We start from the raw sequence: 144,179 nt of genomic DNA, 5'->3' as shown, positions 1-144,179 counted from the left end.
AGCATCTTTCTGTGGCATTTGCTGCCTGGCTCCATTAAGGTGCCTGCTTCTGATCGGAGCATAGACTGTGACTGAAAAGAGGTTGTAGCGAGGTGGGTGTTGGTCTCTTCTCCCAAGTAGCAAGTGATAGGATGAGAGGACATGGCCTCAAGTTGTGCCAGGGGAGGTTTAGACTGGATATTAGGAAAAATTTCTTCACTGAAAGGGTTGTCAAGCACTGGAACAGGCTGCCCAGGGAAGTGGTTGAGTCACCATCCCTGGAGGTATTTAAAAGACGTTTGGATTAGGTGCTTAGGGACATGGTTTAGTGGGACTTGGCAGGGCTAGGTTAACGGTTGGACTCAATGATCTTAAGGGTCTTTTCCAACCTAAATGATTCTATGATTCTATGATTACAGCCAAGGTGTTTATCAGAGGGTGGTTTCATTCAGTGCTGAGTTCCCAATAACTAACACAGCTTAGCACAAACCCCAGTGCAACATAAGCAGCTGAAAAAAATTGTTGTTGTGTTCTGACCCAAAAGGAAAAAAAGCTTAATGTTTAATACACCATTTCAAATATTTATATCCAATCTGTTAATAGCACTACTTCCTGCAGTTTATGAGATGCCTTGCAAGTCTCATCCTTAGCTGTAGTACACCTCCCATCTGAGATGAGACATGTTTGGATTTTTTTCAGTTTTGTTTAAGATTGAACAATCTATATAAAATATAGGTCTAGGGTTTACTCTACCTTCGTTTTGTCAGTCGTTACACAAAACATAACTACAACCATCACATATTCTCTTTTATGCAACTCGTTTGTAAATCATCCCTTTGTAGATCTAAAGGATACTCTGTTCGCAAAAGTAGTTGCCTTATGGAAATGACACTATGAATTTCTGCTAAGGCTGTACTCTTATTAAAAATGTCTTGTTCTTTAAATGTACATTAACTGAGGCCAAAGCCTTCATTTCTTTTGGACCTCAATATTGTTGTATGAATGCTTATGATCCAGAAGTCATTAGCTGATGATATTAGGAGTACTGCCCCAGTCCTTTTCAAAAAGCTGTTTGATGGCACTTCAGGTTTGCACTTTCTGTGGAAGACCTAGACATGATGCTACTGCTTTTTCTTCCACAAGTTAGTATAGATTTGCAAGCCATTGAGTAAAGGAAGAGGTAAAAAGGCAATTTTGAGGGATCCTGAGGAGTGGGCCTAGTTTTAGTAAGTAAAGAGTATCTTTAGTAAGTAAAGAGTCCCATTTCCCATCTGGCAGTTTTCATCAGTGTTTCACAACATTGTGGTTCTTCCATGACATACCACTATCCCACTCAGAGACAGGAAGATGCTTTTAAACCCACTGTTGAGGAGAGTCAGAGGTCCCTGTGCAGGGTAGAAACTGAATAGGGACGGAGGCAAGTCAGAAGGGCTAAGCGTATGGCAGCAGCGGTCGGTAAGAACTGCAACAGCGTTTAAGGGAGATGGCTGAGTTCAGGATGTAGAAAGGTGAACCGTAGGACTGGTTGTGACGCACAGCATTTCCTGGGATGCTGACTCCAAGCAAGCCGCTTATGAGAGGAGATGTCAATCTGACTGACTGGTCTAAACTGGGGATTTTTTCTTCTCAGGGCAAATTTTCTACAGTTCAAAGTGGGGGGAGTTTTCCTACATGACACCTTCTCATTCAACAAAGCTGGTCTGACAAAGCTGTGATACCATGTAGTAGCAGGAGAAGAAGAAAAAGAAGGAAAAGGAGAAGCACCCTCTCCTTATTCTATCACTGCCAGTGCTGTCAAAGCAAAGTGTTCTTCAGTCATTCTTCCTAATTTAATCAGTGCAGTGCAGTGCTACTGAGCTGTACATAGGTGGCAACAGGGAAAATTAAGTGTTTGCATTTGTCTTGCTGTGGAGCAATTGCCTTGGACAGACAATTTCTGTGAGCATCCCCATCTGCTAGACAGCAAGGAGAAAGCAGACCTCACTGTCCATCCCACCACGGCTGCCCAAATCCATGCTGATTTATGCAGGGCTTGTGGGAGCAGTATCCTCCCGGTGATTTTACAGCTTTTGGTGCTGTATTTTTATAGTCCGTATAAACAGGTAATTCCATACAGAATGGGTCAATGCAATGTTAGCTGTGCCGTGCTGTCACCGTGAGTGATCGTAGCTGTCGTAGGGGCTGTTCGCTGACATGGGTGAGCATATGTTCAGAAATAAGGAGCTAATGTGAAATGGGAATGTTAACTGAGGATATCAATTCATCAAAGTGTAGACACTAGAGACAAGAACAAAATATTAAATCATTCTCCTTGGGTTTACTTTTGACATCCACTGCCCTAGAAGATTGTTCCATTTTCGGCTTTGCAGAAAAGGACCTGGCAGCTGTGGAGGATGAGTCGAACAAGAGTCAGCAGGGTGCTCTTGCAGCAAAGGTGGTCAACCACATTCTGGGCTGTATTAACAAAACTGTAGCCAGCAGGACCAGAGAAAAGGTTAATTCTCTGTCTCTGGCACTCGTGAGGTTGTGTCTGGAGTACTCTGTTCAGTTTTGGACAAGAAAGAGTTGACCAGCTGGAACTCATCCAGCCAAGGGCCACCAAGCCTGTTTGGGAGCTGGAGAGCATGATATATGAGGAGAGGCTGAGGGAGCTGGGTTTGTTCAGCCTGGAGAAGAAAAGGCTTGGTGGGGTATCAAATTTCTGTCTTCACCTGCCTTGTGGTATGACTTTAGGATGCCCAATATGCAGTTCTCTGGATATCAGAGCTGTCTACATTTGCAGTTCCTGCACTCCTGTGTTTAATCACACAGTGGTCACTCGTAGCAACTGAGACACAATAGTCACACTTTAGGTTCAAGGCAAAACTGAGGGGGAAAGAACAACCGTTACATGAGCAAACACAGTGTGTAGGATATTGCCGCTGAGCAGTCACTGCATCGCACCTCCAGATAGACTGGCAATCTGTCTTTGTTTGGAGGGAAGATGAATGCTTAATTTCAGTCCCACTATGTCAGAGACAAGAAGCAGTGATTTTTTTCACTACCTTATCCAGCCATTTCAGGACAACTCAGTTAATATTTATGTTTGGAGATTTTGTACATCATTCATCATCTCCTATTCCTATTCTCAAGCTGGGCTGACCAGTTTGAAACCGTGCTGAGTGAAGGCACTTGGGATGAAGCGGTATGAGTTCCTATTGTGCAGTTGTCCCTACCTCACCCGTTCTTGAGGAGGTTTTCCACTTAGAAGGGACTGAAGAACCATGGCATAGCCAGGAGGAGAAACCCAGAAGAACCCAGGACAGACATGCCAGCTGGTGAGTCCCTATGGCTTAGTGGAGCACTATGTAAATCTGCCAGCCTGGGTTGTGAAACTTCCTGGCAGGTCTGTCCAGCTGGGGCTGAGCACACACTGGCATAGCCAGCCCTGCTTCTGGTTGCAGTGATGGCTCCCACAGAGCTAACTGAAGCATCTCTGCATGCCACTGCTGGGGTTTACTCACTGTGGTCACCAGCTTGGATGAGTCTGTACTCATTGTGTGCACCAGTCAAACCGCTGGTTCATAGAAAAATTGAATGAAACCTCCTGAAAAATGTAACCAAATGTTGAACAATAGTCACTGAGTAGTAACAGATGTGACTAGACCAGTCAAGTGTTCTTGAGGCCTTGCCTTGGCATGCAGCAGCTTTTGGACTACAATATGGCTAAACGCAGTCCTGCATTTTTATTTTCTGTGTCATGGGAATGTGTTACACACGCTGAAGAGGACAGGACAAATGCCGATTACAAATGCGTTATAAATTCTAACCTGATCAGAGAAACTAGATCTTGAAAATATGCTACAATGCTTTTTGCACATTTCAGCTACATTTTGTTTACAATAATCTTCAGTAGAATGGTTGGATGCTGACATCATCGTACTGTACTTACTAAACAGTATGCCTTGAGGTTATAGTTGGGTACTTTTATTTGTGTGGGCACATTTTAGAAAGCAGGAGACCAAAGGTATCATCTCAGGAGGTACCCTTAGGAACTCTGCTGAAGTACCCTGCCTGCTGGGGCAATGCTTTTTTGGAAATAGGAATTTTACAGACACAGCGGGAAGGTTTCCTTTCAGTTAAGTCCTTTGTGCAGCAGTAGGCTGCGAGCAAATTCAGGGAGTAACAGTATTGTTGAACACTGACATTAAGCTTGGCCCTGTGAGCACAAGCAGTGCTCTGAAGTGATTCATACCTTTCATGTATATGTTTGTGTACACATGCAAAATAGGAGGCAATGATACAGTCACCTTTTCTCACACGTTCAGTGCTAGGCACTTTAGATGGCTGTCAAATGCTCAGTGAAGATTACTGACTTTACAGGAGAAGTAAATAAAAAAAATTCACTGATATCCAGAATTGATTAGTCATTTCTAAACCACATTTCATCTGACAAAAGAAAGTGCGATGTGAGAATGGCAGCCTGCATACTCTTAATCTTGCTGTTTGTCTAGTGGGGCAAGTGGCAGAGCTGTATCTCTAACACAAGTAAAATGAGATTAATATCTAGAGGGCTTTTTGAATTGACAAATACTTGGAAAGACAGCAAATATTAAGTTATCAGGACATTGTTGGCTAGCAATGTGTCAAATCCCTATTAGGAAAAGGGATTGGTAATATGGACATTTTTTACACCACTCACAGGTCTGAGGCATAAAGGAGACTTAGAGAACACGGAGAGCAGTAAGAGACATTTTCTATGTCAGAAATAGCAGAAGACCAGACACATGCCCATGTCTGATGTAGACTTCAGCTATTGTGGACTACAAAGAAGATGCTGAGAATGCAAGAGCGAATGGCTTGACTGCTCTGGGATCTTCTCCCTGGCAGCGATGAAGAGGTTACTGAAAGTCAGAGTTGTTCTGATAGACTTATTCTCATTGATGATATGTCATCTGACACAGTGCTTGGAAACCTGGGATGCTCAAAAATGAAACCAGTTCAAAGTACAAGGCACCATATACCTAATTTCTTTACTGTCTGACAGTGCTCTGTTGCATTCCCTGGGTGTGAGTAAAGCTAAATCATGAAATCCAGTTAGCACTTTTTTTGGTAGGAAATAAGAAGTAGGAAAAGATAAATACTTTAGCTCACTATTTACAGTTTAGAACAAATAGAGTAATTCAATGGGTTAGTGGAACATCTCCCTGAAAACATGATTATACAACACTAGAGAAAACATCAATATTGTGTAACTTAAGTTTATCTTATTAATGCCAGAAACCTTTTCATAATGCCCTTATGTAATGATTTCCTGGTTTATTGCTTGTATTTTAAACAAACTTCTGCATTTAAAACATGCAATTACCAGCTTCAAAATCTATTTTTTTTTTTTTTAATAAGTAGGGCACATAAAGCCCCTTATGTAAAGAACAGACAAGTAGTCAGTTGTTCACCTTACTCCCAGGCATCTCATTTCTGGGCAGATTATCTTATGTGTTTTATAAAGTTGACTGTAAGAAAATCTTTGCACTTTGACAGGGCAGGTATGTCACTACTATTAATGCCATTCTGGCAACAAGAAGTGCAGTATACAGTTTCATGCTAAGCTGTTTTTTCCTTCTCCTGCAGATCTCCACCTTGTACCCTGTGGTGATACCATGAATATAACTGAAGGCTCCAAATACCACGCAGGTGTGGTAGGTTGGAGAAATCACTGCAATGCCTGGCATCGCTGCTTGTCTTTCAGATTAAAATGGTGCATAGGCATGTTTTCATACAGGGCCCTTTTCACACAATTAAAAAAAAATGTCAGTGCTTGACATAATTGTATTAGATATTATAAAGCTGACATGAATATTTTGCTTGGTGCAAACATTGGTCATCTCCTGCAGATTTTGTATTTGAAAAGTAATTCTTGTCTCCCTTTTTAGAGACCATCAGGCTGAGCAATCTTTAGTCAGCCAGTAAATGCACAACTTCTCTATTTATCTCATGGGCAAGATTGGACTGTTACAGCTTGATGGTTTTATATTGATCTTCTGAAAATGTATTTATTAATGTTATTAAAAAGACAGAAATGCCTATATGGCTGTAGGCACTCCAGCAAGTTTTTAACAATGCAATGGACATAGTGAAATCCAAAAGGTAGCGGATATCAAGCTAGCAGGTTGGTTTTCAAGGGGCAGATCAGGCAGCTGGATACCATGTCATATCCTTTGGGAATTCTGGGAAGCCACTCTAAAGCCCTGTAGAACAGAGGCAGACCCTAGCTGTCTTATGTAGACTCTCGCTCAGTGCATCACCAAATCTAGATGGTTTCAGATTTGGAGGGCAGCAGACTTGTATGTCTCTGAGACCCTACAGTAAACAGTCTTGGACCCTATAAGGAGGGGAAGTATCAGAATTGCTCCTCTGTGACCACAGCTGTGGAAAGAGATGATTCCTCACAGGCTGGTCCCTCCTCACAGAGACTCGGATGACTGCAATTCTTGCCAAAGCCTAGGCAGCAGCCAGATCCTTGCAGACCCTGCAGCACTGTTGTCCGATGCTCCCTACAAGCTGCCCTAATCCCTGATGTTATATGGTATCAGTTCCTTAAAGATTTTAAGATATAACACTTCTATAGAATTGTTTTTCTTTCTCTGTTTTGTGTTTTGTTCTCTGATGTGAAGAAAACCCACTTTTCTGTTTCATTGGACTCAAGTTAGGCTCTTCCTGTTTGTATATTTTTACTTCAGTATTTCTTCCACCTAGAGATGAATATCTTTTCTTTGTTGCTAGGACTTTCCAGGCTGATCTACCTTCAGGAAACTTGAGCTGTCCTGAGCGAATGCCAGAAAATGTCCTTTAATTTCATGGGTCACTTAGGCTTGTGTTCAGCCATGACATGATCCAATACCCATCATTTCAGAGACTGCCCTTGCCCATCAGAAAATATACAAGTAAAAAATGTTTAATCCTTCTTGCAGCCAGAGACACAGAGACCTGAGGGAAAGACTGGCTCTGGCAGTAATGTGTTTGCTGCACATGGTGGATGCATCCTGTGCATGGGCTGAGTTGCCAGCTGCGCTCAGTTCTTTACCTGGAGCCATGTATGCCAGTTGTGAAACTGCTCTCCTAGCATGTTGGTATAAATTTGGTTTATACAAAGTCAATATTTTCCAAAAAGGAGTTTAACTTTAGACTGATTCAACAAAGCTTGCCTAGAAAAAGATGTTTAATTTCCCTGGGAACTGTTGGGGTCCCTGATACCTGTAAATATACTTATTCAGATACTTTAGAGCACAAGAATGTGACAGACTGCATGGAGATGCTGAAGCCTGAGTAAGCGCTGGCTGGAGCTGATGTGGGCAAGCAGGGACCCATGGGGCCACACAGAGATGGGCTCAGGCCCCAAAGCAGCCCAACCCACAGTTGCAGTATCATGCCTCAGTGAGCAGTTACCCTGCTCAGCATTTTGGAGGTATAGAATCATAAAATTGTTTAGGTTGGAAAAGACCTTTAAGATCATCAAGTCCAACCGTTAACCTAGCACTGCCAAGTCCACCACTAAACCATGTCCCTAAGCACCTCATCCAAACGTCTTTTAAATACCTCCAGGGTTGGTGACTCAACCACTTCCCTGGGCAGCCTGTTCCAATGCTTGATAACCCTTTTGGTGAAGACATTTTTCCCAAAATCCAGTCTAAACCTCCCCTGGCGCAACTTGAGGCTGTTTCTTCTTGTCCTATCTCTTGCTCCTTGGGAAGAGAAACCGACCCTGACTTCTCTACAACGTCCTTTCAGGTAGCTGTGGAGAGCAATAAGGTCTCCCCTCAGCCTCCTTTTCTCCAGATTAAACAAACCCAGTTCCCTCAGCCGCTCCTCATAAGACTTGTTCTCCAGACCCTTCACCAGCTTCATTGCTCTTCTTTGGACACACACCAGCACCTCAGTGTCTTTCTTGTAGTGAGGGGCCCAAAATGGACCACAGTATTTGAGGTGCAGCCTCACCAGTGCTGAGTACAGGGGGAAAATCACTTCCCTAGTCCTGCTGGCCACGCTATTTTTGATACAAGCCAGGATGCTATTGGCCTTCTTGGCCACCTGGGCACACTCCCAGCTCATATTCAGCTGGCTATTGACCAACACTACCAGATCCTTTTCCACCGGGCACTTTCTGGCCACTCTTCCACAAGCCTGTAGCGTTGCATGGGGTTGTTGTGACCCAAGTGCAGGACCTGGTACTTAGCCTTGTTGAACCTCATACAACTGGCCTCGGCCCATCGATCCAGCCTGTCCAGGTCCCTCTGTAGAGCCCTTCTGCCCTCGAGCAGATCAGCACTCCCACACAACTTGGTGTCACCTGCAAACTTACTGAGGGTGCACTCCATCCCCTCGTCCAAATAATTGATAAAGATATTAAACAGAACTGGCCCCATCACAGAGCCCTGGGGGACACCACTTGTGACCAGCCACCAACTGGATTTAACTCCATTCACCACAACTCTTTGGGCCCGGCCATCCAGCCAGTTTTTTCCCAGCAAAGCTTACACCCGTCCAAGCCATGAGCAGCCAGTTTCTCCAGGAGAATGCTGTGGGAAACCATGTCAAAGGCTTTACTGCAGTCTAGGTAGACAACATCCACAGCCTTTCCCTCATCCACTAGGCGGGTCACCTTGTCATAGAAGGAGATCAGGTTAGTCAAGCAGGACCTGCCTTTCATAAACCCATGCTGACTGGGCCTGATCACCCAGTTGTCCTGTACATGCCATGTGATGGCACTCAAGATGATCTGCTCCATAACCTTCCCCGGCACCAAGGTCAGGCTGACAGGCCTGTAGTTCCCCAGATCCTCCTTCCAGCCCTTCCTGTAGGTGGGCATCACATTTGCTAACTTCCAGTTGACTGGGACCTCCCCGGTCAGCCAGGACTGCTGATAAAGGATTGAAAGTGGCTTGGTGAGCACTTCTGCCACCTCCTTCAGTACCCTTGGGTGGATCCCATCTGGCCCCATAGGCCTGTGTGTGTCTAAGTGCTGTAGCAGGTTGCTAATCATTTCCCCTTGGATTATGGGGGCTTCATTCTGCTCCCCATCCCTGTCTTCCAGCTCAGGGGGCTGGGTACCCAGAGAACAACTGGTCTGACTATTAAAGACTGAGGCAAAGAAGGCATTAAGTACCTCAGCCTTTTCCTCATCCTTTGTCACTATGTTTCCCCACACATCCAATAAAGGATGGAGATTCTCCTTAGCCCTCCTTTTGTTGCTAAAAAATGTTTCTATAAATACATTATTGTCTTTTACGGCAGTAGCCAGATTAAGTTCTAGTTGGGCTTTGGCCCTTCAAATTTTCTCCCTGCATAACCTCACAAGATCTTTGTAGTCCTCCTGAGTTGCCTGTCCCTTGTTCCAAAGGTCATAAACTCTCCTTTTTTTCCTGAGTTCCAGCCAAAGCTCTCTGTTCAGCCAGGCCGGTCTTCTTCCCCACCAGCTCATCTTTTGGCACATGGGGATGGCCTGCTCCTCTGCCTTTAAGATTTCCTTCTTGAAGAATGTCCAGCCTTTCTGGACTCCTTTGTCCTTCAGAACTGCTTGCAAGGGACTCTGTCAACCAGACTCCTAAACAGGCCAAAGTCTGCCCTGCGGATGTCCAAGGTAGCAGTTCTGCTGACCTCACTTCTTACTTCTCCAAGAATCAAAAACTCTATCAATATTTTGTCATCGCTGTGCCCAAGACAGCCTCCAACTGTCACATCACCCACAAGTCCTTCTCTGTTCACAAACAAGAGGTGCAGCGGGCACCTTCCCTAGTTGGCTCACCCACCAGCTGTGTCAGGAAGTTATCTGCCACACACTCCAGGAACCTCCTAGACTGTTTCCTCTCCGCTGTATTGTATTTCCAGCAGACATTGGGTAGGTTGAAGTCCCCCACAAGAACAAGGGCTAGCGACTGTGAGACTTCTCCCAGCTGCTTATAGAATATTTAATCTGCCTCTTCATCCTGGTAGGGTGGTCTATAACAGACTCCCACCATGATAGCTGCCTTGTTGGCCTTCCCCCTGATTCTTACCCATAGACACTCAACCCTATTGTCACCGTCATTAAGCTCTAGACAATCAAAACTTTCCCTAACATACAGGGCTACCCCACCACCTCTCCTTCCTTGCCTATCCCTTCTGAAGGGTTTGTAGCCATCCATTTCAGTATTCCAGTTGTGCGAGTCATCCCACCCTGTTTCTGTGATGGCAACTGTATCATAATTTTCCTGCTGCACAATGGCTTCCAGCTCTTCCTGCTTGTTGCCCATGCTGCATGCATTGGTGTAAATGCACTTCAGCTGGACTATTGATCCTGTCACCTTTCTGGGGGAAGAAGCCCTAATTCCTACATGACCATTCTCAGGTGCTTCCGTGGTTTCTAACACATCCATAAGCCTTGTGTCTTTGCTGCTGCATGGATGTCCATCCCCCACCTCCACTGAGACAGCAGAGCAAAGGACCTCGCTAGCACACCATCCCTCAAACACTGGCATGCTGCCCTCAGGCTTATCTCTAGCAAGCCTGGTTTTATCCCTTTCCCCCTTCAAATCTAGTTTAAAACTCTTTCAATGAGCCCTGCTAACTCCTGTGCAAAGATCCTTTTCCCCCTTTGAGACAGGTGTACACTGTCTGTAGCCAGCAAGCCTGGTGTCGTGTAGACCGACCCATGATCAAAAACCCCCAAATTCTGCTGGTGACACCAGGCTCAGAGCCCGGTATTGATCTGCTGGCTCTCTCTGTTTCTTCCCTCATCATTCCCTGCAACTGGAAGGATAGAGGAGAACACTACTTGTGCTCCTGATCCCTCAACCAGTCATCCCAAGGCCCTGAAGTCTCTCCTGATTGCCCTCGGATTTCTAGTTGCAGCTTCATTGCTGCTTACCTGAAAAATCAATAATGGATAGTAATCTGAGGGCCGTACCAGGGCAGGAAGTTTTCTCTTCACATCTTTTACCGGACCCCAGGGAGGCAGCAGACTTCCCTGAGAAGTGGGTCTGGCCTGCATACTGGGCCCTCTGTTCCCTTCAGAAGGGAGTCTCCTATGACAATGACCCATCTTTTTTTCTTTATGGAAGCAGTTGAGACGCAGGGCGTAGTCCGACTTAACCTTGGCGACACCTCCAAGCTAGATGAACCATCATCCTCATCATTGTTCAGTTCCACTTGCAGAGCCTCGTGCCTATTATGCGAGGGCACCTGGGAAGGCGGGGTAGTCACAGAGGAGACGCGCCTGCTGCGCCGGGCAGGAACTCGTCACCATTGTCCCCGACCCCTTAAGTCACTGTTCAGCCAGGCAGAGCGAGGACAGGGGATCCTCCGTCTCGTGCGTCCTGTCTGCCTGTCAGGCCTGTCTCGGGGAAGGTAGGGTGCGATTCCAGTAGTCCGTCTCTCTCCCGCGCTCCCTGATACGCCTCAACCTGCTCCCCTCCTCCCGGAGCTCTGTCACTAAGCGGAGGAGCTCCTCTGCCTGGGCGCACCTCCCGCAGGTGTGCTCAGCTGTGCTGCCCTGCGGCCCTGCCGTGAGAGCAGGGCACACCCTGCGGCCTGGCACCTGGGCGGTCGCACAGAGCCAGCCCCACAGTCTGCGTTGTGACTGCCCTAATCTTTTACGTCCGCTTTGGCCCTTCAGCAGATCTGCTCTTGTCTGTCTGTTCCACCTCATCCACTCCTGTCCTGTGATGGGAATTCTCTGCTGCCTTCAGTCCCTTAAGCGTTCCCATGGGACTTAAAAAGAGATGCTCTATTAGCCTTCAATCCCAGGTAATTTTTGCCAGGTGTAATTACAGCCTGACTTCTCTCCATTCCCCCTGAAATTTTGCTTTGAAATTGTCTGTCACTGCTTCCTATTAGAAAAGCCATTGCACTTCACTCGGGATGATTGCACTTCAGAGGTGAGTAAAGTGATTTCTAAATGCAGCTTGAAAATGCTTTCAGCTGAGGGTTACTCTGGCTTTTTTCTTCAGGCGGAATGCAGTAAAATTGTTAGTCAACAAAGGAGATGGAACTTGAAGCTTTATGTGTATGCATTGGAGAGGAGTCTGGCTGATGAAGGGAAATGTAAAATAATTCCTTCTTCTTTGAAAGCTGACCTTTCCTCCGGCAAGGTAAATCCAATTACAGTAACTGCACTGATTTCATTGCAGTACCACTGGGAGCACTCTAAATCCATAAAATAAATTAGCATAAACACAAAGCACACATGATAGGTATATGGAAAACTGTTCCAAGTTCTTTCTGTGCAATATTAATATGTTATTTATCAAAGCTGTGAGTGAAGACTCACAAGTGAGGGATGAATGTTTTTAGCTACATATGACTTGTGATAGTAAAAGAATAAACATTGCTGCTTACTGCTAGGAGGGTGTCTCTTTGCAGAAGGCTTAGTAAAAGAAGAATTTCTACTCCCTGTCCATCACTGAGATTAATTCAGATCCTATTACACAAGTTTGTGGAAACATTTTCTCTCTATTTCTGTCATCTGCAGTTGTGATAGTTTTGGATTTAATGTTGCAATTTAAAAATTTTAATTTCTTCATGGCAAACTGATTATAAACCTCCTGATAGACAAGATCATACAACATGTGCAAAGATGTGTAAGTACATTGGATGATAACAAATGGGTAATAACAAAAAATGGGTATCTATGAAAAAAAAATCAGATAAATGACCATGTCTGTAGGTTACTTGCAAGTCCAATGTTATGATTCTCTCTTAATAAGAAATTATATAAAAGGCAATTTTAGCTTTAAGCTGCTAAAAATGTATTTGTTGATTCTTAAGTCTACCTTCAGGCAAGGCTTGAATTTTAATTGCTGTCACTGGCTGAATGTATAATTAATGCAATATGCAATTAAGGCATTGTCTGTTTAATTGCTCTTATAGTTCATTTAGGAAGCCTGTTATTGATACTAGTTACCAGGATAACGGCTGAGATGATTGTTACAAATACTTGTACTAAACGTTAAAATCACTCATAATCAAGTTAACGAATTATAATATTTTATCTCCTCTACTGATATTAGTAATGTATTCTGTGGGAATATTAACCAACAAAACTGAATGTTTAGTGAGTCTATTCAGGACTGGTTAAATCACATATGAAATGTTGGCTTTTGGATTAATTTAGCAGAGGGAATAGAAAGTGGCTCCTTTCTGAACCTTTCATTTCCACCTCAGCCCATTATTGTGATCAACAGCAATTTTGAAGTTAATGGAGACATTTCCATGTGTGTACTGAAGGTAGCTCCTGTCGACACTATTAAAGGCTCCTGGGGAGAGGGGGGAAGCAGGAGGAGCTGGTGTCAGCTAATTAGAAATGCTTGTTGTGTACTGTATGTAGAAATGCTGTTACCTATACTTACCACAGCTCCCATCAGGCAGCAAGTGAATATTGAACAGCGTCTTTTAGCTCAATACCATTCATACTGCAGATCCTCAGCTTGCACTCCGGTTCAGTAAGGTATCAGACTCACTGGCTAGAAATCTTTCTTATTGCAAGATTCGTAATGATCAGGACAGTTTTAACAGTAAAGCAGAGCTGGTGCTGAGAGAAAGAACCCCACCCTACTTCAAAACAATGGACTCTTAAGAAAAGGGGAGAAAATCCCTCTACTTCAATGTTTTTATCCACTGATCCAAAATTGCCAAGTACATTTTAATTGTATATTTTTCTAGGAAATGTAAGAACTGAGCTGAATTCCTTACTTCATATTAGCTATGGGAAGGGAGTGGAATTGTTGCAACCACTGAATAAATCAGTGTACCTGCCTATATTTATATAGTCCACCCTAAAAGTCTCAGAGATGGAGAACTGTCTTTTTTTTTTTGCAGACTCATAGTAGCCAGAACATTGCTGGAGCGGCTCCTGCAGGTGAGACAGGTATCTAATCCTCATTTGAGAGTCCCAAAGCAGCCTGGCAGGAGCCTGATTTCCGCAGGCTTGCACGTGCCATTGGTTGAATGAGATGCGTCAAGGACGGGCATGTAGAGCGTAGGTATGCCTCAGCCTGTGTTGCTACCTTTGAATTAAAAAATGTTAAACCCCTCAGAGAAGTAGCGGTTATGCTTGCCCAGATGAATCTCTTTGTGTATGGTAACTCAGCTAGTAACAGACATGTTCATAATAAAACCAGACAGGTGACAATCTTAATATCCCAATAAAACCCATCGAGGCCTCCACCCCCCAAACCCCTTTCCCAAAAGCAGCATCTGTTATCCACGCTGTTCAGCACTGTGTTGAAAAGGGGAAAGAAAAGAGGAGTGATGCAGGAACGTCAATAAAATCTTATTTCATAGAGGAGTGTTGCAGCCCGGCATTTGATTTTGACATTTAGTATAGGTATAACATATAGCATTTATTTATTTTACCTGTACAGTCTAACTGAACAGGTAAAAATACAATTTTGCCCAGGCTGCTTTTATGACAGGAAAATGGAAGCTGGTTTTGTTATGTTATCACTGAGTTTTCATTTAGTAATTTCATGCATGCACCTGCTGTTGTCTCTCTTTCAGTCTTGTACATCCCTCTTTCTGTATACGTGTCAGGTGTTTTCATCCCAACATTTTTGCAGGAGACAGAGAAAGAGCACTACTTGGGAAAATATTTCACAACGGTGTTTTTATTTATTTTCTTTTTGTCCTGGCATGAACTAAAGTAATGAGCTCTCAGATCTCTCTGGCTAACCTTAATAAATAAATTATGAAAATAATTTAGATTATGGAAAATGTCCTGTGCCAGTTGTGTCTGAATAAAGCAGTTTATATTAAATTCCATCTGAATATCTGTGGCCTGAGATTAGTGGTTCAGTTATGCCACTGAAGTACAGGCTTCAGCTGCCCAAGTCTGCTGTGGTGAAGAGCACTCAACAGGTAGGTGGCCTTTCAGTCACAGCCTTTCTGAGGAGAAGGGCCAAGACATTTGCTGCCTCTGTCTTGCTGAAGACGAGAGCGCCCATCCTGGCTGCCCAGCAGGACTCACGCTTGGCAAGACAGCAGGAACAGCTCCTGGTCCAACCCAAGTGATTGCAAAATAAATGATCCAGGTTAATGTAGAGGAGAGTTGACTCCCATTTCATTTGTAAAGCTTTTGTCTTTGAACTCTCTAATTAAAAGAAAAGGATTTACTATATCAACACAAGGGCAGATACACGTTAACATTTCAGAAGGCAATTAAGGGAGCTATCAAGAGGAAGATATTTTGACAGAAACATTTGGAGGTAAGCTATCATTGGAATAATGGTTCTGCTAAATATTAGAAATTATTTCTCCAGGAGTAAGAGATAATTGGACCAGCACATACACATTACCTAGTGCACAGAGAAAGTCAATTAGCTGATTGCCAGCTTGCTAACAGAATCAATGTTATCTTATTCATATGTTACTGCTTGGTTAACATTCAGGGAGAAGAAAATGGAAATGATACCATAAAATCCTCAGTTTGCATTCAGGTACAGCAACTTCTATGCCATAAAATCTGTATGTGTCAGCCATCCATGCTAAACAAGTCTTGTCAGTTCTCCTCAGGAGCCAAATGCTTTGGGGTTTTATTTCTGCTATAAATCTGCAGAGGAAACATCATTAAAACTAGCTGTTTGTATAGTCATTTATTACTCTGAACACGATAGATTGCTCAGCACAATCATAGCTTATTTGGACACATTTGGTATCACTTATCGCATGGTCTTTGGCTTCCTAAGCAAAACCAACAAATTAACATTTAAAATTTCAACATTGCAATGGAGACATTAATGTTCCTGTCTCTAGGGAGTTTCCTAATGGAGTCAACTCCACAGAATACAAGAAGCTGGTGGGGAAGGCTGGGACATGGATTTAGGAGGTGTGAGGTACTCTGGGGTAACAAGTCTTGTATATGTGTCCATCCTACGGTAAAGCAAAGCTTGCTCTTCAGTGAGAATGGGGGATTTATTTAACATTTAGCATGGGTCGAGAGTACGTACGCGCATAGTTGCCACACAGAGCTAGTTAATACACCATACATCCACAGTCTAATTTTACTTCATGGTAGCTGAATGTTACCATGTTCAACAGGCAAAACTGAACATCCCGATGTTCAGGCTCGTATGCATAATCTTACCCTCTGGGCAGAATTCACCTTGCACGTGAACTGGCAAATTCCACTGAGTTTGGCTCTCCAGATCTGGTGAACAGTATTAGCACCTGCTGGTCCTCCTCATTTTCTTCATTCCTGGTAGAGGAGACAGTTCTGCAGCCTCTTCCGTGCCAGCTGTGGGGGTGTGCTCAGCCGGGCCGGCGCTCCGGTGAGGCAGAGGCAGAGCAAGGTGCTGCACAGCCAATATATGATCTGTAGCTCTGGGAGTAAGGTGTCGTGAGGATGGCTGGGGGAGGGACAATATGGGAGAAGAGAGTATAACAACGGCATCAGCTTTGGCATTTTGGCTTGGAGGAGTAGTGTGGTTTGGGAGAAAATTCCCTGATGGACCTGCCAGCTGCGTACTGGTTCATTTTGCAGAGTGGATCTGTTGTGAATGCAGCTTCTCCAGGAGAAAACAGCCCTGGAGGCTCCACTTGAGGTACAAACCAGCCCCGATAGAGAAATAAGGGTCCAGACACATGACCGGTCTCACATGCACGCCTGGCAGGAAAGTTTGGTCCAGGGTAGGGCATTAAATGGCATCTGAATTTAAACTCCCAGACCACATATACTGGAGCAGTGAGGAAATCAGCACCGACTACTTCAATTTACTGATCTGCTCCTATGGCACTGCATTACTGGCTGATGAAGAAGTAGCCAGTGAAAGCTAGGCACAGCATCGGTAAGAATTGGCTTTAGAAAAATAGTTTTTATGTGCAAAGAGGTATATGGTACAGAAAGAGGACAGGATTTCAGAGGAGGGCTCAGCAGGCAGGGATGTTGCAGATTGTGGACTTTGGGTGAAGGAAGGGGAGCAGAAATAAGTTAGTGACCTGCCCAATAAAGGACAAGCACTGGCTGTGTGGCCTTGGGCTGCGCCTGACCTCCTGGAAGATGACCGTTGCCTTTGGCAGCTCTGGGCCCTGACACCCACTTTCTGCTCATCATCTGCTCTCTTGCAAAAGCCAGCAGGTCAAGCGATCTCTCCCATGCCCCCGTGCATTGTATAGCCAAGGCAGCAGATCCATGGGCTTTCATTTCTCAGTGGGTAACGTTTTGGCCTGCGGAAACAAAGAAGCGGGCAGCCCTCCAGAATAGAGGGTGCGTTTTAATGACTAAAAAGTTGAGGCTGCTCAGTGCTTGCCCATGAGCCCTCCAAGCAGGGGCAGCTCTAAGCCCAGGCAAGCAGGCAAAGCTGCCTGCACAGGAGCAGTGCAATGGCTGTAGGCTTGCTGGCTTCTTGGCCAGAGCTGCCATTGTATTCCTGGTCTCTGACAGCAGCTCCCAAGTGTTACTGCTGCCCAAGCACTAGATAGTAACATATAATAAATTAGCAAGTTACCTCATCAGAAGTCTCCTGCCTTGGTTTTGCACATGAAACCTGTCATCAAGTATCTTGCAATTTATTGTTAGCCCAAACAAGAAACATTTTAAAAAAACTAGTGATTTACACATCTTAATTCACTACAGAACTTACAAAACTTCATTATAAGTTTTGTAATTATAAAAGTTAAGACTTGCAGAAATTAGATAATCTTTTATGGATTTTTGTTTCAATGCTTAGGGTAAAAATCAAAAAGCAAATTTCCATTTGCAGTGAAAATGACATTTATATTTTAATATGTATTTGCTGAGGAAGTCAGTACAATATAAAAACCATAAAGTTTTAATTATAACTGCGTAAAGCCCAGGGCCAGAACCTCCAGAGGAGATACTTGGTCTGCTGGGAAAAAGAGGAGCGTGCCTGCAGAGGACATTTCATTTGCCAGCCCCCATTTCCTCTAGTGTTTCCCAGAGATTCAGTGTAACATCAACCTGCATTTAGATGGTATAAGGGAAAATAAGGAAAAAAAATAGCTCTTGCTTTATGTCCAAGTGTCTCTTTCCAAGATTTTGCTCTTGGATCTGCCCTCAGTTCCTATCCTGTGGTTACTTTGAGACTTTGTTTAAACAAAAGGACTTACGGCAGGAGACCAGGCCTCCCCAGCACTTGAGTAGAAACTGATGATTTAGAGCAAATTAGGTAGTGGCAGGCCAAGCCAGCAACTCTTATAAGTAAAGACAGGCTTGCAGAGAAATTCTTTGCTGCTGTGGGACATTCTGACAAATCTGTGGGAAAAAGAGTTAAACAGACTTTTGCAAAGATCCTGGAATATAGAGGGAAAAAGACATATCTGCATATATATTTTATTGCTGGCTTTTCCCAGGTTGATGCTTTCTTTCCACAACAGAGAGTCCCTTGATTTCACGTGGTCTGAGAGGAGTTTCCAGGAGAGCAGGCAGGCTGCTAGGGAGCCTGGAGTCAGGTGTCTGCATGATGGCAGAGACCTCCGGTGTGTTGAATGCTGTCCCTTTTACAGCCACCACCTGCCCAGCTGAAAGGTTATATACGTTGTCCCAGCTCTCTCAGCTTTTCCTCATAGGAGAGATGCTCCAGTACCTCCATCATCTTTGTGGGCCCTCACTCAATGTCTTCTTCCCGGGCATTACAATATTCTCTGCCACTGCCTTGGAGTCATTCTCATGATATTTAAAGCTTCTCCCAGAAGCTCCTTTGACTCTTCTGCCACTCTTGTTGTCATCTGAAGCATCCCTTTGCTCTGCTGGGATACCTGGTTCCTCAGGGTCTCAGCTCTGTTGTTTTGGACTATTTCTTCCTTATATCTAGTCTGAATCTACCCTCTTTTAGTTTAAAACCATTACCAAAAAGCCTGTCTCCATCTCTGTAAGTATTGAAAGTCCGCAATAAGGTCTCCCTGGAGCCTTCTCTTCTCCAGGCTATTCATTTCTTCTGTACTTCTAGTCACTCCTTTACATTGTTTAGGCCTTTCCAATAATAGGATAAATCTGTCAATGTGAAGTCGACAGGACTGTACACAGAGGACAAATAGTACAGAGTTTTCTTAGCCCCCATTCTGGCACATCCTTTTTCCAAGTTTGTGTGGATGAACACATCCATCACTTTGCCAAAGAAGTTCCCGAACTGCTCGCAAAAGCTCTTTCCCTCAGCAACAAAATGTACCTGTCTGTCTCCTCTGCTGTGCGCCCCAGGGTCTGGGCACAGGGTTGTTATCCCAGAGCAATAACTGCGGTGAACTGCCATGGCTTTATTGACATAGTATAAAAGCTCTAAGAGCAAAAACCGGTATAACCTTTTAAGCATGTAATTTTTCTTTACAGGCAGGCATCTGCAGTGGAGGATATGGGGCGGTTTTCTGTCTCGTTTCATGCAAGACATCAGATTTTGCTTGTGAATCACGCATTCCCCTTCCAGGGATTTATAGTATTCTGTGCACTCCCTGGATGTGTTTTTGGAAAGCTAGACTGGTGAATGCTATGAGCCCTGAGATTATAAAGCAAAATTATTTCTAGTTAACCAAAAGAGTCAGTAAACTTCTTTGCTCTTGAGCTCAGCAGGAGGCCCAACAACTTCTTCTTTCAGCTTAAGCTGGCACTGACTCCGGGCAAATTCATTCTGTGAACAAGTAGCAAGTCAGTAAAGCTTTAAGTCAGAAGCATCAATAACCACTGAGGACAACAGGATTGGAGAGCCAGCATTTCCTTGAAACTGACCTGCAGAGCCCTGAGATCCTCATTGGTGTGGCAGAGTCATTCACAAATTTTTCTGTTTGTACAATGTTGCAAAACAGCTAAGAAATGCTATAAAACTGGTCAGAGAATAGCAAAAGCTGAAAATTTGTTACTTGTAAATAATGTACATAGAATGTTTGCCCATTAGTTACAGCCTGTTTACAGATGGAGTGGAATATTCCTCATTAAAAGCCAGAAAATATTGGAAGGTGTCTGAAAAATAATTTTCCTGTTTAAAACTCCCGATGTGCTCTGTGGCTTGTACTTTAGCAGAATGATTTTAATGAGAAAACCCATTGTTTCTTTAAAGCAAAACATTCCTTAATCAATATTTCACAGTGTTTCTGGCAGAATTAAAAAAGGCATTTTCTGCTAGGAGAAGAATTCAGAGAGCTTTCCTGCAGCACCCAAAAACATCCCCACTTACTTAAGCTGGCAGGTAGGGCAGTGCCCTACCTATGGCATGTTCTCAGCTTCAGATTAGGTAGGTTAGCCACAGCCTAAGTAGCTTTGGGACAAATTGTTTCACTTTCCTGTGCTTCAGTGTCTGCATCCATAAGTGGGAACAATGATGATGAGCTCTTCCAGAGCTCCTTGAACCCTCCGACTGAAAGGTTAAAGCTGGCTTTTCACTATTCCTATTAATACTCTTCTGTGACTGTGATATGAAGAGAAGAATTTTCCCCTACGCAGCACTAGGTCAAGTGTGTTGAAGGCTGTCTTCAGTTTTCACTGAGTCAGTGGCTTTAGGAGCCTGGGCTGATGCTCTCGGACTTAGCTTTTCATTAGTGCTCCTTTTGATGCAAGCCTGAAAGGGCAGTGACAAGCTTTCTTAAAGAGATGCAATACCCTCAGCGCAGCATCTCCCTTACAGACATAGAGCCCGTGAGCACTGTCCCTGCTGTACTTTTAACTGGCAGATAACCAGGTGGCTGGCAACCAGGGACAAGCAAGAGGAACTTCAACTCTGCTTTGCTTGCCTCGGGTCCAACACTGGCTTTGGGAGACAGCTCTGGAGATACAAAGGATGTGCAAAATAGCTGTCAGCTATACTAACCACATCCCCAGCACAGAGATAAATTCTGTCCTGTGTTTTGGTGCCAAGGAGTCATAGAAAGCACCGCGCAGAAAAGGGCTCCCAAGATCAGGGTCTGACTCACTGCCAATGTCAAAATACAAACTACCCAGCACACCTGACTGCAGGGAACAGAGCATTCTCACCAGTATACCGAGCATCAGAAAATCCCAGCGGAAAGATGCATAACGTTGCTGCGTTGGGCCTAATGCATGATAATGGGAAATGGAGAGAAAAGAAATTACTAAGTATAGCTTATTTATGAAGCAAAGTAGAGAAGATGAACATTTCTATGCAACAGATACCTATTTACAGGTATATATAGAATTTGTAGGTATACAGTTGATATATATAAATCTGCGTGTGTATGTGTACATTTACTCAATACAGCTAAATGTTAGTAACGTCAATACTAAAAAGCATTATTGCACTAAAAAAAATCCCAACAGAAGCACTTCTCTAGCTGGCTGCAAGACAGAAATGGCTGATCTCCTGCTGGGTTTGGACAGCCTAAATATAGCTCAAAAGATGCTTTTGACACACTTGTCTCTCCTGTTTGGTTGTCAAACGTACTCTGAATAAGAGTACCCTGAAGAAAGGGGTTTCTGTGCTCTCAACATGCGGTCCTTTTCCCGGTGAAATAAATGGGAAAGCAGCCTTGGAGAATGCGAGTCATCTGATCTGTCAAGCTGAAACCATTAGTAGAGACTAGGCAGACGGAGATGCTAATGCGATTCAGGCTGAAGAGACATTTAAAAATGAGGCTGTGTCTGACCTTTCTCATCTTTGGTCATTCAGTTTAGGTAAGTTCCTCTCGGTGGGTAGGACACTAACATTTTCCTTTCAGTTCAGCAAGGCAGTGTTTTCTATGGGCCTGCATCAGTTATCTACCCCACGTCAGCCAAGACTAAGCTGCACTCGCTCTCTGCTTGCTTGGTCAGTGAAATACCATGTCTGGGCCACCATCCTGCCCTTAGCAAGTAGTTAGTGTGTTAACACTCAGAGCTGGGCGCCCGACATCCACAGCTGCCGGCTTGTGAAAGGGGATGGTGCAAGCTCCTGTAGCACAACAGGTAAAGATGAGTAAAGTGGGTGTTCTCTGAGTTTAGTCCCAGGGTTGAGGAAAGCTATATGTTTTCCTTTCTTTCTTTAAGCTGGTCCTGTCAAGTCTGCTATTGATTTCTACAAGGGCACCAACAGATCCTAAATCAATAGAAACCAGCAGTATCACGGAGAATGACAGTGTGTCCACACAGACTTGAGTCCTGCTCTTAAATGAATAGGGGACGTGTGCACCTTAGCGGGCAACACTTCTTAGGAAACACCACCCTCATTAGATGGGTACGTGTACCTGCCCGAGAACCCAGCCCTGCATTTTCTGCATACTGAAAATCCCTCTAGTTATTGAATGTTGCTATTTTCAATGTACTACACAAAGTCCAGACATAGTTTTAGACATAGTCTGCTTTGCCTGACACTGGTATATCCCTTTAGCTACCGACCCGTACAGTTGACATATTGCTCAATGTGTGATACCAAGTGGAGAGCGAACAAGCAACCCCAAGGATTTCCCCGTGCATTTGTAACATTGTCAGCTGAGCTGCTGCAACCAGGAAGAAATCGCCTTTTCAATGGCCTTCCAGCAACTGAAAGTACAGTGGCATAAGGGAGTTACAACTCTCTAACTCTGGCCTCAGGGTCCTATTCTTTCCCTCTGCTTTTACTAACAGGTTCTTGATTTTGTTAAGGCAATTTTCCATATTTTTTCTAATTATTTATTGGTGTTTAACAAGTGCTGAACTATAATGGTTTTCATTTGCCCCCCAAATTAATTCTAACTACAGTATTCATCTAAGTGAATAGGATGTAGTGGGGCATTCAGCTCACCTCCAAAGTCTCTATGTGCCATTACTTTCAGGAGACTCTGAATGGATGGCAGCTACCCATCAGGCTGGGCAGAGACCTTGCTTGCAGTCCTGTCATGGGTGATGCTCCACTCCTAGGCTGCCTCGCTGCAGAAAGCTTCCTCCTGTAACTGGGGTAGAATGAGGCCCTTGCTACGCAGGTGCAGATTTGTTATTTAAAAAGTCACACCAGTTTACAGTCACGCACGCAGTGATGCTGAACACCCTCCAGCTTGTGTTCGAGCAGGTTAGAAGACGGGTGACCAACCTACGGCCCTGGAGCCACAGGCAGAGTATAAACTGCTCAAATCCCTGCTCATCCCACGCCTGCCTCACGCAGACAGCTCTGCTGCAGGCTGTGGGGGAACACTGATGTCCCCAGGGCTGGAAGGAGACAAGCCAGCAGGAGCCATTGCAGCCATCATCTCCCAGCTGCCCTGGACCGAGCTCCAAGTCCCCATCAGCTCCACGCTTCCCCGCGCCACGCCGAGACCTCAGGGTGTTACACCAGGTCCTTGAGCCGACCCCAACACCCCCTCCCTTGTCTGCAATACGTGTCCTGTGGCTTGCTGCCTTTTTGGTATTTGGCTGTTCAGGCCAAAAAGGTTGGGCATAACTGAAGTAACGCAGGGAGGAATGGTGGCTTTATATGTCCTGCCTACTGCTTATAATAAAATCCCACTTGTACGTAACTAAGCTAGGAAGTAGTACACATTAAACTATTCAGAATAATAGGTATTTATTTTCAGTGCTATTTTCATTAAATATTGGTATCATATATCCATGTCTGAGGTAATAAATTAAAAATAAATTCAAGATTTCCGTCCCATATTTGTGCTGCATATTTTTTCTACCATTATACATAATTTTGAAGCAAACACACATAGTCCATAATTCTGAATGCAGCTAGGAGTATTATTTTAACACAGTCACTTTTTGTTTCACTATAATTTTGCTGAGAATGGTTATTGCATGATATACTTTTAATAGATGTCTTAGTTATACTAGAGTTTTCTATTAAAACACACATACCGTAGTTATAGGAAGATGGGAATGAAGATGTGCTTTGAGCCAAGGAAGGCAAATATTGAATCAGTGATAGCACATACTGCAGGATTGTTGTCTGCCTGCACTAGAGCCCAGATCCAGCAAAGCCATTTCAGTGTGTGCTTAGCTTTAGACATATGAGTCGTTTCAGTGCCATCCATGGCCTTAAGCGTTTGCTGAATCAAGGACTAGCCAAGTCTGCAGACCTAAATTCATAGACTTCTTTAACTGTGTTTTATTTGAAAACAGTTTTGCTGGTTTCATATTTTGTAAGATATTTTGTAACGACCTTCGTAAGATTTTTCATATCAGTGAAGCACCCATGAAAATTTCTAACCTGGTTCATAAATACACTATGAAAAAATAAGCAGCTACAATGACTCTCTTCTACACGTTTTGTTAAAAGCAACACCTGGTTTGAAAAGTTATTAAAGTAATTTTTCCCCATGGTAAAATATATTTAAAAAAATAAACTCTTCATTTCATCATCTTCCATCAAACATATAAGCGTGTTAAAGGGCAGGGCATACCTCAGGTATTTTCATTTATAAATGCAAGAGATCGAGTGTATCAATCTTTTTGCACTTAAATGCTGGTGGTAGTAAGGCCCTTTCAGCTAAGTCTCCATCAAGCCCAACATTAGTGAGCTAAAGAAACAAACAAACAAAAATTTTGCTTGCATATAACTTTTTCATAATCCTGAATTGAAAAAAACCCCTCTGCTTAGAAAAAAACTCTGATTTGACTGCTGCCATTAAAAAAGTATACCTCACCTCCATGTTGTTTTAACTTTAATCAGTGATTCTGAATGCAAAGGATTTAAACACTCACTAAAATTACTGTGGCATGCCATCAGACTCTTAACGTTCATAAATTGTGCTAATCCCCATTCAAATAAGGAAGCTATAGTTTAGAGCTAGAGCTAATGGTTATCTTGGTGTTAAAGGTCTATTTCCACCAGATTTTCTTTATTCTATTTTGCACATGACTGACAGTGCTCATGGTGTGATCCTGAAAAACCATTTGGTGTTATTACCAAAAGCTATAGTCTGTGTGAAAACTCTCCATGCTCATGCAGTGAATTGCATTGTTGGGGGGACCGCGGTCCGCACTGCAGTGGTCTGGGGCCTGGCCACGAGGGCGCAGCTGTGCAGCCCGGGGTCTTCAGTACTCCACCGAGCTCACGATGGCCATTGGTTCATCAAATGCTGCCAACCTTATCTGCTTTGGGGTAGGGATGGAGAGAATTTCCCCCGTGTCAGTTGGTGAGTGAATACCATTGTCTATCATGTTTGAAACTTCCTCCTCGTGATCCTCGTACAGTGTGTTGATGTGCAGCAAAGGGTGGGCTGGGTTGCAGTTCAGGGCAGGTGTTGGCTCTGGCTTGACTTGGTTCAAAGTCATACTCGTTGCAACAGCAGTTGTGGCTATATGGTTGTGGTTACATGTGACAAAAGCCCCGGCAGCAGGCACAGTTCTGCATGTCTCAGATGGGTACAGGATCTCTTTTGCAGGATGAGGGGTGTCTAGAAGAAAACAAAACAGCCAGTTAAAAGACAGGTAGTCTTTCACCCTCCTGTCACAGAGCAGTGTCCCGAACCAATAAAAGTCACTGGCAGTTTTGCCACTGATTTCAGTGGGAGCAGGAGTGGACTCAAAAATGAATTTTCTTGGGACCCTTTGAGAAATCCAACAGGACTGTTTCAAAACAACAGGGTTGTAAGCTCAGGGAAATAGGACAAACAACAAATGTGTTTTGTAAATCTCACTCTTTTTTACGCATGCTCATGCTTCCTTACGTGAATGGTATTTTCGTAAAAGGAACAAAAAACAACTGAAAAGTACCTTTTATTCTCTTCTACAGTCTGGCAGGTGTTTTATAAATGTTATGATTTAATGCTTTGACAAACGTTATGAATGTTGAAATCCACAGGATGGAATACAAAAAGCACTGATATTTTCAATGGAAAAAAATAGTGGTTACACATTGTAAGCCACTTGTCTTTAGAAAGAACTCAGCAATTTAACATTAACTGATGTCTCTTTCCAGAAATTATAAGTCTACCTTACCTGATGGACTGCAATGTAGGTCTAACTCAAAAGCAAAGCTGAAAATTTTTAATGGGAATGGGGAGTAACAGAGCCCCAAAACTACAGTAATTATTTTTTGCCCTTAAAATATTCAAGCACTAATTTAGATGAAAGTAATTGAGACCAGAAAGCCCCAGTAGTTTTGAGGAGTTGAAATCAGAGCAGGTGACTGGATAAGGAATGCTGTAGAATAGCTCACATGCACATTGGGGAGTTGGAGGGCTCTAAGGAGCATAAGGATTTGGAAGTGACAGAAACTTTTATACCTCAAATCACTTCTTTGCTGGGCAGTGGGGTGACGGTAGCTGTCAGTCTGTCGAAGCCCAGAGGGAGGTCTTAGCTTGTAATGAGATGAGAGCCATTGCTTTAAGTACGTACAAATCTTTCTGTAACTTCAACTGCATAGTGCTTCTTTCTTATGTCAGTAGCTTACAAAAATAAACAAGAAGATACCTATCTCTCTATCAGTTTATCTACTGATCTATCACTTTTCTTAGTGCTCACATGGCTTTCCCCATCACTCTAGCAGCTAAAAATTATTGATATATTTGAAACACTCCTTTGAGGTAAGAAAGGGACAGGATTTCCAAGACAAACACTGGGAACTGAGGCACAGAAAGAACACCTCCTGTGAGGCCACCCGGAAGGGAATGGCAGAATTCCTGAATCCCCGACCAGCACCTACACTTCAGACCATCCATCCTCTGGTCCACATGAGACAAAGGGCAATTTAAAACGTCTCTTGCGTGAAGAACAGGATCAGTGATCTGAGTTGTGATTTCCTAGGTGACAAACACATCCCCTAAGATGTGGTGAAGAGATTTTTTTCTACAGGGAGCTTTAACTGCCATTAGCACAGTTTCTCACACACTCCTAATAAGTGGCTATTACTGGCCAGATTACTGGTCATCTACGATGGCAGTTTCCATATGACTTGAGAATAAGGCAGGTTTGAAACGTGCCAGGTGCTGGTGGAGCATAAAGGGTATCACGGAGGACAAACCCTCCTAATTTTCTTGGCAAGGCATGACCACGTTTGTAATTGTGAAAATCTGCTTACATTTGAAAAATTACCTGCACCAACAGCCTGTAGGCTATTTCGTACTGCTCTACCTGTAATAACCCTTATCCTCCATATAGCTGATAAAGAGAGAGAACCCCTATTTCTGAGGCCTGCAAGCCCTAAGATTATTAGCTATCCCAAAATCTAGCAAGGTAGGTCAAACAGTTCAGATAGATAAGCTTTGAGTTTCTGAAGATCGCTACACAAATTATGGTCTGTGGAGGTGGTACGGGCATTATGGCATACTGTACCTTTAAGAGAGGAGGTAACGTGTACTACGACATTCTCTTCCTGGTTTAAAAAACCACCCTCTTGGCTTTTTGACGTAGGCATCGAGGGGATGGCTTGAATCTCTGGCTTGGGTTTTTTGCTACTAAGTATATATGGATGAACATCCAAGGAAAAGTGTCGTGTGTGTTTTTTTTCACTGCTTGTGCTTGGGATGGCGTTTGGCTCGGTTTTATGAGCAGACGATTGCTGTGAGGTTTTTGCAGCGGACTCTAACAAAGGAGCTATAAGGCTGTCTGTTGCTGTTTTTCTCCGCACAGGCTTCGGTTTTTCAGGTTTATGGTTTTCAACCTTCATAATGGCTAACTGTTCCTTGAATGGCTGAGGAAGGGGATTGGTAGTGGGGATCCATTTCATCTTCTTCCTTGGTCTCTTAATGATGAGCTGCTCATTAGCATCAATGTCTGCTGGATCAACGCTTGGGTCTATCGTTTGGATCCCTGAGTCACGCATGGTTGGAGTGGCATCATGATTGGACTGGGCCAACGCTGCAAGCAGCTGGCGTACCACATTGTCATACATCAGATCGCTTTCATTTGTAATAAAATCCAGACGGTTCAGTGATTTTATGTGGTCCCGATTTTCATTACAAAACATGGCCAAAATATTGATATCACAAAACTGGGACTTCTGCCACTGTTTCTTGGTCTTTATTCCAACTTTGTTCAGTTTATCAAATATGAAGTTGGACTTGCGAAATATGAAGAGGTGAATTAAGTTGATGAGAATTATCAAGTTCATGAAGCAGAGGAGAACGATATCTACACCAGCAATAATCCGCTGGAGCTGGACAGATGGCAGTTTACAGTTCACTCTGATGTGCAATTTGGAGCTGCTCGTTTTGTCTGGAGGCTCTCCTAGTGCACATGTAAATTCATTTTGCTTCTGTGTAGCATAGTATGTGGATAAGTATGTAATTGGTATGATGCTTAAAAAGATGATGAACAAATGTCTCGCAAGGTAAAGCTTAGCTAAAAAGTTACTTCGTCCTCTTCTTTCCAGGTATTTCTCAAACAAGTTCTGCTCAGGGCTTTTTTCCTTCTCCGCATTCTCAATGATTTCTCTCTTCTCTCTCTCGGTGATCCCCGGGCCTTTGGACTGAATCTGTTTCTCTATTTTTGGTGCCCGCCCTTCAGCTGCACGGTGGTAGCAGTTATCAATCTCCTGAAGCAAAAAATTAAGCTCTGAAGTCAGTCGGGTGGAGGCCAGAAATTCCCAGCCCAGAGCTGGAATGTACATTATCCCAGCAAAAGCCAGCAGTGCATAAGGTAGGAACTTATGCTCAAACAAGGAGGGCCAGTGGCTGGCATCAACTCCTGGCAAGGCATCTTTTAATTCTGTCCAACAATATCCTCTGGCATACAAGGCTTGATCGCGGGTGAAGTTGTGTGGTGTATAACAGTATATTGGCTCCTCTGTATAACAGAGAGAAAAGTCACTGCTGTGCATTTAACCTACAAAAGGAGCTCTGGAAAATAAACATTTCAAATTATATCGATTTTATTTTACTGTATCTTTACGTGACCATTAAGCCCTCCATGTCTATTAGACAGCTCAGCCTGCACGTCTTCACAAGCCCCCAGGCAAAACTATTTACCTCGAAGTTTTAGAATGAACCTGATCTGGAAATGTCAGCAAGAAATACATATTTTGGTTTAATTACCTCTCTGAGAACAATATCCTAAGCAACTGTGACCTAAACTCTGTAAAGATGATGGACCTGATATCCACTATACAGTAGCTGAGGATGTTATGTGCAAAGGCTGAAAGGTGCATTTAGGTGAAATACAAGGTTCATCCCAGTTAAATATTATTCTAAATAGAAAAAAGTTAGATGTAGCTGAAGGCATTACTAACAAAGCCTACTCATTGGATACAGTAGAAAAAATTGAATCTTAAAGACATACAAGCATTTAGTCAACTGTATCCCTCCCAGCTAACACTCTTGAATTAAAGTGTGACTGACCAGGACAGAATCTGGTGTGTTAACTGTATTTATCACTATGAAAATTTAATTCTACATTTGAAACTGTAACATTGTTTTTTACAAAATGTGCAATTAAATGGTGGAACTCGCTGTCATACAGTATTATGGAAGAAACAAATACTGTGGATCAAGAAAGCAATCAGACAAAGTAATGGAAGAAAAAGTATAGCAAGGATTATTAAATAGACAGATAGCGATGCAATTTTTCTCTCAGGACATGTTTAAGCCACAGGCTGCTGGAGGGTGAAAAGGTTTATCAAAGGAAGTAACACCATACACTTGTCTATTTTAACACTCCTTCCTAAGCATTTGCTTTTTGCCATCATCAGAGACAGGTTGTTGGGCTAAAAGGAATTTTGTCTTGACCCAGTAAACAAATTATGTTCTTATACAATTATATTTTCTAGCAATACATGAAAGTAAGATAGAAAAACTTGTGAAAGCTAGAATAGTACTACTTGCTCAAAGAACAATGACCATTATCAAAACACCCTCTTCAAAGAGGAAGACCATATTTTCATGTTTTGGCAGGTAGATCAAAGGGAATATATTTTAGATTGTTCTGATATTACCTTTAAAAACTTCCTAAAATGAGACCCATAGGAAGAAGGCATGTTCTCTTGAATTGAGAATCGCTCAAGAACACCGAGCTTCCTCCAGTTCTGAACAAAGCCTACAATTCAGATCGAGAACAGCTCACTGGAAGAGAGTGGTGGTACTGTTCTCTTAATAATACAAATCATGAAGAGAAATAATAAAATATTATGTCGTTTGACAACAATAAATAAAATATAAAAAATTAATAGGCAGGCAAAAAACCCTAATCCTTTTGGCTTAACAGAGGACTCCTTACTTGACCAACTACTTCTCATATGCAAGCAAATCAAAAGCATTTACCAGTTCTTTGATAAAATGTTGAGGTGTAAACCTCTCCTATGACCTACAGAAATCTACATGCTGAGGACTGTACAAAAATTGTTTTGTTTTAAAAAGTGATTCAGTGAGGATTCTTTTCTAAAAATACAACCAATTTAAACAGAGTTGATAGAATAAATGATGCTACCCAAGACAGCATGTAAAGTAAGCCCTGCAAATTCTTTAAAATCACTTTTGAAGACTATTTTAAAATGATCTAACTTCAACCTCAGAGGAGAGCTTAAAGCGCTCTAATGTTAGACAGCTTCCCATTTAGGTTATTTTTATGTATTTACAGCCATGTGTCACACGAAAAATGCTCACTGCCTCTCTTGTTTTTGCTAATTACATGCTCTCCCAACCCTGCCCATGAAGGGATGCATATAAAAAATTACAGCTCCTACTACCAAAGATTTACTGTATGATTTCCCAGGAGACAAAGTAGATTCCTATGTGAAAATGTTCCCATGGGGGAAAAAAGGCAAAGCAGCATGGTGCATTTCTCATAAGCAGAAATATTTTGAATTGGGTGTCCCTAAGCTCAGTAGACTCTGCCAATATGAAACCTAGTTTCCTGTGACATACATGGGTTCATTTCTCCTAGGTATCAGCATGATGAATACTTGGGAAGACCACAACAAGTATTCATACAAATCATCCATAAGGATTATTTTTGGATTCATGTATCAGTTGCTACTACCAAATAAACTGTGAATAGTTCTCCTCAGTTCTCTTCACTGAGACCTGAAAGCTAAGGTGACTTCTGCCAAAATTGTATATACACAACAACGATTGAATATATATTTATTTTATAACTAAAAAAGGAAACAAATCAAAATGTCTTAACATTTACATTTATGTTGGACAGATCACTTACAGACTAACTCTGTACTCTGTTCGTTGCCACTGCTTCAGTGAAAAGTCTGAAGAGCTTCACAACTCCAGTTTGGACTGAACAGCTTCATTAGAAGCTACTTCAAAAATGGGGCCGCACAGCCCAGTAAAGAAAGCAAATGTCATTTTACAGGAATTTGTTTGCTTTTCCTCTGTTAAAAATTTTTTTAAGCTGCTCCCATTGCCTGGTAAGTTGTGAGAGATCTCTAATTTATTGGGATAGCTAAGCATGGTGTCCCATTCTTATTCGATGTTTTGTTATTTACTGATGCTAGTCTAATATTTTCTTTGCATATTTGTTAAATTGACATGACTTTCATTATATGTCATGTAACTCCCAAGACCCTTCAGGTGAAACCCTATCCTCAGTGAAGTCAGTGGGATTTCTTGTAACTGATTGAAGTGGGGGCAGTGGGATTACAATGCAATTTTATTCAAATGGTATCTTCTAATATGTTTGAGCCATACTCAACTGTCAGTGAATGCCACCAATTTTGGTAGAGTTACTCGACAGGGGAATTTAGGTTAACCTTCTCAGCACAGGACTTGACTCACAAAGCATAGCATCAGTTCATTCATCTAGAAAACGGTCCAGACAATGGAGAAGACAGGAAGACCCTTCCAGATAATGATTCAAAGCAAAAGACTAATTTAGCTGTCGCCTGGAGGAACCTGTCTCTCTTCATTCACAAGAGGCTGCCAAGCAAGACCACCACTAGGTTTGACTTAGCTTTTGTGAATACTCCTTCTTAGGTGATGCCAGCATTTTACCTTGCATTTAACCTGGCATTTAACACCATGAAGGTGTTTGATCCCATCATAGTAGAGTATGGACCTGTTTCTCCTCTACTGCAATCTGTGCCAATCAGGAATAAATGAAAAAGAAAAGCACCATGTCAATAACTAATCTTGTTTGTTATGAAAAATGGCAGTAACACATAGCTGGATCTCAACATGCAGATCTGATGAGGATGGGGGAGTAACAAGTTGTTCTCACACACAGCTCACTCTAGCTGTGAGGGCCCTACTTAACGCACGAGAAGGCGCAGCAGATGTATTTTTTTATTTTACAATGTCCTCCTGATAGGTAAGTAGCATTAGAAAAAGGCTGTAACAGTGTTAAAAATCATAGCTCTGACATTGGATCATGCAATATAAAAAAAATGTATTTGCTTTTAACTTTATATTCATAAATATTAAAAGTTTCTACCGATATTCTTATTTCACCTGAAAATCCTAAAGCAGTTTAGGAAGTTTCTTTTTCATATAATCACTCAGCCACCATGAAATGCAGCTTTTTCCCAAGACTCCGCAGTTTAATTGCATATGGCGTAACTGTTCAATTGTGTGGGAAAAGACAATAGAGTAAGATGCTGTAAGGAAAATCTTTTGAAGAGCTTAGGGGACATTATTACAGCTGAGCAGATGGGTCATCTTCTCAATGTTGTCTAGGCTTAAGCCCATAAATACAATCTATCCCTCCACTCTCCTTGATAGCTACATTCTTGTAAGCCCAGGAGACAGAAACTCCTACCAAAAAAACCAGAGAGCAAGGTCATCATCTCCAAAATAATCTTTTGCCAGTTCCTAACAATAATGAAAAGGTGGCTCAGGATGGACATTATCTGTGATTTGCACATGTGTGCATCCATATCAAAGGCAAAAAAAATAGTAAGATAACTAACCTGCCATCGTTATTGGTGGCTGGAATACTAAACTCAATTTTTCTGCATTAAATGTCATGGGCTTCCTGCGAGATTTTTAGTTCTGATGCTCAGAGTAAAATCTCAGTAAGTTCGAAGTCTGAAGGTCCTTAGGTCCACCTACACAAATGTGTTAACTGCATGCCAGAATATGAAGTTCAACACAGTTTCAGAAAAAGATCACTAGCAATACCTAAGAACAAATCCTGTCTTCAGTAATACTTACCTACATTCCCAGGAAATGTTCTTTTTGAATAATTTTTAAGAGACTAAGTAACCCTGTGCTAATGCTGTGCAGAAATAATTACTACATTGGAAAAAAAGTCCTTGATGTTAATATATTATAAAGTATACTTTATCTTATACCAACTTGAGTATAAAGATGCATACTAGGAAGCTTAGCTTCCCTTTTTTCGATACTATTAGATGATCACAGGAGCACTACATCAGATTTTTTCAACAGGTGTACATAAATACATTTTATCCTGCTCACTGTGCACATAAGTAGCTTCTAGAAGTCCACAAAACTAGTCTCATGGATAAGGTATGAGAGACATCTCACTATATTTTTTGGACATGCAAAGAAGATGAAATGATCAACGCAGAATTACTTAGTCAGCTGTGTAATATAATTGATTGGGTTATGCCATTTGAAAAATTAAAATCCCTTGACAGCTAAGTTTTTTTCACATGCTCCATTCTGTACCATCTCATCCCATCAGTTTAAGTACCACTTAAATGGAGAAGAATGACTTGGAGGAAGTACTGTGGTACAAAGGGCATACTTTAGGGGAATGAAAGAGATTACATGGTTGTGAGAAGATAGCCAAGGCAGGGAGAGGGATAAAGGAAGGGGCTATGCTCAAAAAACTCTTTACAAAGAATCTAAACACTATGGAAAGAAGGAGCGAAGGCACAGTATGGAAGCTAGGAGCTGCTGAGTCTGCTGCCTGTTAGTAAAGGCTCCAAGAAATGCATGTGGGCTTCCTGCAGGCATAGGCTCCCACTCCTACTGTTCCCAACCCAAGGTCAGCCACCTCCTTTCAGTGGTTCCCCAACCTCCATGTACTTCAGCATACGTTCAACTGCCCTCTTCAAGAGGCTCCGATTTAAACACTGTTTGTTGGGCTGCCAGTGCTAGGCATGAAAACATGTTAGATAAATAAATCCTGCTTAATTTCACACAGGAGACACAATACTGTAAGTTCTGAAATTCCCCAAGCAAGGGGCTGGGGTGCTGAGGTTTGGGGTTGAAACCTCTGTGAAAATTCCCCCTGCAAAAATTAATCTCAGATCTGGAAATGCTGTTACCAATGGAAAAATCTGGTAACTGCTGTTCTAGACCATTGCCTGAAGTTATACCCTAATGCAGAATCATGGAAATGCTGGAAGGAACCTCGGAAGTTACTGAGGCCCACTCAAAGCAGGGTCAAGACTCAGTTCAGACCAGCTTGATTAGGACTTTGTCAGACTGAAAGCCTCCAAAGATGGAGACTACATAAGCCACCTGTGCAACATGCCCCAATGTTTGATTGTCCTCAAGGTGAACTTGGGGTTTTTTTAGGTCATGTTCAGCAAGAATGGTTGATTCACACAGGAGTAATTTTTTTCACTTTTGAGAAATGGCTGTTTCCAAGAATGAATGCAATGGCCAGTTGCACTAGGAACACATTAGGTAAAACATGGCTAGAAGGCTATCACTGCAATACAAGTGGCCAAAGCCCAGGCCCCGGTATTGCATCTCAATCAAAGGAAGAGACAACAACAGCACGGTTCACCAAGGAGGCTGTGTGTGTGTTTGCGCACACGCACGTGTGTGTGTATTTGCCTATGTATAAAAAAAAAACCTTGCAAAAAAATGTGAGCTGGTGTACAGTACGCAGAAATGACACTGTCAGGAAGACATGGTGAAGCTGGCAGATATGTACCGCTCTCCATTACCTTTGCAAAGTTAAGTTTTTCTGGGAAGTGAGTGGATTGCATCTAACAAACATTTCACTTGCCCCTTCAAAATAAAGATAACAATGTCAATCTCTTAGTATTCAACACCATAAAAAATTAGACCTGCTCCTAAAAAGGCTTAAGTGACTTCATGCATTCGGCAGTTCCTTTGAAGACAATGGGATTACGCATAGTGCATAAAATTTGGCATGTGCATCTCTCTTTGAAGAGCTGATGCTGTAGGGGGGTCAATGTCAAGCTTCTAAAATATTATTATGAGCAAAAGTTATTTAAATAAGTATGGACAACACATTTACAATGCTTTTGGTAGACATTAAAAAGAAAGGAAAATATTAGCAATAAACAGTATATGCCCCTATATAAAAGGGCAAATAACTTTTCACACCTACCATATTCCGAGTGAAATAAAGTATATTCACCCAAAGCAAAATATAAACCATAATAATAAATTGTGTATGTCTCCTGTGACCTCCAGCTTTTAGAATTTACTCTGGAAAAAGTAATCACATCCCATTAATCTTCCAACTGAATTGCATGATTTCAGCATTCTAGTGCAATAATTCAGTAATGCAGAAGGAATAGCACAATTTTCTAACAGCAGACAGAAAAAAAGAAAAAAGGAACCCGGTTTTCAGAAAATATAATTCAAAAATGAAAAAAGATGAAAATTCTTGTGCTTGCTACACAAAGACAAAGGTAAGTATGCCTCTTGTGCAAAAAATTCTTCAAGGATCTACAAGTAAACATTCAGCCTTGCCACCATGGCCCTACATTGCGTATAGGCAGCAGAAGTGGTGCTTAGGTGCTGCTGAACAGGCTGGATCTCCCAGCTCGTGGACAAGTGCCTAAACCCTCATGCTGGAGACCCAAGTTAAGTATCAGGTAAGTATATTGATAAGTATACTTACTGAGTTAAATACACTACAGACTCACCCTGGGCCTAGTGCTTCCTAGCAATTGGCTTTCTGCCCTCTTGAACACTAAATCATCCTCACGCTGGTGCCCAACCTGCCTATGAAGAAAAGCTGGCGTTCCAGTCAAGTTCTCTGAAGCACTCCTTGTACAGTCCTCTCCACTTGACTCCAAGGAGAAATTCAGTGTTTAGGTAGAATCTCTGAATCTCCCTGCCCATCAGATGCCAGGACACAAGTTTCTAACAGCCAAGATAAATGAGAAACTCCCTGAATTCAGCAATAAATGCCAGTATTTGACAAGGGTAGTCCTTACCATACTGCTCTCCTTACATTGTGTCACACATGTATAAGCAATCAGACATACATGCCTCATGCATCTTGGGTACTAAAAGGATTGCACAAGAAAGCAGGTAGCAAACTGTTTATTTTGAGAAACAGAAATAATTTATTTAGTAGTTTTTCAGCAATTTTTAAATGGAAAAGAAGAAATGTCCTGGGTCCTCTTCTCTCTGGAAAAAATGAACAAAAAACATTCATGTTACTGAGGCTGAAAATGTAGTCTAAGGAAGTATAACATTATCTAAACAGTATACAGGTTTTCCATCTCAGTTACACAGTCCACAAGGAATATGTAACTCTCTACTTTTAATGTGATTTTAACAAATGCTGGCTAATACCCAAGTTAATTCACAGCCAAAGGAAAAACTCCCTTAATTTAACTGGTTTATTTCAACTACTTTATTTAAAGGGTATTTAAAGGTTAGAAATTAGTACAACATGAGGATGGATTCCTGAAATTACTTTTGTGTATCAACTGTAGTCATACAGTCCTATTTAACTCACTGAGTTTACTCATATAAGTAAGAAAAGAAAATAGCAATCAAACTAAGCCTTAACTTCGCAAGCTAATTATTAAGAATTATTACTTTTATCAAAACAAAAAGACAATACCTTTACCTTTCTTAGGGAATATTCTTTCCAAATCTGAATATAGGTTCCATGCCCATGAAGTCTTCCTAAGGTACAAATTTCTCCATGATCAACAAGGTAAGGTATAGCCTTTTTTGCCCACTCTCTGAAACCACTTGTCCTGTTTAAGAAAAAAATCTTGAAAAGAAAGTCCCTAAAGAAATGAGACAGGAAACCACTGCTGCTAGTAAGTTTTACTGGCCATACCCTACAAGAATTAGTCACAATGGGTGAGATGTAGATAAGTAGTTTCAAAGACTGATAGGTAATGGGTTCCCCAGAAGGGTAACTGCAATGTAAGGGCAGCAGCAGGTGTCCCCGTATTTACAGTTCGGGTCTTTTTTCCTTGCAGGACTGCTGCTTGAACTGTATATATTTTGGATCTGCAGAGTCAATAAATTAGTAATGCACTTTCCTAGTGTAGATATAAATTTACAGAACTATATTCCCTGTATGTAATAAACATTGGCTCTTCTAAAATTAGCTGGTATGCTGAAGTTCACTTACCAGCAATCTGAGGCTTAAAGACTTGTAACGCCTGCCCAGGTTATTCAGGAGAGAAAGATACCTACTCCTACTTGGTTGATATGTTGAAATCTGTTGGAGAAGGTTATTCCAGAAATGGCAACTATTATGGAGAAGGTGCAGAAACACCTAAATGAAATCCCTTAGGCTGCTCCTATAGACGAATGCTTCCTCAATAATGAGCTACCATCCACCATGTGATGGCCATGCAGTATGGTGGAAACATTATTGGAAAGAGAGCTTATTTATAGTGACTGTACTATTAAACATCACTAGGAGCATTTCTTCCTGGGCTCGAGAGAGCTCTGTGAGAAAACAGAAAACACCTGGAAGGAAATTACAATGCTTGTATTTGTACCTAGAGGTATGCTTCTGTATTATAATGTTGCTTTGTATTACGTTAAGATCTGAGGGAAGGTTAGATCTGAATTTAAAAGAATGTATTCATCAAAATATAATAAATGAAATTCAGCCATGCAGATAGTCCTACAAAAGAGATCTGAATAATATTTACTTCCAAATTTAGCCCTTACATGAGGAGGTGAGTGGAATTTTGGTGATGTACAGCTCATCTGCACAGGAAAAGTAATGTGTGAAAGTAAGTGTTTTAATGTTTTCCAAACATCAAAAAAATCTTTTTGGGCAACTCAAAAATTCCCCTCTAGAGATGGAACCCCAAAGCAACTACACAAGCAGCGGCCACTATGATAATGTGGACCAGAGTAATAGCCAAAGCAAACTGCAAGAACATGTAAATGCCAAAGTGAAATGAATTATGAAAATCCAGTCAAACTGATGATACGTAGACAAGGCTGGCTTCTTAATTCAAGGGTCAAGTGCAAAATACAAACACAGGAAGCAACAGGAAACAGCAGGTTTGTTCTACTGCACTACTGTTATTTAATGATTAGAAATTAAAAACATGGCTTGTATCAAGTACGTCTTGCCACAAACACAGCACCCAGAAAACTTCATATTGAAAAAGAAGAAAAACACCAATAGTTAGCTCATTAGGTAATTACGTTATTTTAATAACATAGTATTTTGGAGGCAGAGATGGCTGGTCTACTGCTTTTTGGAAAATCGGTTCCTCCATGTGTAGAGAAATTGGGTTTTGTAAAATATAAGAACTGTTCTGATCTATCACGACAGAGCCAGGAGAATCAGCCTCCCAAGGCTCCCAGGGCCTCTTGCCAGTTCCCGCGTGGAGGTCTCCTGCTCTCCTGAACAGGTCATGGATCCCGCAGAAGATAAGGCTCCTCAGTCTCAAAATGCTGAAATAATTACTTCAGCATATAACTAAAATGTTGCAGAAATAGTCACTGAGCTCTTAAGCTGCAAAAAATGCACCACACATCTTGGCACCTGGCTGCATCCCTCTCTAGTAACTTAGAATCTGCACAACAGGCATGGTGCCAGTGAAGAAAAGCAAACAAAACCCCAGATCTTGCTATTATAATGAACTGCTGTATTTCCCAGTTCAAATGCAAGAGCATAATACAGGCCTGGAACAAAATCCCTGATGATGGAAATATCTGCACTGATTTCAGTGGTTTTCTTAGAATAAATCCTGTATCATGGGAAACAAAGGGAACCTCTTCAAGAATTATGCCAGTCTACTGCAAAAGTATTCAGCTTTTGTAATTAAATGTGTATACCTACTGAAGGAACCCACTGCAGTAATTTTTAATGCTGACAAGAACCCAAGGAACTCAGTGATGATGTGGATTCTTCTTGAAGAGTTTTACAGTTCCAAGAAACAGTACAAGCTTAGATTTCTTCTAGATCATGGATGCATAATTTCTATCCAGTTTAGGGAGAAAAAAGCTTCAAAATACTTCAGAGTAGCTTTGAAAAACAGTCTTGACCTTACTCTTATTTATTCACAAGGTTTCCTCTTGACTAAGATGAATGAATTAAGTAGCTCTTAAACAAAAATATTTTTGACCATCTGTTCAAATTGTTGAAGTTATCTGAAAGCATGTACTAAGCTAAATCTCATCCACATTTTGGACCTCTTCACATACATGACACTTGGGAAGATGAAGGGTTTAATAGTGCAAACAGGGTCATTAAATTTCATATGAAAAAAAGATTATGTATATGTGCCAATGAAGTCTGAGAAATGGAATTCATGACAGAAAAATATCTGTAGCCACTAGGAACTGCAGTGGAATGATTACACGTGAGGCTCATGCATTTCCTCAAGATTCCCTTTCTATTTAACATTCAACTGTGTAACTGCAAATCTGTAATGACCAAAACTCATGGAAAGCCAGCTCACACGTCTTGTGCACACCTCGTGTTTGTGTGTGTGAATTGCTCTTACCCTTTGGGAAAAATTCAATCAGCTGTGCAAACAGGAAGCAGCTGAACTGCAGCCAGCCTGTGGTTGCTTGCACAACCAGTTCTTTTTAAAAATACAGGATTAGAAAGCACTTAAACACAAGTGGTACTGAGACACTCCTTAAATTTTCTTATCACAGCTAATACCACCTCAGAACCAATTTCTGCACTGGTGTTGTCATGTATATAAAACAATCTGGCCCTGTACTCTTAGCACTAACAATAAGCACTTGGAAAAATGTCATCTTCACTTTCTTCCTGTATGTGGCTTTAAGTGCAATTAAAGAGAAAAAATGAAAAAGAAGCTCAAAAGCCATCTAATAGATAAGTCACCTAAGTGAGCCTGTGTAAATATGCTGCCCACAACTTGAAACAGAAATACAAATTACAAAAGTTGACCAGAAATACAAAATAAAACTCCATTTTATAATAGAGAAATCTTCAACATATACTGCTTCAAACATACTGTAGGGTGAAATGCATAAAAAGACATTGAATTCACGCATATACTGTACTACACAGTGAAGTAAGCATTGCTTATGCAAAATTATTACAAATCAGAAAAGAAAACATAAAAACTTGAACTGACCCTTCAGTCATTTAACTTACTGTCTCCTTCCATTACTTCCTCATGAGAATTTTCTAGCAGAAGGGTGGTAGAGGGCTGAGCTACGTAACTGCTAAGAGACATAGAAATATAGTATTTATGAGCAACTTTTTGGTATTTTGTAGGCACTGTTTTATAAACCTAACGAGAAAATCAATGCCAAAGCTTGGCTTTTGACTAAAATATAAAAATCAGCTGGATGACTGTTTTGCTTTATTTTGATAAAGTATTGGTATTTAACAACTTCTTAGGTAAAAGCAAACATGACTGCAGTACAGAAATAATTCACTGTGAATAGAAAGCATGAGGCACTATACAAGAGGGATATGACTTAGCAATCCCTGTAATTGACCACATCAGTCCTAAAGCTTTTGAAAGTTTGGAAACCAAAATATTTTGATATCGTGAAGACAACACATAACAGAAACAGCAAGTATTCTCCTTTGGGGCCCACCACTCTCTGGTCCCTCCCAGAGACACTACTGATAGTGTTGCTTCTGAATACAGCACAACACCGAACCAGAATATTTAAACCACTTAGTAAAAACATTAAACAATACAAACAAACTAAGCAGCACATCATGAAAGCCAAGTATCTCTTCGTCTACAGTGTCTTGGAAGTTCATCAAATGCCATGAGACGTTTCACTACAAAAGGCTGCCACTCGCTGCCAGTAGCACTGTTGTGGTTCACAGAGGACAGCATACAGCACTTGCTGGTACAGCACATCCTACTCGTGGCTGTGCCCTGTGTGTACTAGTTCCATAGTGAAAACAGGGAGGGTAGAGGAAAGGGTGACCAAACATGGAACACCAAACAGACCCACTTCAAACTGATAATGAATGTTGCAGTCTAATAACATTCTGCATTCTGTGCATTTTAGAAAGGAAGTGAAAATGGAAAGGCGCTGTATTAAAGGACCAATCCCTTTCCATCTAGATCCATACCTCCCCAGACGGGCCATGCCTTCATAGGAGATACTGAAACATCATCACTAAAAACAACTGCTGAACATTGACACAGGCTGTAGCTGGACTAGAACTACGTACCTTAGAGCCTTACCTACTAACATTTAGTTAAATATTAATCTAAAGCTAGTCTGCTTCAACATGAAAACACTTTAAATGCTTTATTTAAAAATATATAGGTAAATAAATAAATAAATAAATTAAAAGGACACCAAACACTTTATTGTGGGAAAGGGAACAATCCAGCAGACTCCAACACAGATAAAATGGAAGGGCAAAAATGACAACCTATACTTACAGGCTTACAATTTGCTTCTCCACCAGCCAGTACCTGGTATAGTCACCTATTCCTGCACTGGGACAGCACAGTACTGCCAAATCGGAACTCTCCATTCATATTGGTTGTATTTTACTTCTAGTTTGCACAAGAATAACTAACTGCTTAAGCTGCTAGGGAATGAAAATCAGGCTTCTGGATCTTCAGGTATGAGAAATCAAACCTCTGAGTCAAATACAAGCACGGACCTTTGCAAAGCGCTGCATATATATTTGCATGAGTGCTCCAGCAGATGCCTAAGAATATATAGGGTATAATGGGGGTTCTGTCACTACTCTGACAAATTCAAATACATTGGTATTCATATTTAAAGAAAAAATTTAACTTCTATCTTTAAAGCAGTAATTTCCAAACAAAAACAGGGCAAACCGAAGTAAGTTCCCTTGCGACTACCAACTGCGCACATTGTTATTCTCAACAAGAACATTGCTATGGGAGAGGTTTCTTTTAGCCTATGCTGCCTTCTGTAGGCACCTTCACCAGGGCTGAGAGCCTTGTGACTCCAGAAAACCAATTCCACTTAAATACAGATGCATCCACTGGGTAAGAGAAACACACCTCCAAAACTTTCCTTATTATCTTCAAGGTCAACATACACTGGCCCCTAAATACAGGATGTCCTAGGTTTATATGAAGTCTGTCCATGGGTGAGTTTTAGAAAGGGAAACAATATTCATTCTTCTCTTGTGGGTACTCATGTGGGCTTTCTTTGTGTGGGGTAGCTGACTATTGCTCCTAAATGGCCTTATGATGATCTTATGCCCAGTATAAATATGGCACATGGATTTATTTTAATTAACTTTCTAGGGGTGTCCTTTCTGGAATCACACTGGTTTGCTTGAAAAACATTAAAGGAGAATTGGGAGACTCAGAAATTATAATGTAACAGGTTAGCTGGGTGACTTTCTTTTCTCTTATGAAAGAAAGCTTAGGAAGTGCAAAGAAAGGCTGTATGCGCTTCTTTGCAGAGGGGCCAGTGCAAGAATTGTATCGTACTTCAGCCATCAGAGTGAAGTCCTGTCCCCATTGAAATCAATAGTCAAACTCTTACTGACTCCTTTGCAGCCTGAATTTAACTCTCAGGAGCACATCCTACTGATGTGTATGCCCTACACCTTCCCTCTGCAGAGAGCTCAATTTCATCCCAAATGCCCTGCCATCTAGTAGTGAAGTTTGGAAACAGAATTTTATCTCCCTATAAATTTTGATTATGTTCCAGATTCATTTATAGGGCAAAAGTGAACCAAGGATGACAGCCCATTTTTTTTATATTAAGTCAGACTGTAAGGATACTGCAAGCATCTGGGGCTGCATAACAAGGAGCATGGCCAGCAGGTCGAGGGAGGTGATTCTGCCCCTCTACTCCACTCTGGTGAGACTCCACCTGGAGTACTGCATCCAGCTCTGGAGCCCTCAGCACAGGAAAGACATGGACCTGTTGGAGCAGGTCCAGAGGAGGCCCACAAAAATGATTACAGGGCTGGAACACCGCTCCTATGAGGACAGGCTGAGAGAGTTGGGGTTGTTCAGCCTGAAGAAGAGAAAGCTCTGGGGAGACCTTATTGCAGTCTTTCAGTACTCAAAGGGGGCTTATAAGAAAGATGGGGACAGACTTTTTACCAGGGCCTGTAGGGACAGGACAATGAGCAATGGTTTTAAACTGAAAGAGGGTAGATTTAGATTGGACATAAGGAAGAAATTCTTTACGATGAAGATGGTGAGACACTGGAACAGGCTGCCCAGAGAAGTTGTGGATGCCCCCTCCCTGGAAGTGTTCAAGGTCAGATTGGATGGGGCTTTGAGCAACCTGATGGAGTGGAAGGTGTCCCTGCCCATAGCAGGGGGTTGGACTAGTTTATCTTCAAAGGTCCCTTCCAACCCAAACCATTCTATGATTCTATGACACACATAATAGAAGAAAAGCCCAATACCTAATTTAAAACCTTTTGTAACACATTAAGTTCAGCTGGATTGTGATTTATTCAGCAAATCGGCATAGTATCTGCTAAGCAACTTGGTCTTGCCTTTTATGCTACTAAAAAAGAAATTTGTGATTTAGTTTCTCAAAAGTGATGTAAAGATCAGAACACTCCAATACGAGGACATGCAAATCACTTACATGAATAGCAAATGCATTAACCTAAACAACGACTTTGCCCATGGCACTAAAACAACATAATTAACTAAATAACTTTATCTTCACCCACAGGCAAACTACAGTATACAATATATACTACAGACATAATTATTTTTACGGTTGTTAATTATCATCTTTTAAATTAATACTACACTCTTCCTTTGTCCTGTGTTGTGGGGCTGAACTCTGCTTTCGTACATGCTTCACCACAGCCTCCGGCCCCAGAAGGCCCCGGGACGCCCAGGCTTCCCGGCACAGGGTGCCTTCTGCACACCCCCAGGGCAGGACACCCACGCTGCTCTGCCACGCAGCTTTCACTACACTTGTTGCACAGACTGTACAGTTGCTCTTGACTACGCTTTAAGCTACACTTGATCCCACACACATAAACTCAAAGGTAGATCAGAGAGATAAGAGGCTCTTATCTCCTCTATGGACTTGTCATGCAGATTTTTCCAATCCTCAGCAAAAAGTTTTGTGAGAAACCACTGCTTTTTGATAACTACACTTTTATGTCTCGAGTGCACACACCACTGTTCCAAGAGCTTTACCAACACCGATTAAATAAGATGGGATACACCCCAGAAAAGGGGGTTGTTCTCAGTTTAGCGGCATGATGGTAGCTCTCCATGGCTTGCACTGGATAACATTAACAGAATTGGGAATAACGGTAAGCATCAGGTTTTATTTCCTATTCTGAAGCAGTAACTGATGCATACAAGGGCCCAAAGCAAAGTTTGGGAAGCTACTATGATATTCACAACCAAAAGGGCAGCAGGAACCTTACTCAGTTTTGTCAGCAAAGTTTGCACTTTCATACGTATTATTTAAATTGCACACAGGGAGCAGTATCCAAACCAAGCAAACGAAGATAGATTTTTTTAAAAATCAATGGCAGTGCATGGGTGAAACATAACACAAACTGCAGAATCAGTAATAAGCATATATCTAGCTGGACTATTGTTATTACCACTCACTGTCAGTGTCTCTGGACAAGCTTGACTTAGCAAAGGAGTCTGAGTACATACTGTTTTGGTAACAGAGTAACACCTGATTCAGGTCACATTAAAATTAATAGGAGTTTTGCTCTTGAACCCTGTGGAAGCAGAATTGAATCCACTAATCCTGAGCTCTTCAACTCCACTCTAAAAAGGAACCTATTTAGTTTCATCACACCCTTACAGTGTTTCTATTACATTCTCTTGTACCTTTAATTTTTTCCTTTTTCTCATATTATTTTTCTAACTGCAGACCATCTGAACAAACACATGACATCATGTGACAGAAGAGTGTTGTCCCACATTTTTCCAAAGACATAAGCGTGTTTTCTGTGTTGCCTTGTAAGCTTTGTCCTGGCAGGACACAATAGGTTACTGCCCTATATCTTACTGGGTCAAATGGGCATACATGGTCCGTAAGTAGACACAAATGATACTGCTTTTGGTACTCCTGAAAAACAAATTTGGAACGCAACCATCAGCCTAGAGAATAGTCTTCCACAGCATAAAATAAACTCAAATGCAGAAATTCAGTAGACCCCCTCTCTTCCACATACTTGTGTGGACCACAGTTCAGGCTTGCAGAGGGACATCCACTGTATTAATCTGAGTCTCTTAGACTTGAGGCTTCCTCCGCAATCTGCAGTCTCGGAGGATTTGTTCATATAGAACAAGTTACTGCTGTCTGCACAAGCAGTGAGTCATCAAAGGAGTTCTGCTAGGAAACTCGCACAATGTAAAGGAACACACGTGAAGGGGCATGACCTTTCCTGCACCCAGGAAGGCCTAAGGTTATCTTTAGGCCTACTCAGGTTCAAACCTGGTCATCTCAAACAGTATGAAGGCACATATATAAGTATGTACTCTTGTGAGCTTCTGTAGGATTGCCTTTTTATTAGTTTACTTCTGCACAAAACAAATAGAGGAAGGGATCCCAAAACTTTTGCATTCTACAGAGGACCACCAAAGGTGACCTTGAATCCTGCCTTTCAGTCGCTATGAAGAAACGGTTTTCAGATGTTCAGCAAGCTCAGCATGCCCTGAAAATATAGGCTCTTTGAGATACCTCCAGATGACCATCCAAAAAATGAGGCTCTTACCACCAACTGTGGCTGAAGATCTTGAGCTAGATAACTGTACGTTTAAAAACTGAGGCAGATTGAAAAAGTTTTAACTATAATTAAGAAAAATCTCAGGACTCCATTTGCAAGGACTTATACTTCTAGGTAATTTAACTTTATCTCATAATGAAAATAAGTATTAAGGATACGTAAGTGCTGGAAGTCAATCCCAAAGCAGCGTGCAAGGCAAGAGCCTGATTCTGCTACGTTTAGACTGATTGAATACAGCCAATTCCCACTCACTTCACAAGCTACAGACTGCCGGGTCAGTCCTGTATATTAAAGCGCTAATAATTTCACATGGGTCTTCAGTATGGAGCTTCAGGGGACCTTAACAGCAGTCATGCGCTGGCAGCTACACTTATCAAGCCTATACTTCAGAAAGTAAAACAATGTTTACATACATGCTAATGGCCCCAAAGGTGTCATAATAGCTTACCGGGTCAGTAATTTTCAAGGCTCATCAAAACTTGACCTTCCTAGACTGGAAGGACTCTGCACTGGCAGTGATGGGCAAGCAAACCAGGCTTTTTAAACTGTTACCGGCTGTATGCAAGATGTAGGCCCTTAAGACACACACACCAGTGATCTCCACTATCACGATATGGCAAAGCACAGTGTGCATGTGTCTCCATATATTGTATCAGTCTCCGCGAAAGCATCTGCCTCTCCCTAGCAGGCCAGTGAAACACTCATGTTGTAGATGCCTGAATTAACGTTAGGACAAACGCTTGAAGTCAGCCAGGGTGCAGCTCGGGACCTGTCCAGGATCCACCTCAAGGAGCATAAAACCGCACCCCGTGTCACCCACACCAGCTCTCAGCCGCTGCAGGGCAGCGGACACCTCCCCGTGCCGTTGCTGCCTGCAGGCCAGCGACCCGCGGCCGCTCGCCGAGCGGGGGCAGTGGGGTCCCCTCCCACCGGCGGGGAAAGGCGCTTCCCCACCCGCCGAGGCGAGAGGCAGCAGCTGCCCCCTCAGCGCTGGCGGCCGCAGGGAGCGGCCGCCGCCGCGGCCCGCGCCCGCCAAGGCGAGGGGCGGCGGCCGCCCGCTCAGCGCCGACGGCCCCGCCCGCCCCGCCGCGCCCCGCCCGCTGAGGGCATCCCGCCGCCCTTACCGGCGAAGTTCTTGGTGAAGACCAGGGTGACGAGGAGGATGGGGATGAGGACGGTGCCGATGGTGACCACGCGGTCGAAGGGCAGCTCCAGCTTCAGCTGGAGGAGCAGAGCCGCCAGCGCGCCCGCCTTGTCATCCTGCTGCCCCGGCAGGATGAGCTCCTTCAGCTTCTCGCCCGCCAGCAGCGCGGTGGCCATGTCGGGGTGGTTATCGATGATGTGTTGCATAAGCGGCGGCGGCGGGCGGCCTCACGCCGCCGGGCCTCCCCGGGGACGGGCGGCGCGCTGCGGCGGGCTGGCTGCGGGCGGCGCCCGCCCGGCCTGCGGGGACAACACCGACAGTGGTAACGGCGGGGCCGCGGCCGGGCTCCTCTGCCGCAGCGGCACCATGCTTGGCCCGGCGGGACGCTGCCCCTGCGGGGCGTGCCGCTACCCCCGGCCTCCCGCCGGGCCCTGCGCGCAGCTCCCCCGCCGCCAGCCCGGCGGGGGCATCCCCCCCGCAGCCCTGGTGGGAGCGGGCCGGAGTAACGAGGCAGCCGGGCAACCGCGACCCCAGCAGCCGCGCAGCGGCAGCCGTGCAGTACGAGGCAGCCTCCCTCTCCCCGCAGCCGTGCAGAGAAATGTCACGAGAGGCGGGCAACGCAAAGAACTGCCCGGTGACAGCTGTGCAGTTAAGCGCTGCCTCCGCTTTGCAATTCATGCTGTACAACAGCGGTGAGGCAGCCATGCAACAAGACAGACTGGAGCTGCCTCTCTTAAAGTGCTGCAGACAAGGAAGAGGGCATTTACCTGGCAACTTCGGTTCCCTCCGTTCCCAGGGGATGGTGAGCGAAACCGATGACTTGTAAATAACAGCGGAAGCCGCAAATAAACTTACACTGGACCTTCCTGCCGGAAAAAGGTCCCTGCACCTCCACTAGTAATAAAATCGCTCCGCATTCGGAGCGGGAGGCGAGTGATGTATTGATGCTTGTTATTGCAGCGGGTGGCTGGCGCTTGCATGGAAATGCCCGCCTGCACCGAGCAGCAGTAACGTGCAGAGCAATTCAAGAAGGGGCTCGCAGCAGCCGCGGGGAGGAGGAGGAGAAGAAGGAGGAGGAGGAGGAGGAGGAGGCGAGAGCAGCACCGGAATGAACTGCGGTAACGCAGAGGTCCTTTAAGGTTTTAAAGCGAACAGCTGGAGCCTGCTGAGCTGGGAGCAGGAGCCTCAGCAGGGGGCCGGGAGCGGCGCGGCCGCAGGCAGCCGGTACGGGCACAACACTTGCGAGGCTGCAGCGTGCAACACGTTGCGGCGGCGGCCCCGGGCAGTGGCGGCGGCCCCGTCCCTGCAGGAGCCACCGCGCGGCGGCAGCGCGCATGCGCCGGCGCGGCTCTGGGGGCGCGGGGCTGGGGGCACGGCGGCCGTTGCCGCCCGCTGACGGGCGCGGAGGCGGGCGGGGGGAGGAGGAGGAGGAGGAGGACGAAGAGGGGAGGCCAGGCCAGGCCAGGCCAGGTGCTGGAGGGGACCTGGAGGCAGCGGGGGCGGGTGACCCCGGCAGGAGCAGGCCCAGGCTCCCCTCCCTTCTCCTTCCCCCAGGCCTCCCCACAGCGCACACAGGGGAGCTCAGGCCCGGGTACGGCGGCGCCTCCCGCAGCCCAGTGGCTTGGGCAGGGGGGGTGGCGGCGAGGGAAAGGGAGACCCTCACCCAAGCAAGCAGTGCCCTGAAGGTCTTGAACCTGCGGGCCCGTCAGGATTTAGGTGCTCCCGTTAGAAACCCTTCCAGCTGCTTGCTTTTTAAAGCTCATGCAGGGTTAGTCACGCCTGATAAAACAGCATAAGGGGTAGAGAGCTTGCCAGAAATGCAGAGGACAGCTTTCAGCTTGCCTCAGCCTAATGGGGTTCAGGCCTGTATCTTCACAGAGGTGACCAGACCTTGCTGTCCATCTCTGCAATGGGCTGGGAACAAATCATATTTATCACTCTCAGGGCAAAAGCTGGACCACACAGTATCAAAGGAGGACATACATGCTGCATCATAGCCAGCAGCTATGGCATTCAGAAAAAAGCTCCGGGTCACAGTTCCTCCTCAAGTTGTTTATGGATTTTATATTAGCAGTACTTAGATGAAAACCAGAGATACACTTAAATATTGCTGACATTTCTCTAAAGGATTTGCAGTTGTCATCTGCAACGCAGCATGAGCAAGGCAGAGATTTTAATCTTTGAAATTTCCCTTTCCCCAGTCACTGTGAACAATATGATGGTCTTGCTTGTTATTCAAGTTTAAATATTGGGTGCAGGCTTTAAATAATACTTCTTGGCAGGGGTCCTTCCATCCAGGCAGGGATGTAATGAACAAGGCAAGAGGGATGTCCTGATGGTGACAGCCCTGATAAAGGATCCCAGGCAGCAGACACAAAGCTGTGATTGCCACATGCTCCTGAAGAGCACTGAGGATGAGAAAGCAGGAGAGCCTAAACCTGAAGCTGTCACCATAGCTTGTTTCATTTTCCCTGCTCCTCACCCTCCGTAGGCTCTGTGGCTCTGTTGGCCCTCTGTAAGGGCCAACATGCAGTATCTGCCTCATGGGCAGAAGAGAGTGAGGAGAGGTACCGTCTTCTCGCCCCCTTGTCCAGGTACCGTGGGTACTTGTGATGTAGCGCAGCAGAGAGTTCGTGGTCACCAGCTGTATCCCAGGCAGGAGAGAAGGCAGGGTGAGGTAGGAGGCAGAGCAGTGAGGAGCCTGGTACGGTGAACTTGGAATGGAGTACAGCCTGTGTCGTTCCCACACGTGAGGAGAGGGGGGGACGGTTGCTGGTTGAGGCCTCAAGCCTCCTGGCAAACACCATCAAATCCCCATGCAGCTCCTGCACAACAATCCTTCCTACCTGCGGTGAGGGATGGATGCACCAAATTCTCTTGCCATAGCTGTGTTTGGGCTATGCGTGTATTTTATCAGCACCTAACATGCAGGCTTTCCATTCCAACAACAAACTGCAATTCCTTACGCACTTCTTATTGCTGCTGCCAGAGGGATGATATTGAGCAAGGTGGACTGATAGCCTGAGGCAGCACAGCTTATCTTCTGCAAAACTTTTGCTCAGACTTTCAACATTGTCATCGTTTCACCATGCTTTTCTCTGCTGTTGACAATCTTGTCCTGCTCATTGAGAATGTTGCTGAAAGACCATTTTCCTAGTCCTCACTTTGTCATCTCCTTTTTGAATCCTCTCTTTTGCCCCTCCAGTTACTTAATTCGAAACAAGCTGCTTGCTTTCTGTTTTCAGAGGCTTCCTGTGGTATTTCTACCTTCCCCTGCCTAAGCCCTTACCACTTGTCTGCTATCTAGATGCTGACTCTATGTGCTCGCTCGTGTTCTCCCATGAGGAAATAATGCCAGCCTCTAGTAACCATTTCTAAGGAAGCTCAGTGTAAACATCTACAAACTTTAAGAACATAGGAGCAGCCATCCTGCGTCCATCTAGTCCTGTATTATATCTCCAAGTGTGGCCGTAACTGGACAATTAAGGAAGCATTAAAATGAGGCAGCCTGTGTTGATGCCTTTTCCCTATCACTGTCCCAGCTTCCAACTAGGTTCAGGGAATTTCCTGAGCTTGTGATGGTGTAATAATGTCCAAAAGGTCTCTTCTCAGAGTATTTTTTCTGGTTTCCTGTTGGGACTGTGCAAATTTCTGGCATCCACAGCCTCTTTTGTTAAGGAATTCAACAGGCTTACAATCTGTTGTATCAAAACCACCTCATTCTGTTTGTTTGAAACATAATTTAATTTGATGGGCCCTAGTTATGGGAAGGTATTTGGATCAATCCCTATCCATCTTTTCCATGATGCATATGCTTTTGTAGATATCTATTATATCTTCCCCCTAAATTATATCTAGTTCCACATTTAATATCCAAGGAGTCTTACTAGCATAGAACAATAACCATAAATCGGACACTCTGTTTTTAAAATAAATATGACATCCATGAGTAATTCACATTTCTCTTTTGAAGCTTGCTTCATTATAATACCATTATTTGATTTAATCATATCAATTTAGTAGTCTTGCTTGGCAAGATTATGTCTGTATAGCAAGCCAAAGAGACAGTCAAGATGGAATAGTACTGTCAAACCAAAATGTGGGTAAACAGAACCCTGTAGTAGGGCAGAGACTGGGACACGGAAAATTACTGTCATAATTTACAGACAAACACCATAGCCAAGTTTCTCAGCAATAACATGCTGGCATGTATGCTGCTGGATAATCTAGACAATAATCAGACTGTGATAATAATCCTGTGCTAATAAATATTTCACAAGCTGCTGGTAGGGTCAGAAATTGATTTACAGATCAAAGTGGAAAGCCATGTGAATGAATTCTAATTAATTCTAACAAAAGATCAAAAAAGGAGTATTATTTTTAGACAGTTTGAATGAACCATTTGGTGTTATCATGTAGAATATATTGATTCTTGAAGGTAAAGTGTGGCTTTTTAAAGTCTTGTTTTCTGAAGTTCTGAAAGTTCAGAAATTTTAAAGCAAATGAGTAAAAGTGAGAGATTGATTGCAAATTCTGACAGGGAGACCTGTAGCATCTAGAATTTGCCTTCTAAGCAGAGGTTACACTACCTTTAGATGCAGCGTGAGATTTATCTATTCAAACGTGAAGGCATCTGAGCTAGATATTGCAGAGCACTATTCCTGAATCGTGTAGGAGGAGAAATAACTAAATGTAATGGTGCAGTTCATGTGACCAAATGCAGATGTCCTCTTCAAAGTGAGATGAATCATTTCCACATTGTGGGTGTCCAGAGTTTACACATGAATCCCACTCACTGTCTCTTATATTACAGCTTGTCCCAGCTTAGCCATTTCCCCAAGGGCAACTGTATGCTGTCTTTGTCCTTGTCAGTTTCTAGTCACTTGGGAATTGCTGCCTTATAATCTGGTGGTTTTAACATCGGTCACACTACTACGAATCCTTCATGCAGTCCCCCAGGATGTCTTTATGGAAAGGATGCAGCTTCTCTAATAACATCATTGAGGAGCAGAAGGACCGGGAAGCAGCTGTGGGGCATTTCTTGCCTTCAGCCAAGGCTGTGACTCTAATCCACGTAGCCTTTACCCCATCAGCCCACCTTGAGAATCGCATCACTCACCGAGCAGTGGCATGGGGGCAGCGTGGCCCTCGTGCAGACCAGCTACTCCTGTGGTTGCATGGATGCTCTCGCTAGGCTAGGTTTGCAGTTAGTGCTGCCACAGCTCTGCAGGTACTGCTGTCTGTCTGCGTGAGCAGCAGTCATGCCTTTGGTGAGAGCAGTCATGCCTTTGCAGATGTGCCCAGTGAGACAAGACTGTGTAGAACTGGCAGATGGCAGCGAGATGTGACAGTGGGTCTTAGCACTGAGGTGAGGGTTTTGGCAGTAAAGGGAAGTGAGATGCCAGATGATAGTGAAAAGTGGCAACTGGCAATGCAGCCTGGCTGTGGCTGCTGGCACCAAGATGAGGCTTTCTCAGTAAGAGGAGGCTCTGTGCTCTCTGTCAAGAAAAAGTGACTCTTAACAGTAAGATGTGATACTGTTGGTGACGTTGGTGAAGTATTTTTTGCAGCAGTGCACATCTTGCTAATGGATCTCTTCTGGGATTGTTTAGAATAGAATACACCATTTCAGTTGGAAGGGACCTACAGTGATCATCTAGTCCAACTGCCTGACCAATTCAGGGCTGACCAAAAGTTAAAGCATGTTGTTAAGGGAATTGTCCAAATGCCTCTTAAACACTGACAGGCTTGGGGCATCAACCACCTCTCCTGTTCCAGTCTTCACCCTCCTCTTGGTAAAGAAATGCTTCCTAATATCCAGTCTGAACCTCCCCTGATGCAGCTTTGAACCATTCCCATGCGTCCTATCGCTGGATACCAGGGAAAAGAGACCAGCATCTCCTTCTCCACTTTCCCTCCTCAGGAAGCTGTAGAGAGTAATGAGGTCACCCCTCAGCCCCCTTTTTCCAAACTAGACAAGCCCAAAGTCCTTAGCCGCTCCTCATAGGACATTCCTTCCAGCCCTTTCACCAGCTTTGTTGTCCTCCTCTGGACACATTCAAGGACCTTCGCATCCTTCTTAAATTGTGGGGCCCAGAACTGCACACAGTATTTAAGGTGAGGCCGCACCAACGCTGAACACAGTGGGATAATCACCTCTTTTGACCGGCTGGTTATGCTGTGTTTGATGCACCCCAGGATGCAGTTTGCCCTCTTGGCTGCCAGGGCACCCTGCTGACTCATACTGAGCCTGCTGCCGACCAGCACCCCCAGATCCCTTTCTGCAGGGCTGCTCTCCAGCCACTCCTCTCCCAGTTTATACTTGTGCCTGGCGTTACTCTGTCCTAGGTGCAGAATCCGGCATTTTGACTTGTTAAATTTCATCCCATTAGTCATAGCCCAATGCTCCAATCTATCTAGATCCCTCTGCAAGGCCTCCTGTCCCTCAAGAGAGTCAGCAGCACATCCCACTTTGTTATCATCAACAAACTTGCTAATGGTGCATTCAACTCCTGCATACAGATTGTTGATAAATGTATTGAACAGAAGTGGCCCTAGAATTGAACCCTGAGGAACACCACTGGTGACCAGTCGCCAGCCAGATGTAGCCCCATTCACTACAACCCTTTGAGCCCTGTCCTTCATCCAGTTCTTCACCCAGCACACCGTGAACCCGCTCATCTCACAGCTGGACAACTTGTCCAGAAGGATGCTGTGAGGGACAGCAACAAAAGCCTTACTAAAATCCAGAAAAACTACATCCATCGCCCTCCCTTCATCCACAAAGTGGGTGACCTTATCATAGAAGGATATCAAATCAGTTAAACAGGACTTTCCTTTTGTGAACCCATGTTGACTGTGCCTGATGATTGCATTATTCTTTAAGTGCCTTTCAGTAGTATCCAGTATAGTCTTCTCCAGGAACTGAGGTTAGAGTAACAGGTCTGTAGTTCCCTGGGTCTTCCCTCACATCCTTTTTGCAGATTGGAATAACTTTGGCTAGCTTCCAGTCAGCAGGGACCTCCCCAGACTCCCAAGACCTCTGGTAGATGATCAAGAGGGGTCCTGCCATAACATCCACTAGCTCCTTCAGAACTCTGGGATGAGTCCCGTCAGGCCCCATGGACTTGTGAACATTCAGCTGATACAGCTGGTCCCTTACAATTTCAGTGTCCACAAATAGAAGGTCACTGTTCCTGCACTTGTGGTCCTCCGACTCGGGACCGGGCAGCCCAAGGTCTATCAGTATTATTAAAGACTGAGGCAAAAAAAGCATCGAATGCCTCCCCTTTTTCTTCATCCCTATTAGATGACCATCTTCAACACGTATCAGTCCAATGTTTGCTTTAGACCTCCTCTTTTTTATGTCTCTTGTCCTCCCAGTTCCGTAGTTCCCTGGGAAATCCTATTCGACTGGACCTTAAAAGTTTCAGCTCACTGTGCCGTATATTATTTCTCAAGCAGAAGTGAGTGATCAAAAGCAAATTTTGCTCCCTGAAGGTATGAGGAGATTATACAACCAGCCTCATTAAAATGCTTGGAGGAGGAGTACTGATTCCAGGTCCCTTTCCCTTTCCTGTCTACTGAGTGTTGGTAACAAATTCAAGCAAAAGAGGCTCATGCAGGTGGCAGGAGATGGTGGTGACCCTGCAGGTATGGCCGGTGACAGCAGGGTGCTGGCCTGGCTGGCTGCTTCTGCTTCTACTTCAGCTTCTCTCTGCTGTGCAGAGGAAGGAAGAGATTGCTGCAGGAAGACACGGTGTGGCCTAGACTCTTTCCCACTGCTGTCGTCTGCCACTGTGTCAGCAGTGCAGGCTGTAGGAGACTGATTTCTGCCTTCTTCTTTACATCCGTTCTTCCTTGTGCCCTCTTGTGCTAAGAAAGGCCTGTGGTGAGGCTTTGGAGTAGCAAGACATTCTCTTAGCGACTTCTGCGCTGTCTGCTTGCCATGTGCAGGGATGCACTTGGGTGGAGGCACTGGCATGTGCAAGGCCATACTGTGAGTAGGAGCCCCTGCTCAAACATTGGGCTTCAAAACCAGCTCACGCCACCATGGGAACCAGGAAGGCAACTGAAACTGTTCAAGGGCAAAGAGACTGTGTGAGCACAAAACGGGTTATTCTGTTGCTCTGGTATGCAAGCTGTCTCTGCATAAAACAAGAAACTGCTTGGCTTACATAGAGTTAGTAGGGAAGTCAAGGCTAAAGTAAGTTAACATAATTCTGTCCAAAAAGCTTATGGTAATGAAATGTAACCAGCTTGAATGAAAGGGTCTGAAGGGAGTCTTGGGACTATCTAGATAACAGTATGAGTAATACTATATTCTATCAAAACTTCCTAGATAACAGTGTTAGAAACAGCAAATTTGCGTGTGGATGTAGCAGAATTGGGACCAATGAGGAAAAAATAATTAGGGGCAGGTCATTAAATAGGTCCCATATTTCTGGGAGGAGTCTAGGCAGAGAAAGGGAGGTGCAGGGTTGGTGAAAAGGTGAGCTCAGGAAAATAAACACTAGGAATTAAAATAATTAAATAGGAAAAAACCAGGAAATAATTAAAATAATAGGCATTAGGTATAATCCAGTGGATAACAAAGAAGGGTGAGATATTCTGGTTGCAGAAGTGTGGACACCTCCAGTGGTAAAGCTGACCTGTGGCCCCAAGCCCCTGCAGGATGCCAGACAACACCCTTGGGACAACCTGCCTGACTCTCTCAGATCTATGTCCAAAAGACTTGGCGTGCAAGGGTGGGGTGAGAAGGGATGGGCTTGTGCCCTAATACTAAGTGGAGAAGGGAAGGCAATAGAATTGTAACGTGATAGAGCTTGCATGTGATTTATATGATTTCTTCATAGTCATATAATTGTGAATTACTACTATTACACAGAATCACACAGAATCACAGAATCGCACAGATTGGAAAAGACCTTTAAGATCATCAAGTCCAACCGTAAACCTAACACTACCAAGACCGCCACTACACCATGTCCCTAAGCACCTCATCCAAACGTCTTTTAAATACCTCCAGGGATGGCGACTCAACCACTTCCCTGGGCAGCCTGTTCCAGTGCTTGATAGTAACGGGCAATATAACTGTAACGCAGAATTGTTGTTTGTAGTCGTACAGTTGTGAATGGGTACTGCTAATATTAGACATTTGTTCATTAGCCATTAAGGTATTATCAGTCTCTTAGGGGTGTGTTTATTAATCAGTAAATATCATAAATGTTAATCAGTTATATCTTAGGTCTCCAATCTAAAGGAGAAGAGTCAGACACATAATATACTTTGATAATTATTTAAAAAACTATTTTAATGCAAAAAGCTAAAATAATTTCATTTCCTGAAGACTTCCCAACTAGTTATGCACAAGAACCGAGAAAATGAAACGGAGTACTTTTGCGGCCTGTGATGTGGGACTTTTTGCAGCACTGACCTAGTGCTTTTATTTTAATGTCATTATGGCATTGATTGTTGTGGAGTCAAGAGAGCTTACAGTGGTGCAAGCCAAAAGGCTATACAGAGTCCAAGTGTGGATGTTTTGTGGGGCCTCAGTACTGCGGCTGAAGACAGTGAGACACGGGGCTGAAATGCTTCAGTAGCAGAGACTGCAGCTGCATACAGCTTGCTCATGGCAGGAAATGCATACAGTATTAGAAAGGCTGGGCATGATAGTGCATGGGACCTGGAGATGAAATTACCAATGTGAGATGGAAGAGACATTCAGACAGAGCCCACCAAAGTACAGAAACTAACACCGAGGGAAAGAAACAAAGAAAACAGCATCTTAAAAATTTGTTTGCATTTAATTTTGGCAGTTTGTATTACTTTAGAGGAGACTAAAGACATAAATGTATTGTGTATTGAATTGATAGTGTCTTTATACTTGTATCTTTCTGTTGCCAGAAGACAGCTTGTTTCTTGTTTTAGTTTCTTGCTTCAAAACTTCAAATTCTGACAAAGCAAGCAGAGCACATGCTTAACTGCTTTGCTCAGTACAGATTGCAATCAGCAACATTCTTTCAAATTCCGCTCTGAGACTTGCAAAGTAAAGGCTTCATCCTGCCAGGCGGTGGTATTAAGTATCACATGGAAGGGCGTCATAATTCCAGTTCAGTGTAGCAAGGAGCATTTAAAGTTGAAGTAAACTCGTAATGCAAATGAACAAGGAAGTACAGATGAGATGACGATGACCTTTTTTTCATCAAACCCTAAGTGAAGGGGTAAGAGCCCTGATTTCTGCTGCTAGTCCTGCTTGTTTGAGCATCACAAGCTAAAATACATAAATATCATTTGGAGCAAGGAACAAAACTCTCCAGCACTCATAAACTCCTGGGAGTCCTCATCTCGCTGTGCCACACACAGGTCCCCTATTGCTTGTCCCCCCTCCCTGGTCCCATTAATCTTGCGCTCTCTGCTGCACATTGGCTCTGCTTCAGCAGGACAGATGGAGAACACCACTGCTGTAGCCTATTTTGTAGCATGATTGGGCATTTTATTGAGAAGTACAGATTCAAATTCTTCAGGCTGAAGAGGGCCTAAATCTCAGATTTTTCACTTCCCAGGGAAGTACTCTAACACCTAGGATACCATGTTGTCTCCTCTGCTACAGAATTTTCTTTAATGAAAAATAAAGGAAAATGCTAATGGTGTAATTTTACAGCTGCTCAGAGCATTCAGTTATGCTCAGTTGTTGTCTTGCTATTTCTGTGCATCAGTCTTCAAATAAATGGCATATTAACAGGAAGGAAGGTTTTAACCCTACATCTTGACATACAGAAGTAGTACCAGAGGGATTCCTTCTATTGCATGTTTCTGCATGTTGCAATAATTCAGCATGAATTATTGAATTCTAGCTGGGTGGGTTCTGCACGGCGTTCTGAGATCTGCAAGATAAGCTGTGCTGCCAGAAGGCTGAGCATACTGCTGCTACCCTGGAGGTATTTTAGGGAGAAAGCTGTGGAATATACTGCCGCAGAGGCAAAAGAGAGAGGCCGTGTTCCAGGAGGTAGAGAAATGCAGGAGGAACAGAGCAGAGAACTTTGCACAGGTTTGTGGTACAAGAAGGAGAGAGTCAAGGTGAGGGACAGCAACGCCAGTTCACAACCACCCTAAGCAACTTCCAGCATGTTTTCTTGGGGGTCTGTGATTCTGTATGGGGTTACGAGTACCGAGCTCCTCTCTCCCTGCAGCGTGGGTCACACCTCTGTGTCTTGTTCTGGAGAGATGCACTTGCCGTTCACTGCAAAGATTCCTTTGCAGCTGCTTAACAGGAAGTTAATCTGGCCCTTCCATTTTTCCTGCTGCAGAGTGAAGACAATTCCAGGGAGACGGACAGCTCAAGCAAATGAAGGGAAGAAACAGTTCTCATCCAGGTAGTCTCTAGCCAGCCCTGCATCACATGTCCAAGTAAAGACATGAAATGGAAAGGAAATGAGGAGAGGCAAGGAGGTAAGTGAAACTCCTGCATTTTTCATCAGTTTTTGTTCATGCAGGTTGCAGTCTTTTTGATAGGGACCGTTAACTGTTATTATCAATCAGCTGTTCTAACTACACAACTATTTTAACCCCCTTGCATACACTGGCAAAATTAATACAGGTCATCGTTTGTTTTTAATACTTGGTATTGTCCATTTAATTGTGAGGAAATAAGAAGGAGCAGCTGTGCCAACATATTATTATTAATGTATTTGAAAACAGTGAGTAATCTACACAGTTCAATTATAGGGATCCCCATGTCCCCAAGCCAGCAATCGCAGAGATTTACATTTTAATTGATATTTTATTCTGTAAAGGAAAATAAAAGCCCTCAGCTACCTAAGTCCTTACAATTAATTAGGCACAAAATACTCCATAAAGATTAACAGTGCCCTCATCCCAGGAGTGCTCAAAAAAAAAAACCCCAAAAGGCAAAAGAAGCACTTTAAAATCTGTAAGCTATCTGTCTAACAACAGTTCACAATCCACAAAACAGCACATGCATTTGCAGTGAGTAATTACTCATTAGAATTGTCAGGCGTGGCATGAATTTGAACACATATGGCATCCCTAATTTCCATTGCCTGCTTTAACCTTAAGTCTATAGTTCTTACGAGGGCACATTGTTTGGTTAAGGGATCCATCAGTATGTAGCTCTGCTCCACAAAAAAATATTCGCCTCTAGTGTTCCAGTTACAGGCTGTGACAAAAGCAAGTCACGGCTGTATGTACGTGCTTTTGCAATCTTGACATCCAGGTGATTTTCAAGCCAGTGCCATTTTGATTTTGTGTTCCACATGTACAGGCCAACCCTACCCTGAATCTTCTAAATGTAATGGACTGCAAAGTAAAATTGCTGAGAGCCTGTTTCAGTACTTGAATGGATTTCTTCAGTCATGTACCATGGCCCTGAAAGACTGGAGTACCTCCCTTACAGCCTTGACATCCTCCAGACATTGTGGAGCCATTACTGGTCATCCCATGTCAGCAAGGCAGTATAATCCCACCTACCATGCTGTGCCTTGTTCTGCTGCTCCTTAAGCGTTGACGGATGAGAACGCAGCATTCATCTTGTTTGCCACATTTATCATATGCTCTGTGTTCAGTATCCATATTCAATGCCTTCACATAATGATGAACTGTCTCTTTGATGTAGTGTCCCAAACCACAACTGCCAGTAAACACAGAATCAGTGTGCAGGCCCTGCAAAGCCATATGCCTTGGCAGACTAACACAACTTCTGCCCTTGAGCCTGCTAAGAAAAAACAAGTCTCACAATGCACCACAGGGAAGTGTCCTCCTGGGAACAGCTCTGCGTTCCCATGGAGAGGGTGGATTTGCCCCTACCAACTGCCGTAAGACCATTAGGCACAGCAGGAGCACCGATAACCATTGATTGGAGCCTGTTAGGCAAGACAGCATGTGTGGGAGTGAAAGGAGTTCACCTGTCTCAAGCTTGGCATCCACATGTGCAGACGTGTGGATACTCCCTAATATGTACCTGCCTCATAAGGTCAATTATGTTTTGACCTTGAGTTACAGGAGTCAGGCAGCCTTTGTCACATCTTTTGGCAGATGCTGCTGGGTATGAATTTGGGCATCAGTCTGTTCTCAAGAGATGTTCCAGTGTAAACTGAACCAGATACTGGACGGACTTAGTGTCCAGAAGACTTCACCTGGTGACATTCTTCCTTGTTAAAAGAAAATACCACAGAAAAGGTAATGCAGAACCAGAATACCATCTTTAGTGGCTTTTGCTGTCTAATGTTTGCAAATGGGCATGTACAAATGGAGATATCCTGGCATTTATTTCCAGATGTGGGCATATTTTCTCATGGATGCCCAAACGTAAATTTCTGGAACGACAAGATTGGACAAAAACTCGAAATAAAACCAGTGCTTTGCCTAGTTAATAACAAAGCTGTTTTTAATAACAATATAGCAACAAAAAGAATGAGTTAAAATAGAAAAATCATCTGTTTTTACTATTCAAGAACTCATCATAATCTTTTCCCCTTTGAATGAGCTTTGTCTGTAGCCTATACATGAATATTTTGGCTTAGTTTCAGCTCAGATTTAGAAGTGACTGAAGTAAAGAGCTGAGAAGGGAAAAATTCTTGCAGCATTTCTCAAAAAAATTAGAATCCAAATGTATGTGAGAAATAGAGTCAATTCTCAACAGCAATGATCAATATCGGTGCCACAGATATTACCTTATGTAGCACAGTGAAAACATGTTTCTGCCCATCAGAACCAGCTTGAGTCCAGCAGCAGCAGGCAGCATCTGCATCGCACCCTGCGGTAGGACTGCCGCGTTCCTGTGATTTCCCTGACAGAAGTGCATGAAATCTGGCACAGATGAGACTCCTCACAACTTCTACATGCACACCGCACCTCTCGCCTGCCCAGTCTTGTATGTGCTAGCAGGCTGTCTGTGCACTACAGCAGTGTTTGCATCCGCAAACTCAGTGTCCCCTGTTGCAGATCTGATCTGCATGTGTCCAATAGTTTTTTCTTCAGGACGTCCAGCAGCTGGGTCTGAACCATTGCTCCAACCAAACTGCGCAACGCTTAGAAGTAAGTGACAAACAGTGAAGTCCTTCTAGGCCATCCAGTAGCCTTGCCCCAGCTCTCCACAGGGCTTAGTAGCTCAGGTATAGTGTGGGACAAAGGCAAGAAACCTGCCTGGGCTGAGGAGGAACAGGAACTAGTTCCCCAGGAATCTGGAGTGCTCAGCAATGCCATGCAGGGTCATTAGTGCGACTCATTTTTGCTGTCTGCATCTGTGTTATCTAGATTTTTGGGCTATCTATCTGGAGTATCCTAGCCTCTTTTGCCCTTGAACTAAGTAAAACTACAGTTCAAAAGCTGAATAATAAATATACTTTCTGTAATTTACATCCTCAGAGTAGTTCTTTTGACTTAATGTTCAAATGGTGTGCAAGCAAATCTGATGCCTAAAATTATCACAAGGTAAACTAAACTGATAAAGGTTTGAAGTAATACTAATTCTGTCTTGTTCCAGAGATAGTTAGTAATTATCAGCCCTCCAGTAAAGGACAAAATTGTAAACAGGTCCTCCCAGATATGTTGTAAGGAATTTCTGCTTGCTTCAGACAGTTTAGACAAATTTAATTTTTTATTTGGCTTTATTTTATTTCTCTTATTTCAGAAGGTTATTGAAGAAACATTTTTCTGTTCACCTTCCTATGAGAAGTAAAGGACACAAGTTTGAACAATAGAAATTCTAATTAGGTGTAAGAAAAAAAATTACCATTATGATGGTCAAACACTGGAAGAGGCTGCCCAGAGAAGCTGTGGACTCTCCGTCCTTGGAGGTATTAAAAACCCGACTGTACATGGCCCTGAGCAACCTGACCCTGTTGGATGGGCTCAGAGCAGGGGGGATGGACTAGATGATCCCCAGAGGCCCCTTCCAAGCTAAACCTATTCTATAACCTTATGTTACATAGGTAGCATTTCACGTCTCTCTTACATCTGGAAAGATGCCCAAACCCAGAAAGAAAATATGCCTTTGAGAGCTACTGTGGTGTAAGTGCTGTATAGCTGCTGCAAATCATGTCCCTCCATGCCTGGCTGCAAGCATTTTGCTTTGTACGTGATGTCACCCCTAAGAGCTATTAGGGTAAGATTACATGCAACACATCTACTGAAGAGCTGGATTCTCATCTATCAACATAACAGGTTTTTCTTGTAATCCTACGAATGTAACTGATGTAGCTTTGGGCAAAACATTTTTAATTCATGTGCTGTTCTGTTAGTTTTGGCAAACCTGCGCGTGCTGCTGGCTGTGTCCCTGATTCCGTAAACCCTGATGCACTTTCTTAATTTTATTGTCCTACACAGTCAGCCATACTAAAAAAAGTGGAAATATTCACATTAGGACGGCTAAGCCACTGTGCACGTGTTTGCAAATGGTCTGCATTTGTACACTGTTTAGCACAAGCGGGCTCCAGTCTGGCCAAGCTCTCGCTGGGCACTGCTGTAATCTAGGTGTAATAATGTGGAGGTCTCCAGTATTAACTTGACTGTACTGAGCCACTTACCTATGAATAGAGAATATAAATGGTTGAATAATTTCCCATTGTGCTGAATTTATATTATAAAATACTGATTTTGGCATAAGCCCCTACTGCTAAAGTTAGAGTATGCCTAAAGCTATAAGCTACAGTTATTGATCAAACCCCTTTTGTTTGTGGGGATAAAGACAAGTGGCTAAGTTCCTTATATAAACTCGGAACAGATGAAACCCTAACAGCCAAACAGATCAGACAGTGGGCAGGGAGGGTAAAGCTGTCAGTCACGATGCAGAAAATGGAGTTACACTAAATTAGCATTTTCTTTGGAAAGTAGCAGAAAGATAAAATTAATATATTGCAGTAAGGGGGAGATACTTTATATTCCATCATTATCTACTACAGCTTGTTAAAAAATAACTAGTCATGTGAAAAAACCCACCAAATTAAGAGAACCGGTTAATCTGCAGACAGTTTATTAAGGAGTTAATTAAAAATAATCTGAATAATTTTGAACTTAAAACAACTGCTTGAATTCTGAAGAAGTTCTGTTTAGTCTGGAAAAAACCTACCATTTTACCCATAATTAAAATGGGTGAGTGCCATGACATGGGGAACTACAGGTTGTGTAGTCTGCCCTGAGGGAAATTGTAGAGAACATGCTGTACACAGTACCGTAACTAATGCCAATCGACAAGATAAGGGCAGACACTGCCCCAGTATGAAGGCTGTGGAATGGATGTGGCTTCTTCCTAACCCTGCTAATGTCAGATCATGTAGTATTTCCAGCTGGCAGGAACCGAAGGCTTTCTAGCTCTGCACAGTGCCATAATGTCTCTGTAGCTTCTTATAACTGATGTATTTTGCTGAGAAGCCAAAGAGAAGACCAGGTGTTACACCAGGAACCCAGAAATCCACATCTGAAGCAAACCGCATCAAATACATTTGGACAAAATTACAAATGTGGTTGAAAAACTCTGAAATAATTACATGATGTAATAGACTTTTTGAAGGCATTTATGATATTAAATGTGTACTTGTTAACTTCTCGATACAGAACATTACAGCATATGAATAACTTTCATGCTGATTCACAAACTGCTAGATACATGACAATAACAACAGCAAAGATATTTGATGGAAAGAGCTTATAGGCTTAGGTTATTCAATAAAGCTTCTGCTGGAGCAGAATTAAATTAGTATATAATGACATTTTCACATTAGAAGAAAAAGTCAAGTAAAAACCAGTCATGTCAAGCAAGACTGGTAGTACCTGCAGAAAATCTGATGCTGCCCTTTGGGCATTCAGCTTGGTATCTGTGGGCTGTAGTTGTTCATCATGATCCTAAAGCCACAAAAGGAAAATTAGTCTTTGCAATATTAGATCATAATGTATTTTCTTATCTGAATGTAAGGTAAATACACATTTTTCATTAGTAGAAGAAATGAAACTGGAAAAATTATTAAAGGAATGTCATAGTGGCAACAACCTTTAACAGTTATCCTGATTGAACCTGCAAAAACCTGACTATTATCTGAAGAAAGAAACAAGGTGCCTGTGTAAATCTTGCTCTGCATCACCCAATGGAAAGCAGGAGTAACTCTACCAAAGTCTAAAATACATGGCATGAAGCTGCTGGCAGTGGGAGTTAAATCAGGCTACGCAGTTTCTTTAAATGCAATAGATTTGATCAGTCTGAGGGCGTGCGGTAATTTCTTACTTTGCTAGGGAGAGGGAGGTATATACCTCCCAAGGCACTGCTGACGCAGAGGATGTCGGTGAGGTGGAATAATTGCTGAGGTACCTGTCTCATTCTATCTGTGCTAAGGGAACCGCTCAGGTGTTAATGGATTATTACACTGCATACATCTACCACAAAATATGCAGGCAGCTATTCAAAAATTCACATTAGATCTGTAATATTCTCTTAAAAGGGGAGAAAGAGATTCAATGAGTACCTGACCAAAGGTCATCATTTAAAGGTTTTCAGCCCCAGTGCATGCAAATACACACTGATGTAAAGACAATGGACTTCCTGAAATGTTTTCTTTTTTAAAAAAAAAAAATTATATCACCTCCTAAGCTTTTAATGGAATTCCTTCCTTTGCAGCCAGTGTAGAGTGGATGGTGTCCTTACACAGAGCCTGTATCCGCACTACTTAAATCAGTTGGTTTTCAGAGCATCAAAAATGCTCAGTAAGAACTTGACCTTCCAGATGCAAACAGTACACAGATATTTTTTAACATTTAATGTTTGGGATAACCTTTAACTGGAAACTGGGATGATTTCATTTCTCATGTTCTTAACCAGTTCTTCCCAATCTTTAAAATGAGTACAGTAAAGTGACAGCCCCACAGGTCTGACTGCATTCAAGTTGTGGGTTTGTTCACACTTTTAGCATAGCATTAGTTCTCTACATTTACATTCAGACACTCAGGACACTGAGTCAATGTCTTCCTCAAACATGAGGCTTTGTGCATACAGCCCTAGCCTACTGCACAAAAAGGAGATGTGGGGAAAAGTTGAGACTTTTGAAATAAATAGATCTAGAGTTTCCTGTTGCTTCTCAAAACATGTTCAAAAAGTCTCTGAAGTCCATGAGGTTACTCACAAGCTTAAATTACATTATTCTTCAGCATGGAGTGCTCAGCACTGTCTAGGAAAATGCCTGAATTTCAATGGCATGGCTCACATGAGAGAATTTACTTCTTTGTGTCTAGGCCCTATCTTCAGATTGCATCAGATAATCCCTTGAGCAGTTGTTTTGTCATTCAGCCAAAGGCTTGCTGATGCAAATTTTCTTTGTAATTTTGTCTGAATACAGGTACCTGCTACCTCAGGCTTGTGGATTACAAGGTATGGCTTGCTACGGGTTTACAGCCACAAGTCCAATGCAAAAACTCCCATTATAAAAACCTGGAAATGGCTAATTCCTTTTACAGTAGGAGCATAAAGAATTACTAAAATAGACATTTTTGGAACACAGTTGCTCCAGCATCTCAAACATAATTTTACTTTGTAGGAAATAAGGATAACTTGATGCACTGATGCACTTGAACAGAAGAGAATAGAGGAGAATGTACTTTTAAAACACTTCATTGTCTTCAAGAGATTTTTTACATGTACCTACTGTGTGAGGTAAGTGTTGATTTCCAGCTGATTCTTTGAATGTCTGAAACATCATTTATAAAATGAACATGTTTGAGACCACATTAACATGCAGTTCCAACCACTGTCACCAGACTGTTCACTACCATATCTTCAGGTATGGTGTATGCAAGGCTGATTCTTGTTCATTAAGTGTTAGCTCTTCCTTAGCATGTTACGACAAAAGGTAGCACTCTGCTTTTGCCTGGCTATACACAGGGTGATGCAAACACTAGGACGTAAGAATGAAAACCAGAAGGGAAAGCTATCTTGAACTGTTAACACTTCTTATGCTGAGGAAACAGCGTTAACTTATTTTATTTTAGGATATCTCTACAAGCAGGCAGCAGGACAATAAAGATTGGCTTTTGAGTCCAGACCAAATCTTGTTAACTTCAATCCCAGGCAGATCTGAAGTTTAATCTGGATAAAGATTACATACCAATTTACAAACGACAGCATTAATCTGCCTGCAATGAATTTATTTCTACTATTAATAAATTATGTAAAAATTAATTCTGCTTTTTTGGTAATGTTTCTTTCCATGTGTACTTCTGCAATGAGTCACTTAAAAAAAAAATCTGTTCTTTAAATTTTCTTTTGCTCGATTTTTCTGTGGCGGTAGCAATGACTCCACACACAAATGAGGTTCATGTACAGGGCACTACCATAAAGGCCACATATGCTTACAGCACACAATCATTTTTAAGACTTAATTTCATGACATGCCGAAGTACAAAGCGGTAATATTACAGTTACAATTTTCAGTGCAAATGAAACGGTAACGTTCACCTGGAATGTATTTGGGATGACTTATTACTTACTTAGCGGCACCTAGTACAACACACTTAAAATAAAAGCTTGATAGTATTATACTGAAGAAATCTGACTGAAGACTGGCAAACAAGTTGCTTTTAAAAATGGGTGGTGGCTCAAGTAAAATTAATAAACACCCTGAGAAAGTTAATTGCATGCTATTTAGTAGCCTATTATTAGCAATTCTTTGGGTCTGAAGTTAAAAATCGCCACATCTGACAAACATTGAGTCTTAAGCCAGGCAACTCCAGCACAACCTCAAGACTAGGGAAATTTGGACAGGTCAAATGAATTGCATCAGCTGCTGGCATGACGGCAGTACAGCACGCGCTGAACTTGACTGGCTCTGCCCATACCAGCACCTGCCCCTTCCAGCACAGGCTGCCGGGCCGGTGGCAGAAGTACGGCACCTATGAAAACCAGCATGCTATTTCAAGGATGGAAATACATATCTGGAGGGTTACAGGGCTGATAATTACTGTCACTGTCCTTTTCTATAGCAAGATCTGGACAGCTCTCCCCAAAACAAACAATAAAGGTGAAAATGCCTTTTGGTTGCTGTCCTGTTCTACATAAGGAATGTCTTCATTTTAGGCACTCTACAGGGAATGTTTATGCTGGATTTCTTCTTCTGCCTCACTTATCCCATCTGTGCTGTTTGCTCATTAATTTAAGGAAAACTAAAAAGGAAATTTTCACTACCCTTCTGCCTTCCCTGTCTTATCCTCTTCATTGCCCCAGGGCATGGCTGTTAGCAACAGAATGGAAGCCACCACGATGCCCTTGACTTCCCAAAAAATATTTTCAGCAAATTACCAAGAGCTGACAATATGCATATTTTTGTGCTTCTCCCCTCTGCCCCTCCTGCTGCTGGGGATTTGTATGGGTGCTGCTCCGCTCTGCCCCGGATGGCCTGGCGCACCCGCTCTGTGCCGAGAGCAGATCCTTAAGTGCAGCCGTAACTGCACCTTGCTCAGGCAACTGCTGCTCTGCCGGGCTGTCCTGTGGGCTGCAGCGCGGCCACGCTCCATCGCCTGGGGGACACCCACCTCGCCCCAGGGCCACCCTGCTGAAGAGGACCACCTGAAATAGCAAAGGTTGCAGCATTGGGGCTTTTCCTTTGGAGCGTGTTTTTGTCTTACGGTCAACACGGTACATGTGGCTGCTTAAGAAGTCTCGCTATTAGGGACAACCCCGCTTCCCGTTTGCCCCTTACACTAGCAGGGCTGCTCTCATGGTTGCTGTGACCCCTCCAAACACACTCAGATATTGCAATAGCGATCACCCACCAGGTTGGCAGTGACTGGGATCATCTCCCTAGTATTCATATAGGGACACATTTTGTTGCTTTTCAGAGATATTATCGGGAATAGAGGGATCTCTTATGAAAACACACACTTCGGCTAAGCATCATTGTACTAAAAGGCATGTTAAGGGAGAGCTTTCCTTTCACAAAAAAGCAGCCAAATAGGTTTTTGGCACCAGGCTTTTGTAAATTTAAATTTATTCACAAACCTAGTAAGACTGTACTTAAATAGGCCTTATTTTATTCTCCGTGTGATCACTGTTGTTTTTGAGACTAGTTGTAACACCTCATGTTAACATACTTCCTCACATCAGGATGTACTGAGCTCTGCCATCACGACTCAGAATTATTCTACTAATGCAGCTTTTCAGTAGTTAGTGATCACTGAAGCATTTAATTTTGTGCTACTGTATTCCACAGATGTAAACCAGTTCACCTCTACATCAGCAACCTTTACTTCCTCAGCAAGAGAAATAAAATTGCAGTAATGTAATTTTCCCAAACACTGTCATATCCCCTCTCAGCTACACTGCTTTTCATTAACTTGCAGGAGAAGAGCTGCTTCCTGTGCTTCTAGGAAAAGATGACACAGGCAGCTAGGGCAGGTTTCCCATCACCTAACACAGAACTTAGTTCCCATCACAGAACTTAGTTTGTCTCAGTTTCTAGGCGCTCTCTCTTCACTCAGTGAGGAGGGACAGGCACCTTCGGGGATTCATTCACATATTCTAGACACATTTTAGGATGAAGCAAACCACCTTCCAGAGTCATAGCCTAGACACTCTAGATGAAACACAACTCTCAGGCATTTACATTGCCAGCTGTGTATGCACCAGATGACAGAGGGGAATCTTCTGTTCAGTTCTAGCACTTCCACACCATCTGTACCTTCCAGTTCAGCGAGAAGAAGAGAAGTCATATACGAGGAGCATCGAAGAGAAACAAGTAAAGGTTAGAAAAGTGACTAATTCTTGTGGGGGGTTTTTGTTCACTTGGTTGGTTTTGTGTGTGTGTATGTTGTGGGTTTTTTTAACTAAAAATTGTTTCCCCGTTTTCCCTTTGTTGACTGTATTCTTTCATTACCTATAGTCTCTTCTGGCTCCTAATTTTTTTCTTCCTTGACATTAGTATTCCTTAAACGAACTATTAGTTATAGACCAGAACCATTCATTTGTGCCTTTTAGACAAATTCCAAGCCTTTCCAAATTTAACATTTCAACAGCACTTTGTCCTCTATTTACATGCAGTTCTTCATTCCACGGTCTGCAGTTAGACTTCTGTCCTTCTACAGCGCATCTGTAGCGCATCTCCTCACTTACTGTACTTCTGGGAGATACCGCAGTGGAACTGTTTCCTTTTGCTCTTGTAGCGCAGTTCTCAAGAAGTCAGTACTGAAATATCTTTAAAGAGATACCGAGACATAACAACACTTAAAGCTGTAAGGAAATTTAAGCAGTTTAAAAGGACTATTTTACACTCCCACTTGTCACTATGTGCTGGAAGAACACCCTTCCCCACAGCTTAGAGGCGTATTGCATTTTCCTTACCATTACTATTAAAAAAAAAAAAAAAAGCCAATTGTTTAAATAATCAGAGTATGTAAATTTTAACAAGCCTGGCAAAACTGAGACAAATAAATTGTTTCTGAATCAGTGAATGAATGCTGATGTTCTCTTTTGTTAGTTGCAAAAAACCAATACTGCTTTTTAAAAGAGTCTGTTTCTTATTAAGATTTAGAATACTTATTATTCTGGTATCTGAGCTCCAAGATGTGCAGCACAATACTCCTTGACACCTTGAAGCTATTTTATTTGAAGGAGAAAAGTCTATTAAACTTTCGTAACATTGTCAAATCAAGGTTGCAGAAGACAGTTAATAGGGGCTGCAGTTGCCTGCAAACGCTGAATTCCATTTCTTGCCCCACTGATCTAATATCCTTACTGGGATAATGGGCCCTATGGAAACAACACGATCACACAAGATGTTGAATACAGGTTGCAACTACCAGCCTCAATTTTTTTTTTTTCCCTTCAGGTGTAGACTGACTATTTGTCAGAAGAATGAAGGATAGAATTAACAGGGCTCCCACCCCCCGTTATCTGGAAAAATACACACAGCATTATCTGTGAAGCCTGATCAGCATGGCACTGGGCAGCATCCAGTCATGCATGCGTCTTGGACTACTGAGCTGGTATGACTTGAATAACTAGGCTCGTGTCAGAGGCCCACTGTTTGATCTTCAAAACGTTGCTATGTAGTTGGTAGGGATATAACTTTTATTAGATAAAACGCAGTTAAACAGCTGTTATGAAAAAAATGCGGAACTAGCAGAAATAACAAATGAAACATACAAAAATACTTGCCCAGCAACTCCTGCATCTATCAGTGATTCAGTGTGACCTGACCTATACCGCACCAGCATGGACAGATGAACAGCAGCAATTTAAGGGGAAACTTAAAAACATTAAAAATAGTCAGTGGAAGACTATAATAAGCAAGCAAAATGAGGGACTGCCACTCTAATAAAGCCTTCATATTCTAAAATACTATTAGAAATGCATACTTTTTCTTTTACTTGTGATCTAAATGCAGCCACCTACAAGTTAAGGTACTTCTTTCAAAAAGCAAAACACATTCATTGAGGGAACTCTTGCTGCCACAGCACAGAATTCAGCTGTTGGGACCACTGTAAGGTTGAGACCACTACAACCTTCACTACTGTTTGAAACATACTGAGAAAACAAGAACCTGTTCAGTGTGCAGTTGAGTACTACATGCTTTGATTTTGGCGAGGAAACCGCTGGGGTTGTCCAATGGCTTGACTGGTCTTTCAAAAGGTATTTTTTAAGTTTCACCTCTTAACTGCTTATGTTAAATGGCTCAGAAATTGTCTGCTTTACAGCCTACCTGTTTCTCAGTCTCTTGCTTTTCTTAAGCCCACAACATCTAATACAATATTTGGAGGGAAGCGGGGAAAGAGAGAAATTTCTAATAGTGCTCCTGTGTTCTGTGACTTGATGTACCTCTGACATGCTCCTCAAGACATGGTGGAAGCCCTCGGTCTGGCTTTTGTAATTTCTTAGAAAGGCAAGAAATAAATAATCAGAAACAACCATGACAAAGAGGTGGTGTGTGTTCCCCCCCCCCTTTTTTTTGGGAAAGGGCTGTTCCTGTAAACAGAACTAAATAACTGGAACATGGTTTTCATGCAAAGTAAGACTTAGTTCGACTGTCTCTAAGAGAGAGACTGACTCTAAACTGACTTTGTCATTGCTACTTTTGCATGCAGTGGCTGATCCTTATTTTTTTCCACATATCCCAAAAGAAATTTATGTAAATTTTTGTCACAGTAAAAATGAAAGATGATTTTAACCAATAGCAAGAACTCAAACTGTTTTCTCCCCTTTTCCTCATTCCAGCTCATCAGGCCATATGTCTTCATGAAAGAGATGACGAGAATGTTGAAGCTAACACCTCTGGAACAGCCAGCTCTGCCTGCACATCAAGCTGCCAGAAGAAACTGTTCTAAAGTTGCAAACACTGTTTAATCCCGTACAATTCTGATGGATAGGTCTCTCTTCAAACAAGGTTTTCAGTAGCAGCTGGGTAGGCAGAAAGAGATGAGAAACAATGCAAGAGAAGGAGGAAGACGAAGTTGTTTTATATCACACAGTACAGCTTCTCAGTCATTAATAAGCAGCAGCACACAGCATGAGGTGAAAGGGTAAGAAAAAAATGTCGTTTTAAATGCATAATAATAGAAGCAGGAACAGAAATCCCCCTTCTCCCCATTCTTCAACATAAAGACAGTGCAAGCTTGCTTTGTGCAGCCATCTCAATGAGGCATAAGCACTTCTCTGGAAGCACTTTTTAAGACTATCAGAGGCTATTCTTAGTAACTCGGGGAAAACATTTCCACATTTTAGTTGTGGACAGTATAAATTACAGTAAGAACATTTATCAGTGAAAAGAGTATATGAGTTCCTCCACCAGCAAAATGTAGTTGTTAAATGAAAGATTTTTTTTTCTTCCCTCAAAAATGTGTACTTGCCCTTTAAACCAAGAACTCTTCTAGAAGAATAAACACCACGTATGATAATAGGTGTTTATCATTTGACTTTTGCTGAGTAATAAAAGCACAATGTTCAAAAATAAGTAGGTAGGTTTTTTTTATCTTTGTAGAAACTGATGTCAACATACAAACTATTACAGTTAAAAGATTATTAACTTGTAGCTAAACTATCACAATATAATCAATCCTCTGCTACTTTGCTAGGCAGAGGTCATGGAAATACTAATCAGAAGTTCTGGATTATATCTTGCAATAAAGTAAGCCTCATCTACCTCCATTACAATCTCTTCACTGCTCTCTGAAGAGCATGAGCACACTGACAAAGAACAAGGTTGGCAATAAGTCTAAGCAGCGGTAGGTCTAAACAGTGGTTTGCAAGATGCAGTACATCATAACACAATCCTGAAGCAAGAGGTCTTTCAATAGGCAACAAGTAGGACAGCTTCCTGAGTTTGATGCAGAATATTGGCATGGCATGATCGATGCTCGTATTTTCAGCATCATACTGCAACAACACAAACCATCTCTTCTGGCCTGTCGTAAGTGAAAGCAATTTAAGCAGCATAATACCATACCAAGGACGCTGGGCTGAGTAGTCTAGAGTGCTGCTCAAAGACAGCTGTGACTCAGACCAGATACACTCACACAGTGTAGTTTGGGTGAGAGGTAATTCCAGGTTCTCCACACTATGTGTCACAGTACAGTGTACCCTTACGTAGTGTCTGGCTTTGATGTTTTACCATGTTTGCCATCTTATAAGTTGCAGTATCTACATATTGTGCATTGCAGAGGAAAGAAGTACAGTGCATACGAGGAATGGAAGTGATATGAGTGGACTGTAAACAAGCAAGCAAAAGCTTGCTATCTTTTTTTTCCCCTCCATTTGTTTCTCTGTAGGCTATAGTCCTATCCAAAATAGTTCTGTCTGTTACAAAAAGCCATCATCCTAAACACAGGGGGTGGTTGTCTAACTATTCCTGAAGTGTTGTGTGGCAAAACTTAATCACCAAGGAGAGGACAAGAAAAAGAAAAACACTGTTTAAGGGGACAGCACAGTGCTCAATGAAGCTGATAGCAGGAATACTACTAACCCATCAGTTATTTTAAGTTTTGTCAAAATAAAACAAGATACTTTATTTTACAGTATATCTGTAGAAACACAAAGCATGGTTTTAATTTTCTATTTTCTTTTTCCTTTTTTTTTTTAACCCACCATTTGAGGCATTGTTCTGACATACACCACAGCAGATAGCTGGACTACAGTGGAAAACCAAGAAAATCCTGTGTGATCTCTGCTGTATATACAAAACAAACTGGAAGTAGGGTTTTTAAGCATGCTTGGCTTAAGATATTCAACATCAGTCAAGTGGAGATATTAATGTATCATTCCAGTTCACATCGTGGATATATTACTGTAGCACTCCCATAACAAAATTACAAGACACATATATGTTCTTGGGACTGTCCAGTTTTAGGAGGCACTACAAAAGTCTGAGAAAATTGAGAATCTGAAAAAATTGTAGAATAAGGAGAAGCAACGTAAGAGTTCATCAATATTTTTCTTCTGAAGCTTGGAGGATTCAGGCATACTGTTATAGATTCAGGCATACTGTTCTATGCAGAGGCATGGTGTCATATACATTTTAAACAGAAAAGCAAGTAAGTTGCCACTACTATTTTATACTGTTAAATTTCAACTTTTTCACCTTAAAAAAAAAGTATTAAAAATCTTGTTTGGAGAAACTTCCAACCGTTTCAGAACATGTGCCTTTTCCCGAGGACAAAAGGTGCTGGATTTGCTCAGGACTGAATTTCTGTTAAGTATTCTTAGTTTCATAACAGATGAGGACTGAATGCATCTTGAACACTGAAAAACTAGTCAGACCTGTCAATTAAAGGGAATAAGACAAAAATTTTGCTTACCTTTCCATGAACAACAATTTTGATTAAAAAAAGGAGTTTCATTTAGTAGATAATACCCATTTAACAGCATATTACACGTTACTAGAAGGGACATGTTTAAATCATTCTTCAAGCAAATTTCTTTAGTTACAGTAAAGTCACCTTAAACATTTCCCTTGCGCCCTCCCAACCCCCAAATCCTTATGGTCATCAAATACATAATGCATCATTTGGGGATACGTAAAATACCAAAGTCAACAACAATTCTTATTTAATATTTAATGCTCGGACTCTTCTTATGGAGTGGGAGAAAATATGGTTAGATTACATGTTATGTTTACAGTACTTAATGCAAAATCGAATCCTACTATGATATCACAGGTTGTTTTTATCAGTCTTTCAAATGGTACTAGCTTTAAAAATATTGTAAACTGATCCATATCTAGCAAGGTTAAAGTAAGAGCAGACACTCACTTCTGCAGGCATTCCAGCTCCGAAGGCAGGTCACAACCTACATAAACTCTATTCATTAAACTGTATTCTAACAGTGCACAAAAACAGGGATCCTACAAGAGAAGATTAATGTTTAATTTAAATCATGCTGCTCTGTGAAGTGACTTTTCAAACAAATTAACATGGCACATGAATGCAGGAGATTTAATAGGACCTTTTCCAGAGACAGAACTCTACAAATGGTACAAGCATGGTGTAACACAGAAAGAAGATACATATAGATGCTATAAATTCCATTTGCTGCATATAGGTGTGGGGAGACTAAACTTTCTATTCAGACCATTTCTGGAATACAGCTTTCCTTCTTAGCCGGGAAGTCAGACATAACATCTCATCAGATATTGAGAAAAGCTCACCTGCTTCCTATGGAAAGAGCATGCATGGGTTCAAAAGGAGACCACCTCCCTGGCAGGCTGTTATGTTAATTGGGAACAATCACTTCTACCACCCTCCATTTAAAAAGCAAAGCAACTGCATTTTGTTAAGAATCTGATTGCATAAGGTTATTCAGAACATGCTTACTGGACTTGCAGGCTGGAGAACTTCAGCATTGAGGTCTATGTTGTCTATGAGGTCTATGTACACTCATGTAATATGAGGTACACACATGAGGTCTATGTAATGCTGATCTGTGCATTGAGACATAGAGACAGGAGGTAGGAGCCTGTATGCACAGATCAGCATTACAGTTTCCTTTGTGCTTGGAAGTCTACTGTATGGGTGCCTGAACTGTCCATACTTACAGGACTATGGAGTTCAGATATTCCCAAATGCAGACTGAGGACAGCATACCAATTCTTAACATAAGCTGATGTTCCCTTACATCAGATTAACCCCCCAAATCATTAATTTACTGTGGCAAATACCACATGCAATTCAAAGATATAAAACCAAAACTTACTTTCACAAGAACATGAGGATTTCCCACGACAATCAGCAAAGCTTTTGCTCTAGTAATTGCTACATTAAATCTCTTTGGGTTAGAGAGAAAGCCCAAACAGTATTTGTCATCACCAAATAAGCCTTCATGAGATCGCACCTAAAATTAATTATGGATAATTTTAGAAATAGAATAATGAGAAAGCAACTTACCTAGCCATAGTGTAACTTTAACATCATATTTGCTTACTGCAGCAATCCACAGCTCAGTGTCAGCAATGCACAAGTTAACTTCATAATCCAAATTTCAGCTAGCTATTTCCCACCACTGGCTTTCCCACAGAAGGTCTATCCTCCAACAGGCTGCTAATGCAAGTTCAGCAATTTCAAGAGAATGGTGTATTAGTTTTATTTTAGCATCAGGACTATCCACTGTAATATCCACACAAGATATGAAAACTGCTTCCTAAAAACCAGTGATTGTACCTTTTCAGTAGAAGAAACGCTAGAGCTGCTGGTATTCTAATTCCTACAGTTGAATGACAATTCACAGTGTGTCTTTCTGCAAGCCTTCTTCAATAGTCTCAGTGTGCTTTGACTTAGCTTAGAAAAAACGGCCAAAGCAACTAGTGCGCTACAACTATTGCTCATTAAATTTTCACCTCTGTTTCATCTATATTTGAACCCAACTTTGATAAAAGAAAAATGTTCATGACCTAAATAATGAGTTCTTATAAATACGAGCATAGTACATACCTAGAACTACTTTAAGAGAGATACAATGCTGGACTGAAAAGCTATGGTATGACACAGAACAAAGAAAGTAAGCGTAGTACCACTGCCCCCAGGAAAAAAAACAAGCAAGATCCCACAAACTCTTCCCCCAAGCCACAGAAGAACCCCCAAAACCCAACTGTTCCTCCACCCATGCATTCACCCTGCCTTCCAGTGCTTTGATTGTTTACATAGGTGTTTTATCCTCCTCTCTCCTGGAAATCCTATGTACTCCTGTTAAAAGTAGTCCAGTACTGGTCATACCTTCAGCTACACATTCCTGGTCCGTACTTCCTCCTTTGGTCAGTTTGCCTTATATGCTATTACTCAGACTTATACAGGCTCTGCAGGTACTGTACATTCTTGAACAGCCATGAGGGATCCCAGGTCACAAACACCTCAACAACTCCATGTTGCAAACACTTAAGTCTTTTATTTACTTAGAGACTTACTGCATCAAAACCACATTACCATTTTGAAAAAAAAAAAAGCAAGCATATGCAGACTTCTTTTGTATTCTGAATTGAATTCCACACTGTAGAAATACTGCTATGTAGGGCCCATAATGCTCACCAAAAGAAAGTCTAAACCCTCAAACACAATCATGTACACTGAAGTGGTACCACTTGCTGATGTTCAAAGTATTAAGCTAGCCTTTCTCTAAAGCTTCCCAACTGTCTTTTCCATTGATCCAGCACAGATTTTTACTTCTGTCCAGGAGTTCAGCGTGCCTACAGCAGTGCACATTTCATGGACGTTGTCTCAGAACATAAAGGATTGATATCGCATATCCTGGTAGCAAGAAGCTGCCTGCAAAAAGCCTCAGTAGCAATTAGCTGATGTATGAGTTGCTGCTTAGACTTTGACTCCACATTGATTTCTCCTTAGAAGCACAAAGAAAAGTCTCCTGTCAAGAGCCCCAGCCAACAATCTTACATGCCTGAGAAGACAAAGGGCAGAAAAGTAGGACATAAAGAAGCTGCTGTAGTTTCTCCCTTTACGGGGCTTTCATGTAAATTCAAATACCAGGGATATGTGCATGCACTGGAGTAATATCTAGCATTTAGAAAGAGGGAACTGACATACCCCTGCATCTAACCTCAGCTCAGCCTCAGTCTTCCAAAGCCTGATGTCTCAGCTGCTACAGACAGGATTTCCACACTCTAGTCAACTGCCTGAAAACTATGACTACATCTTTGTCATCTGCAGATAACATGCACTGAGATATTTCAGAAAGAGAGACATCTGCTGAAGCATATTGATCATCAAGTTTGCAAAAGAAGGCGAGAGACAAGGGCTGCCAGCTTCCAAACATCAGCAACTCCCTCCCAGTACTCTGTGACACAATCCTCTCTTCCCCCTTTGTCAAATGCAAAGGATGGGCTCAACACAAATCCACAAACATCATAGAATTGTTTAGGTTGGAAAAGACCTTTAAGATCATCAAGTCCAACCGTTAACCTAGCACTGCCAAGTCCACCACTAAACCATGTCCCTAAGCACCACATCTACATGTCTTTTAAATACTTCCAGGGATGGTGACTCAACCACTTCCCTGGGCAGCCTGTTCCGATGCTTGACAACCCTTTCAGTGAATAAATTTTTCCTAATATCCAATCTAAACCTGCCCTGGCGCAACTTGAGGCCATTTCCTCTTGTCCTATTGCTCTTCCCAAACACGTGCATCTTCCCACATTTTCTGAACGCTCCCTTTTGTCAGCACTTTTCTGAAAGACCTGTTTGTTGCAAAGAGTGAAACTAAATACCTCTGCATTTTCATGGTTATCTAAAGATCTCTAGTGATGCAGTTTATGCCCCTATACCTTCACATTTACATAGATGTAGTCAACCAAAACCAACTCTGAATCAAGGGGGTGATGTACTGTTAAAATGATGGCCTGTGACTAGTGTAGTGCTGAAGTAGAAACATAGCATAGAATTCCTGACCCCCCGACCCTTTCTTCAAGCCATTTGATAGCTTCAGATTCAAAAAGCTAGCACCTAGAAAAGACCTACACCAACATCCCTATAATACAACCAGCACAGCACTTAAAAGCGCACCATCAAGATGATCATGAAAGACTATGAAGTGCTTTCCTACCAATGCAAAATAAATAAATTGTGATAAAGGGTATTCCACTTCTAGGCGCAGTCAGCATTGGTGTCTGGGAAGTCATCAGCTGTATACCATTAAGTGACAATTCTCAAACTGAAGGTGAAAAAGAATGTAAGAACCCACATCAGCTTTAGAAGTCAAATAGCAATTACTTTTTAATACTATGATTTACACAGTTGTCTCTCTAGTATTTATAATGCATCCAGTTTCCATTCTCCCTAGACACACTTAAGTGAAAGGTACATTATCCACATGAAACTCTAAAATAAATTCAGCATGAGTATCTACAAAGGTTTAAGGTTTACCACAAAATCAGATACTGTACTGTTTTTCCCTGCACTTAAAAATAAGCTCTGTTTTCAAATACTGTGACAGACTGATAAAAATAGAGGTTTAAAATTTTTATTTTTTATTTTTAAAGGCCCTATATCAAAAAGGACACAGAAAATTAGACACATACAAAAACTCTCCACAGGACCACAACAAATATACATACTGTTGATAAGATGATAACCATGTACTCCTGCCCTTGAAACTCTTCTACTGTGCCAACTTTAATGTCTGCCAAATCAATACTTCTCAGAAGAAATCTAATCTTTTCCACCTACCAAAAAAAGTGTTAAGGAATTTTTACATTTGAGAGTGGATTACTTCAAAACTGAAAACATACTATATCTACAAGTATGTGATTTAACATAGATATGTCACAGGGAATGCCTACGCCTAGCTTAGCCATCATCCACTAGTCAGGTTTTAAAAATAAAACAGTAACTTTTCCTGAGAAGTATCACACTTATTACACAGCTTAGACGAAGTACTCGCTACCATCATTTAAACAGAAATCAACAGATTTTTAATAATGCAGATTTTAATGAGAAGAACAACTTAGATCCATAAACCCTCTTCTTCCAATGTGCATTATATCCAAAACCATGCTTCCCCAGATGTGGTAGGGCAAGCAGTTTCCCTCAGCCCCTCAAGAAGACTGTGCACAGATTCCACCTTTGCTTGCCAGCTGCATCATGCAGGGTGAAAGACAGAGGCGAGATGTGACCTTAAGTACCCTCCCAAAAAGAGAAAGAGAACAAGGAGTCTCATGCACTGGAATGCTGGTATGTGTGGGATCAGTATATTACCATCTGCTAAAAGCTGCTTGGAGACTATACCTTAAGCACTCCAAGAAATTTACCAAGAAATCATGCCTGGCTAAGCTGAGGATTATAGTCAATGACTACTTTCTAATCAGCGTTCCTGCAATACAAGGTGACTTTCTTGAAGCAGACATTACTATTATATGTCTTGCATCATAGGCAGATGAAGGACATAATCATATCAAATGATGTGAAATGTTTTAGGGAGTATAAGAGGTTCAGTCACATCAATACTATATATAAATATTTGAAAAATAATTAGTAACTATAAACATAGGCAGGTGCATACACCTGACCAGTAGGATCAGTACAGGCAGAGCTCTAATTTGCAAGTGAGATTTCTTCAAAAGGGGTTGGTCTTTTCCACACACTTCACAGTGTTTCCCCGAACCCACACATGCGAGGCCATGAATACTGAGATGTGAACACCAAGAAAAACAATATGCACACTGTCCAGAGCATCCTCTGGAAACAAAAGGAGATTTAATCTTCTTTTTAAAATGAAACCAGGCATCACATACTTAACAGACTTGAATACAAATAGTTTTAAAAATAAAACACAGCATTTGAAGTTGACATTCAACATTCTCTACAGCTTTAAATAGCAGCACAAACTTCAAGTCTGACTACAGGACAGCTAAGAAGTCCCAATTCCTCTAGCTTTCTCAAAGCCATAACAAGGTGACATGCCACCTGCTTCACTGCATTTCCCTTTTGTTCCAGTCCTCAGTGCAGAGAGTGACAGAATCAGATTGCTGTTCCAGCTGTTGGATAATAAGTTCTTGACTTGCACTCTTTATTTCCAACAACTGAAAAATCTGCTTCTATCTCCAAAACTGCAAGCAGATCTCTCCTTAATAATTTCCCAATTCTTAAAACAACAAAGTAGAACGCCATTACTGCTGTCTTTCTCTAGGTTTAGATTTCAATGGAAACATCATTAATGATTGATAATACACTGTGTAATACAACACACAACACTGAAGTTTTGAGATATGCCTCCCTGCTTTAACAAACCACAGCCACAATGTAAAACCACAAGATGAAATTCAGCAACTTTGAAGTTCTTATATATCAGTTATACCTGTTTACGATATGGTGTAATCACTCCAATATCAGTCACTGACACTGCAGCATTTTCATTTTTAGCAAGGTGGCAGCAATACTGCATTACTTGAACTGCTTCAGTTGGATTAAACCATGAAGGACTGTGACCTTCACGTGTGTCACTGCCCTGTATTAGGGGAAGAGAAACATAACAATGAAGACCAGGTGCAGAAGTTGACTATATATTTATTAATAGTCATAGAATGAATATATAGTATATTTGATAAGTCATATAATTAATATATAAATATAATGAATATTATATAATAAAAAATAATGAATATATATTTATACATCCTAAATAAATAAAAAAATATGTAATGTTGTATGCACTTTCTCTTCTTTGCTATACATGCTTTCCAAGGAACAAACATCACCTAACATTTTATATTGTTTTTTTAAGCTGGAGAATTTATGACAACAGTACTTCAAGCGTGCAACAAAGCAGTTAAATCTCAACTCAGAATAAAATGTGTTAGCAAATTGGCATCTTGCTTTTGTGCAAAGTAGAAGAATTCAAGCCTCTCTAATCAGTAGATATTACCACTTTTTCCTAACTTCTTGGAAGACTAAAGAAAAATTTTTTCTGAAGTCCTGTTTTTTCCCCTGGCTACTTAAGCCTTAATAATCCTCTAGTTTTAGAGGCCTGTATTAATTCTAATGTAGCAAGCTGTCATCAAAAGCAATCTAAAGGCAGCTGACTGTAGCTCCATCTTGGTCAATCTGCTACAAATTTAAATCTGTATCAAAATGTCTCCACAATACACTTCAATGGGCAGCCGCTCAAGTTCTTAGCGAACATTTGACTTCAGTAGCTGTTTCTAAAACCAGATGGTCAGGAAGTCACGTTACTTGCAAAAGAAAGTTTATTATTTTTTCATATCATTTCTAGAATTCATTCTAAAGAAAACTCATCTACAACATCAGCAAACTTCTATCAGGCCTCATTCATCCTTTCACTACATTAACATTTTACGTACCCTTATTCCATGAAAAATTAATGGAAATCCCTTCCTGGGCAATTTCCTCCAATGCAACAAAGAAGTTACTACTGAAGCGTCTGCACAAACTTCTAGCTCCTTATGATAAAACAATTTAGATGGCAAGGCAAGCAATGCAGAATGTGACCTGTAGTTCTTTACGAGTTTTGTGATCTGCAAAGACAAAAACCAAAATCCGTAACTGAAACGGATAATTATTCAGACTTCACATTACACAGCTCCTAAGCAGACACTACCTTACCATCCTCTAGCATTTAGCTTTTCTAATCTGCCGAAGCACTGTATTAAAGGTAAAAACTGCAGGTGCGATCTTCTATAAGTAAATACTAAATAAAAGCAGGGTTTTTTGAAGGACCATCTCTTTCACCTCCAAGGGCGGGGGAGAACTGAATGTCTGTGATAGATGAATTGGTCGCTATCCAGTTTCTTACAACATTTGATCTATAGGCACATTCTCTTTTTTTAAGAGAGTCAGATTCTTTTAATGGGGTTTCCATGGATGTAACCTGCTTTTCTGAGGAAGTCTTGACAGGCAGAAAGGGAGCATCAGAACAGCTGATAGAAGCTGGCCTTAGAAACCAGAAATGTATTTGTTTTTAAATGAAAGAATGGCCTTAAGGAAGCATTCCAGTCAGTAATAACCAGGTTAAAAAAAAAAAAAAGAGTCCTGTAAAAAGACTAACATATGATGCTGTAGTCCAATGGTATCCTTACAGCCCTCACACTTCCTGCTCTCTCACTATGCCACTTCTTAAGCATTGTATAAGGAACACAACAAGGAAAGTTTGTCGTAACAGATGTTAGGAGGACGCGTGACAGGTTTTTCAGTAGGCTGAACCCAACTTAAAACCTAGGGCCAAACACCCCCGCTTTCCCCCTTAAGTCTGCCATCAGAGTTCCTCCCTCCTCTGCTTACATGGTCACCTAGTCATCTTTTACTCTCAGTTTAATTCTTCAAAGTGTATCATCATAAGAATGGGAAGGCATCTTAGTAAGTTTAACTTTAGCCTTATATTTCAGGTTCAGACAATAATTTAAAGCAGCTGAGACATCTGTGCTTGTTTCTGTACTATGCTACCTCTGCCATTTAACATAGACTTTAGGTACTTTACCATACAAGAGTTTGGGGAAGCTACCTATCCTTCAGAGGAAGAGGTGATAAAGAAACAAGAACAGTTAGTTTTTTCCCTTCCTGAAACATGATGTTTGCAAAGTTAATCTTTATGTTTAAAGAGGAGGCTTTTTTTGTCTTTTTATGTTAAAAGTAGAAGTTGTATTTGTTCATTTGTGGAAAATTAAGTTATGAAGTTATGGTAAATGTGGACAATGGAGATGGAAAGGAATTTTAAGCTGTTATTTACAATTCTGCTTTGTGCACCATATTTGACTTATTCTGCTTAAGAATAGAGAACCCCTTCAAAGAAGGGTTTTAACACACTGGAGGACTCAGCATCCTTGCTATTGAGAGTAAATATTCAAAGTAGTCAGACTTTCCTAGAGAACTAATGCTCAAGCTAGACTTATCACTAAGCATCAGGGAGCAAAAAGGTGGTAAGGAAAGAGCAGGAACCACAGTTTCTCCTTCTTTTGATTTGGATGAAAAAAAATTAAAATTGTAGTTTTACTCACCAACAAAGGATTATATGCTCCACAGGCACTAAAAGCATCCTCATCTCTCAGATATAGCTCTCTTGATGTCAGTCTTTCCAGCAAGGACATATTTAATCCAAAAGTCAGTGCAATTTTAGATTTTATTACTGGCCCTAACTGCTTTGGATCTCCAACGAGAACTATCTGTACATGCAATTAAAAAAAATCCATCTTGTATCAAAACAGTTATTAAAAATGTAGTTTCAATAACAACATATGTACTTCAGAATTCAAAGGTCAATTTATATCAAGTATTCTACTTTCCTCCAAACATCTAATCTGTTTGCGAAGAAGGGTTAGGCCCACGACAGAAGTACGCTGTTGTCTTAAACTAAGAAAGCATATTTTTATTTTGACATCTTCCACAGTGAATCCTGTCCTACCAATATAGACTTGTTTTGGATGTAAAGCAACTCATTTAAGTGTGGGAAATGGATATTGTGAATGAGTAAGATTTATTACAAGTACTCAGAATTCCATACTCATTACCAGGAAATGGCTGCTTGCATTCTACATAATTCAAAAAAAATAACAGTAAACCAAAACTTTTTTCCTTTCAGTAAATGATGCTAAGAGAACTACCTGTCCATTAGCTTCAGAAATCAACCCAAGAGGAATCAGGCTCTCTGGTTCACTTGCTTGCCCTGCCTCATCCAGAATCACATGAGTGAAGTGTCCAAGCCTAGAATTAAATAACATGAACCCAAAACAGGGCTGTTTTCAGATTAGTTCATTCTGCCACCCTGTGGTTGACCTCAGCAATTCTGTTAACTTTCTTGCAAGTGTGCCAGGCAACTCCACACACAGAGCAAAGATGGGTATTTTCAAACACGGAGTATAGAAAAAAACAATCCAGAAACTTTAATTTGTCATCTTTGATTTCGGTTACATACTCTGATATACACAACCACTGGTTATCTTAATTAACCCTGGTGTAAACAATGCTTTAAGACACTTAGAAAAGCTTTCCTTGTTCCCAATTTCCTTCAGCTATTTAATTAGAACAATGCACTTGGTGTAGCAAAGACAATACCCAGGCTTTGTTTCTACCAAACAACTCAAGCCAGTTAGGCTTCAGAGTGTCCTACAAAAGTTAAAATCAAAATCAGAGGAATCTTTAGTTAACAGCACTTGACATGGTGGTTGTTTACAGTTAGTAAAGGTGACTTGATAAAAAACAAATACAATATAATTTTTAGTGTGACAATCATTTTGAGCCAATCACAACAGCAATGTAATTTCCAAGGCTCCCACTGGTATTGGAGAAGTTATTGTGTCAAAAATTTTTAACATTAGTCAAGATAATTCTTAAATTTACCATGGATAAAGTCTCTGCTGAAACATTACTAAAACCAAGTGGTTTGCTAGGAAGACAATTTCAAAGTAGACACACATGCAATAAACTGTATTAAAACAGGTCAAGTCACAGTACAGAGGGTATCTAAAAGCTCTGGGTTTTGTAGCATCCAGCTATCTCAGTGATATTCCTATCTATAGTACTCTACCGTATTTCTGTTTGATAAAACATTCCTGCACTGCTGCATGTGGTAATTATTATCCTGAACCATGATGCTTTCCGAATATCATCACCATCTTTGCAGTAAGGTTTCACCATGTCATCAATTTGCTGCAGAAACAAAAAGGTATTTTGTAAAACAAAATGCCACTCTAAAACCAAACGTTTTAATTTTAATAAAAAAGCCCACTGAAAACTATTTTAGAAGCTGAGCAAAAACACTTGGATTTAGACCCATTCATGCACCAAAATGAATTCTTCATTAATTGGCCTAAACAAAGTAGTACATATGCAAGACATCTGTGTCTTCTTTATTGTAAGGATCAAAATCGAACATATGGATGTTTCATATACACATGTATATAAATATATAAATATGCATAAAGTGCACACACTGTAAAATGTGTACTGTATAAAGATGACAATCCTACTTGCTTACTTTTCTGTATAAGTAGTCTTAATTTGGAGGCAAAGGCTTGACTTCAGTAACAGATTTTAGGATTGCTTTGGAAGTCAAAGCATCTTACCACATTAAAAATCCCACTGATATGTATGTGCTGCTCATGGAGTTAAGCACTGCAGGAAAGAGGTTAAGATTCTACGCTCATACAATCAAATTAAAGGACTATGATCAACATTTTCCAGTTAAACTTCTTGGAAAAGCAGAAGTAGTAAGTTCATACTTTGGATCCTAAACAAGCCTAACCAGCCTAATAACCACTGACAGTCACATTACTAAATCAGTATTTTAAGATCAAAATATTAAAATGGAAATATTAACTGGCAGATATCTATAATATTTACCTCTGCTGACCTGAAGCTAGCATTAACTCGGACCATAGCTCCCGGCTTTAACAGATTGCTTTGATGCAGCCGCAAGCAAATCAGGTCTGTTGCAGCATTTGATGGTGCACAAACCAAAATTCGACTATCTGGTAGAGTATAATGTATCTACATTAAAGAAGATGGACATTAAAAAAGGTTATTTAGAGAAGCAGCAATAGCTCAAACATGCTCATTTTATTTCACTGAATACAGAATCCAGAAGAGTTTTGCATACATGTTATATTCATCCATCCTTCTGCAGTTCAAGAACACTATTCTTGACAGTCATGATTAAGTACTCTCAAACCGAGTGTACTGACAGCAGAATTAATTCACGGTTATCATATTAATGTATACCTGTGCTTCATAAATATATTATGCAATACTGGAATCACAAGTTATATACTGTTCACTAAAGCTTTAAAGACAAAGACAAGACGACTTCAAAATAAGCCATTCAGGAATTCTGTTAAATCCACATCAAGATCTTTCCTCTTTCACAGAGCTATGAAAATGATCTTAAAAATAGTATTTTGAAAACTCCTTGGGAAAAAATATGACAGTACTTACAGAATTACTGTAAGCGTTCCAACACTGAAAAGATGAGAGATAACTGATTTGTCATCCACCATTACCTGTAAAATAGCTTCAATTACTGTTAGTGTTTTTCCAGTTCCTGGTGGTCCAAAGAGAACATAAGGTGTTGGACGGCATTCGCCACTCAGTATCCTTTTCACTGCCAGTTTCTGTTGCTCATTCAGCATAGGATTGAAAAATTCACCAGCTCTCTGTTTAAGTGTCACAGTTTCACCAACTATAATCAAGACAAGCATATATTAAAACTCCACATAAATATTTTTAACATAAGTAGATTAAAGCAATTCAAATTCGCATTATGCTTCAAAAAATTTTCATTTTCCTTATGTGGTAACATCTAATGGATTTCTCAAAAATTCTGATTTCATAGAATAGCATGTAGAAAATAAGCCATTAATATTTCAGAAGTGTATGGGATCTTCAATAAAATTGAAGGCCAGAAAAGGACTATGATTACGTAACCAAAAAATCTGTAAAAACTCTATTCAGTAATTTTAGCATCAAGCTCACTTTTTGTCCTAGAATAGCAAAAATTCTAGGACCAGAAATTTTCCAGTAAATGACTGGAAAATGATAATTTATTGAGTGCAAAATATATCACTAGATGTTTGCTGCCCCCTCCCTGGAGGTGTTCAAGGCCACGTTGGATGGGGCTTTGAGCAACCTGGTCTAGTGGAGGGTGTCCCTGCCCATGGCAGGGGGGTTAGAACTAGATGATCTTTAAGGTCCCTTCCAACCCAAACCATTCTATGATTCTATGAACTGGAGATATTTAAGTAACCCACAGAAAGACTCCAATGAAACTTCCTGCTAGTGCTGTTCTAGAATTTGTCTTTAAAAGACAGAGCACGAGGACATCTAAAAGGTATCTTACTCAGCCCTGGTTTACTGAAGTGATTGCAATCCTGAACTGTCTATACTCGAATATCAAGTATTAAAGTATACCAAGTTGGCTTGTTTGCACAGCTCCTCTCGTCACATCCGTTATGTTCGTTTCCCTTGATGCCATGCATTTTGCCTGTTTGTTCTGCAGTCTTTTGACCTGAAAACAGCAAGTGAAGATAAATGCATTTATAACCTTAAGATGACAGGCAACTATCTTCACTAACACTTTTGAAGTTGCTAGGTTTTCATTTTTCCCATTAAATAGCATTATCCCATTAAATAGAATTATTTATTATGAAGACAGAAAGATAGAGTAGTAGAAGAAGGTGCTAGGAATTCCCACCTTAAAGTTAAGATTTCTAAAAGTTTGGCTTATGTTAACATTAAACATTTATTTCACAAATACTCTGCAGGCTCAGATTCTGAAGCTATGGCTGAATAACTTGTTTCCTTCCACAAAAGCTAACATTCACATTCAATACCACTAAGCAAGATGATACCTCTTTCAGATTTCAGCACAGGAGAAAACTACTTGTAGGGAATGTGGTGTTTGCAGGGTTCTGGACCACATGCCTCAGTCATCTTAATAATACTGATCCTAATCCAGTGAAGTGATGAGTGTTAGAGGTTGATTACTTCTTGTACAGGACAGAGGTATCATCCAGAGATGTGTGCTGCTTCCCCAGCAGCCATGATGTCATGGAAAGACTGTAAGGCTCATCTAGTCCTTCTGACTACTTCCTCTGCTGCTTACCCATGTGGGTACAAGTGACACCTTGAATAGATCAAGGGGAGAATCATATAGCTCTGGGGTAAGCATGAGGGGTCCAGGTGATGTTCTCCACCATCCTTCCAGTCAAACAGAAAGGCCCCAGTACAAGCAGGCATCTTGCAGAACAATAAACTAGCTGTGCTGCTGCTCTCACCAGCACAGCTCTGGGTCTATATGCAGGAGCTCCTTGACTGCACATTATTAATTGCAAAAAGAGACATGTCTGAGTTGTTCTACAGGAGGATGGAACAGCAGCAACGTTGTCTGGTGGTTTGTAACAAATCCCCACCAGAAGGAAGACAACATGGATTAGACTTCTGACAAACGACTGGCATCAGTGTCCTGATCACAGGTTGTGCGGCTTCCTGGAGATTTCAATCATTCACACACCTGTTGCAATTCACCCAGGAAATGTCTAGAATTTCTAGACTGAGTTGGTGACAGCTTCCTAATGTAAATGACTGACATACTGACCAGAAATAACACTCTACTAGACTTGCTGCTCATATACCGGAAAGAACATGTGTCCACGTACCCGCTTTTGTTGCGGAGATTGCAAGACTGGAGGAAGGTTAAGAAGGTAAAGCAGCAGAGCCAGAACTCTGTCCCTTCTAGAGCAAACCTCAGTTTCTGTAAGAAGTCACCAGGCAAAATCCTCTGGGAAGCTACAACGTGGGAAAAAGGTGCCCAGAAGAGCTAAAAGTTGCTTATTTAGAGATCATAAAAAAACCATCCTGTTGCACAAGATCATTGGGAATTGCAATTAGAAGGCCTGCTTAGCTAAGCTTGTAGCTTCTTGATGAATTTATAAAAAGCTTATTACAAGCAGAAACTAGGACAGGCAAAATATAAAAACACTGCTTGGATAGTTGGACAAAGTCAGGAAGGTCAAAGAGACTGAAGTACAGCTGAAGCTAAAATGTGGCAAGAGCAGACTCATAAGAAGGGATTTAGCAAATATTGTGGAGGAAGAGAGACAGTTCAAGGATCACGGAGTCTCACAGATGGATAAGAGAAGACAATTTATTGATGGATGATATGGGAAAGAACTCAATGTTCTTTCTGCCTCACATGCAGGACTCCTGTGCAAAGTAACAGCATGGGAAGGAAAGGGACAAGTAACCGGAGGGGACGACCATGCTACAAACTGCTTAGAGACACTGGATAGGGTAGATGTGATTCACCATGCTGATATGATTGTGGACACTGCTGCCTATTATCTACAATAAAAAATAATCATGACAAGCCAGGGAATGCCTCTAATATCAGGAAAAAGCTAATACTACTCCAATTTCAGACAGACAAGGAAGACCTGGGGAACTATAGCTTGTCAGCCTTGCTCCAGTCCCTGAGAATATCATGGATATCCTTCTGGATTCCATGTCCTTCACATAATTGGAAAAAAGGGTGACCAGGAATAGTCAACATAGCTAAACCAAGGGGCAGACCTTTCATGACCAACCTGGTTTTCCTCTATGATGAGGAGACTATTACGTGGACAGACTATTAAGTGGACAAAAGAAAAGCAGTCATTGTAATATTCCTTAACCTCAGCAAGGAGGTTTGCTGATGGTTTACTTACCACATCATTCTTATTTGTAGCCTGAGGACATATTAGCTAGATCAACAGACAGTTAGACAAGTTGAAAATTGACTGAACTACTGGGCTTAAAGAGTATTAATCAATAGTTTGATACTTAGCTGGAAGCTGGTCAAAAGCTAAGAACCCCAGGGTTGTTGTTGGGACCAATATTATTCAGTACCTTCATCAATGACTAGGATGAGAACAAATAACAGCCTTGACAAACTTGCAGACAACACAAAATCAGGAGTCGTACCTCAAATGCCTGATGGTACATCTTCAGTTCAGAGGGACCATGAGAAACTTGGCAACAGAGCCAACAGAAAACTCATGAAATTCAGTAAGGAGAAGTGGAAAGCTCCACACCTGGGATTGAATAACTGTAAACCAAGACAGGCTGAGAACACACTGGCTGAACAGTATCCTCAGGCCCCTTTCAGGATCCTGGGCTACTGTCGGTGCTAGAACTGTATACATGGAAATATCATGTTGTTCTTATGAACTGGAGGGTCTGAGGGAGCTTGGATTCTTAGTTTTGGCCATGAGGAGGTGAAGGGACAGTCTAATAGCCCATGATGGCTTAAATCAGACAAAAAAAAAAGACACAAACTCTTCTTTGTAGTCACATATGATATAACAATGGACCACATCCACAAGCTGCAGGTGGAAGATTCATATTGGGAATTAGGAAAAAATCTTGGGTGGAAGGGTCATGAAGCACAGGTTATGGAGAGGCTGTAGAACCTCTAGACAAAAATAAAGAAGCACCCTCCCCACCCCCCCAAGCTGACTTGATTTAGTGTTGGTGACAGTCCTGCTTCAAACAGGAAGGAGGACTAGGTACCCTGAAGTCCTTTCTAAGACAGATTACTACATTTTCTCCACACAATTTAACTGGCAGTTAGGAAACCTGGGTAAATCTACTCAGAACAGGGTGATTACCTTCTATCATAAAACTATTTCCTGCAACAGTGACAGGACTTAAATATCTAGTCAACAGCAGCTATGAAAACTAGTCTAAGGCAAATTTCCCAATTCCAATTACAATCATGCAGTTTTTTTATAAGCACTTTAGATTGGAGATGGAAGTGTTAGCTTTATAATATCAGTTATCTCAAAATCCCCTGTCCCCAGACAGCAAACAAAAGCTTCTGTCATCAGAAAGCAGCAGAATACAACTTTGATTCTCTGATACTCCATTATGCAATTCCTTTCTAACAATAGCTGTACAGTAGGTATCTGTTACCAATCTGAATGGTATTCAGCATTTTAAGGAACATTTACAGAATAGATACCTTACTTTCCTGCTGGGAACACTGTTCAAGGCCATCATCAACAACACAATACTCAGTAGTATTCTGGGTCTTGATAGCTTGTGGTGATTGCAAGACAAGCCTTTCCGGAAATAACACTTCAAATTTAGAGGAGAAAGAGAAAGCAGAGAAATTTGAAAGCTACACAAACACTTTGCACGTTTCACTGATTAACATTACTGCTGATACATCAGCTTGCTCTGAGTTGCCAGAACTAGTTTATCAGAACTAACGTAAAAGTGGTAAAGACCTGTGTGAAGTTCATATAGATCGTTCTACTCAACCATACAACAGGAAATCAATGCTTTTTAATAAATTCTGAGGTAACACGAAACACTGCCATTTTGCTTGCTATTATTGTAACACTATGATTTCTACAGTTCTTATTGGCTCAAACAGTTCACAGAAGTTTGGTTCAACTCCTCTCCCCCGTGATGGCCAACAGATGAAATCATTCTGATGACACCTATTCTAGATCCAGAGAATTGTTGTTTTAGAAAAAAATTACAGAAAACTCCTCTAAGAACAAACTACAATACATTCTTCTCAGTATGTCCTGATGTGAAAGCAATATGAAACACAAGACTCCCCAAACACTCCTCTAGACAGCCTAAGTCAACTGAAGTGTACCTTTTTCACCCAGGTAGATAGCTTGCTCAACTGCCAACTGGCATCGCCTGCTAGTAATCCTGTTATCAGAATACAAATTTGTAGATTAAAGTAAAAGCTTACACTTCCATAAACTACAACAGCATACACCTACAACGTATCTGGTATTTTTTACTGTGCACCAGTGCATATAAAAATAGTTTTATATAAAAACACTTTTTTTTTTTTTAAAGAAGCATCTATTGAGAAATATGCTGCAGAAGCGTCAGTCAACAGCTTTGCTATGAATAACATTGATACATATATTCTCTATCTCTTCAGTGAGAAAAAGATGGCCTGGTGTTCCAGACTTAGATAGTCTTTCAAGGCAGTTCTCTGCAAAGCTGATTTTACAGAGAAGATTAAGCAACTCTGTACAGATAACAACATGCCATGAATAAAACAAAAGTGTAAAAGGATGGGTGGTTAACATCAGCAATTTTTTTTTTGCACGGTCTTGCAGCCATATGGTATATTTTTTTCTTAAAAAACAAGAGAAAACCCCCAAAACAAAACACCCCACCTTATTCCCTCCCACCCTCCCCATTCCACTGCCTGGCATTACTGCAATCATTTAGAGAGGCTTAAGGCAATAATTCTTTGTCCATTGTGACTACAGTTGCAGTTTTTTACCAATGAATGTAGTTGCAAAGGTGTGTTGAGGGAAAGAGGTGAAAGAACTGGTAAGATCTTAATTATGTCCTTCTCTTAACTGTATCCACCAAAACAACCAATTGACAGTCATGTATACTTTAAAAGTCACTTTACTAGAGGAATCATTAAAGGCAGCTTTTTGGAAACTTATAAAAATACCTGCAATGAACAAATTCCACATCCATGGGTTCCAAGTTGTACGCCTGTTCAAAGTCTGCATTAAATTTAAGAGTAACATCTTCATTACTTATCTGTTGCAAAGAAAAATAGTCATTTTACTGATGAAAGTTTAGTACTTTAAACACAAAGAAGCATCTCTGCAAGCATTGAACCCCCCCATCACCTCCAAAAAGAACACCTAGATTTACCTGCTATCAACATATTGCATATCTAGATTATGCTATGAGTGCTTTCAGAGCAGGCAAAAATTATAATCTAGAAAAAATAAGGAAGCTAAAGTCTTAAAAAAATACAATAAAAATACAAAATCACCACTCAGAATGTAGGTAAAATAAATCTAGCTTCCCAAAGGTCAGGTTAAACTACTCTGTAACTCCATGAATTGCCACCTTCCCTTCTGAAACCTGTGGACCACAGTGTTTTCAACAGGAGATACACTTTGCTTACCTCAGTAATATAGGCAACGTACTCTATTACATGCTCAGAGTAGACCCGACTTTTCAGTATCACCTTATCACCTAATTGCAAAGTTAAAAGGCAACATACTGTTATAAAGAATAGTAAAATTCTTGCCACAGCACTTAATTTCTTCCTCTTTTGCATGGTTAAACTAGGAATTTCCAGGATGCTAGCTGTCAACTAACTTCAGCAAAGTTGCTGTACCCATGAATACTTGTTCTGAAATGCCGTATGCAGTTGTATATTACATTTTAAAAGGCACCTAATATTGATGCTATCAGACAACACTTCTTGGAAACAGTGTCTTGTATATTACATTATTTGAGATTCTGAATTCAATTTTAACTACTTTCCCAGCATTTGCTTTTGATACACCTATTGTCTTTTAGGTTATTACTACATTGCACAGTTTATTTTTGCTGAAAGCCCCACCAATTTTTGTACGTGAAAAATCATAAAGTATCGTAACATGCATAAGAACAGACACAGGCAATGCTGCTTCAGACAGCAGCCACTGTACAACTCAGACACTAACCGTGCAGTTCACCTGCCTAGTAGCCTAGATTAATAACTTTGTGTTCAAATATGTGCAAGACTTCTTTAAACAAATGAATAAGCAATGGAGTTTGTATTGCACTGAAAATATTGATCAACATGCTATTTGGCTTTATATCAAATTAATTACTACCTGTAATCAGGTGAGGTCTGCCTTCTTCCACACCTGGCACTTCCAACACTAACATGTTCCCATTCCTTTTCAAAGTAACCCCACTCATGTTAAAGTCTTTTATCTCAATTTCTGCATGGATCTCTTCAAGCCACAAGAGAGTAGAAAAGTTTGCTTTATAATTATCTAGATTAAGATGCTGAAAAAGAAAGCAGTATACATTATTGTTGTAACTTCTACACTAAGAGATGGAACCCACTATTCTTAACATTATACAAAACACCTCTTAAGATAGACTGCACAGCAAGTGGGTTGCCAATCAAGTCACCTAAATACAGGTATCTATACCCTAGCTAACATTTTAAACTCCCCCAGTAGTCAAAGCAGAATCAGTATAGTCCTTGGAGCTCAGATACAATAGCCAGTCAGCTAAAGAGTTAACCAAGTCTCTCCCTACTACAATGGCAGTTTCAACATCTGAATTCAGGGGCAGTCTACAAACTAAATTCTATGCTCAGCAATCCCAGAAAGCATAAAAATCTAAGTACGCTGGGGAGAGACAGGTGAAGAGCTAGAGTCATGTCAGTGTTGGCCCTGGCTGATGATTATACAACTTTATGGCAAGCTGAAAGAACCTGAACTTTTTCCCCTCAGGGCTTAATGCATCTCACTGAAGAGGTATTCTCCAACAGTACAAAGCCCTATCAAAACAATGACTGATAGCATAGACTGCTTTTTATTTGGTATCTTCTCACTCACATACAAGGCAAATGAGCAGTGCTTTCTGGAACAGACTTAAAACAGTCACCAGCACCAGACAGAACTTAAGGTGTGGTTAAAAAGTTACCATTAATGGCAGGCTTTCAGTATAAAATTGTTTCAAACACTACAGAGTTTTATCATCTTTTTGAGAGAGGATCACTAACCTGCTATCTTAATGCTGTGACCTCAGGTTTTGTGTGAGCTGTTTAGAAAGCAGACAACATAGCCTTTTACATTTTTGAAAAAGTGTAAGTCCCAGTTTACACATCCTTAAAAAGTCAGGGAACAAAAAAGCGAGTTGCAGTAATGTTCTACCAGAAATCAGGAAAAAGTTTTGAGAAGGAATCACTGTAATATTCTTGTTAGACTTTGTTTTTTAGTTTTAGGGGGGGTTTTTTTGTACGTATTCTGAAATCGCTATACTTGTGGGAAGAATTTGAACAAGCCATAGTAAAATAAATTTGAGAATTTAAAAAAAAAAAAAAAAAGGTTTTGAACAACCAGAAAAGAATCCTCTGTTACTGCAATAACTTAAGAATTTCTGCTTTCATTTGCTATGAAACAACTGCTGGACTACTGTTCTGACACTCCAAAAAACCCTTTCCAATGATGCCTAAAAAGTGACAGTGAAGAGGAATCTTTGTTCAGCTGATGTATTATCCCCTCCCGCCCCCAGTATACTTCTACTCCCTTTACAGTTTTTCACATTTAGCCTTTTGTGCTCTCGTAAGCTTGGATTCTGTGACATACTGAAACCCACAGAAGTTACGGGATACAGATGAAAGTCTTAAGTCTACTTGGTAACAGTATTACATCATCTTCTATTACACTAAGGGCTACACATTTTTGCTAAATTAAGGCCAGCTTGAACAAACACACTTAGATAAAATATATTTTCTTATATAAAACTACACTTGCATACCTCTGCTAGGAGAGGCTGAAAGGTCAGTATGTCCAACTTCTGCTCCACACATTTTCTTAACTTATCTGGTATGGTATAATGTGGGAGAAAGCTTGGCAACTGCTTTCTGTGACTTCTAAAACAAAAGTGTATGATATATCATTTGGCTTTCTCAAATTATATGTGTGAAAAACAGCTAATTAACATGCCACATGATCAAGGCTATAAAACCAAAACACACACATGCAACGGACCCAATGATTCCTTCAAAGTGACAATTGAGAATTTTGCTATACTGGAAAGAAAGGTAAGTGTTCCAGTTACAGATTATTTGAAAACATCATGTGTCTGCTTTTTCAGTTTAGGGATATTTTTTATAACTAAGCAAATACTGTAAGTATAATAGAATCTTATTTGCAAAAGAGAGATCTGAATGAAAGATGGGAAACATTTATCAGATATGGATGTCAAAGTTGCTTGAGGAATTAAGAAGCTAACTCTCTCAGAAAACTATTTCCAATTTTCCATCTTTTTTCTTAAAAACAGTTGTTACTTGTAGATTACTATGCAACAGTGTTCATCTTGTTTATCACATTATATAGTAGAAAGAGCTCCTGTTTGACAAACCTACAAAGAAATCAAGCAGTTCATTACTAAAACGACCTCTTCTATCACTAATGTCCATGATCATCTTGTTTACAAGATACATAAACATGTACAGACTCTCCCCGTTTCACATTTTCTTTATCAGCATTACAGAACAGATAGAGCAATACCAAATAGAGCAGTATTAGATAAGTGTTATTTTTTGCTCCAATTCACAGTACCTTCTATATTTAGGGGCAACCACTGTTGTCTTCCTTGGCTGAGGTTCTGGAATAATTTTAGGCTTTCTTGGAGAAAATGGTTCCACAGGTGCTATTAGTAATTCTTCTTCATTTGTTACAGTGGCTTCAATACAGCGTCCAACAGTAAAATCAGGAAAACCAAGCAACAGGAGTTCTTTACTGTACCCAGGATTTCTTCAAGTAAACAGAAGTTATGTTCTTAAAACCATCATGTTCACACTACTTTCCCAAGCCGTAAATATTTTTTAAAATAAAATTGTAGATTCTCATTTCAGTAACTCCCCATCCCGAGTTCAATCCAAGTATCATAAATAATTTTTGAAAAAGTAAAAATCTCGAAACCCCAATTTCATGAAAAGCTTGGGTAAAGAGCAAAATCCCTCCCCTCAACATACTAGGTACAGAATTAATATTTCTGTCACAAGGAACATCTTTGAATTACTGTTCCTGAAAAAAATTAGCCAAACATTTCCATCAGAGGAACCTGAAGCATATCCCATCACTGTTTGCAGCAACAGCTTTGCTCCACCTTGATTGAGGCTACTCAGAACTGAACCCTAACTGTAAACACATCAAGTGAAGAAAGTAGGAAAGATCCTTTATTTCTGAAAAACGCACTTTACATTTGTAAGTGGTGCTTAGGGAGTGGCAGAGGGGAAAAGATCAGAGGGGACAGTTTCTTCAGACTGGTTTCTAAGGAACTTAAGACAAAAGATCTAACACACACCATCTGCTCCGAAATCCCTGAATGAACCCATCCCAGCACTACCCAGAGCCCAATTCTCTCCTCAGCACTAACTACATGGTCCAACACTGTTACTATGTGCCTGAAACAAAAGCATCCCAGAAGGATTCCAGCTTACTTTGTCTTTGGCAGGAGTACCACTTTTTCACACCAACTAACACTACCTGCTCAGGTTAAAGCTATAGCCTGGTTTTCTCCGATACACAAACTCAGTGCAGACACTGAACTGTCCAGATTTATGGTCTACATTTGCAGCCTCTATGGTCTCTTAAGTGGCCAGCAAGCATTTGTTACCTTCATGCTGCAGCCTCCCATGGAATTGTGTGGATTGTTCTGTATTATTAGCAGATTCTCAGACTTTGTGACATTTACAGATCTACAGTGAAATATAAATTGTTCTTTCTACACACATCTTTCTCCACAAAGACAGGCCATGCCTGCAGCTTATCTTTCAAACTACAGCTAAATCATCCTCCTAAGAAAATTTCTACCCCTTGCCTCACTATTTAAAACAGTAACAGAAGTAGTGTGAAAGTTAATGCAGTGTTACTTTGACAAATGAAACCATTTGACCTTGTTTTCCCCTGTCCAACTTTTAAATTATGATCATAAGAATCAATGGTTGTGGTACACGACATTTGTAGAGCTAAGGCTGGAAGTAACCGAAAAGTACATGAAAGTAAGTTTTCCAGCATGAGGTTCCTACTTGAATTCTGAAAGAGCTCACACAAAGCCACTTTTTATTCTTAACTAAATCCATGAAATATTTTGTACAGCAAAGTATTTTTGTTTTTCAAGGCTTTTCTAAGATCTGCAAACCACTTCCTCTATAAATTACAGCTTCAAGGAAGAAAGCTTTTTTTTTATTTCAGCATACATAACCTGCCTTTAATATCACAGGACAGGGAAGCTTGAGATCAAGGCATGTAGCAGCATGAATACAATGTCAGGGTACCAACACTGGAAGAAACATATCAGATAACACAAAAATTCCCAGGAAATCTACATTAGCTCTAGTGCTCATGGAGCAATGGGTTTCCTGAAAAGAATATAACCAGCTGCAGGCATTATCTTCACCTTACTGTGTTTTTTTCAAGAAGTTATCTACTCCCACTGTATTTCTTAATTTACTACTACCATTTTCTTCTGACAAAAATCAGAATCAAGCATTAAAATGCTAACTACTTTCAAGGTCTAATATAGGTTTCCACATCATTTGCTAGTATGTAGTGGCTTACTTTATCCTACACCAAGAAAAGAGAACAATGTCCACAATAAGGGAACTATTAAGTCAATTTTTATGGCTTGTTTCCATTGTATTGATCAGAACCAATGGAAGGAAATACTTACACAGCTGTGCATATGATCACTATGAATGTTTTTCCACCTGGTGGTATGACAATTTCTCCAGTAATATTGACGTGCTTTATTGGTTGTTCCACATCTTCTCTTTGCTCATTTTCTCCATTATGTAGATTTTCATCTTTCACCAAGGAAAAGTTTTCTTTTGTCCTTGATAAATTTGTATCCTGAGAATTAACTCCTTCTGTAGTAAACAGATTATAATAAATTCTGTTACCACAATTGCTATCACTAGCATAGGCAAGTCTTCTCAAACAAACCTACAGGTCTTCTGAGGAGTTAACACTCAGCATTCAAGTGTTAACATCTCACTGTACCTGGAATGACTCCATTCTTCATAATGGATGTATTATTCAATGACTCATATGTTGTTCCTCCACTGTCGTTATATGAATTAATTGCAGCTTTTGAGAGGTTTTCTTGATTTATTGGAAAAGATGACAGATATTGTTCTGGACTGTTCTCACATTTTTGAGGAATCTGAAAACCGAATTGCTTGTCTTTCACCCATCCAGCTAATCTGCAGCTGATTAAGGACTGTGGTACACTCCCTTTATTCCTAGAAGTAGTTATGTAATAAGTTACATAATTAAATGCACAGTTAATGTTGTTGGGAAGCTTAATTCTACCGGAAGTCAAATACAACTGTTTGTAGCAGGTTAGTTCAGGTTAGTTTCATAACCACTATCAGAAAGAAATTGCACTGCTGCTTTTAACTCATGAGGACTAGAACCTCTGCTAAGTGTTAATATTTCTAGATCATATCAGCTACATATGAAGCTACACAGAAATACTGTGTATAAAAAAAGCTATGGTAACTTAAAGTTTATCATTGGGTAACTAACTCTTAGGAAAGAGCACATAGCAACAAATAGAGGGTATTCAGGTGTGACTTCATTTGAGCCTCTATGCCCAGATGTGAAAAAAACAAAAAACAAAGGAAAGCCAAAACAAAAAGCCCTCAAGGATACATCAACATAGTTCTTCAGCATCCAAGTTAAAAACAAACCAACCAAAAAACCCCCACAATTAGAAAACAACATCTGGTCTGCTTTTAATACATGAGTATGTAACAGTCCTCTTGTTCTAAGATTTTTTTGAAGACAACAGTGTATCTGCAGTTTAAATTAAACTTACAAGTAAAAGCACTTACTTTAATTCTCATTCTAGAAAGAATTTTATTAGGATTGAAAAGAGACATAGGACTGGGGAGCCTCAAAGCACTATCTGCAAGGTTAGATGCTCAATAAAAAGACTATCCTAAAGACATTAAACTCAATACCAAATTCTCTTTAATTCCATAGTATTTGGGGGTTACTTGAAGACCATGAACCACAAGACTCAACTATAAGAGGCTTCTGTCTGAAAGACAGGTTTACAGACTATGGAGTGATGGAAAGAAAGCAAGCTTAGAACAATCAGAAAGACTTACTCTATCCAAATGATCATTCTTTTAGATTCTCCTTGCTTCAGAGTTCCAAAATTAGTCATTCTTGATACTTCCAACCCTCCTTTATCTCTCATTAAGTTTTCAGAAGGCTCATCCAGATTGACTCCATTAGAGTGAGATTGTCTGTAAAAATAATTTTAGCTAGCAATTTTGAAACACAAATAGACTCAGCAAATATCTTTGATTTAACACAAGTTTAAGAATCACTATACCAAAGCACAGTATTTAGGATGAAGCAGGTGAGAGGGTTCACTTTCTTAGCTACTTATACTTCCAAGGCAATTAGATTACCTTTACTAATTTAAGCATCAAATTAAAAACAACAAGCCTTTTGTCAGCAGCACAATAAACCAGCATAAAACTTTGGATACAAGACTAAAATGATTAAGCTAGCTAAACTTTGCTGAAGAGCTGAATCAAACGGTGACTGAAGCTGTTAAGGATCTCTTTGGGAGCTGAACCAAGACACAACAAAGAGCAGCTCCTTAGCAAGAGTCCTGATTAGCACTGGAGCTTAAGAGATAAAATGGCCAGACTGGAAGTGATTCAACTTGCACCCCAGCACTTAAGGCTTCTGCTTACTGCTACAATCTGAAAGCAGCAAACTGAAGGAAGAAATTTAAAAAAGCTGAAAAACAAAAAGCACCCTTAAAAACTACTATCACACATACTACTGGTTTCATAGGCATTTTTCATCAAAGTCCCATGCTCTTCCCTGAGACAGCTGCCAGAGCTCTAACCTCTCAGTCTCAGCTACCTGTAGAAACCATTTTTTAAAATTGTTTCTATTCTATAATTAAGAAACTATTCAGTTAAAGTGGCACAAAGATAACTTGGAAATATTTTAATAACCTCGCCAATATTTGCACACCCTAAGTATTCCTTAGTTATCTAATATACTAAAGTAGAAAATGACTGCAGCTATTCTTTATTAGCTACATCAATTTACTAGCAAAGCCCACTAGATGTCTCCCATTGCAGCTTAAGCTGCCTCAATTTTTTTATATGGTAGGAAATACACTAAAACTGAGAAATCAACCTTAAGGTTTACTTTTGTAACTTGGCTTTAGTAATAATTTTCTGTATAAAATCCATCATTAAAAATAGGTCCAACTGAAAAAATAAGTGAACAAATTTTACTGTTGTGCAAAGTGATGCAAACACTTCAATCTTCATCTAGGTACAGTCTAAATCTATTAATATCCATTATCTCCAGTGAAAACAGCTTATTCCATTCTTCATAGTTCCTTTGAAGACATATGTACTGCCCTTAGCTGTATTTCCTAGAGATTGAACAAGGCAAGTTCTCCCAAAGACTAAGTTTGAGAGGTATCAGAATGTCCTTTTTGCTCTCCTTTGGACTTTACAATTGGTCAACAGCTTATTGAGCATGAGCTTGGCATTCTTCTAACAAAACCATGCAAAATTCTTTCCTTGCCTAGCAATATCCCTGAGCTCAGCTGCTACTAGTAGTTTTGCTTATCTAGTAAGCACAGATGTCCCCACCTTCTGGAAAGGAAGAAAAAATGAGGGCCAAATCATATTACACTCTGATCTTCCCAATGCCTTCTAGTAAGCTAGTGAAGAATTCACAGTATTTCTCACTTAAACACGACAACATTTAAACTACATAATCACAATTAATCTCTAGCTGTTAAGTGGAAAGAGAATGAAAGAATGAATATTACCCATCTTGGCTGACTGGCACCAAGCAGAGAGCTCTCCAAATATAACATGACTGATTGCTCTCTACCACAATCGTGTTCACTAGATCATGTCTACAAGGTGAATAGCCATCAGGAAGTCTCAGTGAATCCAAAGTGAAAAATATACTCTCATCTACTGTACCACTTCTTCCACAGATGCTAGAAATGCGAACCTGTAACAGTTTGTTATTCAGTGTTACTTGATATTATCTGCTTAAGCTAACAGGCATACTATCATTGCATCGTTTTTACCTGCAACAGTCATGCTAGCATTAACAGAGCTGCATTCTGAAGTTTCAGTTATTCATGGGAGGTAAACATACAGCTCTAATCTAGAATCACTGTGCTTGTCTTTAGATTTAAAAGCGTAAAGAGACACAAGTACTTCAGATAAGCATTAGGTTCCACTTAAGTGCATATTACAATACATACATTTGACTTAATCATGATACCTGTCTTTGACTTACCAACTTATCTAATTTATACTTCAATACTAGCAGTTACAAGAGAAGAAATTTTTTCCTATGCTTGACATGCAAATATTATTCAATATATACAGTTAAGACAAATACAATAAACCATAAAACTAATATATGTATTCCTATAGGGAACAAATATTTTCATTAGAATAAAAAAGGGACAATGGTTGTTTTTAAGCCATTGGATAAATTAAACATAATAAATTCTACAATCATTACTTCTTAAAAAAGTTTGAGAAACCACACATCCTCATTACAACCAATGTAACTAAAACAACAGTAAGCATCCAAATCAACAATTGATAGCCAGTAAATTAGTTACTCTTCCTGTTCTAACCAAAATGTGTATGATTTTTCAAAAAGCTTTGTTATTTTAGAAATAATCCTATAAATGGATGAGTTGATATGTTTTATCTTTTAAAGATGTGTTACAGAAGATCTACCAATATTAGCAGCTTAAAACCACCTTCAAAATGCCACTTCACACAAGATTCCTCTTGCCAAAAACAATGTACAGGATATTTACCTTGTCTACTCGCTTATACCTCAAAGGCTTTACAGCAACTGCTTCACTGTTCCATGTTGTTGGGTTAATAAAATATTTTGCTTGCACCCAGTCACCTTCACAAGGTTTGAAACCTATGTAAAACAGAACATTTCAAGTTTAATTGCTACTGATGACATTTGCATTACTCCCATACAGAACTAGTTTAAGCTAAATAAAATGATCAGCCAGAACAATGCATTATTCAGATGCACCGAGTTCAAACTTATCTTTGTAGTTCTTCCCCCAGTAGGTTATGACAAACTACGTAAGAGCTGCTAGCGGAAAAATACACTTGCTTACATGTAACTCATGCTTACATGACTGCATGCAAGTTATGCTCAGTGAGAACGAATGGATAGCTTTCTTCACCTAAATCTCTGTTTGTTTCACTACATACAGTCTATTAGAACTTATTTGGGATGTGGACTGCAAGTTTATCAGAAGGTATTTCTATTGTACATATTAAAAAAATTATGGAAGAGCAAACAAGAAAGCCCCTACACACCTTCACAGACATCTTCCATCGCAAAAAAGGTATTCTGATTAATATAGCCACCATCCTTCGAGAGAGAGGTAATATTGCCAATTAATATTTTCATATTTAGTTCAGAAGCATCACAAGTAGGATTGGAGTCTCCCCTTGTATTCTGCACAGCATCTACCTATGAATGCAAAAACCATTAACATTCAATCAGCTGATACTTAGAATTATAAGTTAAACATATTCCTACAATAAATATCAGAATTCCAAGTGCTTATGGAAGTCAACCTCCTTATGAGACAATTCTATACTCACTGTAGCTTTTAATTTTTGTACACAAAAAACATTAGTAAACTGTAAGTAACTTCTCTTTTAAGAATTCTGCTGTATGCTGCAACGCTGACAACTAGTATAATTACATGTTGATTTGTCAAATCTTTCTCATGCTTCCTTTGCTTTAGGTCTACTTAAGAATTTTCTTCTTATTGACAAGGGCCCCCCCCCAACTCCCCAGCAATCTGATTGTACACAAGTAGAACTAGAACATCACTATTTCAGAAAGCAAAAAAATGTTTTCAAGATGCTATTTATAAACACTATATGTATTTCAGACTGCCCCTCACTCCTTCTTCAATAATTTGAATAAAAAGAACCTGAAGAGCTGCTTACAGATTCTCCATATCACCACCTCAAATGTAAGTTTACTTGCTTAACAGCCCTCTGCAGAACACAAGCTACAAATATTGATGTATACAAACCATTTATTCCCCCCAGCTATGTTGGGGCAACGTTATAGTATCTCTGCTCTTAATTACTAGAATTCCTAGAACTGCGAGTTCTCTTCCTTGCTCCCAAAGGGCCACCACCACCATGGGTTCAGGAGTCTCCACTCTGCAGTCCAAACATTTGCTCTTCAGAGCTTCCTTGCTCTCTACAAGGACTGTCAGGGCCAGTAACAATGCCAATGCCACTGGACAGAAGCACTTATTACTGTTAAGCAAGAACTGCTGACTCTAGATGGTATGTAGAGAAACTACACTGTGCAATAAAGCAGGAGAAAGATGTATCCAATTCTTCTTTTGTGAGTCTTATGAGGATAAGGATGTAGGAAAGCATGTATGAAGTGTGCAAGGTATCTCTGCAGTGATTAAACAAATACAGTGAATGAAATGCCTGTGGACAACTTTTTCCATGAACTGTAGTATAAATGTACAAGTCAGATCATTACAATAACAGCTTATTTCAGAAAGCCAAGTGTTTACAAATTCACAACCAGAATAAAGAAACTGAATGGAGAACTAGAATAACACAGGTAAGGGATTAACTAAAAAAACACAACTGGACAGAAAAAAAAAAATATAGTTAGCTGTAGTGTTTTCACTTCTACATGAAGATTAGAAACTGAGTATTTTCTTAATGTAGAATGTGAAAAAAGTAATACACTGACAAAAGAATATACAGTGCCATCTTTCTCTTACAGATCAGCATTCGTGCAAAAATGGAAAACAGTCCTCCTATAGCCACACTTTTCATAAATATTAAGACGACTTTTACACTTGTTAAATTATATTACTACCTTTGTGTGGTGCACTTCTTGGAGACACAATTTCACAAAGAACACACAAATTACAAAGCAAGAAGAAACACTTCGAACATTAACTGCTTTGCCTTGATCACATGGATCCTATTCCAGATGCCGAGGCATCATCCCAAAATAAAAACTGGTGAGGGAAACTACCTGAACTAGCCTGCAAGTTGGCTACTCTTACAATGGAGACTTGCTTAGCAAAGGAACTTGCAACAAATTCCACATGAGAGTACTTGCTGAAAATTTACACAGTGTTTATGCAGGGAGACTCGTCCTTGGCTAAGACAAGGACACTTTCTATGTACCTGGTGGTATATATACCCATTGTGGAGCTAGCAGCTGGACTGGTGATCTTATCCCAGCACACTCCATTACAGTGACCATTATACTGTTCACTTTAAATGCTATACTGTTTACACAAGTGAAGTGTAACCCCAACAACAGGTGTACTAGTCTAGACTAGACTAATTACTAGTCTAAATCAGTTATTTCAGAAGGCTTACAAAATACACTGTGACATAAGAAGCCAGTTAAGTGATTATCCCCTTTTATTCAGCACTCTTAAGATGGCATCTATAATACTGCATGCAGTTTTGACCTCCACAGTACAAGAAACACATCAATCAACTGGATGACTTCACTGTAGGGCCACTTTGGTGGTTGGGTGCTGGAGCAGTTGCCCTGGGAGGGGAAGCTGAGAGGGACAGGCTTGTCCAGCCTGGCTTCAGGCAGACCTAACAGCAGCCCTATCCACTACCTAACAGGAGGTCATCAGGAACACAGGGCCTTCATTGTGGGCATAAACTGAAACAAGAACTCTTCAGGCTGGATATAATGAAAAACTTTTTCACCATGAGGAGAGTCAAGCATTGGAAGAAGTTGCCCAGAGAAGCTGTGCAGTCTCCCTCCATCCTTGGAGGTTTTCATGACCTGACTGGATAAAGCCCTGAGTCACCCAGATCTGACCACAAACTGACCCTACTTTGAGCAGGAGGTTGGTCTAGAGACCTCCTAAAGTCTGGTCCAATCTGAACTATACTACGGTCCTAATTTCTATATGATTTATTTTGTTGAACATAATAAATATTACCATTGAAGATAGTAATAAATAGCCTATGTCTACCCCTACTTCAGAGTTTGCGAACATTACAGTTAAACTATATGTAACTTTATTTTTCATTCAATATTGTTATATTGCATTAAGAGAACTATTATTACATGGTATTCCTTTCAATGACATGAAAACTCACTGTAAAAAAATAAAATCTATGTTTTGCTCCACTCTGACAGACATATCTTCACATTCAGCAAGAACATCTGAGAATATAAAACTTTCTCCTATGCAATTTGTATGGGTTCATATAGACAGACCCCAAGGAAAATTAGAACAGATGGGTCAAATCCTCAAATTTTGAAGGGGCTAGAGAGCAAGGAAGAGAGTACACCATACAACTTTGTTTTCTATAGACATGTCAATGCCTCCACTGATATTCACAACCTTACTTAAAAGCCGTGAAACTCTTTTCCAAAAGACTGCACAGAAAAATCCAGTGGACCTTCAACTGCTCAAGTTTATCATCAGGAGAAGAGCCACATCTAACAGAAGAGAAATATAAATAAGGAGTAATCCCATGGTGACAGACTAAAGTATTTTTAAAGGTATGTCTCTACCATTAGTATGAACAGTTTCAGGATTGGTCAACAGACTAATTCTGAAAAGTGTACAGTACGTTACCGCAGAGATACTAGCAGTTTCAGTTACAAACTGCAATTCACTCTATTAATATATGCCACTTGTATGAACAGAATTACTGAATGTGTCAAAATAGTACAAACTCACTTCCATATGACAGCTGGTTATGTCTGGACACTGCTGGCAACTGACCAAAACATCTCTGAAATACCAAAACCAGGATGGTGCATAAAAAAGGCATGAGGAATCAGAAACACCATATGCTAATCAACGCAGGATTTTGACCTCCTTTCCCCAATTTATGTATCATTTGCTAATTTAACATAATAATGACAAATTCTTCAATCTCATTAACTTATACTCTTAAACCTACGTATCAGAACTTCACTAATAAGATTACTACATACATTAGCATACTTTGGCTAATCATTACCTTACTATTGTCTGAAACATGATCCCTGAAGCCACTATGTTTGCTGATTACAGTCTTTATAGACCACATGAGCTGTTAAGATACTTAATTATAAAACATCCATTTACTAGTAAACTCAAATTAACTTTTAAACTAGTTATACTGTGATTTGGTCTGTACAAGCAGCTTAAGCTTTGGCTCAGAATTCTGGTTGGGGTGAGTTTATTAGATGAAGCACACTAGTCTAGTGCTGTACTTAAAGTATAATGCAGCTAAGCCAAGCAGATACAAGCCAAGAAACTGGGTGGTACAGAACCCATCTATCAACTGTTTCTGCACTGCTGTCAGTCTTCGAAGTGCCAGTCATATTTACATAATATCTAGATGGAGAGGGGCGACTTGGCTCAGCTTTTCAGCTAGATTATCACAGGCACCTGAGAGTTGAGCCGATATGATTGAAAAAATTACAGTAGTTTAAAGTTGTGGCAATGTATAATCAAGCTTGAAGTAGGTTTACAAATGAAGTGTTAAGCAATAAAGGTACCAAAATCTCCATTTTTATAACTCTCCATGACATTCAGTTGCCAATTGTATACAACAGGAAATTGAAATATTTGTTCTTACTCACTTCTGTGCAAAAAGAGTAAACTTGCAGCCCCTGTTTTTATTTTCTTATGCATTCATATAACAATAACAAAATTTACTTCCAAGCTCAAAAAAGTTAATACACAGAGATTTGAACTAGGTATGATTAAGCAAATTCTGATGCAATTATCTCAACCAGTAGTTGACAATTCATTACATCTAGACCTGTATTCAGAGAATCAGTATTAAAGGAACATTTTAAAGGAGACAGAATAAAATAATAATAAAAAACCAAAACAACTTATCCCCCCTTGGTGAAGGGCTGGCAATTTCTCCTATTCTGTAGAATTCGGGAGGCTAAAACTATAGTGACTTCCAAAAGAAAGTCTCAAGGGATTTACAGAGAAAGTGAGACAACTGTCTATCTTCACATCTTACCCTGATGGCCTTCAAGCCACCTGATGTTTTATCCTCTTCAACAGTGGCGGTAACTTCCTGTCCAACAGTCAGTGGCATATTTTTTGTAACAGCATCCTTTGTGAAGATTATTGTGTCATCTATCATCCCATAATCATGACAAAATCTTGTCACTACTCCTTGTACAGTTTTTAATTCTTTATCACCTGCATCCAGAGGAAAAGTGTTTACATAATCACTTGTTTACAGAACTATGCAACAAGTAATGAATGCTACTAAAAGTGCTATCCCTTCTATCAAAAAGTCATTCTCTTGTTCAACTAAAAATACCAACAGTTGCCAACTAATTAGTTTCACATTTAAGTCATGAAGTCTTATGGCAAGTTATGGTTTCAAACAATTAAGGAAGCTAGTTAATTACAAACTGCATTGTAAAAACAACATTCTTTAAGCTGCATGGAAAAATGATAGAATATCTTGAGATGGAAGGGACCCATAAGGATCAGAGTCCAACTCCCTGCTCCTCACAGGACTACCTACAACTAAACCATATGACTAAGAGCATCGTCCAGATGCTCCTTGAACTCTGACAGGCTTGGTGCTGTGACCACTTCCCTAGGGAGCCTGTTCCAGTGACCAACCACCCTCTCAGTGGAGAGCCTTTTCCTAATGTCCAATCTGAACTTCCCCTGACACAGCTTCATTCCCTTTCCTCGTGTCCTGTCTCTGGTCACCAGAGAGAGGAGATCAGCACCTTCCCCTCCGCTGCCGCCCTTGAGGAAGTTGTAGACTGCAATGAGGTCACCCCTTAGCCTTCTCTTCTCCAAGCTGAACAAGCCAAGTGACCTCAGCTGCTCCTCCTAAGTCTTGCCCTAGAGACCTTTCACCATCTTGGTCACCCTCCTCTGGACACTCTCTAATAGTTTGATGTCCTTCTTATATATTGAGGAGCTCAAAACGGCACACAGTACTCGAGGTGGGGCCACACCAGTGCGGTGTAGAGTGGGACAATCACCTTCCTTGACTGGCTAGCTATGCTGTGTTTGATGCACACCAGTGCACGATTGGCCCTTTTTGCTGCTAGGGCACACTGCTGACTCATATTCAACTTGCCATCAACCCAAACCCCCAGATCTCTTTCCACGGGGCTGCTCTCCAGCCTCTCATCCCCCAATTTGTATGTATAACCATAGAATCATTTAGGTTGGAAAAGACCTTTAAGATCATCAAGTCCAACTGTAAACCTAACACTGCCAAGTCCACCACTAAACCATGTCCCTAAGCACCTCATCCAAACGTCTTTTAAATACCTCCAGGGTTGGTGACTCAACCACCTCCCTGGGCAGCCTGTTCCAATGCTTGATAATCCTTTCAGTGAAATAAAATTTCCTAATATCCAGTCTAAACCTCTCCTGGTGCAACTTGAGGCCATTTCCTCTCATCCTATCACTTGTTACCTGGGAGAAGAGACCAACCCCCACTTCTCTACAACCTCCTTTCAGGTAATTGTAGAGAGCGATAAGGTCTCCCCTCAGCCTCCTTTTCTTCAGGCTAAACAACCCCAGTTCCCTCAGCCACTCCTCATAAGACTTGTGCTCTAGACCCCCTTCACCAGCTTTACTGCCCTTCTTTGGACACACACCAGCACCTCAATGCCTCTCTTGTAGTGGGGGGCCCAAAACTGAACACAGTAGTCGAGGTGCGGCCTCACTAGTGCCAAGTACAGGGGGAAAATCACTTCCCTAGTCCTGCTGGCCACACTATTTCTGATACAAGCCAGGATGCTATTGGCCTTCTTGGCCACCTGGGCATACTCCCAGCTCATATTCAACTGGCTATCAAGCAACACTCCAGGTCCTTTTCCGCCAGGCAGCTTTCCAGCCACTCTTCCCCAAGCCTGTAGCATTGCATGGGGTTGTTGTGACCCAAGTGCAGGACCTGGTACTTAGCCTTGTTGAACCTCATACAACTGGCCTCGGCCCATCGATGCAGCCTGTCTAGATCCCTCTGAAGAGCCCTTCTGCCCTCAAGCAGATCAACACTCCTGCCCAGCTTGATGTCACCTGCAAACTTACTGAGGGTGCACTCCATCCCCTCATCCAGATCATTGATAAAGATATTAAACAGAACTGGCCCCAGAACTGAGCCCTGGGGAACACCACTTGTGACTGGCTGCCAACTGGAGTAAACTCCATTCACCACAACTCTTTGGGCCCGGCCACCCAGCCAGTTTTTTCCCAGCAAAGCTTACACCCGTCCAAGCCATGAGCAGCCAGTTTCTCCAGGAGAATGCTGTGGGAAACCGTGTCAAAGGCTTTACTGAAGTCTAGGTAGACAACATCCACAGTCTTTCCCTCATCCACTAGGCGGGTCACCTTGTCATAGAAGGAGATCAGGTTAGTCAAGCAGGACCTGCCTTTCATAAACCCATGCTGACTGGGCCTGATCACCCAGTTGTCCTGTACATGCCATGTGATGGCACTCAAGATGATCTGCTCCATAACCTTCCCCGGCACCGAGGTCAGGCTGACAGGCCTGTAGTTCCCCAGATCCTCCTTCCAGCCCTTCCTGTAGGTGGGCGTCACATTTGCTAACCTCCAGTTGACTGGAACCTCCCCAGTTAGCCAGGACTGCTGATAAAGGATTGAAAGTGGCTTGGTGAGCACTTCCGCCACCTCCTTCAGTACCCTTGGGTGGATCCCATCTGGCCCCATAGGCCTGTGTATGTCTAAGTGCTGTAGCAGGTTGCTAATCATTTCCCCTTGGATTATGGGGGCTTCATTCTGCTCCCCATCCCTGTCTTCCAGCTCAGGGGGCTGGGTACCCAGAGAACAACTGGTCTGACTATTAAAGACTGAGGCAAAGAAGGCATTAAGTACCTCAGCCTTTTCCTCATCGTTTGTCACTATGTTTCCCCTCCATGTCCAATAAAGGATGGACATTGTCATTAGCCCTCCTTTTGTTGTTAATGTATTTATAGAAACATTTTTAATTTTCTTTTTCAGCATGCAGCAAGATTAAGTTCTAGTTGGGCTTTGGCCCTTCTAATTTTCTCCCTGCATAGCCTCACGACATCCTTGTAGTCCTCCTGAGTTGCCTGCCCCTTCTTCCAAAAGTCAAACTCTCTTTTTTTCCCCCTGAGTTCCAGCCAAAGCTCTCTGTTCAGCCAGGCCAGGATTACCCCATTTCAGGTGCAGAATCTGGCACTTGAATATATATAATATATATATTCAAATACCTTGAAAAAACTTGAGATAAAAAAATAGCTGGAAGCTAAACAGCTTCTCCCAAAAGCTCTGAGCCAACAACTATTTTCAAGATTTTCCATAGCAAAAGAAAGTTCTCAGCATTGTTTGCACGTGGAATCAAACGCATTTAAGATTTCTATACTGAAAAAGCAGAAAAAGTAAACAAGCTATACAAATTAATTCTTCAAAATTGTTTATATAGTATTATAGTTAATACACTTCTGAACTGAAGTGTGGTGCTGTTTCTCCAGAGACCTAGAAGTTTCAAGTCGTTTGAATTAGAAGTAGTATCTACTTACATATCACACAAACAGCACTGCACTACAACTTCAGGCTTAAAACTGGACAGAAGTAAGGCTAGTTTAGATTTCTAACATGTTATTAACTAGAGTCATAATCAAGACTATTAATACATTAAGTAATCTTTTTTGCTTTCTGTATTCATAAATATGAAAAACCACTTTTTGCTACATTGAATAACACTACTAAAAGCATCTTAAAAATACACCATTTTGGAGCCTCAAAACATCAAAGCTACACTATCATCTCAATTCTACAGGCCAAGAAACATGAAGAAGGTTTATTTATTAAGACAGTAGTACAAGGGAAAGCCCAAAGCATTCATCACCCACCACCACAACACTTGTCTTACACCTCACTCCATACTCTAAGCAGCAACAGTAACCTGTCCTACTCAGGACACATAGCAATAAAGCACTGCTAGGAACACTCCCACATGCTCTGTAGTCAAAAAGCTGTCTTCTTTTCCCGATTTCCTTTCTTAAGGAAACAGGTCTTCACTCAGCCCCCCTCACATGGGGGACGAGACCACCAACACCCTCAAGGCTCTGAAGCTGCACACAGGCCCTGCATCTGGCACCACAAACCCACAGCAGGCCCAGGAACTCCTTCCTACCTGAGGCCGCCCATCGCTCATCTCCTTCCTTGTCACCTGCACGTCTCCAGAAGTAGGAGAGCACCTTAGAAAAGAGGCCGAGCATCCCCGAACGCCCCACAGCAAACACCTCCCTCCGCAATACCCCCTCACCGCCCTCTCCTATAGCCGCGCTTCAAGTCCCCACGACGCCGCCGGCCAATCACGCTGCTCGCTCCTGGTCACGTGAAAGAGCCCACGCCGCGTGCCATGGGGCGGGGGAGGGGAGGTGTTACGGGCCGGTGCGGCCTTTCCCGCTGCAGGCGCGCGGCCTGGAGGGCGGGGCGGGAGCGAGCGGCTTCGCCCGGCACTGCGCTGTGGGAGCCGCGCCGCAGCCCCCGCGCCTCGACCGTGACGTGTGACGTTACGGGACGTCGAGCGGTGGCAGCCCACTTCCCTCGCCGCTGGCTACCTCCTGCTTCTTTCGGGGGCGGCGTGCGCGTGCTGAGGGGCCGTCTGCCTGCCCTCCCACCCCCGGCGTGCGGGGACCGCTTTCCCGCCGGCCCGCCTCGCCGTGAGGAGACGGCCCTCTGAGGCGCCTTTGCCCCCGGCTCCGAGGGGACGATGTCTGCGGAGCCAGGGAGGAGCGGGATATTGTTACCCCCGCCGCCTTGGTGGCGGGCGTGCTGGCTCCTCACCACAGGCGGCACAGGGCCCTCTCTTGCTAGGACCGAATGGTGGGACCGTTGGCAGAAAGGAGGGTGAGAGGACCTCCTTCGGTAGGGTTTCAGGGTGGCAGGGGTTGAGGAGACATTAAAGATGGTGTCATGTGTGGTTACCACTGTCGTGGTTTAACCCCAGCCGGCAACTAAGCCCCACACAGCTGCTCACTCACTCCCCCCTGGTGGGGTGGGGAAGAGAATCGGAAGAGTAAAAGGGAAAACTCGTGGGCTGAGAATAAAGACAGTTTAATAGGGAAAGCAAAAACCACGCACACAAGCAAAGCAAAACAAGGAATTCATTCACTACTTCCCATGGGCAGGCAAGTGTTCAACCATCTCCAGGAAAGCAGGGCTCCATCATGCGTAATGGTTACTTGGGAAAACAAATGGCATCACTCTGAATGTCCCCCCTTCCTTCTTCCCCAGCTTTACATACTGAGCATGATGTCATATGGTATGGAATAGCCCTTTGGTCAGCTGGGGTCAGCTGTCCCAGCTGTGTCCCCTCCCAACTTCTTGTGCACCTGGCAGAGCATGGGAAGCTGAAAAGTCCTTGACTAGTATAAGCACTACTTAGCAACAGCTAAAAAATGTCTGTATTATCAATACTTTTCAGCACAAATCCAAAACATAGCCCCATACTAGCTACTATAAAGAAAATTGTCTCTACCCCAGCCAAAACCAGCACAACTACAAAAAGCTTAAAGCAAAGGGCTGCACGCGGCCTGTTGGGTGATGCTGTCTGGAATTGCAGCCATACTGTATGACAGGTTTTCTGGGTTTCTGTGAGTGATGAGTCCTGAGCAGGCAAAACCCACAGGCAGGCTGCCATCTCACCTGGGCTGAGGGCTCTCAGTGCACTTGTGTGGCACTGGGAATAAGTCAGACATGGAGTCTGTCTGATGTGGTAAAATGGAGTACATGGGAGAGTATGCATGTGCAAATGGCATATTGTTGAATTGCTATAATCTCAGTAGCAGCCCGTTTCAAAATGATAGAATAAGGTCTAGAACATTATAAACTTGGTTAACAGAAAAATTAGTATTTTTGTCTTAATATCATTCATGTAGGAGCTGCTGGGGCTCTAGAAGAAATAAAATTTTACTGACTGTTGCTTATTTCCATAGTTGATATTTTTACCGGTTCTCTTCATGCAATGCACTTCAGGTATCTTGTATAAGCCCCCTTTAAATTCTGTTTGTCAAATAGTGTTTCACGAAGCATAGTTTTTGAGTTGATGAGCTCAGCATCCCAGTAATTTCAATGGGAACTGCAGGGTAAGACTGTTACAGGAGACGGTTTCAGGAAGCTGGGCAGAGCAGTGTATACTTTTATGGCAAACGACTTTATGGCTGTTTGTTGCAGAAACGCAGCATAGCCTGTGATTAGATTCTGAGACTAGACTAGCAGTTGTCTTTGGCAACCTTTTGTTTTCTACTTGTGTGGTTAGCTCAGTACTATTTAGGCAAAGAAGGGCTAGGAGTGCATTGCAGATTGGTTAACACTTTTATAGAGTTCTATATGGTTCCTAGACCAGAAGAAATTTTGGTTGCCCGTAATTACACACAGGTTCCAGTGTCTTGCTCTGAAGTAACTGAGGTGATGCTGTTGGGAGGAGAAATGTGTATGAGTGTCTGCAGTCAGTGATCTTTTTAGAAAAGTGCTGAGGGAGTCACAGCCTCCACTTTTAGATACACTGATTTAAAGCATTTTAACTACCATTTTCTTTCACTAAGTTTCCTGTGGAGTGCAGGCAGAGGAGTGTTCGTTGACAAACTGTGACAGGTGAAGAAATTGTTTTTCTGGAGGAGGGGAGTAGTTATACATGCATAAATCCCTGTCTGAAGATCCTGTAGTTTGTAACAGCCTTTCCCAGGCTGTGCTTCTCAGAAATCTTATTGCAAGACAATGGCCTAGGCAGAAAAGACCAGTATTCAGTCTGGGTGTCCTTTAAAATGCTAACATGATGTGTTTATGACATCCATAAAACTAGACACATTTTGTATTTTAATAGCATGCAATGGATAGTATATATACCGATTGAACCTGTTTAAACTCTTCAGATGATGATTCACATGAAAGACTAAATCCAAAGAAGTTTATATTATACTAGGGGAACAAAACATCCCTTTGAAGCTATTGGGCCTACATTTTGCCCTTGGTTCAGTACATGCCCCAAGACATGAGCTGGGAAACAAGGATTGAGGAGCCTGCTCCAGAGAAATAAAATACTTCAAAGAGCTGATTTTAAAAGAGCTGAAAATATTGAACAAGGAATACAGGTAATGAGCTAAAATATTGTAATCAAATATTGTGTGAAAGAATGCATAGGTAGTGCAGCTAATAAAAACTCATCAGAAAAAGGAAGGGTTGGTCAGCATGGTAAACATAAATTTCACCAGAGCTTCAGTGCTGTACATTTTTGCATTTAGATTTGGGAACATGGGTGTGAGCCTGGGTTCAGTGCTAGGGAAACTGGTCCAGGACAGAATGCTTTTTTATTAATTACTGATACAAAAGTAGGACTATGACAAGTTTATGTACCTTTTTATCATATTGTCCCTTGGCAGATCAGTTATAATTGTCAATACATTTTTTATCTTTTGTGGTTACTGTGGGGGATTCTCGCATGGCACAGCCCTGGCAGACGACCTAGTATTTGCTATAGCTGCTTCAGGTAGTCTGAACTTGTTCAGTGGTCATTTCAGTGGTGGAAGTAAGTAGTTCTTCATAGCCTCTCACGATTTGATTTGATTTGATTGTCACCCCTTGACATCGTTTGGCCTAACTTAGAATAAAACCACTTAATTTATAAATCCTTTTCAGAAGCCTGTAATGTTCTGTTGGCATTGTTATATTTCATGCAGTCTTTGTGTAGGTTTCCTATGCACTCTTTAGAATTAGGAGGAATCTCTTTGTACAGCACCTTCGTACCTTACCTAGCATTATGAGGTCTTGGCCTGTGACTTGGGCTCTGGCTACCAGATCTTGCCTTGTGGTTGTGTATACACAAAAATGACCCAAGACTTTTTGTGGAACCAGGAACATGAAATGAAGGGAACCTAAAGGGTTCCCTTTAGAAATAAGGGCCCCAGAAAATTTTTAGAGTAGAAACTGAACTGTGACGTTTAAGTGTTTTTTGTTGACACTGATGCCAAATGCAGAGGATACAGTAATTGCGTGGTGAACCTCTGTGCAAAAAGGAAAATGGCAAATACTGAGAAGCACACAGGAAAGGGGGCAGAAGGAATTTCACTATAACCAGAGAAAATGCTGTAGTGCCATGCTTGAGAGAGGGAGCTTTCAGGTACAATACTGGCTGAAACACCTGGAACTGTGAACAAAAATTTCTAGGGTTTGAGCCCTGCTCTGTTCAGTGGCACAGGACTTTACAAATTATTTTTATTCAAAGAGATTAGATCAAGTAAATACCTGAATATCCCACCAATTTTGTGTAAAAAAATAAGTTGATCTCCCTAAATTGGTCAAAAGGGATAAAATATTTTTCCTGTTTTATATCTATGGTCATTTAGAGCAAACCAGTACCTAGCATTCATTGAAAAAGATGTGAAGTAAGTATTACCCATTTTCCATTAAACCATGGTCTTTGAAAAGTTACAGATAAGGGAAATACTTGCACGGTATTTCTTCCATGAACAGGGGAACAGAAGGGCTTAATTATTTAAGACAGTTTTGCTTGGCTACACAGTCTCTTTTTTCCCCATTTCTAACACAGTTTACAGCTGTGTCTAATGCTGTGTATGGTATATTAATTTCCATGTTTCAGTCTATTAAAACAACTGTAACATTTTAATATTCTTTCAGTATTGGCTGACATTATGAAAAGAGCAAAATCTACAGTCTGTACAAATTGAGAAGTAGTGCTGTTCTAAAGTTTTTCTGGCATACTTTAAAGGTGATGCCCTTCAGAGTACTGAAGATTTAATTGTGTCTTGGTTACAAGAGTGTTTAAAGTTTAGACAAAAGACCCTGTCATTGCTGTAGCTGTCAAGGTGCCAACATCTTCAAGATAAAAGCATTCTTCTTTTTTTTTTCCCCTCCATTGCCTAATAAGCAGGAGGACTGGATCCACTGTAAGCTGGCCATTGCATGTCACTGCTGCCTGCTAGATTTAAACTATGTTGTTTAGTCATCATGGTGTTCTGCAAGTATGAAGTATGAATGTCAGCACGATTGAAGCGTGCAGGGTTTATCCGAGCACTCTAGAAAACTAGGGTTAGTAGAAAAAGATAAATAAGAGTTCTACAGTGAAGATAATATTCTTGATAGATTTCTAACCTCTAACTTTCTAACCTCCCACCTTGCTGGGATACTTGAATACTTGAATTTTAATCTGTGGTTTATTCTAGGAGAATACTGCATTGTAAGTAGCTTTTACTCTTTTGAAACAAGAACTAGATTGCTGAATATTGTTATCACCGGCTATTATAATAACTAAAACTGATAAACTATGAGGAAGGTTTTATTTAAGATGCCAAATAAGGGGTAGTACGCAAATAAAAAAGAGACTTGAAACTTTTTTAATTTGTTGGTCTGATTTGGAAGCAGCTCTATGAGAATGTAGTACAGTCATTTTCTAGTGTGTTCTGTTAATTAAAATTCAGGAGGCATTTTCCTGTTCCCTGGCTTAACTGAAGTTTTTGCTGTGCTTTTGTTCCATATCTGAATAGATGTTGTTGAAAGCCAAAGTGTAAGGAGAACTTTTCAAAGACAGCATGACTCACTGAACGGTGAGAATATCACAAAGTGTACAGGCAGCTGTGTTCACAAGACTGCTTTAAACTGACAGTTAACTTTTCAGTTGAAGGTAAGCATGAAGGTTTTTAACTGTTGAAAAATCTGCAGTAACTTAATTCTAATATAAGATACTCCTTAAGGTATTTGAACAGATTGGCAACCAGTGAGATGAACAAAAAAGGGCTAAGTGAACAAGAGAAATGGTTGATACTGGGTAAATTAGAAACAGTTTGCTGTAGCTGAGTTATTATGAGTATATAAGTTCATCAGAATCATAGTGAAGTCTGTTATTTTAGATACCTGATAAGAAGTGTTAAAATCAAATGGAAGTTAATATCTAAACAAGTTTAGATATCTTTTCTGTCTTAGAGTTTTAAAAAAAAAAAAAGCTTTGGTTATAGCATTACCCTCAAAGTAAATACCTCCAAAAATGGTTCCTAGATCTTGAAATAAAAGTCTGTTGAGGTATCATAGATACACAAACTTTTGCTTTGTTGGTATTTATACTGTATTATTATGAACTGTGGCTATGGGATGTAATTTACTTATTGTATGCAAGTAAGTTGTTAGAATGCTTACATATTTTGAAATGTAAATACAGCTCATTTCTAAATATTGCTTTTATTTATTTTATCTTAAATAGACAAAAACCTAGTTGAACACTGATCTGAGTATGTGAAGGAGCTAAATTACATTTTTGGTCTTTCTTCATCATTTGAATTTCCACCATTATTATTTCATTGCCTTTGTGAAGTGTTATGACCAGGGAAGAAGGTTACAGAGAAGAATTTAGCTATGACAGGATGCCAACTTTGGAGCGGGGAAAACAAGAGAATGGAAATTATATACCAGATATCAAATCCAGTGACCTTCAGCTATCAAAGCGGCTGCATCCTTGCTTTAGTTACAGAACATGGATCTTTTCTTTGCTGATGGGAGTAAGTATGGTAAATTATACAAAATTTAAAAATGTAAGTGAGGTCTCAGTGCCCAGTAATCTGTTCTGTTTCACATCATTTGAGGACTCAGAATTTCATCACTGGTAGTACTGAATATAAATCTTTGTACAGAAAGGAACGTATTTGGCAAATTTAGAATGTAACACTTAATTGACTAGTGGTATCTTTGGATAATTCTGCACTAATCAAAGATGTTATATGAAGGCTGATTTTTATCTTTAATATTAATCATAGAGTATAAACAGAGAATAAGTGTGGTAGTGGTAAAACCCATATGTATGTATAAGTGCCTTTTGGTAAAGGATGTAAAGTATCCTGATCATATGCATTCTTTTAACACATTTATAATTGATAAAGTACTTAACTTGCCATGATAGCATTTTGGCATTAAAAATATATATGGTACTTAATTGCCACATTCATCTTTCAGGGTTCAACAGTCATGTAGTTATTTGGTAGAATCTTCATGTAGTGAGGTATATACTTGTGTTTCTTACATGAACGTCACAATGATTTGAATTTTTGTGTCACTGTTAGAATCATAGAACATGGATCTTGCATGTACCTCATATGCTTCTTCATGTTCTGAGCCAAGTTAATTGAAGTTCATTATAGCAATTAGAATTTGATCTTTTCTTTTTCTGTCAGCTAGAGTGTTTTGAGGAGTAATTTTTATTAAGAGCTAAAAATGCTTCACTGTTAATATGATAATTACTTGTTTTTGCACAGTGAATAGAAGTATCGCCTTATTTTCATGGAAACAGCTGAACATTTTTTCCTTTCTGACAATCTGCAAAACTTGGATTTCCTTTCTGATGTACTGTTATGTAAAAAGAGAGCAAAAGAAGAGCTGGCTTTCTTTGCATTACATTTTCTCAAACTTAATTGTCAAAAAGGACAACTGTCTTTAATTAGATTTTTCCTTCTTACTGAATGATTGGAGATACTAATGTTTAATGATCATTTGCTGAAGCCATATTATCAAGAAGCATGAATTTTGTGGATAAATTAAAATGCAATTTTATTAATAAACTAATCCAATACATTCCAATTAGATTTTTCTCCCAAATTTTATAGTGGTTACTCTCTCTTCTAAAAGACAGTGTCCAGAAAGGAAGGTCTGTATGCTGAACAACAGAAGTAATAGTGAACAGAACCGTCTACTTCAGGGAGCAGTTGCAAACTGTAGAGTGACATCAAAGTGGCTGGTAGTATGGGCTGTTCTTGTGCGGGAACAATTCAATATGCTTCAAGCACAATTTCAAGTTGTGTTCTATAAATACTGTTCTTCCAGTCTGCCAGAATTCTCTGTGTGTGTGCTTATACACACACATATGCTATTCTTATTTTCTGTCATTTTTTGACAAGGACTTTTTAAAGACCCTCATAATTTTGTAACATGAAAAAAATGCCCAAATAAAACAAAAGAGCCATTCTGTGTCTCATCTTCCCCAGCCCCTTCAAAGAAATACCTACTTAGAGGAATGACAAGCAAAAAGAAAAAAATGTTAGTAGAATACACTAGTCATTTATTGCTGAGAGTGTAACTCTGATAATTACGAAATAAACTGAATAGTTAGCGAGGGAACAGGAGGAGTTGAACATTTATGGGTGTGCCACTGGACCAAAGCAGGAAGAGAGTTTGGAGAGTGACAGGAATATAGGTGGAAGAATCTTTATCAGTGTATCTATTTTTGTTACTGTGTTCTAGCTGGTAATTGCCCAGCTGTCCATATGCATAATGAACGTTGGTGGAGCCAAGCAGAGAATGCAAAGTAGACGCTTAGTTGAGGTTTCTGAAACATTTTTACCACTGAACACTGCAATTGCCTTTTGAGCATTTTATTAGGTATTTGGCAAGTCAGGGCACACTGCTTGATTCAAACGTAATTATATTGTTCAGTATTAAGTCTTGGTAACCAGCAAAACACCTTCTTCAGAACTCAGCACGTTTTGATATTTTTGTTTAAAATTATTCACACAAAGACTGCATTATTAAATGTTCTTAATTTGAAAAGAATTACTGATTTCTATCGGACTAGTTGCTTTTTTAAAAATAGTTTTATTCATATTAATTTATCTTATTTGGTGCTTTGCAGACTTGCCTCCTTATTACTTCTGGATTCTCACTATATCTGGGAAATATTTTTCCATCTGAAATGGATTATTTACGTTGTGCAGCAGGTTCAGTAAGCATTCTTAATTATTTGCTGTGGCTGTTTGACAGCAAAATCAATAGTAAATAATTTTTGTGGGTTTATTGTATTTTTATTCTGTTTGTCTTTTTACTACTAACTTTCTTCATGGAAGGTTTAGTTCTATTTAACAGTTCATTAAATGGGTTTTCAGCCCATGGTTAAGGGAATATGGTTGTCGTAAAGACAACTGGTTTGTGCTACCATTTTCATTAACCAGCTCACCACTGGCATGCAGTAGTTATCTGCATGAACAGTTTTTCTGTGCTTGATTTTAAGAACATTTGCATTGTTATGTATTTGGGGAATTTCCTGGCTAAATGCTATCAGAATGTATTTCAGATTGTATTTCGAAGTATTACTTTTTCAGTTTATTTTGCCATAATATCCAAGTACTGAAGCAGACTAAAGTTCTCTTGAATATTATTATTTTATTAGTAAAATATGCATTAAAGATATCTGACATTTTCCAAAGTCCAGTATTTTTTGCTATATTTTTAGGGACTCATATTTTTTTGCTGTATTGTATATGCTTAATCTACACTTTAGATTTGTGTGCATGAGTCTTATGTGCTTGCTTTGTTCATGGCAAGATTCTGTTCTGTCATTGTTATTTTCGCAACTTAACTTGCAGATTTGTTTTAAGTTTGGTGCAAGACTATTGCTTTACTTTAAACAAACAAGTCCCAGGAGCTGCTCTGTGAATGAGTTGAGTTGCTCTGCTAGAGGTGTTAGAATAAAGTTGGAGCAGTTTTTGAAGTTAATATCTTCACTGATGTGTTATTCTCTGCAACATTAGTGTTAGTTACTGAGATGTCTCTTTTTCTGCCCCAAATCTTGTCTCTGTGAACTTTGTATTTATTGAGAATTTCCAAAGATCTGGTAGATGCAGAAGGTTATCACATTGTGTTTCAATGGTTTGCTGTGGGTAAAGACGTGTACTTTTGGGTGTCTGTATGTATGTGGGCAAGGTGTTACAGCTCCTACTACAGATAATGGAGTCAATATAGTTGGAAGAGCCTAGAGAGCTGTATAGCCAACTGACCATTAAGTGTCTAGTTTAGCATGAGCTGAATTGCTCTCTAGACTTTTTTAACCAGCTTGACTAGTAGCAGGATTCAGTTGCCTAAACATGGCTGTGTAGTGTTCTAGAGACTCTAGGGTATCCAGGACATAAAAGGATGTTTTAATTATGTTAAATATAGGTCATTTAGGTGTTAAGGAAGTGCTGCCAAGAATTTTAAGTGTCGATATCAATCTAGTTATATTGGTTCCATTGTTAAGCCATCAGTGTTCAGATGTGTGAAAAGATAATTAGTAAAGAAATGCAGCATTTGTTACATGATTCATTATTTAACATGGAAACATTTTTAATAATTTTAGTTGAGTATATTTTCATTTTGCTTATTAGAATGTTGTAACATTATGTATTTGTGTAAAATAGAGTTGGATCTGTAATGGTACCATATCTATTGTGGTGGGGAACAGCTAAGGGATAGAGCAATTTGTGAAACTTGTCACTTATGCATGATTTTTCCATTTAGCTCTGCCCTTAAGTGTGGAAACACAGTTCCTAGTGAATGTAGTGGAGATCCCAGGCACAATTCTTAAAGTGCAATTTGACTCAACAGATCAGTTTTTACAACGTTCTTCAGAACTGTGTTGACACTGGCCAAATTTTAGCTTACACAACCATGACTTTGTTTAAAAGAATGCGGACACCCGGTTTGGGAGTAGCAGTGTTTTTCTTTTCCTGCTCAGGGATCTCAGGCCTTCTTGAGTTAATTTAAACTAACAAAGGCATGAAATGCCTCATGAAAGACTTACTTTCCTTTACTCATCACATTGTGCTGGGTAGCTAGTAAAAACGGAGGGATATGGAAGGCACATTTAAATCTCTTCTAATCCTCAGATACCAATGGTAATTAATGAGCTCAGACAAGAGTGACAGGCTTTCCTCAGAGTTTCTGATCTTCTGTTTAAGTTAACTGAAATATGAATTCAGACCAAGTAAAATACATGTATAGAAATATATATAAAATTATTTGTGCAGAATATCCCACTAGTCTTCTCTTTTAATTTTCCCAGTGTATTCCTTCAGCAGTTGTGAGCTTTGCTATAGCAAAGAATAAAATTAATGTGGTAAGTATAAGATTTTATTAGCAATTCTATCTTTTTTTTTCCCCTGTGGTTAAAATGAGAGAGAAACCCATTCTGAAACTGTTTTTCAGATACCCAATTTTCAGATTCTGTTTGTCTCTACATTTGCTGTCACAACAACATGTTTAATTTGGTTTGGATGCAAACTTGTACTCAATCCATCAGCTATAAATGTAAGTCACTAAAACAATGACTAATTAATGTCACATTTATATTTGTTTAAAAAAAAGGGGGGGTGAGGTGGGTGGGGATCACAGGTAATTTACATTGTTGCCAATACCCCAGTATTCCTACTTAGTCTGTGAGGAGAGATAATCTAGCAGTAACTTTACTTTTCTGAGTAAGACAAGACTGGAAAATTGACATTGGAGATGAAAACTTACATGGCTAAAAGACGCATGGTACTACTAACTTAGAGATTAATATGGAAACAACTTTCCTGTCTCCTTGTATTCAAAGTTCAAAAGCATGAATTAGATCTTCAAATGTGATCCAGTTTGATCAACTGACTATTCTTCTGTTGACAGTAGCAAGTTTTGTTGTTTTTTTTTGTGTTTTGTTTTTTTTTGAAAGAGCAGGGTCAGAAGAGAAAATTGAACATGAATTAGTAGCTCATCTCTCGATTAGCCAGTTTTTAGGGTTGAATTGTACTGAAATGAGAAGGTGTCCCAAACAGTGCTACTTCTAGGACATTTCATCATCAGATTAAGTATAATCCGTTCCTGGATCTTCTTTAATGGATAGTTTTGCTTGTGAGGCTACCAGGTAAGAAACTTTTGATGAACATTTTTCTTATACATCATCAACAAAGAGAATGAAGCCATTATGTCATTTGAAGCATATGTATTTCATGCTGTGAAAAGTTCACTAGTTTTGAGTCACAGCCTTATAACATCTGTCTTTGGTAGTCTGAGCCAAACAGTAGAACTGTAGGGTGGTTTTGGGTTTTTTTGCTATGGTAAAATGTTCTGAGACCTCTGTACTACATAAGAATATTACATGTATGAGTAAATAACATAGCAACAGGCATTATCATTACCATTGATGAATATTCATAATAGACTATCACAGAATAGCAGTACTCAGTACAACTACGTCATACATTTCCTATGAAGGTTAATGACTGCTCTCCTGCTATTGTTCAGTTCTTCTCCCACTATCATATCAGCTGTTGTGATACTGAGAACTCAGCAGTAATAATGACTCCCTATAATAATATAGCAGATCTGAATTAGTAACAAAAGACTTTTCTAATAGAAAAATAGTGCAGAGACTAGAGTTTGCTTTGGAGTTATCTATGCTATTTTAATAGCATCTGGTTAGTTCCAGATTTCACAGGTGTTGAACTTTTAAATTAACTGTGTTTACTTCCGCTTAGAAAGTGTAATATATTAGGCCAATACTTACAAACCTGCTTTTTAAATTAGGTAACTAAGTCTAGCTTCACGTTTCTGTGCAGCTGTTCCTATTTTCAGACAGATGGAGTACTGCAGTCAATGGGAGCTGTGGAGATTTAGCACTCTGCACAGTCAGATCACTTGAGTTCAAGCAGTACTGGCTTTAGATGTGGGCAGTTTTGCCCTGTGTTTGATGGGACAATGTCATAGTCCCCTGGGTTCTGTGTGTATCTCAGGACAGTTTACACCAGTCAGTTCTTTGCACAGCCTTTGCTAGCTTATTGCTGGTGTAGCAGTTCCCTCATGCATTTGCCTTCTCAAGTGTCTTGGGCTGTTGGGGCTAAATGAATTATATACCAGGCACAGGGGTACGGCCTTTTCCCTTTTCCCTTCCTTTCTTGGTAGAGAGTTCAAATATTAGAAACCAGTCCAAGCATTCTAAGAGAAAACAGCAGAGAAGTGTGACTGGAGACTACCAGTCCCTTTGCGTTCCCTTCCCCTGGTAGACAAGATCACAGCACTGTCGGGACAGTGGAGGGTTATGTCTGCCCAGGGCAGGTGGGCCCAAGGGATTCATTTTGCCACCACAATAAATAGTTATTTTGTCATGAGTCCCAGGGTGACAAAAGTAATTTTGCTTATGCTCTTGAGAAGCTTTGAGCTGGCCCTGTGTGTAAGAGCTTAACTTTAGTTGTGAGTAGTTTTTAGATTGTGTTTGCATTTTCTATTATTAAATATTAACAGCTTTTGTATTTTCAAGGCAGATCAAATCATTTGAAAAAAGATATTATATTAGACTGGAAAAGTATAAGTAACAAACATTAAATTTATAACAAGGCAAATTCTGTCTTTGCCAAATGTTAGTTATCTACAATAATATCCACAAGACATCCTTGGTTATGTGGTTTTAATTCTTTTCACTTGTGTATTCTATTCATAGTTCATACTATGTCATTGATCACTGAATAAAGAAGTCAGGATAATTGTGTGTGCAAAGCTAGCTCTGAAGCTTTTTTGAACTTTTCTGTCTTAAGAGTTATTCATGGTGCTGACTTGCTCTCCTCTTTGAAGGATCCTGTTTCAGCGAGACAGTTTCACTGTTTGGCAGCTCAATGCCAGCTGTTTTCCATTACCCATGTGGTACAAAGAAAATGTAGAATACCATCTCTTTAACTGTTCTTTCATCATTATATTTATTTTCCCTCCCCGTGGGAAACTGCACAAGAAAATAATACTAGGTCTGATGTGAAATCACTGCCAGTAATTTAAAAGCAGTAAGACTCATAGAAAGGGTAAGTTTATCCAATTAAGACAATTCACATTGAACTCCCCCTGCTTTATAAAGGACCTGGCTAATCCTTCATTAGTGTTACTCATGTTGATGGATAACTCTACAAAATTACTTTAGATAAATGGAATGCAAGATACAAGCCATGTCCTAGGCTATGACTGTGTGACACCACTCCAGTAGTGTGCAGTTCTGTAGTTAGTATACTGTCAACATGAAGGATGTGATGTGTAAAAGATGCAAACTGCCACTGCTACCTCTCTGTTCCTTCCCAGCTCTCAGAGTAAGAAGCCTGATGGACAGAAATGCGTGGAACCTCATGCATGCTGGCCCCTGCAACTGAAAGGGTTCAGATCTTGAACAGGATTCAAATTAACTCCAAACTGAGTTCATACATTTATTATCTCCTTGTGAGTTGAGTGTCGGTACCTCCATTATAGTTGAGATGATCCAGTCACCAAGACCCTGCAATACAATCTTGTTTGCCTCAGTGTAGATGGCTAAGGCAGGATTCTGAGGCCTGAACTTAGACATCTCTTATTTTAAATGTGCTGTGAGGTATTCTGCCTGACTGCTGCTTCTGCTCTGGATGGATGAGAGTCTCCCATCGGTCCTGTGTCATACATCCCATTCATGCAGGCATGTTCAATATGCTTGAGTATTTCAAATGGCACTAGCAGCCCGTATAATTGAACCCCACCTCTAGTGACTGGTTGGCCCAGTAGCTTTTGGGATTCCCTCTCTTGCCTGTACAGACTAGGTCTCCACTGACAGTAGTGGAAGCCTGGGCAATGTGGGTGCACACAGATACTGGAGTGCAGGTGTTTGATTTGGTTGCCTAACCATAAGTATGTGTCTCCATTAGGTATGTGCTAGCTTGTCCTGCCTTGCTCCAGCTGCTGGTCCAAGAGGGCTTCAGTCTCCTTTAGGTCCTCTGTCATTATTTGTCAGACCCATGCAGATGTTTTGAAACATCTGTAGGATATCTTAAATCATGTTAAAAGTATGCATTTAAGCAACTATATTGAACTTTAAATTATTTAATCTTGAAATTAATTCGACCCTTTCATACAGTTTCAGTGAACCACATTTTTAATACCTGGTGCAGTTTCAGAGCAAATTGGATTAAGGTTGTGTTAATCTACTACTTTCTATCCGGTTGCATGTTCTTTACTCATGGAAGAGGATTAGGGACACAGCTTACTTAGTTCTCTGTATCTGGTGGTAGATTTTATGTATAGTGGTACTTGTAGAGATAATTTTCTTTAGGGCTTAGAAATGTAACACTGAATTTCCCATTGTTACAGATGGTATAAAAAGGTACTTACTTCTAGCTTTAGCTGTATTTCTGTTTAAAAAATAAAAACAACAAAACCACCCAAACTCCAGAACTGGAGATGAGATCTTTTTACTTTGGTCTACAGGTGTTGAACTAATTTTATGAGTGAAAGGCTCTATCTGATATTCTAGACATGTCATATCAGAAAAAAAATACTGGAAAGATAAAATTAAAAAATCTAATTTATTTACTATTACTTTTTCAATTTCTGTTATTTACTTCTTGTAGCTAGCACTAAATGAGCTAGTCCATCAAGGTAGTTATAGTGCTTCTATGCTCAAACTTGTACGTCTGCTTGGCACTGCACTGTATAGTGTAGCCTTGCCAGCCCATGTCAGTACTAGCACCACATGTCAAAACACGTCCAAATCATGGGAATTTACAGGCTGGATTAAATTGTTCTGCAGGCCACATGTTTGACACCTCTTCTTTTGCTGAATAATGTCTTCATTCTTCATGCTAGCACTTTCCCTAGAAGCTTACCACTATGACATTTATTGCTCTTTGTGGCTCTAGTACAACTGTACAGTGTGTTGTGTACTGCAAGGCACATCATTCCAATTATGATTTCCTGAGAAGGATGAATTTCAGTGCCCAAAAAGCCTCTCAAATCTGCCACTTATGATCTTTTTCCAAAAATGTGTGCTGGAAGATATGTGTCGGAGAAAAACTGAGATTTGATCATCTACAAAGCAGGTCTGACATGAGGGAACAATATAATTCTGTTCTAAGTCATTGAACAATGGTTTGCTATAATTGTATAGGTTCTGAATAGAGTTGGTTCTCCCTAAACTTTTGGTACTTTGCCTAACGGACCCAACCACCAAATGTTTTCTTGGGCTGCCAGTGGAAAAACATGGTGCTTTTGAAGACAAGGGAGGGAGATCCACTCTGCCTAACTTGCATCCTTCTAGAAAATGGTTCAGCCCATGTAGAGTAGGTATCTACTTCTTTTCATGAGATAATAAGGAAACAAAGAAATGTTAAGTATTACACTTATTTGTCTCTTGAAGATGAGCAATGGCAGAAGGAATGGCAGCATCCATGTTTTTGCACAATAATGTAGTCTTAGACCTGCAAGAGTTATTAAACCACGTTCATCAATGCTCTACTAGCACTAGGCAGAGCACAGAGCTAGGATTCTTGGCCCAGTTCTTTGGATTGTGTTTTCACTTGGCATTAGACATTGTATCACACCATTTGGATTGCAGCGTAGGGGTTGGGAGCCTGTGGCCCTCCTTCCCCCCCTGCAGTGCCTTAGCCCCTGGGCTAGTCAGGCTTGCTTTTGTTTTTCTTCTTTCTGTTACTGTGAATCTTGCTGGTCCATGATTTGCTGCGGTGTTCTGGTTTCACATGGGAGGTCCTGCAAAATGCAGACGTACCCAGCAATCACCCCCTTGTCATTAAGTGCTCTTCTGGAAGACAGTGATAAAATCTTCAGGCAGAACATTCCCGTAAATGAAATAAAGGTTTCTTTCTTAGGTTAGGCATTCTGAGTATTATGTAGACAGCTAAGTGTTGTCCTAGAAATTCATCAAGAACCAAGAAAACAGTTAACAAAGTATTTAATTAATGGATATGTCTAAATGTCACAGAAAATAGACAGACTGCTGGATCCTGCTAGATTCCACCCCCTCCTTTATTTTTAATATGGTAGATGTAACTCATTTGTATCTGGGATTTTACCGACAGATAAATTTCAATTTGATTCTACTTATTCTGCTGGAAATCTTCATGGCAACTACTGTGATCATTTCAGCTAGGTCTACTGAAGACTGCTGTACGAGAAAGAAAGTAGGTACTCTTAAGGATTAAAAGTGGGGGGTTTTTGTTGTTAAAAAAATTAGATTTTTCCTGTATTACATACGTCGACAAGTTACTGGTGACTCCAGTGTGTAACTTCATATTACATGGTAAAACTAGATTTGAACAATAAATAAAAGTACCGTACTAAACAGTAATAGCCTCTTCTGTCTTTAAGAGTGCAAAGGGCTCTCTGCAAAATGACCTGTTGCAATTATACAGCACAGGGTTGTTTGAATATCTTATGAACGGGCATGGCAAATGTTTTATTTCTGTATTGTAGAACAAAACTTAATGACGTGTGAAACATTAGAATACTGTGACTTGTATGTATGCAAGGAATGCCTTTTTTGAAGCCTGAGGTGGAAAAAGTATTTGTCATGTATGCCAGTTTGGTGGTATCTGAACAATGAATATTGGCTTCAGGATTTGGGGCTATAGCTAAAATTTTCTTTAGTCACAAGTGCTCTCCCAAATCCCACCCTCATTTTTCTACAACAGTACTTCTTTTAGGTAATAATGAAGCAAACATGCTGTGCCATTTTGTGTTCCCGTGGAAGTATTACTTGCTAGATAAAGTCATGTAGCGTATTGTCCTCCTTCAGTTACCATTTATTCATATCAGTAAAATCTGAAGGCTCAGGAAGAAAGTATATATTTTGAAGGTGTAAAGGGAGACAAGATGACCATATTTCATTGCTCAATGGTGGTTGTATAACAGCTAATCTGGGACTACCTAATTTGTTTTTAATGTGATTGATGTGATCTGACACTGATGAACACCGTGGTGTGTCACTGTCAGCTCTGATGGGCCAACCAGACATTGCATGCCACTGTTAGGATCTGTAACAGGTTGTACAGGATATTAGAAAGAAATATATTGCTTTGTGTAATTTTTTGATCATGATTTTTTATTCTCCTCTAGAATACTGCATATGACAGTACCATTGTTTTGAGCAATGTCAGCTTTCCTACTCGAATTCTGAAGTCATACTCAGTAAGAAAAGTGTTGTTTTCTTTCATTAAATCAATTTGTTCTTTCATCTTTCTAAGTGCTAAGCTTCTTTAAAGCCAGGAGGAGATCAGTGTAGGTAAGAGCTGAAAGAATAAGGACAGAAATGAGAGATATATCTTAAAATGTTTCCTTTTAGAATATTGCAAGATTAATAACTGCCATGTATAATAGGAAGGAGCCTACTTAATGACTTAGGGATAAATAGTGTAAACTGAACTGTTGTTCAGTGGAGCTAATAAATGAGAGCATAAATATGTATAATGAAGCTGATCTTGTTTTCACTTAAGCCAGCTGGAGTTTTGCCATATTTTAGATCTGAAAAACATTGACTTCATGCATAGCTAATAGCATAAATGTATTTTTTTCCTTCCAGTGAGTTCCTTTCTGTATGCAAATAGGAAATCTGGTGTTCAAATGCACTGTTAATAATTTGTGTGCTCTTCTTTGTTTTAGGTAATTGAGGTGATTATTGGAATTTCATCAGTATTTGGTGGAATAATTGCTTTAAATATGGATGTTCTAGTCTCAGGTCCATATCTTTCAGTAACATTCTTTTGGATCTTAGTTGCTGTAAGTAGTGCAAAATGAAGGCACTCTTTCAAAATAACGTCTTTGATTTTTTAATTTTTTTGAATTTTTTTTTTTCTTTTTCCCCCTCCTTACTGGAATATTTATTTGGCCCTAACACTAATTGGCAATTGCTGCTTAGCAAATAAATTAGTGCTTCAATATACTTACTGTATTTATGCAATATGTTTGTTCTATTTTGATTTCCAATACTTTGGTTCTTATAAAATGTTCTGATACATTTTCAGTACTCAGTTCAGTAAAATGGAAATGAGTAATAAAACAAGGATATTAGAAGTGAAGCGTTTTGTCAAACAAGTCCTAGGTTTTAGAATATTTCAGGCTGCAAAATAAAAAGTTGAGTTTAGTTTCAGTGTGGTAGAATCCTTAGAACATCACCTTTAGCCTGTCAGCCTTAACTGTCTTAAAAGCCTGAGGCTGTGCTTGGTAACCCTTGTCACTAATAACAGCCTGTACCTAGGAGCAGTGGATTCATAAAGGATGCTGTGCTACCCTGCTTGCCACGAATTGAACCAGTTGAGAAAGAAGACAATGAACATTAGATTTATATATGGCTACTATGTCTGGAAAATCCCTCAGCATGAAGTGGAAAAAGATGATAAACTAGTTTTTCAGCATTCAGAATTCACAAAGTTCAGTAGGGTTTTTATGTAGAAGTGTCAAGTTTTGACGATAATCATATTTCAGTATGTGTAGGTTTAATGCATGATACTTGTTCAATGCAAGTTAAATGAAGATTAGTTTTATCTCCATTTGACTAATTGATTCTTAATACTGTCATAATAAGTCTATACAGTTTTACCTTTTCAGGAAATTTAGGATGTGATCTGTGACTAGAGGGAATCACTGTAACTCAATTGTAATCTGTGTAGTTTTCAAGTAGGTAAATATTTATTTTGTTACGCTTTTTTGTTTAGTGCTTTCCAAGTGCTATTGCAAGTCACGTAGCTGCTGAATATCCAAGTAAATGTCTGGTAAGTGTGTAAAATTCTTGGATTTTGTCATTAAAGTGTAATAATGCTAAGAAAGCCTGCCTGTGATAGTGGGCACTACTCATATTTGCTCACTTGTTTTTAGTTACTTCTACAAAATGTGACAGAAATATGTAGCATGAGTGTAAGCTGATATTCCTGAAAAGAAATCCAGTAGGTCCTCTGGAGACTTAATTCCATCAGTCTAGAAAATAATTCAAAGGACTGTTTGTTGGTTTTTTTGTACTGGTTCTTTGGGAATGGATATTACTATAGGAAAATTACATAACTCATATGGTATGCTCAGAACTGCTTTCATGCTCCTGAGCAGAGGTCCTTTCTGTTCCATTCTCCTTTCATTATGAGCTGTGGTTTCTGAAAGAAGAAAATTAGGTGTGCAGGCTGCACTGGACCTAGAACCTGTTTTAAACAAATTCCTTATCTGCATGACTAGCAACAAGGACTAAAAATATTCAGTAAGGTGTATTTATTCCTTGACTGTCCCAGATGTGTAGTTAAGCCTCCTTAAAACATCTGTTCTAAGTTATAGTTATGCCACCATATTTAAGTCATTAATGATGCATGACTACAACTGAAGTCAGAATTTGATCCTGTAGGATGATATTTGAATGAAAACTCTGCTGCTATTGTATTGAAATAAATTTGCCTCAAAGCACTCAAATTTATTTGCATAGTTATTTTAGGTTGTAAGTCTGCAATATCTGCTGTTAATTCTCATTATTTCATACAAACTGAAGAATAAATGATACTTCTATACTGGTTCTCTAAATTGGGTATTGCTTCCTCTATCTGCATATGAAAGGCACTTTTAAAATCAAACAAAACCCCCATCATCCATATTAAATGGAAAATTAATTACAAAACAACAGTGTTTTGGCTAGGAAACTTACTTTATTCAAAACTTACTTCTGTATCTCCATGCAATGTACATGGCTCTTAATATTTGTCTCATATGATCTCAGATTTTACACACTTGTGTTATGCTTACTTCAAGGAGACATAGCTCACAAACTGAAGTGTTAACTTGTTTTTATTCTTATTTAACATTTTTATTTTTTAGGTTGAGGTCCTGATTGCCATTAGCAGTGTTATCTCTCCATTGTTGTTCACAGCTTCTGCATACTTATCCTTCAGTATCATGCAAGTTGTTGACATCTTTAAAAATTATCCACCTGCTGTTAAAGTATGTATTTTTATGCAATTGAAAAATTAACATCTACCTATTACAGTAGCAACACAAGAATTGATTAGGAAGTATAAGACAAGGTACTGCATTATAAAGATTGAATAAAATGTTATAGAAATTATTCAAAAACTCTTATTTGACTAATGATATAATTTTAAGTGTGTTAAATCCGTTGCCATCCTGGAATTATAGTTTAAAAACAATGGGATATTATTCTAAAGAATCAGTAAAAATAATATGCAATATGCTGGACTCCTTGTGGTTTTTATAAGTTTCTAGTATATAAATTAAAGATTCTAGGTTTACTTGAAGAATATGTTTTTCTGTTTCTTAGGATGTCTACCAACAGGTGGCATGTTGGGATTGTAAACTTACACCTGGATTCATTCAAAGCCTGGATTGGGGCAGAGAAGAAAAAAAGTTTGCAAATCTTAAAGCATTTCAATATGAAGTGTTACCAGTGCATTGGTGAAGAGCTTTCTAGGGCTTCACCATCAAAGTGTTTAGCAATCCATGACAATGTTCAAAGAACTGTTTATGGGATTAAAATAGTGTCAATAAGAGTCTTGACTCTTAGTACCCACTAGTCCTTAAGTAGTCTTGTAATTTTAGAAGAAGAGAGGGAAAATATTTATTAAACTGAGATCTGGACTGAAAAAACAGCTTTTGAGTATGTGATCCTGTTTTGATACTGGAGGAGCACAGTGTGTTGTTGGACTTCAGGAAGTGGCCAAGGCTTACATGCTCTCTTTAAGTAGCTTCTCCAGTCGCCCATGTTGGAGACAGAAGTCTGGGCCGTTTAGACAGTTGGTGTGACCCTGTAGAGCATTTCTTACATTCAAATGCTACTTTGTGTCTGGATGCAGCAAGAATGGGCTACTCTGCAAAGGAGGGTGTACAATGGTGAGCGGAATGTGACAGCAAGGCAGACAAGGACAGCGACCTCATTGGCAAGGGGTGCAGTTCCTACAGTACCCAAAAAAAGAAAAACAAGGCAGGTCTGGCCATGGTAACCAGGTTCAACCAATAGTTCAGTGATTGCCACACAAATCCATAGTAGTGAGGCAGATCCAAGGTCAGCCAGGAATTCAAGTCAGCAGGGCAAGGTCAGAGCCAGCAAGGCACAGGGCCAGGCCCAGGCATAGCTGCAACATTGCTCAGGTCAGAACCAGCAGTGAGGTTCTATATTTTAGAGGATGGTTTCCTCCAATCTGTTCTATTTCTAGAGGAAAAGATCATTTGGCAAATTAACATTTTGTTAAAAATTATAGATCTGTTCTACTTTGAGCAAACTCAGGCGCTCAAATTTTAATTGAAGCTTCATACTGAAATAAACTGTAAATTATAATTTGAGTTAAAAAATGAAATCTAGATACAAATCTCAAGGGGTGGGAACAGCAGAAAATATTTTATTCAAGTAGTTAACAACATATTTAATGTCTCTATTTTCAGCAATCTTATGATGTTCTCCTGTTGCTTCTGATGTTGATGCTGCTAATTCAGGCATGCCTTACTATTGGAACTGTAATACAGTGTGTAAATTACAAGACAAAAATGAAACTACATGATTCTTCATGGACAGCATCACAGGTTAAAAAACAGGAATACAGAACAACAGAGGTATGTATTTATACCCATTATAAAATTTAAAAATTATTTAAAAAGGTATTTTTTGTAATGTTTCGCATTACTTATTTCAGATCACAATTAAAAGCTGCTCTGTAAAACTGTAAAGATGTTAATGCACTGGTGAATTTTGTGATAAAGAGATAATATTTTGCTGGTTAAATGATAACTGGGGCATGACAGACTCAATATCTGTAAATCTGTGACAAGTCCTGTTAAGAGAAAAACAGTTGCAAGGTTAAAGCCCCCTTTTGTTCTTATTTGTAGCATGGGCTCCCAATTATAGATGAGGTTCATCATTGTACTAAGTAGGACTAATGGTAGTCCTACTGTCCTGCTCCACAGGATGCACATCCATAATTGCATTATGACATTATATGTCAGAATGAAGTTACAGAAAAGATGATGGGCCTTGCATGACCATGTTCTGATAATGAGATAGCCATCTATTAAGAAAGGAATGGATTTAACCCTTTCAATGTGACCAGAAGTTTTGGGCTATGGAGTGAGAGTACTCAATACAGTTGTACTTTTCCAAGGCCTGCTGTTGGGGAGTGAATTTACTAAGCCAAGTTAGTTCTCTTAAGTTCCCTAAACTGCGAATGGGAAGAGTTAAGAACCTGGAGCGTAGGAACAATGGGCAAGCTGAGTGAGTGGCTACCTGTGCTGGGCAGTATCAAGTAGTACGCAGAGGAGGGTGGCTGGAATCCCAGGTCCGTCCATGTCCTAACTACACTACCAAAACTGGTGATAAAGATCAGAATTGGTATTTCCTTCCATTTCCCTCCTGCACTTACACGTTCAAGCTATCCTTTCAGACACAGATTTGGCACATACTTTTTTTAGAGCATGGTGGTGCCAGTATTACTGTTACCACTTTTCATACAGTCATTCAGGGTTAGAGTGCTATTTCAGGGACTGGGGGAACCCAGCTTTCTTCATCCTGCGTAGGTTAACTACATCCATCTCCTAGCACAGCACTGTAGCCCTTAGGCTTTCCTCACCTCTGCTGTCTGGAGCAAAGTGCTGTATCCTTAAAGACTAGGAGAGAGTTAATTCACGTTAGCTGGCTGCTTACTGCATGGCCCAGCACTAGAAAGAGACTTTGCTGGTTTCAGTCCCTACTCTAGAGCGAGCATCTGCATTGAATCAGTGCTGGATAGAAAGCATTGGAGCAGGGACTGAAATTCAGTCAAGTTATTATACGGCTGGTAATGGAAAGTGGAAGCTGTGGATTTATGTCCCCTCAGGCTGCTGAGGGCATTCGGTGTAGGTTGCTTATTTTCTGGATCTGCGTCCTGAGAGTTATGTTCTGTATAAAAGATGAAGCACAGCAGCACTTCCACTGCTGCAAGTCACATTTTGGAGCATAGGTCGTGGCATGGCTAAACAGATCTCTTCCAGGGATTATTTACATAAGTATGCCTAGTTTGTGAGTCACTGAGAAATTAGGTGCCAGTTAAATGCTAAAAGGAGCACTTTGTCCAGAAAAGCAACACCTTTTTGCTTATCTTTTAGTCTTTAAACACATTCACTTACAGGTGAAGCTGTAGGTCCCTTTGGCTTCTCAGAAGTCTGTGTTCTTAGGCAAGACCTTAGTTTGCTTGCATGTATGTAGATAAATCTTGCTCCAATTGCACTGTAGGGGGCTACTTCTGGCTTTGGGTTTAGAGATTTAGATGCTAGGGCTTTCAGTCACATTTTGGCAAAAATCTTGAAAAAAATGTCCTAAGTAACATGTTTAAAATAGGAGTTTAGCCAAGTTTCTTTGACCCAAATGTCTCAAGTATTATACAATTCACACTGTTACATTTTATATCATAAAAGTATACTATACAATATACAAAACTATACAATTTACAATGTGTAGAATATTTTAATAGCTCAGACTGTAACTGTTCATGTTTACATTCTCCTAGATTCTCTCAGATATTTATTTGCTTGAACTTCAGTTTTTAACCAAAGCATTGTTTCATGTTTCCATTTGTCTGAAACTTGTTTACTTTCAGGTTTCCAATAATACCTTAAAGGATTTTGACAAAGACAAAGCCTGGAAAGCAGTTGTGGTGCAGATGGCTCAGTAGTTTGGATTTGGCAAATGCAGCCAATACAGTACAATCCAATACAGTAAATCAACTGTTTGAATTAAGGCTTAAAAACTTTTCAGTTTATAAACAGCAATATAGTTACAACAATAGGAGCCAAGTAATAACACAGTAAATAATGTGTCTTTCTAATAAATTTGAAATATATTGATAATATTGTTAACACATCTGTCTTTTCTGTTGGTATCTGTATTCTAGTGTTGCTTTAGAAGATAGCTTTAGAAAAAAGGTATTGAGTCACATGGATTTATGCTGATGGCAAAGTAAAATATGACAATATGTAGTCGGCTTCATGTATCTGCAAGAGACTGTTATAACTGCAGTTATGCAGTCAGTGTAACTGATAAATGATTTTGTAAAGTTATGAGTACAAGTCATAATTGATATTTTTGCTTATACTTCACTTTTGTAGGAGTTGTAAAGTTATTTTGCATCTCATTGCTTTTATATAAATAAAAGTCTTTATTATGTGGAAACTCAAGAATGTGGATTGACATTCTAATTGGAGAGGTGAAACCAGAATATTCTTTCCCATTAAGCTTCCATTTCTGGACTGTTAAAGGGGGAAGGGGCTTTTTCTGAGTGGCCGGGCACAAAATCTACTAGCCAAAGCAAAAAAATTAACAACAAACAGAAGCAATCAGCCAAATAACAGGAGATACTACTGATATTAAAAGAGTTTTTTCATATATGAAAATGTATTTTTAGGTATATTGCTTTTCATTTTTTTATTTTCCTAACTATCTTTAAAACTTACAGAGCCTAGCTGCCTTTAAACAAGGGATATCCCCCATACAGATTGCCTTTTCCTCCTAGCTGAATTGTGCGTATGATCGTGTAGATTTCAAACACTATAAGAATTTCCATGTTAACAGGCTTTTTGGTGTAACTAGGGAGATAGCTGCTGACAAGGTGGTGGGGTTTTTATTGTTTTATTGTTGGTTTTTGAAAGGTTCTCGACTGTGAAGTTCATTCTCTTTTTAACCTGAAATAACCCAAATCATTTGCTCAAAGCATGCTGCAAAGCCTACCTCTTTGCTTTTGGGGAAGGGAAATAAAGAGAGAGAAAGGTATGTACACTGTGGAGCCCTTCAGGTATGCTAGCATGTTTTCTTTTGGTTTTGGGAAAGCTGACAATTATTATGGCATTTTAATACATGGAGAATACTCTTTCAAGTTTAGAGCAGTGCTTCTTAAGCATGTATACAGCAACCTGCCCGTTCACCTAAAATAGTGTGTGGTTTTGGCCCAGACTAACACATCAACAGCCAGGGGATGCAGCTGCAGTTTCCTTAAATACTGCCAAATCTCATGCCTCTACTGGTGGTACTTCTGTAAACATTCTCTCAACAAGGCAGATAAATAATAATATATGTGCTACAATCTTACCACTTTTATAAATAGAAAAAGTTAGTTTTTGATTGTACACTATTTTTTGAAAGTCGCAAAGAAATAGTGACAGTTCTACCTAAAAATAAACATCCAAACAACTTTCTAAATCTCATGCATGGATTAAAACCAGGCAAAGACTGTAGACAGTATAGAAGTTGTTCATGAATAACTGTAAAGTGAAAAGATAGAGTCATATGTAGAATAGTGTGAATGTATCTTAACAGTTTGCTTTCTTTTATGGGGTAACACACTTGCCTTCATTTAACTGAATCTGTATCTTCAAGAGGTCATCTGTATCTCTTCTGTCAAATGATTATTGGCTTTGGTTATCCAGAAGGCTAGATATAAGTAGATATTAGTTCTATTACTGACCTCGGTTGGAAAAGAAATTAACGGGAAGTTGCACATTCTGAAGGAATTTCCTTTCCACAAAATGCTTATACTAACAAGGTGCTGAGGGTCTTCAACCTCCTTTTGAGTCAAAAGGTTTGAGGTGCTCTCCTCCAAACAGTAAGAACCTTTTAAACAGCTACTGATTTTTGTTTTGCTGTCAGGAGTGGCTAGGAGGAACCTAATGATGGGATATAATAAGCGATATTTACCTTTCTTTTGGGGAACTAAAGTATTTTAATAAGAGGTGAAGAAAATAGCATTCATCAAAAAGAAAGAAGAAAACTAAATAGGGTAAACACATTGATGAAGTTAGAATTTGGATTGACCCTGAAGTAATGGTTGAGATATATGACTGTATCTGAGGTTTTTTAGTTGTCTTAGATTAACAAGGGGAAGGAATAGATGGGAATAAAAAAAGAGGTCATCATAGAGCTACCAGCCATAGATTCTGCTTTCCAGCGAAGATGAACACCCCTGGGCTCCCTTCCTGCCCTGTTCAGCACAGCAGGGACTGCACAATCTGCCAGGTGCCAGGACTCTTCCCTGCAAACCTAGTAAACTAGGAGCACCACCACGGATACCACTCTGGAGGTTGAATATTCTTATCCCATGGAAGAAAGAAAATAATGGAGGGAAGAGGCAGGCTTTTAAAACCATAATTAATGTAGGGCTGGCTGCTGACATTAAAATCCTTTCTCAGGCAGAGAAAGCTTCACAGTAAATCTCACTCTGGGGGTAAATACTTTTATAATTCAAAGCAACACCCTCTGTGGCCCCTGCTACTGTCAGCCCTTATTTGCCAAGTGCTTTTGTGTGTTGGTGTTTGACAGAGTAAATCTTGATTGCTTGTAGCTTTAATTAGGGTGTGGTGGTAATGATCAGTTTCCACAGCACAGCTGGGAAGCCTGTTCAAGGGACAAAAATCATAGCCCTCTCTGAGGTCAGCTTGGTGAGGTAACAGTATATGTGTCATGCTATAAGGGTTTCTGCCTGGAACCAGGTGGAGGATGCCTTTTCCTGCCTTGCTGGGTTTCAGTAGAATATTAATGCCATGAGCTACTGCTTAGCTTATACCAGGAGTTAGGTTCCTAGCTTAAAATAAAAAAAAAAAAAATAGCCCTAGGTAAAATAAACAAACAAATCTGGCTGAAGCATCTTCTGAAAAGAATAAAATTGTGTGCACCTGCTGCATGAATCCTTCCTCAGCTACCAATTTAGCTAGGAAAAGCAAGGCAAGCAGAAGGGGAAAATTGCAGTTTTAAGAGTGTTTTTTTAATCCTTTCTGCTCCTGCAGGCAAATTTCTTGTAGCATCTCACCAGGAACAAGAACACACAGTTGACTATTGGTATATATTTTTTTGTTGTTTTTAGTAGCAACCTGTCTTATAAAGACAGGTGAGGAGGAAAACCGCAGTTAGGATTGAATTTACCAAGTCTCACCTTTGGTGCTTCTATCTACTGTTTTTCTGTTAAGATCCATGCCTAGTTATGGTTAGAAAAGCAGTATGTCCATAGTTTCTTTGGACCTAAGCTCCTGTTGTGAACCTAGGCTTAAAATACCTTAGGTGCTCAACTAGAATGAGAGATCTGGAAGAAGTGGTACACTGCCTATCCCACAACAGGAATACAGACCTCTCTTTGTATCCAGAAATGTCTCTGTGTCAAATGGATTGTGCATATGTGTTTTTATATGTACATGTATGTTCTGCATGGATAGTCTTGAGTTGGTGTGGGTTTTTAGATCTTTCCTACCATTTGTCTCCAGCAGCTGAAAGGGGAGATTTTTACAAGGCGAATGAGCTGATCTAACTCAATGCTGAAAGGGGTTGTCTCCTCTGGCCTCTTCCCCTGTGCTAGCTATGGCTGGTATCTGATTAAACTGGCAGAAAATTTATCGAAAAAAAAATGGATAGTTTCCTGCTGATTTAGTTAGTCAGTTTAGCACACTGCAAACTCATAGTGGCCCTCTAAGATCTTGGATATGACTTCATACCAACTGGAGGTAGAATTAGACTTCTGCCTCATTGGAGATGGATCAACAGAGTGTTTGTCTTTTGTTAGTACTTCCTTTGCCCCTTCCCATCACATTTCTTGCCTATGGTTTGCCTTGGTCATATGCCCCTTCTCTTCTCCATTCCCTGTTTGAAAAAGTAGACTTGTACATGATCCATACTAGGAATTACAACTTCAGACTGACCATGTAATCAGTTGCTTTGTGTGTAGATCACTGTCAATTATAGTTGGAGTTAAAGGAGTTTCTCAAATAAAAAACTGCATGTTTTATGATCTGGGTCTTGTGTTTCTGAAGAGAATCCATGAGATCAAAATAATAAAATATAAATTAGTTTCAGAAACTGGAGCAGTCAGTCTTCCCTGGCAATTGATTTGGTTTTATAGTAATTTCCTGTTTTTTCAAATGTTAGAAGTATTTTTGTTTGTTACTGAGTGGGAAGTCCCTCAGGGAGAAACTGACAGTCAGAAAAAAAATGTTAGTATTATCCATTTTAAGAATAATAGTATCTTAGATAAAGTAACTTAAAAAGATGAGTTTTGGATTATTTTCCCCCCCTTATCTGGTGTTACCTGTCTAATGTTAATATGAGATATTTCACAGTAAACTGTTTTTCTGCCCCTGTATTTATAGGGAAAACAGCCAATGAGCGAAATAACAATGATGGAGCTGAATGTGTTATGATGAATCAGATTAATGCGAAAGGAAAACCATGCCTGCTAGCTTTAAGCAATGAAGAAAGAAATGCCCATGAAAACAGTTTGTATTGGCCAATTACTTTCTAATCAGTGTTTTCTTAATATCAAGTTATGACCATCAAATATAAGCAAAAATAGCTTTTCATACTTCCTTTTTCAAGACAGGAGAGGTCTACAGGTATGCTTCAGGTCTACAGGTATGCTTATGTAATGCTTTCTGGAGTTTTCCTTGGAGTATTTTTTTAACATTTATTTACTACTTAACCTTTCCGTTTCATTCGTTCATTCGTTCTTTAGTGAACAGGTTATAATTATTCTTTTCTGTCCTGTAAAGATAAACTGTTTCTGGAGAAAAAATACAAAACTGATACTGAAATCTTTTTTTTAAATTATTTTTCCCCTAGCCAACTCAGTTTTTAAAATCTGATGTAGCTCCTAATCCCAGAAACACCTTTTATATAGATGCTTGGTAGTGGCCATTTCCTCAAACAAAGGGCAGAGTGTTTAGGTTTAAACAGGCCCTGTTCTTTTCCCTGCTTATTGTGAACCATGGAGGCTGAAATCCAGATATCCAGAGTTTGTAGGGATTCTTACCACCTTTATGTTCTGGAAAGAGAAAATAAGAGTGTTAAAACACTGTGTGCATAGGATGATTTGCTGTTTTGTATTGCATGGTTTTGTGCTTTATGCCGTCAGACTTTGGGCATCCAGAAGGAACTTGGAAATGCGTTCCTGTATTACCAGCTCTGTTTTCTGGCAGCTACAAGAGGCCAAGTGCTTCTGCTGGGGCTGAGTTGCTTGAGGTTGCCCCAACATTGCTTGTTTTCAGAAATGCCACCAGAGGGGAGGCATTTGCCTCCTACCTCCATATCTCCTATCTATCTCTGTGCCTCTACACTGTCTGTATAGGGTGTAGCCTGTCTTTCCTACTGGCCCCTATTGACAGTGCAGGGACCATGACTGGTTCTTGGTTGTTCCCGGGCTTGCCGTTTAACAAATGGCCAGGATTAATATCAACTACTCTGGAGCTTGTTTTTCTAGACAGCGGCCTTGACTCAGGCTCAGTTCTGAGGATATGTACTCTTTGCCAGCAGTCCTGGTTTAAATCATTCATCATGTTCTGCTGCTCATTTACCCGTTTCCATTGAAGTCTGTGGAAAGTCTCATTTATTTCAATATGGTTCATCTTGGAGTTTTTGTATTTATTTTTATGTTCTTTCCAACATCTGATTAATGTAAAAAGTTACATAAAATCAGAATGATTTTATCTGCATTATATAAGCACTGAAGTTCAAGATTGAAATGGGAAGGAAAAAATGCAGTATTAAAACTTCAACCTACTCCATACTGTCTGCTACTAGACTGAGTTCCACCAGGACACCTGTGATGCTTCAAACTGATCTGCCTAAATGTCACGGAGGTACACTGAAACTAACTCAAACGAGGGACAAGCTCAAACAACTTTATTTCACAAAACAGCCAAAACCACACAACAGAAACCAATGAGAAAGAGGGATACACCAAAATCAATCAACACTCCGATAACATTTCACACATAACAGGTTCGAGGTGTCAGCCAGGGTATTGTTACTACACGTCATACAAGAACGATGACCCAAAGTGCACACACACACTCACCCACAAAGGGGGAAACTCTCCCACGTGGGTACCCAGAAGATACAATCATTCACCCGGGGGGGGAGCGATTATATCTTCTGCGTGAGATATCCCACCTTGAGTGAGGGCTCGCTGTGTCCAGGAGAAATCCCTCACCACAGGAGCTGAGGGCACTCAGTCCCGGGAAGTCTCCTCAGGTCGCGTCCCAGCCCGAGGGGAGAGGTCCCGAACACCGGCCCGCTGCTCCGAGAAGACCGCACTCAAAGGGGGTCCCCGGCGGCGCCCCATGTGTGCCCTGGGTCGGATCTGAGCTGTGGTCATAACTGGTCACGATCTAGAAGCTTCTCCGCGCCCAGGCGCCTCACCGGCTGTGGACCCCGTCCGGTGACCAAGGGGCCCCGCCTCTCCTGCTCCCCCGCCGCGGTGTGCGCCTGCCTGGGGCACGGCGGAGCACAAAAGGCGCCAAAATGAGGCGCGAAAAGCCCGTGATCGCCGTGCCGAAAGCCCCGACCTTTATCGGGGAGGGGTGGGTGGGTGGGTGGGGGAAGCGTAACCTGTCACACCGTGGTGGTTTAGCCGCAGTCGGCAATTCAGCACCACAGAGCCGCTCGCTCACCCTCCACCCCCCGGTGGGATGGGGGAGAGAATCGGAAGAGCAAAAGTAAGAAAACTCGTGGGTTGAGATAAGAACAGTTTCATAATTGGAACAACAACAAAATAATAATAATAACAAATTGTAATGAGAAGGAAAACAACAAGAGAGCGAGACAGGAACAAAACCCAAGGGAAAAAAAAACCAGTGTTACAACCACTCACCACCTGCTGACTGACACCCAGCCCGTCCCCGAGCAGCGATCACTGTCCCCGGCCAACTCCCCCCAGTTTCTATACTGAGCATGACTTCATATGGTATGGAATAGCCCTTTGGCCAGTTTGGGTCAGCTGTCCTGGCTGTGTCCCCTCCCAGCTTCTTGTGCACCTGGCAGAGCATGGGAAGCTGAAAAAGTCCTTGACCAGTGTAAACACCGCTTAGCAACAGCCAAAACATCAGTGTGTTATCAACATTATTTTCATACTAAAACCCAAACCACAGCACTATACCAGCTACTAGGAAGAAAATTCACTCTATCCCAGCCAAAACCAGGACAGTATCCACCCCTTATTCTATACCATCTATGTCATGCCCAGGTTCTACCCTTTCCAATACATTCCAATTAATCACCACCACTTTCCCTGTCTTTTGATATATACACACAGATATCATTCCCTTGGTCTATGGGCCATCCCTCCAAAATGTCCCTTGAGTTCATTTAGTCCATGACTGTGGGCTCCATCTGTCCTAACAGTCTTCCAGGGCAGGAGAGGCGGTGTGTGGTGTTAGATTGTTGCATGCTGAAGCCAGTTCTGGTTCCATCACCACTGCACTTTCCTTGGTTTCATCAAAGTTCATTCTTCACTAATCTGGGTGATTGTCACTGAAATACCATTGATATGGCATATAGCAACCATAAAAGTGATGACATACAGTATTATATAGCAATTAACATCATACCATTTAGTTCATTGGCTGTTTTCACCCAAAATCAAATCCCCTTGAGGTACACAGTAGACTTCCCCATCCTTTCACATTACCCACCAAGTACACCCAGGTCCTTGAGCAAAAGCAATCCCATGAATGGGCTTGCCTTTGCCTGAGGCAGGAGTAACCCAGACTGTCTTCCCCAGTATATTTTTTATGTGCACTACAGGGACTTTATCCCCCTCTACAGTACGTAAAAGTTTTGATTGGGCAGGGCCAGCTTCATTGGCAGATCCCCTAGTGTTAACTAACCAGATGGCTTTTGCTAAATGTGTATCCCAATGTTTGAATGTCCCACCACCCATTGCTCTCAGCGTAGTCTTTAACAGTCCATCGTATCATTCGATTTTCCCGGAGGCTGGTGCATGATAGGGGATGTGATATACCCACTCAATGCCATGGTCTTTGGCCCAGGTGTCTATGAAGTTGTTTCAGAAATGAGCCCTGTTGTCTGACTCAATTCCGTCTGGGGTGCCATGTCGCCACAGGACTTGCTTTTCAAGGCCCAGGACAGTGTTCCGGGCAGTGGCATGGGGCACAGGATATGCTTCCAGGCATCCGGTGGTTGCTTCCACCATTGTAAGCACATAGCGCTTGCCTTGGCAGGTTTGTGGGAGTGTGATATAATCGATCTGCCAGGCCTCCCCACATTTATATTTCAGCCATCGCCCTCCATACCACAGAGGCTTGCTTGCCTTAACTGCTTGGCTTGCTTGATCGCAGCACATACTTCACATTCATAGATAACCTGTGCAATAGTGTCCATGGTCAAGTCCACCCCTCGATCACGAGCCCATCTATATGTTGCATCTCTTCCTTGATGGCCTGAGGTGTCCTGGGCCCAATGAGCTATAAATAATTCACCCTTATGTTGCCAGTCCAGATCCACCTGAGCCACTTCAGTCTTAGCAGCCTGATCCACCTGCCGGGTGTTTTGATGTTCTTCCATGGCCTGACTCTTGGGTATGTGAGCATCTATGTGATGTACTTTTACAGCCAGGTTCTCTACCTGGGCAGCAGTATCTTGCCACAGCGTGGCAGCCCAGATGGGTTTGGCTCTGCACTGCCAGTTGCTCTGCTTCCATTGCTGCGACCACCCCCACAGGGCATTTGCCACCATCCATGAATCAGTATAGAGATAGAGCACTGGCCACTTTTCTCGTTCAGCCATGTCTAAAGCCAACTGGGTGGCCTTTACTTATGCAAACTGGCTCGATTCACCATCTCCTTCAGCAGCTTCTACAACTTGTCGTATAGGACTCCATACAGCAGCTTTCCATCTCCAATGCTTTCCTACAGTACGACAGGACCCATCAGTGAACAGTGCATATTGCTTCTCATTTTCTGGCAGTTTATTATACCATGGGGCCTCCTCAGCACACGTCACCTCCTCCTCTGGGGATATTCTGAAATCTTTGCCTTCTGGCCAGTCCATAATTAATTCCAAGATCCCTGGGCGATTGGGGTTTCCTATCCAAGCCCATTGTGTGATCAGTGCAACCCACTTACTCCACGTAGCATCAGCTGCATGATGTGTAGAGG

The 144,179-nt window shown here is 40.7% G+C and overlaps 3 protein-coding genes and 1 long non-coding RNA gene across 6 annotated transcripts; 2 read left to right on the top strand and 2 right to left on the bottom strand.

The window, feature by feature from the left end:
- Positions 1-23,433: 23,433 nt before the first annotated feature.
- On the bottom strand, positions 23,434-47,997 carry PANX2 (pannexin 2). Of its 2 annotated transcripts, XM_072860554.1 has the most exons (5): positions 47,435-47,997; positions 46,648-46,966; positions 27,113-28,564; positions 26,065-26,138; positions 25,164-25,233 (listed from the first exon to the last, which is right to left on the bottom strand). In XM_072860554.1, exons 2-4 carry the CDS (start codon positions 46,871-46,873, stop codon positions 26,107-26,109), a joined length of 1,710 nt encoding a protein of 569 aa, XP_072716655.1. In that variant the 5' UTR covers positions 46,874-46,966; positions 47,435-47,997; the 3' UTR covers positions 25,164-25,233; positions 26,065-26,106. The 2 variants fall into 2 exon arrangements, with proteins under 2 accessions (XP_072716647.1, XP_072716655.1); XM_072860546.1 differs by lacking the exon at positions 26,065-26,138 and having other exon boundaries at positions 23,434-25,233.
- LOC140651283 (uncharacterized) lies at positions 46,695-64,252 on the top strand. The gene is made up of 6 exons (XR_012042335.1): positions 46,695-47,891; positions 57,977-58,118; positions 59,721-59,864; positions 60,397-60,722; positions 61,318-61,483; positions 61,619-64,252. It is a non-coding gene; the product is annotated as an uncharacterized lncRNA (long non-coding RNA).
- Positions 64,253-73,897: 9,645 nt separating this feature from the next.
- On the bottom strand, positions 73,898-110,941 carry MOV10L1 (Mov10 like RNA helicase 1). 2 transcript variants are annotated; one of them, XM_072868634.1, is made up of 26 exons: positions 110,857-110,941; positions 106,714-106,898; positions 102,022-102,178; positions 101,496-101,608; positions 100,473-100,663; positions 98,767-98,907; positions 97,652-97,893; positions 97,323-97,518; positions 95,207-95,401; positions 94,401-94,515; positions 92,738-92,915; positions 92,038-92,108; positions 91,570-91,661; positions 90,739-90,797; positions 90,091-90,206; positions 86,502-86,598; positions 85,595-85,773; positions 84,939-85,085; positions 84,124-84,245; positions 83,201-83,300; positions 82,598-82,762; positions 80,948-81,121; positions 79,945-80,094; positions 78,206-78,313; positions 74,842-74,979; positions 73,898-73,993 (listed from the first exon to the last, which is right to left on the bottom strand). In XM_072868634.1, the coding sequence occupies exons 1-26, from the start codon at positions 110,939-110,941 to the stop codon at positions 73,898-73,900; spliced, it is 3,612 nt and encodes a 1,203-aa protein (XP_072724735.1). The 2 variants fall into 2 exon arrangements, with proteins under 2 accessions (XP_072724735.1, XP_072724825.1); XM_072868724.1 differs by having other exon boundaries at positions 86,568-86,598.
- A 4,908-nt stretch (positions 110,942-115,849) lies between these two features.
- Positions 115,850-135,227, top strand: MLC1 (modulator of VRAC current 1). Its single transcript, XM_072868505.1, has 13 exons — positions 115,850-115,920; positions 116,228-116,364; positions 117,049-117,232; positions 119,353-119,442; positions 121,537-121,590; positions 121,680-121,781; positions 127,325-127,426; positions 128,361-128,432; positions 128,904-129,020; positions 129,956-130,012; positions 131,091-131,213; positions 132,669-132,836; positions 134,852-135,227. Exons 3-13 carry the CDS (start codon positions 117,053-117,055, stop codon positions 134,924-134,926), a joined length of 1,140 nt encoding a protein of 379 aa, XP_072724606.1. The 5' UTR covers positions 115,850-115,920; positions 116,228-116,364; positions 117,049-117,052; the 3' UTR covers positions 134,927-135,227.
- Positions 135,228-144,179: the final 8,952 nt, after the last annotated feature.

Source organism: Ciconia boyciana, chromosome 1 (assembly GCF_034638445.1).
Source record: "Ciconia boyciana chromosome 1, ASM3463844v1, whole genome shotgun sequence".
Classification (NCBI taxonomy): Eukaryota; Metazoa; Chordata; class Aves; order Ciconiiformes; family Ciconiidae; genus Ciconia; species Ciconia boyciana.
Note: the sequence above shows the minus strand (reverse complement) of the source record. Positions and strands in the feature narration are given on the sequence as shown.

Excerpts from the sequence above, each read along its gene's own strand:
- MOV10L1 (XM_072868634.1), bottom strand. The coding sequence starts at position 110,941 with ATGCTCGGCCTCTTTTCTAAGGTGCTCTCCTACTTCTGGAGACGTGCA. Across the intron at positions 106,899-110,856 it reads TGAGCGATGGGCGGCCTCAG|GTGATAAAGAATTAAAAACT; the intron begins GTAGGAAGGAGT and ends CTCTGGATGCAG. Across the intron at positions 82,763-83,200 it reads TTTCTGAAGCTAATGGACAG|ATAGTTCTCGTTGGAGATCC; the intron begins GTAGTTCTCTTA and ends TTGCATGTACAG.
- PANX2 (XM_072860546.1), bottom strand. The coding sequence starts at position 46,873 with ATGCAACACATCATCGATAACCACCCCGACATGGCCACCGCGCTGCTG. Across the intron at positions 28,565-46,647 it reads CTTCACCAAGAACTTCGCCG|AGGAGCCAATATACTGTTAT; the intron begins GTAAGGGCGGCG and ends TCTGTTATACAG. Across the intron at positions 25,234-27,112 it reads CGTTACCTCCTCTCTTAAAG|ACACCCCTCATCCTGCAAAA; the intron begins GTACAGTATGCC and ends GTTTTCTTCTAG.
- MLC1 (XM_072868505.1), top strand. The coding sequence starts at position 117,053 with ATGACCAGGGAAGAAGGTTACAGAGAAGAATTTAGCTATGACAGGATG. Across the intron at positions 121,782-127,324 it reads TCAATCCATCAGCTATAAAT|ATAAATTTCAATTTGATTCT; the intron begins GTAAGTCACTAA and ends TTTTACCGACAG. Across the intron at positions 129,021-129,955 it reads TCTTTTGGATCTTAGTTGCT|TGCTTTCCAAGTGCTATTGC; the intron begins GTAAGTAGTGCA and ends TTTTTTGTTTAG.